Here is a 121896-nt window from a genome sequence, read left to right as displayed (position 1 = left end):
GAACATCATGAATCAAAATGTTTCTTTTTTAACATCATAGTGTCTGGATGTGAAGTACTGAAATGTAATAACAAAAGTGATATCTGAGTGAAATATCACTTTTATCAGTGAAGGATATCCTGGTATTTCGTCTTCATATAAATAACAAATGTTGTTACATAGCAGTTTTTTGGTGTCCATTCCCAAGTCTGTACAGCAAATGACCTAAAAACATGCCTAAAAATATGATTAAAAATGTTATAAAATATTTTTTTTGGGCTGAAATTAACATTGTTCCAGTAGGGTATTATCTTACCTTCCGAACAAACCTTGAAACATCTTTCTATGATCTACAAAACTATCAGAATCGGGCAGAATGTGCAAATTAGTCATGGGCTAAATTTTAAGTCATTTGCTATTAAGTAAAAGAATACACAAAACAGAAAATCAGTATTTGGTTTTCAGTTTTACTGATCTGTTTAACAAACATGTTCAGAAATACTACTATGAATGAAATATGAACATCCAATTAAGCCTTGGCATAACCTGTAGACATATATACAGTTCAGGCATCAATGAATATATCCATCACCATTGTACATATCACTGAAGGCAGAGAAGTTCTCAGTATGCACATGTGCACACAGAGGGCTTGAATCTATACCGTAATTCATGAAATATTTTGCACGATACTTGTAACACGGCACTGAAAGAACACTTCCACCAGAGCATATTTTGGCAGAACTAACCTCTACAGACAAAATTCTGTGGTAAGGCGTGAAGCAGTGCAAGTCTCAAATCTGACCAGTTTGGTTGTATGTCCAAAATTAAATCACTGAGATGTGCAAATTACATCTGAACAGATGTATTCTTATGTGAAAAGTCATTGAAGTTTTGAAGACTATTCATATACACAACAACAGACAAAAAGAAAACCATACCAGTGGCTCTATCTTTCCACAACAGGTCAACTCCAGGCCCATGAACATGGTAAACAAGGTTATGCTGGTCTGTAACACATCTATATCCTAAATGTACCTTAAGTTATCACAAGGCCTAGACCACAGAGCTAACAACCTCTATTGCATCTAGCTATAGACATGCTAATGGTCAGCTCTACTAATTTCCACATATTAATATGTATCAAAATTGCTAACCTCCTACATTTATCTGTACCTGTCTATACCACACCCACACTCCCTTGCCCCTACCCAAAAAAGATAGATTACAGTAAACAAAAAACACATTCAAATCCTCTATAAATGCCATGCCAGCTTAAGACTGGTTTTGTTTGAATACTGTTACATTGTTCCTGGAAGTAAAAATATTCCCATGCAATTCAGTAATTTACCAGCGAACAAACACCTACTTTAAAATGACATTTTACATTTGCCATGAAAGTTTTAATATGAAAATATTTTAATGTATTATTACTGAGAATTGGACGAGATGTGCATTCAGAAACATTACTGTACATGTTAAAATGTGTAAATACCTGCCATAAGCACTTTTATCAACAGAAGTTAGTGCAGAAAGGGTCTAATATTTGTTAGACTAGCTTAAAAATTATTTAATATCTATAACTAAGACAATACACAGAATATTTACTTATCAAGCTGTCACTAACATTTCATAAGCCACTCCTGATTGTTATGTGTAACACAGTTCATCAAATGTTGCAGGAGGAAATCTAGCAAAAAATTGCTTGTCGCGTTCAAATTCCAAAAACAATGATCAATAGAAATTTCTAACAGCCAACATTTTCTTATTGTTTCCTATTAAAAACATGTCAAATTTACATCGCTAGCATCGAGTCGCATTTCCCACTTTGTAAATGTACGTGCATAACAAAGTTATCTCCCTTGTTGGTACCTGGTATCATATTTCCAGGAATATCTTGACCAAATGACCAAAAAGAAATCAACATGATCCCATGAGAAAAAAATAACTCTTAACCACAAAGGAGAAAAATAATAAAGAACATGAAAAAAGCTATTGCACATTTTTCAGCATGCATGCACTTGTAGAGTATTAAAAATACAGACAACACTCCAGCTGTTTGTATTCAATACAATGCTCTGTTTGCGGCCCAGTACAGTTTTAGCTGAATTTCCAACCCATAAGGAGGTGAGACTTGTTAATGTATTTTCATATAGTTTTCCCTCACATTACACAACACACTGTATAGCAAACATGAGCCTAAAACCCAGGATGATCTATCAACTGGCCAATAGGAATTGATTTTTACCACAGTTTTAATATCAAACTGATCTGTAGAGAGTCGATGACTTTCATTATACTTTTTTGTTTCCCTTAGTTAAGACAAGTAAATTGATAAGCAAAAGACAACTGATACCATCACAAAAACATGTTCATTTATCACCTTTTGTCTATGGATCCTTGACATTTTGATCTTGGTTTATTAAACCATAAATCAGATGTACTCCCTATTAAGAGGCGTATTAGGAGATAGAATGTTCTTTTTTGAAAATCTTTACTTCCTTTAACCCCACTTACAATGTGCAATTTATGTTTAAAAGGCATACAAGTTAGTTATATTATATCTGATAAGTCCATATCTTGTATGTACATAGGCATATTTTCTGTGTCATATAACAAATAGCATGGTGTATGAAAATAAATGTTTCAAAAGAACAATAATGTTGCATGAAACATCCCTATACATGTATACAGGCAATCACAAGAGGCATGAGCAATGTACTTCAGTGGTAACAAGACGGATCGAATGTGTAACTCTGCCACATTACAAAATATGGGAGGACGGCCTCTACCCAAACCAAAACTGCTGCCCTAAAACTACAGCATGTGCACACCACAATTCCACGGAAGTATGGAATTCAAAGATGAACCACAAATGCACAATGTGTATGTATGTTGCAGGAACACTCTGAAAATGATCCGGAGAAGTAACACAAGCTTTTAGTTGATCACCGCTACAATATCACATCTTCAAAACTATTAAATAGTGGTACAAAGTATATATAAAACTGTGATAGACATGTGCAGAGACGGAGGAAAATACCAAACAGATCATCTTTGGTCTCTTTGTATAAACAATGATCACAACATCTGGAGGTGCTGGATGGAACTTCATGACAACTATGGCAGCGTGGATCCCACTTCCGACACCAGGCTTTATGGTGTATATGTGTTGTGCTGGTGGCTGAAGCATTGGCCTTCATGTCACAGCCTCTCTGTGAAAATAGGAGACATCAAGCTGGTTTCATCCAGGCTGTGGTTCAGCACAGGCACGGAGCGCGTATCACGGTACACGGTTGTCGCAGCTCGCCGGACAGTCACTTTCTCCCGATCTCCACGCAACTCATCCAAGCTGGACGTTCTATGTCTCAGAACTAAAAGAAAAAAAAAACCCACAAAAAACACTGATTATTGAACATACATTTACTATAAAAAGGTCATTCTAAGAAAATCAAAAACTAAGTTCTTATCAAAAAAAAGAGCAATGTGAACATCACAGGTATCTTTATCAATTTCAAATATTTTAAACTTCATGCTTCTAAAAATCTACTTTGTTAATTTCACTCACCGGATATTTTCAAGACAATTCATAATTCAAATTTATATAATACTGTTTTTTAGATGTCATCTATATGTTCCACCTTCTTCCACAGTATGTCTACATGCATAATTACTAACTCTGGTACCATATGTAAGTTTTTTCAAACATACCTGTATTTTACAGGTAAGGCTTGAAATAACTACTTCAGGAAACAACTCTTTAATGGGAATACAGATCTCCTTACAAGTGGAAAAGGGTAACTGGTGAATATATGGGATAATAACATGTCATTCATATTTAAAGAACATGTGTATGACACAATGCACGTGGCCTGATAGATACATGTGACAAATTCAAGTCCCTGTCCTCCTACAGGATATCAATGCATTTCTTCAGTACAACAAAATACGCTTTGCTTTTTCGACATGTGGAATGGAATCATTCATCAGCATTCTTTCTGTATTTAACTGTATGATCCCTGATACAGATGAAGACAACAAAGCTTGCCTTAGATGTCTAGGACTATAAAACTGAGAAAAAAAAGAGTATAAGTGATGCTTTGATGAAGCTAGAGCTAGACTATATTCTGAACTCATAAGAAATAGGGAATGGTTTGCCTTTACTGCATGATCTAGTGTAAAGATGAGCCATGAAGGTTACAGCAAAGAGATGTGTGCATTTCCTAAAAGGCCTAAAAAGTCTTAATTTCTCTCAAAATGTATAAGATAGTGTAAATCATTCAACTAGGTCGATCTTTACCTTTCAATGAGGGTATTATTAGTTGTGATTTACCTGTATCTAACTCAGGCAAGCCAAAATGTTCCCATAAGATTAAAGAAGCATATCTATTCATAACCATACCCATGCAAAAAATGCTTTGTTTTCAAATCCTTATATTTTGGCAGAATGATGTTTGTGTGTAATGTCAGGCAGGAAGTATCAATTTATAACAAATAAGTATGTTCACTAATACATGTGTTACCATGGATATACATTTTTATGTAATCACACGTTCAATCAATTGCATCTGTAAGCTCTGCCAATTTGATGGTGTAGTTATATTTGATAACCTGAAATAACATATCTGTGCCTGAAGACCTGGTACCAGTTGTTCAAAAGTGACATTGTCTGAACAGGAATTGTAATATTGGTTTTAAGCAGCCTGCCTTGGATGTCCACTTTAATAGCTGATAATTGTACATTTCCAATGTCTGGAGATAGCAATCAAAATCAAGGACAAAGGTAAATGATACTGAAGTGACCAAAGTTTAATTTCTGGAGGATTCAGCTTATACATATACTTTATAAATCTCAGACATTTCAAGGTAAGGACCGCCTGGAATTACACCCTAATAAACTTTTCAACAACTGAGCCCAGTGTGTTAACAAACACGATAAAAAAGTACACAAGTGCAAGCATCCAACAATGGCGAGTTACAGCCAACCCACTAGTCCTTGTACGCAACAACAACCACAGTTAACTGTGGGGACAGAACACTTTTTTTCAGTTGATTTTATATAGTTGTTATTGTCGCTTATGGTGTAGACCAGCTGTTTAGCTTATGTAACGCCCAGCTTCTGTCACAAACTTAGATTTCCACGCAGACAATTTCACCAAAAATAACAGCCCAATCACCCTGTAGTTACATCATGGCCAGCACTGGTAAACCATGTTTTAACATTTAATTCAGCCATTTAAACCTTTTGAATCAAACAAGACAACCCAACGTCTGGCAAGTCTCAACAAGGAATTTGCTGGCTTTTCGAAAATTTCTTCCAGCTTAACTTTTCGTTAAGAACTAATTTGTTTTTGTTCTTTTTTTATTGCCTTCAATTACATGGAATTTGGATCTTCTTGTCAGGAGTTTATCTTTTGGTATACTGATTCTGGCTGTGACATGACTACAGTGTGGCTGACTCAGGGAATCAGTGCATACCAGATGTAAAGAAAGTTTTGAGCTGTTATTTTTAGTGAAATTGTTCAAGTGGAAGTCTATTTGAGGAAGACTGGGCGTTACATAGGAACGTTCCATCTTAGCATTGGGCTACCACCTGCTGCGCCAACTTTTACCGTATCAGATTTGTCTTCAAAGATCTTTATATAGTGCACAATAACAACCTGAACCACCATATTTGACCCAATCCAGTACATCAATAAGTACCACCCACACAACAAACAGTATTAATAGACAGATCAAGTTACTACGTGCCCCTTACCACGACTGCTTTCCCAACGTAACACTATCAATTACCTCTTTTTAACATGCACAACGCCAAGGGTAACTTCACTTTTCTATCATTATCTATTAAAGGCAAAATATTTTATCATAAAGACATTGTCTGCCATTCATACATGTATGATGTACACTGTAAATCTCTCGCATACAGGGTTTAATTACTAAGGTTTTCCAGGCTTAAGAATTATTTTAAGACCATTTCACGCTTGAAATGATAAGGGAAGTGTCATAACAACTACATTACACTATTTTTTCATTATAAAACTTAAAAAAAAAAACTGAACACAAAAAAAATAACAAATAAGTAAAAATATAGAAAAATCCAAATTAGTGTATAATAATTTATTGTAACTATACTTACACTGTAAAAACCTAAGATGTAGGTTTAGAGGAAAATAGTTTTAAATGATTAATGTGTCCCTATGTACTTCAAGGAAATATTTGTGGATGGATCTGTTCCTGGACGAGATCTGAGGGGCCTGAATCAGGCATTCTCTCTCTAATGATACTATTCAACGCCATATTTCCCAAAGTTTACACTTACTACAGCCCACGGAAGCACTGTGCAGCACTAAATCAACACAGAAAACTTCAGACATACATACAGAATTATATGTCCATACAGAAAACACTTAACTAATGTTGCATATTTCATCAACAAAACACCTAAATATCCTTTATCATTTGTAACTGATTTTTGAAAGTGATGCTTGCTACTATACACGTAATACAATCTAAACCTATATACGTTTCATCCAAAAGACAAAGAAAATTTGTTACAGTTTAAAATTACATTCGAGGAATTTTGCCAATTTAAAAATACAAGTACAGGTCCTTCTTGTAAAACTAATGTATACACATTTAAAGGAGAAGAAAACTTTAAAAAATGACACTATAGGCTGAAAAGAGCACATTTTGTTCTATCTGGTGGTGCCTGCTGCATAATTTTGCCATTTTTCCTCGCCATACATGTAAAGCCTGAAAACAGTAAAGATGGCATAAATCACTGAGTCCTTCCCATCCTCCAGCTTTAACACGCTGTAATTTATGCTGGGGGTATGTTGCCTCTCAGCCAATGAGAGATGTTAAATCTGCCAGCTTGTTCATGTAAACTCGGAATCTATGTCCTACATTCCAGTTTCCTGATCGTTGAGCAGAAAACGAACTATACTTTTCGCTACCTTCTGGGGAAAAAAGTTCTACCGCAAATGTAGAAACTGTACTTAGGCGGTTTCCGACAGCAATTCTTCTCCTAACACAGAAGACTTCAGGACTAGTTCTTAGGCAAAATGGAATCACCCACAGCGGATTTTGTCGCTTACTTTATTTATAATTTATCAACTTGAGGTACTTATTAGAATTTTTATCTGTGAGGAACCTGTGAGGAAATGCATACTCTTTTCAATGGTATCTGATTGATATTTAAATTTTCTTCTCCTTTAAAGAACATTTTACACTTTATTCAATAAAAATTTGTTCCTCCACAGTCTTTTTCTCACAACCAAAAATTAGGTGCAAAGAAAAGCACGCACTGCATAGTGAAAAACCAAAAAAAAAAACAAGAAACAAAAAGACCCAGAATATATAAGTAGCTTGGTGCAAAACGCAGACAAAACTTTCAAGTGTGACAGAAATGTGACAAGGAAACCGGAGAAGTTACCTCCCACTACACACAGTTATCTCCCTTATGTTGACTGCAGGCTGAACTCGTGGGAGTCATTTAAGGACAAGATCTCACTTGTGGACGCTACAATAAGAAATTGTTATTATCTCTGTATAAGTTGACGTGACAGATTCTGTAGCTGTGACATAAAGAACATGCTTAGTTAGTTGTGGGAGATGGTAAGCCAAGCTACCCAGTTAATGCGTTAGTACCTAGGTAACATTCCCGGGGTTTGGCGGGGGTGAAGTGGGAATGGGTTAGTTAACTACTAGTTTAAGAACCCAAATCTTACATGTCAAACATAGACAGGGTTTCCACCATACATCGCCATTGTCATTGAGAAGGCCGCTACAAGAAAAGAAACGTTAAGGGAAAAAAATATCATCATAATAGTGCTGTTACATCATCACTGCAGAGCTGTTAGCTGAAATGATTAGCAAGGGGGGAGCACTCTGTGTGAAGTTTGCTACTAGTGATAACACGAGCATAAATACATGTGCAAGTCCATATATGTACATATTCCAAACAAATTCTAATCTGGTAGCAAGAGAACAGCAGTAGAACATTGAATTACACTTTGTTCAGGCTCAACCTGAGTATTTCCTCCTTCAGCTTTTAAGATTATGAACAGCATATGTTTGCAACTGTACATGTGCTTTTATGTCACATGGATGGCAGTGGAGTTCTGACAATCAAAAGCAGACAACTTCATTCTTATAACAGCCAGTGGAAGGAGTTCCAATCATTTGAAACGCTCAGTGTCAGTCATGTTTGACAGTGGCTGAAGTAAGCAATTCAAAATTGATTTTAAAGGAAAAGACCTCTGAAAACCAAAGTAGGCATCACTATAAATGTAGACCACTTAAAGCCATTCATAAATATACTTTCATTTATTTTTTTAGATTTTTATGGAAAGAGTTAAAGGCGCTCAAACATTTGATGTGGGCTTTATGGATCACACTACCAGAGGTTAGGAACTCTGATGTCACAGGATGTTTATCCATAACGACACTGAATGTTGGAATAACTCTTTGGATGCATGAATGAAAGATTACTTTAATAATGTTACCAAAGATTCCACCCATCCTGTGAACATCAGGATAAAAGGTGATGTGACGTCACAGTTCTTGGATACCGTCATTATGGCTCACAAGCCCACCATAGTTTTCAAATATCTGAATACCTTTTAACACGCGCATAAAAAATAAATAAATAAACAAATGAAAGAATTTTCACGCACAGTTTCCTGTTGTCTTCACGACGAACCTGACTTCATATTTTAGCTTTCTTTTACTTTAAATGATTCATGCTTAAGCAGCCGTGTGCTGTTGAACATGAGTGACTTTGGTCCAGTGAATCATTTATTCTTATTCATTCATCTGAATTGTATTTAATGTTGTACTTTTTCATGACACAATATGTTATTGATATAACGACTTTTCCAAACACCTGGATATTACAATAATGGATTTTGAACAGTGACATATAATGATGGTAACACACCTGTTCAGCAGTCTACTGTGAGATACAACTTCTGTCTGTGCAAATCCAGGCGTCAACAAATATATACATTCACATTTTTGTGAACTACTCAAAAAACTTTAGCCCTCCTAATGTGTAAAAGCTCAAATACCAACAACAATCTATTCTACAACAACATCTCGCATCTGATAAGTATGTGTACAAAAGGCTTTGAAGGATAACATGAGTCTTATTACAGCACACTCCACCAAAGTCATGGGGGTTATTATAAATAAGGGTGGGGGATACACTGTCTATTACTGCATTATAATACAAGTGGGTACCACAGTTCTTCAACATTTACTGCATATTTTATGTAGATTTTTAAAGAATAACTGAATAATGAATGAGTAAGGCTTAAACGCCATGCCACCAATATTTTAGTGTTATAGTTGAGGTAACATCTAATGAAATCCTGATGCTGGTCATCGAAGCTGATAGACATGTAGTTTCGAATTACGAAGATGTACACGTACAGTTAAACTGCGTATCTTCAAACACATGCCAAATGTCGAAGAAGTTATGCAATACCCATGTGTGTGTGTGTGTGATCTACTTAGAGCAAAGATTGCAAGAAATATACATTCCATTAGCAAATAAGGTAATCTACAAGCATGTACAAACTTACCATTGGACCTCCGCCTACTCTCAAACTTCTGACTTCGGGCTTTTCTCACAATAGTTTTACGAGCATGGATAGCGTTCTTCACAACAATAGGTTTATCTGAGTCTAAACTAGCCTCTGCTGCCAGGTCCTCGAAAAACTCTGTCAAATACAAGTACAAACATTATATATTTGATTTGTGTTTTATGCTGTGAAAGAATATTTCACTTATATGACGGCGGCCAACATCATGATGGGAGGAACTCAGCAAAGTCCGGGGAAACCCACGACCATCCGCAGGCTGCTGGCAGATCTTCCCACGTAAGTCCAGAGAGAAAGACAACATAAGCTAGATTTGAACTCAGGTACAAACATTAAATAAATATATTTAATTTATGTAAATTACATGTACATGAACAAGAATACAACAGAAAAGGGATTTTCAGAAGAATGAAATGTAATATTGTTGCCAAAACATACAGGATTCACTGACAGCACTGTGGCCTCAAGCTGTCAGCCGATCTATTGGTCTCTGATAAGAGTGCCTCTAATGAAGTCACTAGCATATCTTCCAGACCTCATTCCAGGACGTCCCACTGACCCTATATCAGTAAGCACCATACTACAGTCAAAACCACTTTTTACATACTCTTAAGTCTCTTCACATCCACAATCATTTCCTCTTTGACCTTCTCCTCTATGTTGGGCGTTTCGTGGAGAACTGCCCGGTCCAGATTAGCCACAGATAACTCAGCATTCCTCAGCCTCTTCTCTGCATCCAGACGTGCTCGCACTTCCTCCTGGTAACAGCAACAACGTCATATCAAACTTGAAAGATGATAGATTGATGGATTGGTGGATTGCCTTTTAATGCAGTTTAATACTCAAGAATTTATGTGATTTTGGGAAAGAATAATGTGACATTTAATAAGGGAATTGTCTAACTCTGTTAATTATAATATAATATTATAAACTGTTAATTATAAATTAAAAATAAAGTAAGTACAAAATCAACCTTCCTTGAGTCCCTCATGCATACACACATTTACACACAAAGTTATGACTCTGTTTACTCTATCACTCACTGCACTCTGTCTTCAATTTATTTCTTTATTTGATTGGCCTTTTACACTATCCTCAAGAATATTTCGCTTATACGATGGTGGCCAGCATTATGATGGGAGGAAAACGGGCACAGCCCGGAGGAAACCCACAACCATCCGCAGGTTGCTGAGGATGTTCCCACGTACAGCCAGAGAGGAAGCCAGCATGAGCTGGACTTCAACTAACAGTGACCGCATTGGTGAGAGGCTCCTGGATCATTACAGTGCGCTAGTGCACTAATGAACTGAGCCACAGAGGCCCCCTCTGTCTTCAAGTACTTCAGCTTCACAAGGCTTGTTCTAAAATCCATTTCCCATCCAGAACTGTGTGGTTTTCAAGGACTGAAAATTTTGTGAAACAGGACCCAAATGAAGGGAACAATACATGTACATATCTGTCACACAATCAAAATTCAAGGCCAATTATTTAAATACACAGATATTCTTCTGGGATAGATAATTCAAAGGTATATTACACAGTACTAAGAAACAGGAAGTTCATACATCTAAAGTCAACTTCAGCCATATTAATTTCAAGTTTATGTTTAACAAAAACTCACCAAATTTCAACACATACTAAACATGCTACTAAAATGGCTGAAATCAATTTCTCCAGACAAAAACCTTTGGGGAAAATTGCTGAAATCAAATTAAACTGACAGTTACAGATGTAAAAAAAAACACAACAACAACAAAACAAACAAAAGAAAACGAAACTTAAAAGTCTTTATGCCAAAAAAACCCCACCTTTAATTCTGCTTCAGTCATCTCTTTCTGTACTGTCAAGTCCTGTAAGTAAACGAGCAATGCTGTCAATTATTTCCACGCATATTATCCAAGCATCTTATGGCAGTCAAGTTTTGAAGAGATCATGAAAGAGTCGACAGGTGTATATTTCGTTAGCTATTTGATTAATGCAGTCAGCATTATGGATAGAGGACACCTGAGTGCCAGGGATAATTGAACCACCTTGAGTTACTAGCAAACTTTCACACTCCTGCTGTACAGATGTGCACACCACATTGGTGGCTAACAAGTGGTCTTCAACATTAATGGTGTACAAAACAAAAAAATTACATAAAGCTCAGATGAAAGAGTGCAAAATGTTAGTCGTAAATGTGGTCATCCAAATTTTTTTTTATTTTTCTTTAAAGAGATACAAATAATTTTTGTATGGTGTGTAAGTGGGATCACTGTTTAGTATATGCTGTCTTTGCATAATAATGTTGTAAATGAGAATGTAACATATGTTTAATAAATATATTTGTACTAGAATTTGGTCTTTTCAGCCAGCAAATGTGTTCAACCTGGATTTTGATCATTTTATATTTTAATGTATTCATAAATATTAATATAATTAAGATTACATGCATGTGTTTGGATATATACAACAAATTCACATTCACACAAACTTATTAGACACACACCACATCTTTATTTAAAGTACTATATTGCGAAGGCAATATAATTACTAAGTGGTGGTCCCGAATACCCACCATACATAAATATTTTCAATTACCATTTTCTCCTGTAAGAAAAATATCACAAAAAAAATATCATAAAGACCATATTTGCAAAGAAGTTTTCAAGCTCTTTCATGTGATTATGGCATCATTTTTAAGTTTTCTTCTCCCTTACAACTGTACAAATGCCCACACAAAGTCAAGCATCATTTTACTCTCTGTCACCACAAGGTACTATGGACACTGAGGGCAGGGTAATCCACAAATTGCCTGTCCATGGCTGTGATCAACCCAGACCTCCTGTGTCTTAGCGATCAAAACATGTGTCCTAACCACTAAGATGACTAAGTCGGGCCCCACTCTCCTGATGAGAACTACTTTTAACCCTTTGTTACCTTAATTGTGGCTTGAAGTTCCTGAGCATGCTCACTGAAGTGCTGCTTCTCCTCCGCAAGCTGCAAGGCCCACTCCTCATTTTCTTTCCACCTGAAAATTTGATAATTTGGGTAATGTACACAATTTCAACCAATCTGCAAAATAACAGATTTTATACAAAATGAGATAAGACTAAACAATTACGTTACATGGATTCTACAGTGTTTTTTTTTTTTTTTTTTTTAGGAAATGGGCTGTACATATTCTGTCATAAAACCATCGTAACATATTCAAGATTTCATACTGTCATGGCGTTCAACTTTATATACCCATACACAAACCCTAATGGGGACCTGTCAAATGCCCAGCAGCAGGACTCTGACATCATTTGGTGATATCAAATGTTCCTTTCTCAGCTCATCATGATGACATGACATTAAAGACAGTATGACGTTATAATAGAAACTGATGCATTGTAACAGTGAGGCGTTGTGCTGTAATCGATTCTTGACGTAACAATGGCTCAATGCCTTCACACTTGTGCCACTTCACGGGATTAAAAAACATGCCACCTTCCCATTTACTTAATTACCAATATACCTGTAAATCCTTTCTTGAGATAGTTTTGTGCATGTATTTTTATATATCATAAGAATTGTATTTTATTGAAAGTTGTATGTATTAGTAAAAGCCAGTTACTCAAACTTTTCTTTTCAAAATGATACTATACAATGTCTGGAGGAAACTTTATAGCAGGGCACACCAAGAGAAAACATTTCATTAACATGTATTTTTCAACCTTACCTGTTTTCAGCCTCAGCTTTTTCATGCAGTAAAGTCTCTGTTTTCTCTTCAATTTCTTTTAGATATTTCCTTAGACCTTCTGTTACTTGAGCCAAATTCTTGTTTTTGGATTCTCTTTCTTGAAGTTTATTGAGAATTTTCTCCTTCTCTTTTCCAAGATCCTTTATACAAAAACATTAGCATGACAATACTTAGTAACATCACTAGTCACAACAACATTGATCACAAGCTTCACTCAAAATTCCCATACATGAAATTGTATTTAAAACTGAACCACATTCATAACGAGAGTGTTATAAAGCACATTTGAACAAATGTTCATTTAAAGCCACTAGTACCAGTATCTGTAAAAATTGGTTTGGGGCATTACTGAACTTTCCATTTCTACACTATTCACAACACCCAAAATTCTATCTATTCTCAGAACTGAAGCTTGTTTTATCAGATTTGTTGTCAAACAACTGGTTTCCGGTTTCAACTGCCATGTATTTTACCTCTAGTGAGGCTTCCTGGCGAGACAATACTTCAGTCAACTCTGATCTCTCTGTCTCAACCTTGGACATCGTATCCTGCGTCTCTTCTAATTCACTGCAACAACAACCATGTGCTTTATGAAACTTTGGAGTATATTATGTTATACAAAGATGAAACATTTACACAGAAATGTACATGCAAATTATTATAACAATCAAATCAATCTAATATGCAACAAATGTAGTTGTCTGGCTTCTCATGGGGTGTTTTCATTTTCACATAAAGGGCTTAAAATTATCATTTTCATGCCAACACTTCAACCTTTCTCATAAGAAATTAATCAAACTTCACAAAAACATTTGAGGTGGCCTCTTAAAATTGGTCAATCAATCAGAATCAAACAAAATCTGTCACTTTAAAAATACTAAATACTCAACTTTAGGTGAATTATGTACAGTAAGTAGAGTGCAATATATACATATATGTTCAAAATATACAAATCTGGTCGTCAGCCCCAAATGAGTATCGGCAATATTACCAACTCACCCTTTGATTTTGTCGTATTCTTGCTGTAATTCGTCCATGAAGGACTCCATTTTTGTTTTCTCCTTCTCCAGCTCTTTGTTTAACTTTTCCAGTTCCTGTACCAGAAGTATCCATATATCAACTGGCAGCTTAATTACAGATGGATTATCTTCAGTTTCACTTAATACAAGTCCACCGAACAACAACAATTACATGAAGTAATATCTGTACGCCTACATATGGATCATAAACTGTGCTGAATTGTGCTGAATTAAAAGCTCTAAAACCTTAATGCAATGGTCTACAGAATCAAAATTTTCACAACTTCTATGTTGTCAGAAGACAAACACTCATAAACTACAATGGAGTAGATGTAGTTGTTGGACAATCAGAGCAGTGTAATCATCAAAGAATCCCTAAACTTACCTCAGTGCGAATTTTTTCATCTGATAAAGCCAACACTTCAGACTGTAGTCTATCTGCAATTGTGAATTAGGACATTGTTGAGCCAGGAATCCATTCTGCGGTCAGACATGTATGTATGCACAGCCTATAAGCTCCTTAATCAACATACTTGTAGGCCACTATTTACAAGACACACAGCACTGTATTCGACCTAAAATTTCATCCACAACCAAGTAATTCACATTTCCTGATTTTTCGAGTTACGCAGATCTTAGAAAGACCTTTTCAGGTTTGTTTCAAAGGTGGGGTGATAACCTACTGGAAAAATTCACATGAGAGTTTCTGCACCAAAAGTAATATTTACTGACATTTGATTGCCTCTAAAATTACACTATTTGGAGTGATTATTTACAGAAAATATACATGTAATATCAGCTGCAATGCTACAATTACATGTATATATGTTTGAGCACAATCTTACCAAAGACATCCTGCTTCTCCTGAGCCATCTGCTGTCCCTGGGACTCCAACTGTTGTATCATTGTATCTGATAGCTGTATATTTGACCAGGTTCTGCAGAACACCAATGGCACAATCATTATAATGTCATACTAAAGGCTAAAATTACCAGCAAAATTATCAATCCCATCAACTGCGGCTTGCTGACGTAAAGATGCATGCAGAAAGCATCACATATGTATGTACTTATAAAGCAATGCTTATTACAGATTGTAAGGATGATCTCCCCTCAACATTTCAGCTCTCATGAGCCATGTACGCTCACAAGGGCTATCAAACAATACACATGTTTGTAATGAGGTTTGTGTGTGTCAGGAGTACCTTTGCAGCATAACCCTAAATTATCATGAGTCTGGTATTACATCTTAATGGTAATGTTAATAATTATGCAGTTCATGTTAACAAAAATATGATACTCACATCCCACAATGTTTACAATGACCAGACATACATCTAGCTTTCTGGTTTCAAGAAAACAATCAATTTCAAGGATCCTATAAATACTCGAGGTTACAAACTTAGACTACTTTTTTAACTGATTTAAATGCGATACTCAAGAATTTTTCGCTTTTATAACGACAGTCAGGTTTTATGGGTGGAAGAAAGCAGAGTGGCCAACCTTTTAAAAGTTGCACTGATTACTGGTTATTGTTGAAAACGTCCCACAAGCAAAGTGACCAAGGGAAGGTAGAACAACAGTACAGACACATTTAGGAACCATGAATTAATTTACAGCCCTTTGTTTAACTTTCCTTGTTTAATCCCAAACTTATTTCTTTTGCGTAGTTTAATAAATGTACATAATTTATATTTGCTCTATTTGTGCACATTAACAATGAATAGGAAAAATAAAATGGGACTGCAACCATATGTGTAATACAACATGTTAATCTACATGTGCAAGAGTAAAAGGCCAAATGTTATGTAATATACGCATGACTTTGTCGCCTAGTACACCTGCATGTACAAATATCACCATACAGATGTATGAACATGAAATATAGCCTGAACATGTACACCTATGATCAGTGTGCTGGAGGGAGGGGTCAAGGAAGGAAAACACCCTTTTTATCTCTGTATACTTAACATGGCTACCCACCACAGCGAACAAGGAAGTTGGTGTGATATTTAGTTCAATTGTGTCGTAACTGAATTACAGGTATCAGTGAAATGCAAGGATACATGTACCGGTACACAGACAGCCCAGGTATAGGGCACCAATTCAGCATACCAATATATTTGTTGTAACACATTATGTTTGAATAAAGAGGATTGGGGGTGGGGGGGGCAGGGGGGTGGAGACCCTAGATGACACAGACAGGCTACATATAAATCTCCAACAGTCATAAAACATAATCTAATGAGTTTAAGTAAAAATTCTGTTGTGCACCCACATACACTGCCATAGAATTATAGTACATGTAACCATGTACCAGTTACATGTAGAATTTACTTCTGTGGTTTGTTGTGCACCCACATACACTGCCATAGAATTAAAGTACATGTAACCATGTACCAGTTACATGTAGAATTTACTTCTGTGGTTTGTTGTGCACCCACATACACTGCCATATAATTATAGTACATGTAACCATGTACCAGTTACATGTAGAATTTACTTCTGTGGTTTGTTGTGCACCCACATACACTGCCATATAATTATAGTACATGTAACCATGTACCAGTTACATGTAGAATTTACTTCTGTGGTTTGCACCATTATGATCTGTGTGGAGGTCCTCCACTGAGAAAAATATATCACAAATGGCCCATGGTGTGATTTAAGTGTTGGTAAACAGCAAAACTAAAGCTGTGATAAGCTCAGCAGGGGTCCATGGTGATGTGTTTATGTAGACTGACCCCTCCCTGGCCAAAACATGACTTGGCCATTACATCCACTGGCCTAATCTACAGCAGCAGTCAGCTGTCACATCATGTACACAAAGCCAGGCTACTCCACGCCCCAACAAGACAACAGTAGTCTTTCACAGGCCTTGGTCCTTCCCTCACCTTACACTGCGGCTGTGCCCCTGTTTGGCTGCCCTACAACTGTGTTAACACAAGGTAAACAGTTGAGTAATAGGCGTGAGCTTGGTGATTCTATAGCAGCAAGAGCTTGTCACACCTTCCCCACAGGCTCTCATTTTTTTTTTTCCTTCTTGTCATTTGTTTTCCTTCTGCACAGCCAGCCAGGACATATACCACGTCTTTCTACATCTTACAATGAAGAGGCTAGGTCGAAGAGCGTCTTAAAAGAGGATGCCTTGTACATGTGTACCTGTGCCAGTGATGTTAAGCCTCATGACTTAGAGCAACAGTTCTCAACAGGAACACTTCATGAACACAGCTTGTGACAATTGCAGACAATAAACGTCTGGCTGTAAATTTAGTGTCGATACTTTGTACAACACCTACATGTACGTAATGCTACACAGGGTTTGCACATGACACTATTGTCTCAAGGAGAGCAGTTTATAAGGAGCTTTAAAACGAATTTATCTGCCTATTCTATAGGCTTGTTGCCCTGAGATCTTTTTCTTTGCTAAAATCATGACATCTGCAGTCTATAGTAGACATGATCTCAGCAGATATCCTTCTATGTGAAACAGGGTTGAAATATATTTATTTATTTATTTATCTGATTGGTGTTTTATGCCGTACTCAAGAATATTTCACTTATACGACGGTGGCCAGCATTATGGTGGGTGGAAACCGGACAGAGCCCAGGGGAAACCCACGACCATCTGCAGGTTGCTGGCAAACTGGTTGAGATATATATAATACAATACCGTACGTAAGAACCATAAACACACACTGTACATGGGTGCCACAAACACACACTGTACATGTGTACCACAAAAACATACTGTACATGGGTACCACAAACACATACTGTACATGTGTACCACAAACACATACTGTACATGGGTACCACAAACACATACTGTACATGTGTACCACAAACACACTGTACATGTGTACCACAAACATACTGCATGTACATATGTATCACAAACACATACTGTACATGGGCACCACAAACATACATGTGTACCACAAACATACTGCATGTACATATGTATCACAAACACATACTGTACATGGGCACCACAAGCACATTCTGTACATGGGTACTACAAACACATACTGTACTTGGGTACCACAAACATACTGTACATGTGTACCACAAACAAATACAGTACATGTGTACCACAAACACATACTGTATATGGGTACCATAAACACATACTGTACATGTGTACCACAAACACACTGTACATGTGTACCACAAACATACTGCATGTACATATGTATCACAAACACATACTGTACATGGGCACCACAAACATACATGTGTACCACAAACATACTGCATGTACATATGTATCACAAACACATACTGTACATGGGCACCACAAGCACATTCTGTACATGGGTACTACAAACACATACTGTACTTGGGTACCACAAACACACTGTACATGTGTACCACAAACATGCTGCATGTACATATGTATCACAACCACATACTGTACATGGGCACCACAAACATACATGTGTACCACATACATACTGTACATGTGTACCACAAGCACATTCTGTACATGGGTACCACAAACATACTGTACATGTGTACCACAAACAAATACAGTACATGTGTACCACAAACACATACTGTATATGGGTACCATAAACACATACTGTGCATGCAAATGCTAATGACAGAAAACCAATTCAACATTAAATGAATATCTCTTTTTCCCACGGGCTTGCTTCAATATACAACACCCAATGCTTGTCATGCTAGTAGATAAAGGTTATTTTCTCAATCATAATGGCATATGAGTACATATTAGACTTACACTCTTCCAGCTTTCTGTAGTAATTCCAGCCACTTGTCTCTTTCAAACTCATTCTCTGCACCCAGCACTAGGTTACCCTGTGAAGTTAACAAAAGGGTATATTTACATGCACAAATAATTTGGAGAAATAAATGCAACCACATATAAATGTAAATGATTAAATTTAAGATGGCATGAATCTGGCTGTATAATTAATAGTATGTATATTCCACTGGTCTTCTATTTATACTTCAAAATAATGATACATATCCAATGTACATGTCCAAACATTTTATATAATAAATTTGAAGTTATTCATGTTCATTGCTGGAATGCACAAAATACTTGTAGACTGAACATACCTCCATTTCAGCACTCTCCAAGCACAGGGCAAATGGCTGATTTGCTTCCTTGGTAGCAGTGACTCGACACTCTCCCATAGGGATTGCCCCCTGCAATAAAAGAGTGAATAAATGAATGACTATGGCTTAATTATCACCACATCAGCAATATTTCAGCCACATCATGGCGACCCAGTGGGGAATCAGAAATCAAATAAATGTATTATTACAATGAGCACATAAATACAAAGCACCAAGGTTTCTTTATTTGATTGGCATTTTACTGCCTACTCTCAAATATTTCACCTATACAATGACAGCCAGTATTATGGTGGGATGAAGCTGAGCAGAGCACGCGGGACACCCATGACCATCTCCAGGTTTCTGACAGACCTTCGACATATGGCTGGTGAGGAAGCCAGCATGAGAAGGCACCAGGGTTTAACCTAAGCACTCTGGCTTCTTTCAGAGGCATTTAGGAGCTGGGTTGGTATAGATTGACAAAGGCATTACTTATGGATACCAACTCCTGGATTTATTGTGTTGGTGACGTTTCGATGTAGGTTCTTACATCGTTTGATAACATATGGTTTGATAACGATGTAAGAAGCTACATCGAAACATCACCAACACAATAAATCCAAAAGTTGTTATCCATAAGTAATGCCTCTGTCAATCTAAGCACTCTGGTTTCCTTCAGTAAAACTGCATGTTTCTCATCTATGTACTGGTAAGTGAAATATTCTTGATTAACTTATGAACAATCAATCAATCCACTTGTAAAGGGCAGCCTTAACTGAAACAATTGCTCAAGTAGGTATACCTGGGAGTTTTGACAAAAACTGATAATTTAGCACAAATCCAACCAAATTCTTGATATCGGAATTATTTTAAAATAGCCAAAATAACTGCATTTCACAAAATATTGCCTGTCCATGCACTGCCGTTCAAAATCGATAATATAGTTCCTAAAACTAATAAAGCGGATTGCATTATAACCTGTTCAAACCTTACAATCATTTTAACACTGTAAACAATCTAATACAGGTAGGAGTCTTATATTCTCCGAAAGGCAATAATTTGAGCTATTCTTGGTGAACAGAGACAATTTGATTCAATTAGCAAAATATGGATTTCTTAAAACACATCTCACTTTTAAGACAGCCTCAATCTGAATCAATATTCATTTACATGTATGAAACAATTTGAAGAGATTTAGATATAAAGATGAAAAGAAAAAACTAAAAATGTTCACAAATATATGCTGAGTAAGGATACGAATAAGGAAGCAAGCAGAAAACAGCAGAATCACAGCCTGTAATCTGAGATTGGTCAATTTAAAATACAGTGTATGGGATCTCAACATAAAGCATATATGTATGTTTGGGTTTTATAGCATACTTCACAATTTTTCAGTCATATGACAACGAGGAGTCATTAGGTGCGTGTATATGTATACTGTGTCTTCTGGTTGCAGGGCGTCCATGCCCCAAAGTGCCACTGCCACTGAGTTACATGTATCATCCTGAAGACACTTTAGACATGACACCCCACCCAGTGAGTTTGATCCCATTATCTCTCAACTTTGAGGAGGACTACTAGGACCACTCTAACCACTACACCATCAAAGTGCCACTGCCACTGAGGTATCATGCTGAAGACACTACAGACATGACACCCCACCCAGTGAGTTTAATCCCACTATCTCTCAACTTTGAGGAGGACTACTAGGACCACTCCAACCACTACACCACCAAAGTGCTGCTGCCACTGAGGTATCATGCTGAAGACACTACAGACATGACACCCCACCCAGTGAGTTTGATTTTACTCATCTCTCAACTTTGAGGAGGACCACCAAAACCACTCCAACCACTAGGCCACCAAAGTGGGCTAAACAACTGTTCTCTACTTTAATGTATAGAAAGATACATATATATATATATGCCTACATGTGGACTTGGTTACGAGGTTACAAAATTAGGTCCTAAAACATAAGCCAATAAAGTCTAGGCCAAACAGGAAATCCTTGTTGTACATGAACATGTATACTGCGTACATGTAGGTCTCAAACTTAGCGATCAATTCTTCCTCTGATGTATGGCTCCTGTTTTAGCCTTTGACATCCTGGTCTCAGCATTAATTTACATTGACATATGAAGCAGTACCACTAGCTTCAGAAGATCAAATTGGCAGCTAAATGTACACATGCCCAGCACACATAAGAGACATTTGAAGATGAACAATTAACTGACAACACTTCATCCTCCACAGGCCATAGCAAGATTCACATCTTGAATCCTTTGAATACCATGTCCTTCATCCTTTAGCAAAAGATCATATTTAACTGCAGTATGTGCACATCAATAATTGGATTCAGGAGACTATGCCAATACATGTACATGTATGTAAAGTTGGACAACCAGATTGGCAGGTTTCCAAGTTCCAAGATCACTGTTACCTTTACACATATAACACGACAATCAAAATATGTCTTGAATAGTTTTGTTGACATAAGCTATCTTAAGCCAGTGTAGATATCAGGAAGTGACTGATCCACATGGTATTGCACAATCAAGTACACGTACAAACACAGCTATAAAATACACCAACCTTCAAAGCCCTTTACATCAAGCAAACCATTCTAAAAGTCTGCTATGAGGTTTTGTATGTAAACTATATATGCAGGTAATTTTTTTCTTTTCATATACTTTGACCAACGACCACAGAAACCATAAATTAAACCTTAAAATATAGTATTGTTGCCATTTATGTCTTCAAAAGATCAGATTTTGTGTCTTACATTTGGGTAAAATGTTATCATGTGGCATGAAGCCATTGTAGCTATGAAGATGTTTCATTAATGTAATATAATGTAATATAATGTAATAATGTAATATAGTATTAATGTAAAGTTACCAGTATGATGTCTGCATGAACCACAGGACTACAGAGATTGCAGCTCTAAACTGGGTTGTACCCCAATTTATTTATTTTTTAATTATTTATTTATTTTAACTGTTTCATCACTGTTAATAAACCCTTATCAAGAATTCTTTACTATTACGGTACATGTAATCCGTGACAGACAGGCTTATGGGTGCTGCAGAAGAGACTGAAAATGGTAAGAGCAAAACTGTTGCCACCACATCACTTAGAGTACTTGACAAACCTGCTGACATTATCTAAGCTGAACTAGAACCAGCAGGCGTGCATGATTCTGCTTGGTGGACTAGTGCAGAAGCTGTACCAATATATATAGCAATCACATGGGATAAATTATGACTCGAGCAGCATTTCACAGCTCTCCACCTGTATAAGCCGACAAAACATCTGTAGGTATTTGTGATATTCATGCCTGAATGACACCAGACATTTATCAGTAGTCATTACCTCAGGTGACTCTCCCTAATGCTCAAAGAGCAGCCAAAGATTTGGTCTAACTGGTACATTGTCACACTGTCATCAAACTGCATCACCATATACTGTATTCACTATCCCTGAACAGATGCTTATTCTAATTCACACTTCTACATGTACCATATTTACTGACCTACATATGAACAGTTCTACATATGACACCTTTCACCACAACAAAGCAGCAGGTACATGTATAATACACATAGCTTTATTATGCTCAAGCCTAGATCACCATTACAGTGAAAGGCTTTTTTGTGGTGGGGCCTATACAGTAATACCTTTCACATAAAGTATAGCCAGCCAGCCAGCCAGCATAAAACATGCTGATCTACTATAACATACATATACCATATTGTTGGAACATGTATACATGTTTACATGTACACAGCCATGTACATGTACCTTCATCACATACCTTACTTACAAAGATTTTTAAAAAAATTATCAATGCATCCATATTCAAATAAAAGTTAAATACACATAGTTAAAGACAAATAACAACCTTCTCAACTTGGTACAAAGGAAATTGCTCAATATAGAATTTAGAAAAAACTATTTTTCTGTTCACCAACATCTCCTCAGAAGGCATTTTTGAATACAAAAATACAAAAAATACATTTTTATTGCATTCTCAAAATTCTTAGTATTCATCAAAGAAATCCTTGACCTTATTTTTACCTCTCTGACAGCATGAATGAATGAATGAATGAATGAATGACTGAATTTCAGTATATTTCGACACATCATGGCAATCTCGGACAGAATGGTACGTGTACAGTACATCATGTACATGCATTCATATCTGCTAACACCCATGTCCACTTGAGCCAAATCTTTATGTTGAGTACAAAAGCAGCCTGCATGGTCAAGCTGGTATTAAGGCTGAACAATCTCCCGGTGTTTCATGAATCTTGACACAGTAATAATACTTCTGTCACACTGACAGTTACTTCACTGCTTGCAGGCAAAGAATTTCACGGAATCTGCAGGAATTCTAATTAGAGCAGATTCCTGCAAGGTTGTTGCCTTTTGGAGTGTGAGGGTTTGAGAAGAAGTGCTGAGATCTAATCAAATAAAGCCTGTCATCTCCATGGCGTTTGATGTCTGATCAGGCCAGCAGTATATTATATCCTTGTTTCATATTTTTCATTCTCAAATGGCACGGAAATCTAAATATTCTGATTTTCTTACACGTTTAGCAGAGAAAAATCCAGCATTTCCTAACAGTACAAAATGTTCACACCTATACTTTAACCTGTTATTTTTTCTGAACTGTTACCACAAAACCTTCCAAAAGTGTTCTTTATGGATTAAGGTAATATAAATTAACGATACAGGTTTTACAAGAGGGTAAATTTATATGTAAAATGGTACATGTACATTATCACCATTTCTATTAAAATTCCAAACCAGGATATGAAAATACCACAGTGTCATGTACAAAACCATATATATACCACACCTGAGAATCCTACATACAACCGTGTACGTGTACATATACATACATAGCAATTCTTACGCTTCTACAACAGACAGATGAACAGAAAAGGTTATTTTATGTCACTTCTTACAATGTGGGATAATGATCATGAAATGAAATACTGTAACTGGAAACAAAACTTTGAATGCAAGCAGCCTAAATGAAAGGGCCACTCAACTGGCAGGCCACAGTTAATCTGTACAAATCTCATCAGTTAGAGAACAAGTGGAGGTGAGAGGTAGGTAAACACTGGTGTGGACCGAGGAAACCTGAGATTCCCCAAGGGCTCACACAGTAAGAGTTCACCTATTTCTTCTAATTTTTGGGACAACTGGTCTCCTCGCTTTAGCCAAAATATATGTAATTGTAGCAGGAATATTGAGTTTCTTTTTTCTCACATGGTTAGACCATCTAATAAATAACATACTCATATCTTCACTCTTTGACAAGGCTGATAAAGACATGCAATATTTTCCTTTCAACATTACTACTATCTCTCATTAACATGAGAAGAAGTAGGGTACATCAAAGCTGAGACTCAATCCTTTACATCATCTTATAAGGAGAATAATGCAGAGTTGATAAAAAACAAAAGGGGTACATGTTAGGGCCTTTCAGTTGTATTGGGCAGTCTCAGGCATGTGATATGTGACAAAAAAGTATATGCCCAAATTCACCATTTTTATTCTTGCCTGCATGATCACCAGATATGCCAAAGAATGTCATAACTTGATTACACCAAAGCATCCAGTATCATCAATGAACAGGAAGTTACATAAGGATACCGATACTCAGATCATGGAGACATGGGTGCCAGTGGAGGGGGGGGGGGGGGGACATACGGGTACACATCCAAACGTCATGTCACTGACATGATGTAAGACCTACATGTACTATATATGTATATCTGACAAGAAAGGTTCAAACCATACGTGAACACATATTACAGCAATCATAAATAACTGAACTGTAATTTTCATATATATGTAAATAATGAAACATAACAACTTAAATCACTCTGAATATATAAGATGACATAATAAGCCTTTTTATGGCCTTCTGTTCTATAATTACCACATTCACAACACGAATACAGCAACATGATGCAAATCCTTAATAACCACTTGTGCAAATTAATTTTAATGGATTATTTTGGTTTTTCAGAACTCTTCTGATTGAGATGCAACCGCCTTTTCACAAATAAATACAGCTGTATGTAATAATATCTACACCCAGTGTGTATAGGAAAACTGCTACATCAGAAATGTCACATCACAACGGATGTATAAAGGATGTCCTGTAGTCCTTACAGCATTTCAGCTAACAGCGTTGTTTCCCAAAATATACTCCATTTTATGGTGTAATCGATAAACATGACTGAGATGGAACAAGTTAAATCTGAGTTAAGCTGTTGTTGAAATGCCAATCCTTCACAAATGACAGCCACACAGATGATCATTAGGCTGGAATAACACCTGAGCCCACCCTTGTCCTATACACATCTAATTGGTTCCGTCAGGCATACCTGTATACTACATGCAGGTGTGTGAGCTAGCCTGCTGTCTGCAATGGGTATTTAATCTTGTAGCATGTTTGTATGGTAGCATGTACAGAATGCATGCAAGTATTTTGATAATATTCCTACCGTGCAATACATGTACATTATAATAGCATCAATTTAACTGTCTTGGCTCTAATCTTACAACCATCCGCGATAGCACAGTTAGTAGAGCATCTGCTTCTGGAGTGGTAGATCCAGGATCAATCCTGGGTCAAGTCACACCTAAGACCTTAAAAGAGGAAGTTGGCATTCAGCATGAAGGGGATAGTGCAACGACTGGTTGACCCGCATCTGTATAATGACTTGGGATAGGTGCTTACTTGCCTTCCGTAAGTCATCTCAGTGAAGCTGCACTAAATAAAAGAGCAGAGGAAATATGTCCTGCAACAAGGAGGCACATTAAATGCACTCTAAAAATTCCTTCGTCGTCATATGACTGAAAAATTGTTATGTTCGCGTTAAACCCCAAGCACTCACTCAATCTTACATGTAGTTTAAAAGCTCTTGGGTTGTACGCCTGTCTTTAAAAGGGGAAGTCTGCCTGCCTGTGTACAGGTATAGTGCACATGCTTCTGTACATGTGGCTTTATATTTCAATATTGCATCACTGTTCAAACATACACATGTACACATTCACCTACAATGCATTAAGACATGTCATTTAGAAATTAAAATGGATTTTTCTGATTTTTCTTTTTCACGGATTTGGATGGTTTAATTAATTCTGTCCATGGCCCATGCAGTTTCACACAGCGGGTTACAGCATTTTTTTATTGTACAGTTGTCATATGATATTTTGTACGTCACTATTACCATACCAATGTCATATATGTGCAATTATCGCAGGTTTCTGAACTGGGCCCTGAAGCCTACCAGTATAAAAGTGACGAAGAAGTTCCTACAGAAGCATATCTGAATGTCATTGGTGCTATTCATGGCCAGTTACAGGTGAAGACTCAGATCTTTGGATGTAGGAGACTGATATTTCGATACATCAATACTCAGATCAGTGGATGTAGGAGATTGATATTTCGATACATCAATACTCAGATCTGTGGATGTAGGAGATTGATATTTCGATACATCAATACTCAGATCTGTGGATGTAGGAGATTGATATTTCGATACATCAATACTCAGATCTGTGGATGTAGGAGATTGATATTTCGATACATCAATACTCAGATCAGTGGATGTAGGAGATTGATATTTCAATACATCAATACTCAGATCAGTGGATGTAGGAGACTGATATTTCGATACATCAATACTCAGATCTGTGGATGTAGGAGATTGATATTTCGATACATCAATACTCAGATCAGTGGATGTAGGAGACTGATATTTCGATACATCAATATGTCATGCCCATGTGCACATTACTCAGATTATGAACAGTTCCACATTTACCAGTGTCTCTATTTGGTTGCTATGCACATGAAAGATGTGCAGCTGTGTGTGTATCACCATTCATGGATGTATTGGAAAGAAAATCCAGTTAGCACTGGATACAAGATATACATGAAAATTTTATAGTTAATCAAGGACAAAATATACACTGTGCGAACTTTATACAGTGCATAAAGAAGCATGGTTTTGTTAGGAAAAGAGAATCTTTATACAATAATGTACCTCTTAAATCTGAATTAAATAATTCAACATATTACAATCTGTCCTGATACATTCATTTGCTTTTTTTTTTTTAAAAATCCAATTTCCTGGATATCAAGGATGGTAGATGAAAATCACAGTTCACGAACGCATGGATATTGCTTTGTGGCTCTGCAATATTAGGATTAATCTGTCAGGCAATGTATTTGAGAGAGAGTGTTTCCCACCACCAAATCTTAATTAACATACATGAACTTTTTCTACAAAAAGGGAACAATTTGTCACATAAAAGCCACCTTACTTATTTCTTTTAGTCAAGGTTTGACACATGTGCATGTAAATAACTTGTTTACCTGAAAGTCCAGTTTTAGTACTTCACTGTACATGTAAGTTGTCGTGCTTGAAATCATGACAGTAATGCTTACGGTGTATTAGCTTTCTGGGAGAAATTAATAAATTCTTGACTAAGATGTTTTTTCATGCTTCTGTGTTCCGGTAAAGTATATGCATTTATATTAATGTACATGTCGACGGGACCCTCCTAACACGTCCCTACTTGTATGTATTCCTGCTAAGGTCTTATCTTCGTTACAAACTGTACAGTTTAAATCTAAAACAATTTACCTATTGACTGTATCATGTGTGTGAGGAGTAAAAAGTCGGTCAAATTTTTTATAGGAACATAATTAAGTAAAAGGAATGCTAATCTACATGTAACACCCACACACCACTGACTATGACACACTGCTAAAATGAAGACAAGCAAACTCCCTAAAGGACTGTTCCTAAGTATTCATAGGAACTGTCAAACCATTATAGAACTAGTCACCTCTCAACAATGTCCTCAATAATGCACCTAATTTTAAAGCTAATATTGTATGCTAATGCATGTACACAACTATTTAGTCACAACAGAACTGTCTCTGACATTTAACCGTGTCAAATAGATCATTATCTTATGGTACTGCACTGTAACTGTTCAGTACTGCCCAGTAATTTTACAGTGCTAGGTAACAGTTACATGGTGATGTGTGAGAATGTCCTGTATGTATATACATGTAATAACGGCAAAGTACTGAACCATGCCATTCACACGTTACAGTGTACCTGTAGAGCAAACTACAAGAAATTCATCACTGCTAAGTGTTTTACTTGATAACTTGTATCAGACTAATGTGAAACTGAAACAAAAGAGTAGATTCAATGAGCATCCAAGAAACAGAATTGCAAAATCTGTTTGGAGCTTTCAGCACGCACAGTGAAAGACATCTAAATGTAAATCTTTTTGGAGCTTTCTGCATGCATGATGAAACACATCTAGAAACATTTCTAAGCATGAAGTGAGGTCACAGCATTTCTGTGTTGACAATGAATTACAGGTATAGGTATTTGCTTTCATACAAGGACTGTTTCAAGATCAGGAAGTTTTATCTGCCTTGTGTGTACACACCATAGTTCATGTTCCAGTGGAGATATTCACCCCTTAAGATAAACATGCTTTAACTTAGATTCCTGAGTTAAACAGGTTAAGGTAATGAAAAAAAAAAAACGGTAGGATCAGAGAGTTTGATATAATCCTGCCAGTGCCAATGACACTCCCTCTACAGCTGTAATAAGAGGAGAATTGTACAGCTTTAATCCTTCAAATCCTCCATGGAAGGAATTTTAAGGTAAACAAGGGCTATCATGAATACACTGGAGTATTACCCTTGTTAGAGTGACACAGCTTCCTCCAATAGCACAAAGTGTACACATAGAGTAAAAAACACAAATGTACACTTTGAGCTTTTATACATGTACCAAATGCATGTTAAAAGAAAAACATACATGTACACTTACCTATATTATTGTACACACATGACAAACATTTAAAAGGTAATTATTTACAGATGAGGGTGTTATTTGATTTTACTTAATTGATTGGTGTTTGATGAGGGTGTTATGGATTATCAAATGTTGCGTCCAAGGGTCATTACTTTTGATCCATTCCACTAAAATAGGCTGCATGTGTTGAAATTCTCACAATTTTCTTAATCTGATTTCATTTTTGGCTCTTTATGAAAAATGAATCATAGCCAATCATACACCTGTATGTATTATGAATTCACACTGGACATTTATACAGTCTTTTTATATGAGCTGGCAATATGTGCCCACTTTCACTGTGCCATGTGCCCAACACAGATTTGTTGGACCGCCTTGATGGCCTACTTGTTTAGAGGATTCGCCTCGAAGTTGGGAGACCTGTGACTAAACCTGGGTTGGATCATGAACACTGACACTGAGAGGTTAAAGAAAGAAACACGGCTCATTGGCCTGGTGTGGGTGTCATACCTTGTGTCTTCAGCATGATATTTCAATGGCGGCAGCACTGTGCGGCATGGACTTGTATCGCCACAAGAACACCCAGAAGATGTACATGTATACATATATGTCTAATGACTCCTTGTTACCACATGACTGAAAAACTGCTAAGTACAACACAAAACCTCATATATTCAAATACATTCATATATACATTCAAACCATCAACATAATAGAATACAACAAGGTTGTGCAATTCTAGGCCTCCAAATGGATGTTGATGTAATATGTAGATGTACAGTGGACAGCATAACATTGAATAGATGTACACAAAATATACAGTATACATGTACAATACAACTACCTAATATGACGCAAACAGCCTTGGGGCCAGATGTACAGTAAAACAGATGGCGAACATACTGCAGCAGGAAATAAAAAAACAACATGATATTTACAGGTGGCGACAAAGCGATGTGCTCAGCTTAAGATACCCTCTGACATTAAAACAATGAGAACAAATGATAGACTAATTGCCACAGGTATGCCAGGTAAACACAGGTGTGTAGTCAGGGTCAGCCAGACCTCAGTTGGCCACCCCTTGCAGCCAGCTGTTGTTTTTTGTCTACTGGTTTGATGATATTATCATAGGCCTATGGAACTGTTGTTAACTAAAAAGTCTACTTGCTCTACACTTAGATAAGTCCTTAAACAAACAGTGCATAATTTACATGTACATATAATTACATATACCAAGAAAATTACTGCAGGAACTGGCAATGAAAGAAAAAAATGTATGTAACTAACCCTTTGCACCAGCCAACTCCCATTTCATTTTCATTCCATAAAGGTACAGTGAGTATGTATGATAAATAAAAGTTTCATCTATATGGGTATGTTTTGTTTCCTATTGCCACTGCATCTATTTTCTCAGGTACGTGTCCTGTACCATCATACGCATACACAATCCTCACACATATGTACATGTGTATGTACAGTGCACTATACAAGAGGATAAAAGTTACAGTAGATATGAAATATTTGATTTATTTACTTATTTGATTGGTGTATTACGCAATGCTGAAGAATATTTCACTTACATGACAGCAGCCAGCATTACAGTGAGAGGAAATCGCACAGAGCCCGGGGGTGAAATCTTTGAATCTGACAGCAAGCTTGTATGTTTAATAAAGGAAGAACTACATACGAGGTCAACTGACCATACGCTTAGACATGTACCTCATTTGATTACACATGTATTTAATTACCTTACACAAATGTAAATGTATATATGTAAGTGATCTTGAAAGATATCAATGTGCCTGGCTTAAAATACAAGTGTTTCAAAGCTGCCCTTTTTTTATAGCAGCCATTATATAGATGCCCTGTTCAAATCAGAGGCCTGTCCTCGAATCTCCATTGTGTGTATAAGGTACCTGATCCTTTCGTCAGATATACATCTATAAAAATGTATCATCAGTTCCATGGTCAATTTAGGAACAATGCACATAGCTATCACAATAGCTGACCTGATTCAAGAATCTATATTGAAGAAGTTTCTTCTAAGTAAATGCAACGTGAATAAAATTAGAAGCCCAGATGACTGAAAGAACTGTACATGATGCCTGCCACACTTGAGTTTATTTATAGAATATACAGGTAGATACATGCATGTTCAGTGGTGTACATCAGCAGAAAGGCAGTGAACATGCAAATCCATTTCTGTCCGCATATGCCAATGTTCTGTGTGTATATATACATAAGTATATATGTGACAGTGTCAAGAGAGTGACCTACATTTGGCTACAGGGAACACAGAGATGCAAACAACAGATGAGAGACAAAGATGAACAGAACAAATGTTAAAAATCCTCATCTATTTTTCTCTCTAATAATAGAACGGGGTCAGCCGTTTTATATGTTAATCATGCAGTTACCTCACACAGTTATACTTGTCCACCTCAACAAATACATTACTACTACCAGAATTCTACTAAATATTCCAAGGTTGACAGATACTCAGCCACTCTCTATTACACTGATACAAGAATGGTACTGCAGGCTGGAATTTTGAAGAATAAAATTTTTTTAGACCTTCATACAACTCTCATCAAAATCAGATTTTTGATAAAAATGTACATTCAAAACAAAATGCACATGTTGATGTACAAGTTTGACTGTAAATTTGTAATGCCAATAACTGATGTCACACATATTCAGAACAGCTTGCTACATGTATATTATTGATAGATAATCATGAATCTTCACTCTTCTTTTGTAATATTAAAAATATATCCACACTGATGTACATTCCGTCACTCAACCCTTACATATACATGTATAGTCTTTATGTTTCTTCAAATGTTTTTTTTTTTGTAAAGACTTTCACGCAATTTTCAAATTCAGATTTTTCAACATACAATGTATAGCTCTAATGTATACCAAAGAGCAACTTGGACGACTATGATGGTCCATGCACATGGTCAGTGTGCACTTGCACGTCTGATACCTTTCACTGTTCAACATGTCGCTGAACAAACATGTATGTACAAAGGCAACATCTTCGTATGACATTACTAACACTGATAATGACAGTAACTGCCTAACTAAATTACAAATGGCCAACTTAAAATACACATTTCTAGATACTTCCGGTTTAATCCATTCTCTCTCTCTGTCTGTATATCCCACATGTGAGTACATGTGTTGTGGGCAGTACTATATATATATATTCTTGATGAGCCTTCTGGTGGTGAGGATATTATACCTATGCATATGTAATAGGGGCATATACACATGTACATCAAATCCCTTAAGCTTTTGAAGCTAATATACATGTTGCATTTTCAAGAAAGCCCATACTCCTCATGGATAAATTTGGCATGTTGTATATTTATAACATTAAGATATAACTGAAGACCACTCAAATTATCATGCATACACAGCATAAACACATTCAATACCACAAGGCAGGTACTCTTTTCCAATCCCAAAAGGACACTTTAAAAGGTTAATTCTGTTCACTATTTTTTATACAAAAAAAAATGCAACTTTTTAGTCAATATCGTGAAGGATAGCATCCAGGTTTGAGTCTCTAAATAACATCGGATTAGGCCCTGATCATATGTCTGCTTATACATAAACATTAAGAAATACCACGAAAATAAATTCATTAAGTTATACATGTATGTCTAAAAATTAATTTGAATTTATTCCATACATTTTGGTGGTAGACCTTAATCATATACTACTGGATGAAAATTGCATGCAGAAAGTTTTAATGCATAAACCTACTGTTATTATGTTAACAATACATGAATAACCATTCTTGATATACATATGAACTGGATGTTGATTACTGGGTCATCTCTAGTTTTTCCATCACAATAGAAAAAGAGCAAATGAGAACAATTCAGCTGTTGTCAAATAAAAAGATCAAGTAGAGAAGTACATATACATATATGATAAGAAAAAATATCAGAAGATGCTTGCATAAAATTGATGTACATATAACTGTATGTACATGCATATACGGTAACTACTGTATCTCTGAAGTTCAGCATTTTAACTGACACATTTTGATTCACTCTCATTGATTTATCCAATTTACAGGTCGAATTGTATGAATTTTTGGTCATGTTTGACTAATTTGTTATAAACCAAACTGCCATCAAAAGAATGATTTTATGGTTTTATATGCTTCTCAAAATGTGAAAGTGCATTTTTACATACAAGGTGTGTAAAAAAAAAAGAAATACAGTAATAAGTACCACTCAGGAAGGTGTTACAGGAACATGACTGTCAAAGGGGACAAATGGCTTAAGGTTTACAGCATGACCTAATAAACCACAATGTCATATACTTCCACATTCTAACATGCACCATCCATAAAGAGTCATGGACATACACATACCCTAAACTTTTTGTGCAATTTATGCACATTTTTAAAATGATTTTGGAGAAAAAATTACATTTGTTGGGTTGGCCAGATTTCAGACTCAACCATTTCACATATGAAAGAGCAACTTTCAAGGCAATTTATGCACATTCTTCATTTTATCTTGGAAATAAAAACTGCATTGGTTGGATTGGCCAGTTTCAGGGCTTCACAAAAACTATAAATATATCAGTCAACACAGAATAATTCCTTCAAAATATGCTTGAATAAAGACATTGCCAACATGTGGAAAGGCTGAAGAATCACAGTAATCTGTTTTCATTTATCGGTGTACAGAACACAAACAGGTTGCCTCATTCTGTACATGTATATAATTTCTAGATTTACATGGACATATGCCTAATTGTGGACTGCCACAGAATTATTATTAAACAAAACAACTAGCATTCACAACAAATGCACATATTCATGTACAAGTTTAACTATAAATTAGCAATACCAATAATTGATATCAAACATGTTCATGAACGTGAACAACTTGCTGCATGTATCTTATTGATATGTGTATATCTTCAATCTTCACTCTTCTTTTATAGGGGCCTCCGTGGCTCAGTCGGTTAGCGCGCTAGCGCAGCGTAATGACCCAGGAACCTCTCACCAATGCGGTCGCTGTGAGTTCAAATCCAGCTCATACTGGCTTCCTCTCCGGCCGTACGTGGGAAGGTCTGCAAGCAACCTGCAGATGGTCGTGGGTTTCCCGTGGGCTCTGCCCGGTTTCCACCCACCATAATGCTGGCCGCCGTTGTATAAGTGAAATATTCTTGAGTACGGCGTAAAACATCAATCAAATAAATAAATAAACTTCTTTTATAATAATGAAAATATATCCACACCACTGTACATGCTAGGGTTGCACCATAAATACACATATATGTACATGTAGAGGTGCTTCATCATTCAATCCTTATATGTAGTCCTTACATTTCTTTCAAATGGTGCTTAACTTAACCATGAAGTTATTTCAATTGAAGTGGTAAATAACTAAGAATACTTCATGCATGCAGACTTAGGCTAACACATTGCAATGTCTGAATAGAGATGAGCACCTGTACAGCTGTACATGTATTTACCATGTAAACTAAGAATGTAAGGTGTACACTTGATGCAAATTTCACCTGTACACTACAAAAAATATCCAGATGATATTACTGCCAATTTATTACACAAATAACATGTTAAATACTTACAAAATATTAATGTCACTGTTTTTCAATCTGTTTGCATTAAATACACAGAAGCACATTCCTGCATACATGTATGCACAGGTTAATTTAAAATGTGCTCATTACTATAATGCATTCATATAAACCTGACAATTACGGATTTTAGAAAAGAAGAACTGCATCAGGAGTCTTAATGCCTGATGTGTCCATGTAAGGGTAATTCTTTGTAAAGTGTTCTGTACATGTGTATATAGGAATTCTACATTCATACTTTGCTATTAATAAGGTGTATATTAAAGCCTATGTTCCTGAATGTAGGATTTCCCTGAAGAAATTGGTTGCTGTTGCCTGTCTCAGAGGAAATCAAGCTGAATTCACAAGCAATCAAAGTGAAGTTGTAAAATGATGAAAACTGCCAAGAATGCTGAATATTGCAATCCTTCAACAACCACTAATATTCTCATCTCTGTTATTCTACATTACATGTAGCCATATGCACAGTATGAACAAATGGTTTTCTAAAAAGGCCCTAAGCCTTGCACATACTTCACAATGACTAATGTATTTATGTAAATGTAAAACTGACTGACTGACTGGATAATAAGAATATGTCAGACTGATTAATTTAATTCTCTGAACTATGGCTAAGTGTACATGTAAGACTCCTCATGCTACACCACTTTTTCATCAGGCACCTGATGAAGGTCGATGGTTTAACCCGCGAACAACTCCTGAGCACAGTGTTAAATTATTTATTTATTTATTTATTTGATTGGTGTTTAACGCCAGAGAATATTTCACTTCTATGATGGCAGCCAGCATTATGGTGGGAGGAAATCAGGCAGAACCCGGGGGATTCCATCACCACATGCAGGTTACTGACAGGCCTTCCCACGAATAGAGAGGAAGCCAACATGAGCTGGACTTGAACTCACAGTGACCGCTTTGGTGAGAGCACATCAATCTGATAAATAAATACACCACATACAATACACACATCTAAAGATTTGACATGAACAAAAACTGAGGTCATCCAATATGACTTGAAGGTTTGGTAAGTGTTAGATTCCATTTATACACATAGTGGAACAGCAGGGTGGATAAAATATATCAAACAATCATTTATGTCTTACAAAATATGAATATTTTCACGACACTAAGTCATTCTGGGCTCTTCATTTCTATTTTGAGCTCTTAGAAACAAAAGAACGACCAAACATTTTGACCCTTTATGTATGTTAGGAGGAAGCCCAATTTCCTGTCAAAAAGTTTACTATGCAATCAGAAAGCACTTAAATGACAGAGTACTCCTCAGGTACTTATGCCATATCAAAGAGACATCGTTACTGGCACAGACATCATATGTGACAGCTTGAGATCTCGGCCGACACTAAAATTGCGGCAATCATTAATATCTCATCAGGTCAAGAGAAAGGCGCTGTCACATAGGACAAAGTGATGAGAGGTTAAGAACAGTGGCGGGTTCAGTGATCAGGGGGTTGTTGTTACTGTCATACTTGTCAGATACAGATCATTAGGATACACATGTAGGAACCACGACAATTAGGCCAATCCTACACAAATGTAGCCGTTACATGGAAAAAACATAAAACTCTGAAACATTCGGTTGGGTCACTAACATGTAATTGAAAGTACACTAGTAAGGCTTATTTTGTACAACTGCCAAGAAAAATATAAAATTTATTTTTAAAATCAGAAAAAAATTGTCACAAAACACTTATTTTTTTCAAGTTAGCTATAGTCAATCAAAAATCTAACAAGATTGGCCTCACACAATCTGCCATCTCTAAGATGATACCAATACCAAATTTATGTCGGTTCTCAACACTGGCATAAGTTGGCCATAGAGCCCATATGACCTAAGCCACATACAGTGAACACTTGGCTCTCATTGTCATATGATTCAATGCTAATGATAAAATATGGGGTCTATAACCCTTATCCTTGTGTTTATGTGCCCATTTATCTATATTAAGTTAAAGGTCAAAACTTTATGGGGCTGTTCACCTTGGAGTCTGGAAACTACACTGTACTTGTAGGCATCACTCACTACGAAACTGTGAGCTCAAATACAAAACACTGTATGTATACTGTAACCTCAATGATATCATCAATATATCATTAATTATTCTTCTTCAATAGTTCAGAGGCACAGCTGTTAAACTTGTCATACAGACAGAGGCACTGTACTGATGCTAGTACCTCTCACCTGAGCTGATACATGCACAAAACAGACTGGCAAAAAAGTACTTCCAATAAAAAGAAAGAATTTCTGACAATCAGAATACTAGCAATTATAGATGAATTCATCATGAAAAAGACAATGCCGGTGCACAAACCTTTTTCTCCTCTGCACAACAATCACTAGGACTACCAGTTATAGAATGCATCATTATAAAAACCGGGATAATCACATTTCTAACTACTTAACAGCGACCTGTATTAATACTCTTCTACATACCACAATATACAGAATAAGAATGAAACTTGAAGAAAAGCATATCTTTTTTTACATGTACATTGTAGCAGCTTTAATAAGTTTAGTAATTAGCTAAGTCTAATGAACAATAAATGAAAACTTTATTTCATCAAAAACTGGTCCAAGCTTATCGCCTTATCAAATCTCACCAATTTTGCCCATTCATGTATATTCTGCATGACTGTTTGAATTCACACACACATGGACAAGTTCTGTTAAAATCATCTATTTACATGTATTTACATGCTTTGCACATTTTTACACATACAAAAAAGCAAAAATGTCTTTTTTTTTACCTGAAGAATAATAACAAATTACAAATTAAAGTAGGCATAGGACAACAATTAACATACCTTTGGGTGAATATTAAGACATCTCCGTTTCTCCAACTCGCGCCTTTCATTTTCAGCATAATACAACAACCATCCGTCCTTGAGTATGAAATAGCTGGAAAGGGAAGAACACTGATATCATTCTATTATCTACATTATTAGATGTGTTAGTAGCGATATATGTACACATCAGAAGCTAAACAAATGATATGAGGAGTTGTGTTCAAACTGAGCATACTGTCTACCCTGTCAATTTTATTTTTTCAATTGTAAACTGGCTACTGCAGACAAAGTTTCGGCGTAATCTTTTTTGTTTGTTATTTCTGAACTGCTATATACAAGTATAATAAATTAATATATTTGTTTAGAGAGTTTGAGTATATCTTTCTCAGAACATCTCAAAATATAAAGTACATGTATTTCAAACAAAACAAAACAAAAAAAAATATTACAAGTGACCACAGCTAAAACTTAATTATTTCACTTGTACATGTAGCTGACAGAGGAGTCGCAGAGTTCAGTGTGTCAGACAATGCTCCAGATGATCCACTGGGAAGTGGTAGAACAGGATGTCTTGCAAGGATTGGCAAAACTTCAGCTCTTACATGTATTATTAGACAGAGTTTTGAGTCAGGCTCCAGCATTCGATCTGGAGTGTCCTCATATCAGCAGCTTATACGTTTGTATGTCAGACTCACAGACAGGCAGGATATGTACAAAAACATAACCAAAGATTGAAATTTATGCAAATACATTAAGGCCTTTGTGTCAGCCCATGAAGTTTAAACAACATGTCAAATGAATGTGTAAAGAAGCAGGTGGAGATTAGGGCCTCTAAAACTTTGCTTCAATGAAAATTCAACACCCAAAAAACTTCAGCAAACATGCTCAAATACATATATACATTCAACTATTAGGTCCACAGTGCTTTATTATCTATATCCTAATTCCATTGAAATTCTCAATGTACATGGATACTGGAAGTAATCCTCCATCCTACATTGTACATGAGTATGATGCTGTAGTCTGATTCAGTGAGCATCATTGAAACCTCAATAACAAAAACACTTAAGACTATGAAAGTATCACATCTACATGTATATTCAAAAAGTCAACAGATATGACAAAGATACATGTGGTACCAGCAAATTTTATGTATGCACGTGCAAGCACACAAGTATCATACATGATAAACATTCTTACAAATCAATGTTTTCAAATATAAAATTCAAGAACTCAAATACACATTAATATAAACTGTACCTATTTAAGTGGGTAATATGGATAAGGATAGACCTACTGTATCAAGTTCATTAATTTATACATGTATGTATGTTACACAGAAATATACTAGTATGTCTTTAAACAAACACATGTTGAATCTTCATACTACATTTAATAAAACAGCTTAAACTGTACATGTATACATGTGCAGGCTTTCCGTATTATTTGTGTGTGCATGTAATTTCCCATGCCTACAAATGGCTCAGTACATGTACATGTATACAACTGGTGAAGTTTCTGTCAGCTGTAAATTTCTTCTGAGTCTGCTTTTACTGGAGGGGTCAAGCTGTAAATACCATCAGGTCAAGTGTACAGTAGCTCTAACCTGACCCCTACACCTCCCTAAGTTTGGGCTATGTCCAGTATCTTCACACCCCATGGATAATTACAGCCCCATACACACTGACTGCATGTCTCTCTGACTTTTCTGCTCAGCTAAACATTGGTTTGGACCATGTGACCCTGCATAGATAACCCGATTTAAATGTCATCCAAACAACTGTAATATCAGGTTTAAGGCAGATTTATGGGAAAAGTGTAAAACACAGTAAACCATACATGTATATAGTACATGTACATGTGAATGATACATTTAAATATTGGAAAATTATCAGGACATACAACTTATAAAACAATTTAGAGGTCTTAATGGAGCTACATGTAAAAGATTGTTCAACATTAACTTTACATGCATTTACAATGTATTTAATTATGTACGTATTATTTTATACATCTACCAATATATGTATTTCCTGTACAGAAAAGCTCTTATTTCCATGTACATGTACCCTATTACATGTATACAATGTGGACATTTTCACTCAATACATGTATGTACATGGACCTGTTTTCATTAATATGAAATGTAACAAGTGAATCTTGTTTATAAAGCATAGACTCCACTGTTCGTATCTGTGTGATCATAATTACTGTTTACAATACAATGTATCTGTGTATTTTGTCAACTTAAAATGTGCCTGCATGTATACAACTGATGTTTAACTTACAACAGACATGCACCCTATATGATTAATTTACTGGACTGGTGTAGAGTACTGAAGGCGTTAATACTGATGCATTTTCATGACACCTTTCAGGAAACCCAGAGAAACCTCTGCCCTCAGTCAGGCACAGCTAGTACATGCATACCTGACCTCCTCATTTAAAGCTACAGCGACAGATTTAGACAGAATTTGAATTTTTGAATCAGGGCGTCTTACTTCCAAAATTTATATGTGCCTCTCCCAAGCTAATTTTGGCCTCTCTGGTTAAACCTATGGCCCCAGCCAAACCTTTAAACCAGCAAGAACTGCATACACTGGTCACATCGGCAGACGACTTCAGCAAGTAGCACTTATGCTGAACATGCTGAACGACATAGCAATAAGATCAGACATATAAATGGCCAAAATATATGCTGATATATACATGTACATGTCTTTAAACTAATATTAGCCACATCATGCATATGTCTTAAATCATTGTGAGTTTAAGTCCAGCTCATGCTGGCTTCCTCTCCGGTCGTACGTGGGAAGGTCTTTCAGCAACCTTTAGATGGTCATGGGTTTCCCCCTGGTGCTGCCCAGTTTCCTATTTTCTTGAGTATGGCATAAAACACCAATCAAACAAGTAAATCAAATATTTACAACATCTCATGGCAGTTTGTAAATAAAGTAATAAGTAACTGACAGTATTTTCAGTGAAACAGCACTAAAATGCTCATATATGTACAGCATGTAGAATATGTTTAACCACATTTCCACAAATTATAGGATACCCATATTCCTCCACACGAGTTTGGAAACATGAATTTTCATGAGTCACAAGGATTTCTGTACCATGTAATGTGCATATTCTGAATTCACGCCAAAATTCCCAGAAAAATACACGCATGACGTGCAAATAAAACACCATAGTGAGAGATGTACATGTATGCATTAGTCGCTTTGTATGATTTTTGTTTTTTTAATGTGGGCAATTGTTCTAATTCAGAAAGTTTGACCAGTATTCATAACGTACAAACCTGGGGCCATTCTATTTACACCTGTCACTTTAATAAATACATAAGGAAAACAATGAGGTCAAACTGGGATCTGCAGCTACACATATATATGTACTTCACCAGAGCATAATTCCGTTCACTGACATGCGGATGTCTATTGTAAATTTATGAATGCTGCGAGATGTACATCTGCTAGCAAAATAACCAGACTTTTATGCTTCCCTTTCAGTTCTGCATTACAATGACTTGTCTAGAGTTACGATAACTGCATTAAGTCAGTCATGGGAATGTGTCTATAACTGTTGGCCCATATACTCTGTATAAACAATCTACACATGTACTTTCTGTCTGCATCTACTGAGCATGAGCAGTTCTGTGACAAGATTTGCATGTTAATGTGAGAGTATATTAACTGTTTATAATGTGTAACCTATTAACCAGGTTATAGATCTTATCACCACTTTAAGAGGCTCTAATAATGCCATACCCACACACATGTATGTACAGTTTAATATCAGCAGCTGTCAAGGAACATTTATTTGTTCTATATATAACTTGTACATCTAATATAAATATGTAGCATGTATGCATCTCAATGGCTGCATACACAAGTGTACATGTACACAGGTGGTGTGCGTATGTAGCAATATTACCTTGTATTATTTATTTTAATATGTCTATGATAATTTAAGTATGATTATCATAGAGGCTTTATTTATCATGATTTGTAACTTGAAATTTTCCTTCTATGCTCTGTAATAGACATAACTGGTCTATTTATTTGATTAGTGTTTAACCACTTTCATGTCATGCTCAAAAATTTTGTACTTGTATAACAGCAGTCAGCTTTATGTGGAGCAAACCAAAGACCTTTATTAAATACTGGACTTAAAGCTGCAACCAAAACACCCAGGGCTGGATTTGAACACACAACTTAATTGGCAATGGACCTGATAGCCACAGCGAGCTACTGCTTTAATTATAAGTCCCATAAAGGCTCCCTAGACATAAATGAAAATAATACAGTTTCTAACTTAAATTCAGCACTTTAACTTGAAAAGAAAAAAAATTTAAACACAAACTTTAAGATGCATATAATGTTTGTGCAGTACTAAAATAAAAGAAAAAGAAACCAAATTATTTGATTTAAAAATGATAGAAAAATGATAGCAAAGTATTATCTCAAACAAGACCTAACATGACCTTTTGGCAATTGACCTATATCTAGGTTGTGAGCTCCATTGCCGCTTAATTTAATATTCACTATATAAATAAACTTTTGAAAGGCAGGAATCCTGGTAATTAAAATGCTGAAGCTCAGTTCGTATTTTGTTACAGTTTGACTGAAAAACATCACAGCCTTGTTTTGTCATATGAAATGTTATCCCTGTCACAACTTCTAATGAGTTAGGTACATGTACATACCAAATTATATTATGTGAAGATCTAATTGGGGCCCTTTTTGTTAGTAAAGTTTTTTCACATTGTGCGAATGGGGAAGGCAAAATCATAAAAACTTAAAAGAACATATCACAAATGTAAACCTTAATATACACTGCTCAACCCATTGGATAGCTCACGCTCAGCCTGTAAATTACTTCATAAACCCTTTACATTGTTTCATTTCCATTTGATAGATGTAAACACATACACAATCGGCTAAGACCACCCGACAGTTTAAACTTCCGATCACTGGAGTTTAAGCCGCGCTCAACAATGGCCTGGACTACAACATAACTACATTCGGCAGTCTGACAACATCCTGTCTATTGGAAGTAATGGTCTACCAGATATACGTTTTATCTGATTATTAAAGGACCCGAAAAAGTTTTAAAAAGCTCACCGTTTTGACCACTTGCTCGACTGATGTCCCACCGGTTTTTTGTACAAAACTCCAGCAATCTGTGATTTTATGATGCTGACGTCTCCCGACCGTTGTCTGTTTATCTCGGGCATGTTGTTCATATCGACTCCACCATTTTTTGAGGACGTACTAATCTTGGTCCCAGCCCTCTTAGACCTCAAACAGCCCATAGACATGCAAATAGCTCTAAAGTATGTTACCAACTTTGTCCATCACTTGCCTTTTGCTACCATGTTGGGTCACGTAAACTGACGTGGTCTCGCGTTGTCTGACGCGAGTTCAGAGACAAGGGGGCGTGGTCAGTAACAGCTCGCTGAGTTTTGATTCATGCTTATAGGTTGCAGGCCACCGAGCCTACCGATGATAAATTTAGTGTACATATGGAGACTTGGCTTCCTAAACGTACATGCCGGGTTCACATCTTTCATCGCCAATGGAAACTTCAGAATGTGGGAAAAGAGCACATTATTAATATAGAAAGGAGACAAAAAAGACATTTTCATTACAGACGTAGGCCTACTGAGCTCATTTACATACAGTGTACATGTATGAGGATTAAATTTATGCCCCATGGCATGTTATAATAACGTAGCATATTATAATAACAGATGTACACGTAGATCTATAGCTTACTATAGCCAGTGTCGACAATTCTTCATGATGCAACCACAAGCTTTATGAAGATGCATGTATATATAGGCCTAGTCTATCGCAGACGTGTAAATTGCGCGTGTAGATATAATCACGTGAATTTAGTTTATGGGCATGTTATTGCAGGGCCTACAAGTTGTAGGTTGTACCTCTAAAATAAAAGTAAAGAAATCTAGTCAGTTTAAATACTGTTAATGAGACATGGTAGATAGATTCTGGTGTAACAATTAACCCATCGCGTACTAAATTTTTCAACGACTTTTTTTCAAAATAGATTTTTTTAAGGGCTGTTCAAATTCAGTAGTCGTGATTTTTAATTTGATGACATCTTCAAGAAAGTGCAACAAGCGTCAGTGGTAATCAATCTGAACAATTCATGAATGGAATATACATGTAGCTTTGGTATAATTTATGTATTTTACTTGCATGAAGGTTTAATGTCAAAATAAATAAAGAAATTAAAAAAAAGAAAATAATCATATAAAAATTATAGAATCTCGAAGAAATGCTCTATGACTTCCTGTCTACATCATTTATTTTTGTATTGTTTCCTTATATATAGAAACAAAGATAAGAAAGCATATTACACATGCAAGCCTATATGGTCAAAATGTTGGAAATATACTCCTTATTATTGTCCCATATCTTGTCACACTTAGATGTAGGCTTAAAATGTTACAATACGTCAAAGGATTGTTTTGACAAAAGAAATGTCATCCCTGAGACATGTTAATTAAGTTTACGAAATTATCATAAGCTTAAGGGCTTATTACAGGTGGATTTTTATTAATAAAGTTATTCACCCAAGATAAGAGACAACAAAAGGACAATCGATTGTACCGGCAAATAATGGGTTTAAAATGACGCTGCACGGATTGGAAAAAGAAACAAAGCTGTCGAGGGGCGCAGCACAAAATGACACGTAGGTCAACTATAAAAATAAAAAGCTCTATTTTATGACGTTGCGGCATTTTAAATTTTAAATTTTTAAACCAATCATTTGCCAGTACAGTCGTTTGTCCCTTTATTGTGCGTTTGTTACTATGGTTGGTGGGGAGGCAGCTTTCTTGTAACAACAACGTACTCGTTTGTCATCGGGGACGGGCGTGCTGCGCGGCGTGCAGTACAAATTGCCTGTGTGGCGTGCCGTTGCAGCGTGCTGAGAGGATTTTGCGGCGGTAAATGATTTCATAAACACGTTACGTTGCCGTCGCTCATGATGTCGTGAATATGAGCGGCTTTATTGCGTCACCATTCTTACGGCGTTAAAGTGACGTAATAAACGCATGACGTTGACCCGTTGCCATGAGTTTGAAACAGAAACAGTGTGATTAAATAACATGTCCGTCCACATGGATCTTCATCATGACCACGCCTTTTTTGATGGTAGTATGATTGACAGCTTAGTGTTCAAATAATTAACTCGCCGGACACAAGTATGTTAGGAGTAACAGATCAAGCCCCAGTGGACACCATTCCAGAGAATTCAGAAACTGAGCAAGCATCGGCACTTGTTAATAAAGAGGAGGACGAGACGGCAGCGTGTGAACAGCCACCGGATGGCATACGTGGTGCAGGAAAACTACAGGAGAGGCAACCACCCGAACCGTGCGTGAATATTATCAAATTAAATAACGCGTTAATCGTCAAAGTAAAATTTCTACGGTCACTAGGCTTCAGTGCAAGTTTGAAATAAGCATATCCAGAGTACATGTAGGCTTAGATGTGAAAATGCAGAATATAACTGAATTTTGCTAAATATGATGGTGTCCAAAATGTTCGAAATCAGAATGCCACAAAGCAGATCCACCAGATTACAAACTCTGTTTTGCTGTTCATATTTGTGCCTAAGAGAAATGATGACGTCACGCTGCCTTTTATCACACTGACAATATTTTGTGTTTGAAATGAAGGCGAAGAACGAAACCGTTAGAAAATAAATTTCACATTGATCAGAAATGATGGACCCTTCATATATAACATTCTTGTAATCGGTTGGACAAAGGATTGATGTCACAACAAACGTTTAAAATTGTCTAAAAGGAGAAGTTGTATGCTCTTCCCTGATAGCTCAGTGGGATATTGGAATGTTTTAAAGCCTTGTTTTCGTGGGTTCGAATTCCTCTCTACCGTGCACCGATCAAGGGTAGTACAAGTGGTCAACCTTCACCACTATAACATTAAGTCACAAGCGTGGATCCTTGAAAAAAAATCAACTGCACAGACAATAGCGTGATGTCAAAGCAAACGTTTAATCTTGAATAACTGCTTTCTTAACAGTCGAGTTTTTATACGCACAGTATATGTTTTTACTTTCAGCGTACGGCAGCCAACCTCAGACGATGAATACGACACAGATTTGGAAGTGGAAGGTAATACACACTTACCAAAGAAACTATTTTCTTTATACGACAGCTTTATACGACAGCTGAACTTACTGTCAAGGGAAGGTAAACAAAACACAATACTGTATCTAACTTGGCATCAACGGGAGTGTCGTTTGCCTTAAAATTTATATGACCTAGCTACATATAGCTGTGTCTGCACATTCCTTAAAATTTATTAACACAGAATACGATACAAACAAAATCCACTTTCACAAAATTAGTTTTCATACGTTCTCAAGTAAAATGCTTTAAGGATCTATGATCAACAGACAACGTCATTCAGGAAAACTTCACACCAGAAATCTTTGGAACGATCCCTGTATGCTTTTGTACAGGGCACAATTCTTGGTCCAAAATTACGCTGAAGAATATATAGTCAGGTGTACACTTCTATCAACATTTCCCTTCCTTGACACATATGTCTCTCAAAATAATTTTCACTATAGGGCCAAATACAACGGATTAAGCCTACAGTATAAAATATACGACGGCGGCCAGCATTGTGGTGGAAGGAAACCCAGCAGGGCCGTGGAAACCCTCGATCATCTGTAGATTGCTGACAAACCTTCCCACGTACGGCCTTAATTTAATTGCATGGATCTGCTCGTACAGTTGGTTGAAACGCTCGATCGCTGGGCTGTAGTGCCATGCAGACCTTTGGCCAATGGGGTGGTGTGTTTGAATCCCAGCTCTTGCTGCATCAACTAATTTATAAACCTCACCGTTTTCTGGTATAAATGAAAAAAATATTGACTGCGGCGTTACAAGCACCAAAACGGTACATGTCTATGTATATAAAATCGGTCCGTTTAAGATGTGTACTTCAAAAACCCAGCTACATGTCAGCTTTACCATACCCGATGGCTTACTGTTGATGGAATCAAAATGGAAGAAACGTTTGTCTTTTATCAGAGGAGAAGAAGACTTACAATTTATCAGCCCATACGATGTACCTAGAAGTGTGCAGAACGTTCGGATTAATTCCTGTAAAGTATTTCCTGAATAATGTGCACAGCACCCATTTAAAGATGAGGCATCATGGACTAGGAGCTCAAGGGGCATTCGCCATTTCCGTACCACTACTGGTAAGATCATTTTATATCACGACGAGGAGCCATTAGGCTTGTGTACATATATTGTGTCTTCTTGTGGCAATGCGAGTCCATGCCGTCAGAGTGCTGCCGCCACTGACGTATCGTGCCGCAGACACCAAATATGACACCCCTCCCAGTCACATTATCCTGACACCGAGCCAACCAGTCATGCTTCTTTTGCTCTAGCCTCTCAGTGCAGAGCACCAAACGAGGAAGCAACATGTACCATTTTTGAAGTATTTGGTATGATTCGACCAGGGTTTGATCTCGTGCTTCTCCCGACTTCAAGGCCAACGCTTTAACCACCTTAACTTAAAACCTATATACTTGTTCCCTCATCCTTTGGTTTGTCACAATTCAAAGGCTTTATAAAAGCTCCCTTGAGAAGCTACCCCATCATATAAAGCAGGTTTTCTGCTTTAAACACCCCTTTCTAAAAAGCAATGTTCAGGCAGAATAATCTTTCCAATATACGATGATCATGCAGAATAAACTTTATTCTGTTTCAGGAAATTATGCAGACTACGGTTGGTTTCAAGACTATACGTAAATAATGCTTCAAGGTAAATCTGTTATACCAAGCATTAAATGCGCTGCTGGGTGCCTTTACATAAAGATTAAATTAAATGAAAGTCGCATGATGAAATGTCATTGAGAGTGATGTCCCTTTGTAGACAAACACGTCTGTGAACTTTCTGGATCTGGCTGACAACTGGCTGGAGGAGGCTGGTGGTCGGGCTATAGCGGACATGTTAAAGGAGAACTTGTACATTACAGAGCTGGTATGTATGGAACGCCAGTTGAGTCAGTTCTTTTCTACTTTTCTGTGTCCCTCATCCCACTAAGTCTGGGTAATAGAATTGAAACACAAAGAACGTGGAATAATAGAAACTGTCGCCTGATGCATTATAACGCAGGCTTAATAGCTGAGGTGATTTGGTTTAAAAACCGGCCTTATTGTTTATTTCGTCTGGGAGGAATAATCCATGAATGGTAATTTATACAAGGTTGTTGTGTGTTTACATTCTCCGGGTTTCCAAAGCAGGACGGTCTCTCGATAACACGTCGCAAAGTTCGTTGATAACTGGTCAATGGTCGTTGGCATGAAAAAATAATCAAAGAAGTAATTTAATTTGCTTAAGGCTTTTTCATTCAGTTAAGAAGAAATAAAAATAATTCTGATTGTTTTGCTTCCAAGAAATAAACTGTCATTCCAACAAAGCACTGATTGTTTCTGTTTTATGCAATAAACAATATAATTCATCGACTGCCTGGTTTATTATGTTTTCAGATAGTGTCACAGAACAAGCTGGGTAGTGAGGGAGCCCGGTACTTCTTTGAGATGCTGCATTTAAACACAACACTAATGACATTAGACTTATCAGGTTGGCAAACAATGATGGTCGTTCTATTCACTTTTCCACAAAGCTATATATATTGTTATGCTTTCATGACGTGTGTATGAATGGAAAAGAAAACAATATAGGAAACAAATATGTGCCTGCTTCGAAAATTACAATCTAAACAAATTTCCAGCTCAGTTACCCGAGAAAATCAGAGATCAGTTGATACTTGTCAGTTTGTGGTTTACATTTTAAGAAGCGTTTGTAACGTTAGTACTGATGTTGTGAAGACAACGAAATGCTTTAGTTGTCCTTTGCATCAAGTTGACATTTCCAAGTGTATAGAAAATATGGATGTATAGAATACCTAAACACAAACATCTAATATAAACTTATTTTCTAGATGAATAAATCCAGCTTATGCTGATCAGTGGAAAACATATTTCATGTGTTGATATGTGTGAATATATCCTTTATACAGAGAACTCTATAGGGGATTCGTGTGCGGAAGAATTGGAATCAGGTCTGTTGGTAAGTATTTATTGGTTGTGCCTTAGGTGAGTCGAAACCTTGATTAGCGCTGAAATGTTGAAATAGATCCATCTCAATTTTATCCAAGCGGACGTGCATATTTAGTGGCTTGATACTCCGTCGCAACATCCATGAGTTGTAGGATTAGATCTAAATTGGTAGACGTGGTACTTGATTTCGTGTTAACGCTACGCAAATGCTAATTAACCAAATGACAGAATAACATCATCAGGCTGTCTTTCTATACATACAGAATGACTGAATGAATGAACGAATAGGTGATTATGGCTTAACAAAATATTTCGTAGTAAATTTTAAGTGCATTTTCTGTACTATTCTCAGGACAACGGGAATTTGACCGTCCTCAATTTAGGCAACAACGACCTCGGAGACAAAGCCGGAAAGAGTTTGGGTCGTGTAATTGGTAAGTGTACACTGTCATTTCATGAAATATCAAAACATACTGTGCTTTTCCAGAAGTTTTCACAGTGATGAATAAAAACGTTTTTGTTTTTTGTGGGTTTAGCTCACAGATAAAACTGTATCGTTCGAAAGACCATTATTTGTTTCTTCAGCTTCCTCCTGTTTCCTTGAAGGTCATAAAAATGACATACAGTTCAGAGTACGAAAAGTTATTCTTAAATGTGGTCTTAATTGTTTTTTGCGATTTTTCCTTAAGGAGAAAAAGACACTTGAAAATAATTTTTGTATGGTGGGTACTAGTATTTGAAACCACCTTTTGGTATTTATAGTCTTTGTTTAATAATGTCATAAATGGGGATGTAACACAGGTTTAATAAATATTTTTGCGCTAGAATTGTTCTTTTCAGCTAACAAATGTATTAAACCTCAATTTGGATCGTATTTATTTTTTAATATGTTGATAAATATTATCATAATTTAGGTTAAATGCATATGTTTCGATATAAACAACAAATGTACATTCAAATAAATTTATTAGACAAGCATCACATCCTTATTTAGAACATTATTACGCAAAAACGATAAATACCAAAAGTTTGTCCCAAATACCCACCATACAAAAATATTTTCAAATACTTTTTTCTTTTTCTTTCCTTTTCTCTTGAAAAAAAAATCCTAGAAAATATTAAAAAGATCACATTTGCAAACAAGATTTGACACTCTTTCATCTGATTTTGCATCGTTTTTATGTTTTCTTCTCCTTTAAGGCATTATAATTGTTGATAGCTATTATGCATTTTTGATGCTCGCAATGTATGGGCAACACGCAGGGGATCGCAAATGTGTGCGATTGATTTCAGCTGGCAAATGTGCTGGATGGCCCTTTTTTCTCGCCCCATTATATTTACAATACCCTCTCACTGAACACCATGACGGTTATAACACACCAGCAGTCACACTGATATCAGCCGCATTACCAGTTATAAGACACCATCAGTCACATTACCAGTTATAAGACACCATCAGTCACATTACCAAATATAACAAACACCAACAGTCACACTGACATCAGCCGCATTACCAGTTATAAGACACCATCAGTCACATTACCAGTTATAAGACACCATCAGTCACATTACCAAATATAACAAACACCAACAGTCACACTGACATCAGCCGCATTGCTAGTTATAGCACACCATCAGTCACATTACCAATTATAACACACCATCAGTCACATTAGCAAATATAATACACCACCAGTCACATTGACATCAATTATAAGACACCAATCATCAGTCACATTACCAATTATTACACACCATAAGACACAATGCACAGACCCGATCAGTGCCGGCCTGTCCCCTTGCTACATGAAAGCCAGATGAGGTAGTAGGAAGATTGCCCCCCCCCCCCCACACACCTTCCCACTAAAGTCTCTCGCATGAACTCATTCAGATTTGAACAGGAGTTGAACTCAGCTATCATTGCGGTCTGAACTTGAGTTAATGAGAATAACGGTATTACACTAAGCATCCTATTCCTGAAGATAGTCAATACCTGAAGCTGGGTACAAGTATCTGTGTGCCTATAGCCTCAGACAAGAAGGTATTGCGCTGTAAATGGTGCAATTACACTCATCGTTCTACGGCGTGGTGTCAACGGTATCTGTCAAGCGCGGTTACCCTGAAGTACAAAGAAGGGATATTGCAATGGTGTAAATTCCATATTGCTTTTTATCCTGCCTCTCACCCTATTCAGTAAAGCGGTATGTTGTTAGGCCGACATAACTCTAACTGCTATGCTGGCTACATATATGTATTTAACAAGTGTTTTCCTGGTATAGCTACAATTAGCATACGACAGCTTTACATAGTCATCTTGGGCACGTGGAATGGGGAAAATAATTTAAAACATTATAAATAAAAACCTTTTACTCCAGTGTACAAGGAAGCACATGTTAAGTTCGCGGGACGAAAAATTTTCAACGATAAAAATCTTCACAAGCGATCAGATTTGTGAAGATCTGGAATCGTTCCGATGTTAGCACATTGTGTTCTGACCAATATATAATGTTGAAACTGATGTCTTATGTCATATATACCCCATCCAAATCAATCTGGTATTGAATATACATGTATTCCATTTATTCACTGAATCAGTGAAGGAAGTAAAGCAAACGAGTAAGCAAGAATGAAGTCAAATATTGATATTATTTCCATGTATTGCCCTCAGCTGAGAATGACGGCATTGAGGACCTTGATCTAAGTTGGAACAAAATTCGAAGACGAAGTGCTGTAGCGTTGTGTGAAGGTCTTAAGGTATGTATCACATTTACATCTTGGGTCGTCTGGGCCTCCGTGACCGAGATGGTTAGCACACCAACGCGGCGCAATGACTCAGGTGTCTCTCACCAATGAGCTGAGTCATTGGTGAGAGTGCTGACTTCTTCTCCGGCCATACGTGGGAAAGGGCTTTCAGCAACCGACGGATGATCGTGGGTTTCTCCCGCGCTCTGCCCGCAGTTTCCTAGCACCATAATGCTGGTCGCGGCCGTGTAAGTGAAATAGTTTTGAGTACGGCATAAAACCAATCTAATAAATACGTAAATAAATACATCTTGTGGACCTACTTTCGTTAAACGGTTTAGTGAGCTTTTTCCCGTTGTTTATACGCACGGTTTGGAGCGTTAGAATTAGATAATGTCACTTGCGGCTGTTAACTAGAGTGGATATTGGAAATTTATCAACCTGGCCAGTAGATACATGTATATGTAACTTGCAGTCGCGAGTGAAAAACAGCTTCTGTCATAGTAAATGCAAGTTACAGCGTAAGCGTACTTCCTCTGTGATTGCTCATGGTGACGTCATCTTGTACAAGAGTATATATTATAGGCAATGTTCAGTGTCACTCACTTTGAGAATCAGTCGTTTCAAGAAAAGAAAAGTGTAGAAATCATTTATATTTGAAATGAGAGTCCATTGTTACTGTGGTGACAGTTTTGTGTTTGAGATTTTTTCTTTCAAATACTAGAAGATTAGTCCACACAGAGTAGAAAAAAATCGAACTTTGGACATCTCAGATATCGTCATATTGCGAACGTATATTTCGATTTTGTTGTCCGTCAGCCAATTACAAGGCAGAGCGCCATTTGTACAAGTACCTACTTCTGTTTGCTAGATTAATTTTACCTTCAGGTTCACGTAGTTATGTTTCTATACTGTGCTTAGTGAACAATATAGAAACATACATCTCACTTACAAGAAATCGTATATAATCTCAACAAACATCACCACAAACCTTAAAATCCAGGCACTTTTGAGATTCAACATCGACCGAGAATTTTCTTTCCCAATATCAGGTGGTCCTATAATTAGCATGTCTCTGCTGTAAATTAAGAGGCTAATAATATCGAAATAGTTATTTCTTCTTCTGTAAAACTCGTAAATCTATAAGCAGTTGCTTTTTTTCTCTTTCCACAGAACAACAATCGATTGCGACGCCTGTCGTTAGCTTATAACGGTTTGGGTAATGAAGGGGCCATAACTCTGGCAGACGCTCTAAAGTCAAACACTGGCTTAGCAGATTTGGATATTTCTTGCAATCGAATTCATCAACAAGGGGCTGAAGCACTTGCCAAAGGAATAGAATCAAACGAATCACTTAAGATCTTAAAGGTATATTTTGTATCGTGGTTCAGTAATGGGAACACTTAGGAGATCTGAACCCTGTTTCATTTTGTCATAAATTGAAAATAGCCTATGCAATAAGACTCATCTATTTTCCACTGGAATGACCAGTCCTCACCTGTCGTAGTGAAGATATTTATTCCAAAAAACCAACTTGAATACATTTGCCCGAATATAAATTCAGAAACCACTCTCGTCTACATCGGCGTAAGAGCGATGTTATTGTGTAAAGTGCTAAATTTGCCTCGAACACTCTTCAGCGTTTGATCGAGAGTTTCAGTACATCTTTCCCCTGCAGTTACAATCCAGCTGAGGATATATGACCTGTGTGGGAGAATTGTGTGGGATAATTAGCAGATATGCAGACCTTAAAATGTAGTGATCTATCTTAGGACATTGTTAAAAGCTTTGAAGCTCTTTCTGAATTGTGTGATACATGGATTAGGAATCAAGGCCCTCTTTACAGAGGTGTTAGGCCTATAACCCAAAATTCGCTCATTGGCATGTAAGAAGTCGGTTTGCGCATTTAACGTGCGTTAAAGACATCAAATATTACAGAAAAGTAGGGCTCATCTCGTGATCAAAGGCGAAATAGTGAGACTATGTTCATCACTGAGGACATTCGCTAAAAGAGATTATAGGTCGAGCTACCTGATGACACAATACGACTAATGGTCAAAGTAAAGACTCAGAGAAGGAAACTGGATACAGGACGCCCCATGATTAACTTCTGTCACCTTTGTCTTGCGTTGTTGTTGTTACAGATAGGTCTGAATCCCCTAAGCTGTGTCGGAACATTAGCCATTTTAAACGCAGTCGGCTCAGAGAGAAGTGGAATCACTTTATTAGATCTATCCGTAAGTTATAGCATATAGTCAATCTGAACCCCTTTAAGTGGATTAGTTTGGAGCATCAGTCCACTGTTCTCTGGCTTCTTCTCTCAAAAAATAGTTTGTTAAATTCTACAGAGAGCCTGTTGTTTGAGTGATACCAGAATGTATTCTGTTAATCCAGCAGTTTATTCTGTTAAATAGCGCACACCTATCCTATTAATGGAACATAAAGATGGTGCAAGACTAACATGATATTATGACGAATGTAACACATTAAAATGTCCTGTTATAATAACAGAGTGCATTCTAGCGTCACTCAGACAACAGACTTTGTGTTAAAATTGACAGATTTTTTTTCTGTTGTTGAAGTTATTCTTTGGAATGTGATGGTTATCTAACCCTGAAGTGATATCAGTTTTGATACATTGTTACATTTGGTGAATTAACTGCTGTAAAGAGAAGAACACTACAACACGTATACTCCTTTAGAGTAGAGGATAATTGTTATGTACTTATTTTCACCAGTGAATGGGTATAGTGTCCGTGATTTTAACGTCAAAATATCACATATTATAAGATAGGGCACCATATTAGTTTCTGAAGAGTGCGGATGATAATGCCATAGCATTCATTCTTTCTTTCTTTTTTCCTTTTTTTATTTTTTATTTTATTTTATTTTTTTTTGGTTCGAGTTTGTCTTAAATTAAAGACAAACTATATAGATAGTAAACCAGAGCAGCGAATACAGTTTGACAGCTCGTAAATAGTTACACGTAACATGTCAAATACGGCCTTCCGTCAGTTTATGCTTCAAAAAGCAACATATCTCACGCCCCCTAGCACCATGAATTCCGTTAAGGAGAATTAGGTAAAAATCATATACAATGATGTTAATTGCATTATAGTAGACGTCACCAGTATAGAATTACCCAAAATGCTGTATTGTCATCACATTTAACATACAATCACATTAAAAGAAAAACATTCCTATACTAATCGTCACCATACTGTCCGTTTCCAAAGCAACGTTTCACACAATCAACGGTAGAACTAATAAAGTAATAAATTTGACCAGAGTCCACACCAGAACAGTTTTCAGTGATGCAGGAAAGACGCAAGGAATGCACCAGGTGCTTAAATTTAATCAATATGTTATGAAGTCTGTCTATACGGACTTGTCTATATATGTACATTGAAACTGAAACTAACACAGTTAAAGTAAAATATTCAGTAATACTCCTTATAATGCACCCTCTCTGGTTTGTCGGTACGTCATGACCCGATTATCCGAAAAAGGAACCTTTAGTAATAAAACATAATAAATTGTGTTGGCCATTCGCTACCATTGGACCATTTCTTTTACAGAGAATAGAAGTCAACAAAGAATTTGTCATTCGGGAACAAGAAGTCGTAGAAGCCAAAAAAGTTCGGGTGATACGTGGTCTTCAGTTGGAGAACTACGTCATTAAAGGCCCGCCAAAGAGAAGCACTGGTAACATTAAGTTTTAGTCTTAAAAATATAAACTTACTATACTTATTTTCAAAATATTATGCGTAACTAAAATAATATTGACAAAGGTGATAGTATTGATCTTTTTCAGTAGGTAGCTTTAAATGCCTTTCCTTTCAGAATAAATTCAAACGTCGTTTCATTTCATTTTTTAGTATTTCGACTTAAATTTGAAAGATGAAATAAAAATATGTTTTCTTCAGAGCGCAATACTAATAGTTGAAACGCGCTCAAGCGTTGTGTATGGCCATCATTGATTTATATTTTCTGGGGAAATATATTGGCAGGTTAAGTAGTCGCTATAGTAACAGGCCATTTTCTGCCATTTCATTTGTTAAAATCACGTTACCATATGAAACCATCCGTTCAGTTTGTGCTGAGCGTCTGATATAACATGTGTTTTTTTGCTAAGGCACACATTTATCTCTCCGGCAATCGAATAAAATAACTCATTCAAGGGTAGAACATCGTAGATCTAATCTGTAAGCTCTTCCACATTAGACGTACAACAAGCACACATGCAAGTCGAGATGTTCAACTTTTAAGCACGCAGTAATTATTTAAAATCAATGCACGTTATCATTTTTCTTTTGTTATTTTCCCCACAGGAAACCAATCTAATGAGTCTTTCTCGGCCGTTTGTGATCCTGAGTAGAGACGTCTGATGAATCTTCATTTGACTTTGTTTTGATTATTGTTTATATGCATTAAAAATAGAAGCTCTGCTAAACAATTACTAGTTGTTTATGTAACAGGTTTATCAGGTTGAGTAGTACTATGTCTTTTACACTGTTAGGAGCGCAGTATACTTCTGGCTCTGGGATCACGAAACGATCTTAGACTTAAGCCAAAAATTCAGTCATTAAAATAAGTATGTTCCTTTCTGTTATTTTAGCTGAAATTTGTTTTGCAATAATTTACCCAGAATTTACATTATCAAACAATATTTTGACCTTATTATACGTAAGAAATAACAACATTCAAATGATCTGAAAGTTTGGCTTAAGTTTAAGATCGCTTCGTGAACCAGTGGCCAAATACTTCATACTTTTACTAGCTTTTGTTGGGTTAAGTTCGTATGGCTGTCAAATGGCAACAGTTGTTTCGTCAAGGTAATAGTACTAGCAAATCATGCAAATGATCCCTGGCCTTATTTCTTTGCACATTCTGTTGGATGTCGTCGTATGAGCGTTAAAGAAGACCTTCCTTTTGAGGTTATGCCATGACTGGATAATTTGCTTACTCTACAGAAGGAATGTCCCTTTCTCCGAAATACCTTCCATGAATTTGGTATGCTTAAGTTTGCATAAGAACATAAACTTTAGCGGCATAAAGTTGAAAACAAAGATTGCAAAAATCATTCGAATGCTTGTATTTAACACATGCCTAAAATAAGAGAAACATTTTACGCCTGTCATTTATGCTTTACGCAACGTTATTTGTGGCGCCCTTTAGGCATCTAACATTAACTCACGTCATAGGACTGTAAGGATGCCAAAGATTAAAAACACTATGTGCCAAAACGTTATTGCTTTTGGCAACAACTGCAACTTAAGCTTTCTTTCTGGGGAACTTCCGGTTCTTTAAATCACATTTTCACAAATGTGATGCTAGTCTTTTAATATTGAGATCATTTTTTTTTTTTTTTTTTTTTTGATTGGTGTTTTACGCCGTACTCAAGAATATTTCACTTATACGACGGCGGCCAGCATTATGGTGGGTGGAAACCGGGCAGAGCCCGGAGGAAACCCACGACCATCCGCAGGTTGCTGGCAGACCTTCTCACGTACGGCCGGAGAGGAAGCCAGCATGAGCTGGACTTGAACTCACAGCGACCGCATTGGTGAGAGACTCCTGGGTCATTACGCTGCGCTAGCGCTTTAACCGACTGAGCCACGGAGGCCCCTATTGAGATCATAGTTATTCGAATTTTACCACGTATAACAATATACAAGGCTCCACGGACATTTACGATCATCCGGTCGGAAATTTGAACCATCACAATGTGGATTATAGCGAATATTTTCAAAGTTATTAATTGAATGTATGACGGATAATAAACGGACATAAAGCTTCAGAGTTGTATTATTTAAAAGATATGAATCAGGGACCTTGAATCACACAAGTAACATTTATGTCATGGTATAATAATACAAGACGTTGAAACACTTATTAAAGCACTTATAGGCGTCCTCTGCATCCGGATAACATTGGGGTGGGACGTTTAGCATGATAATCAGACTTGTCACTTGTTTTACTTGGTGTAGGATATTCAACCGGTTATATTCCACGAGAAAATATGTTTTAAATTCAACCAATGAAATATATCAATATTTAAAGTTTATATGGTATTGCCACTATAGCTCGCACCTAATACCTTGGTTTAAAACTAAATAAAACGGTTCTTATTCCTATGTAGTTCTATAATGTGATATGCACAATGATATTCATACTGAGGTACTGCGGCTATGAGAAGAATCGTTTGCTTTTTGCAACTTCGGTCACATAAAGGTACAGAGAATTTTTAAATCCATTCATACTGCGGTCCGATGGTACAGACGATAGACATGAACACTGTGGCTGTCATGACAACGGTGAATAGGATCTTGTCCATCTTCTCGGCAACATTTCTCCACTCTTTTGCCAGTTGCTGCGACTCACGGCTCCCCATCAAGTGCTGGCGAATCTGCAGAATGTTGTCGGAAATGGTAGACATCATTGGGTCGGACTTCTGGTTTCTCGTGTCTGAGTAAGACTTGCTGTCCAGTGACCATATAGACAAGGGTTCCTGTGAAATTATAGGACGTTTTTCTCCAAAGCCTTCTGATGGCTTGTAAGGAACGTGGAGTGAGCTGTCTTGTTGCTGAAAATGCGTAAAGTAAGATATAAAGTATTCCTTCATAATTTGATGGTTATGGACATTTTTTTTTATTGCAATGCATTGGCTATACTCTGCTCATTCAGGCCATCATTTACATTTGTCAATGTATCCAACTTACAAAATTTTAAGTCTATATAAGAGGCTTTTTAGTAATGCAAGCTATACAGTGTAAGCGCAATTACTCTTGGCTTTAAAACCTTAAACCCTTACGACAAATACACACAGTTTAACCATGCAGAAAACTTTGAGCATACTAAGAATAATTTCCCAAAGCCATTTTCACTCTAAACCGAGTGTACATTAAAACTAAACACAAGCATCAGCAAACATGTACATTAATAATTAGATAGTTATCTTTATGAACAAGCGACGTCGATAATAAATCTCCAGTTTACCATTACCTACAGGTAAATATTACATATTAACCGCAAACTAAAACTAAAGCAGCTTGTGGATGGTCGTGGGTGTCCCCCGGGTTTTCTCCGGTTTCCTCCCACCATAATGCTGACCGCTATCGTTTAAGAGAAATATTCTTGAGGACATCAATCAAATAAATAAGTATATAAACTATAGTGGGCAGATACATGGCGTACCTCTTTACCATATACAGCGGCCTTGTCTTGCAAGCCGTCCCGATATTTCCCATACTTAGTTGGAAAGAGAATCCGCTGTAGCCAATGTGGGGGTCGTCGGCTCGTGCTACCCTTATGGACCAAGATGACGAACACGTGAAGCGCCACCATCAAGGCAACCAGAAGGATGCAGGCACAGAAGAACATGGCTGAAATGAAATGATAGTAAAGATTTTGATGTATCGCATTGTCACAAACTGAAAACAGCTAAGATGTTTCGCTGATCGCCTTCGCCGAAAAGGACCGTTCATATTACTGAGCCACTAGGGTTTAACTTATACTAATCAAGGCACAGGACGAACAAACCAGGGAAGCTAAAACGAAAATATGGCGAAAATGTTAATCCCATGCAATATTTACTTATAATTTAATTATATTTATATTATCTATATGTATATCAATATAAAAAAAAAATAAGACCTTTTCTGAGAGATTTGTAAACTTAGGACTTATTTTCATGCAAGAATGAATATTTTTTATCAAGAATTTATCGTACTAATGCTCACCAATGACTGGCATATTGGTTGACTGTGGCGGAAGTCGCTCTGCCACCAACAGTTGTAGCACAACTAGGGACAGGAGGTTGGTAACTGTGAGCGCTAGCTTGTCCCCGACCCCCACCGGGATAAGGAAACCCAGTACTGTCACCATGATGATCACCAGAAAAGGGATAATCAGAAACAGAATATGAAATTGGGAGTATCTCTCCAGCTCTAGGTAAAAGTCGATATATGGGTAGGTAGAGAGTGCACCTAACTCGAACCGTCTGGCAGGAGCATCCACAAGCTGCCATTCTCCGTTCTCCTCGAAAAACTCTGTTTGCGCATGCGGGTTGAGATTCTGGATGTCTAAGGCGAGTATGTCATAAGCCCAGAAGCCGAATCTCATCGGACAGATTTGTGTGTCGAACGGGAATCTTCGGATGTTCAGGGCACACGATGATTCCATCACGGTCGGGAAGTACCAACCAATATTTCCATCCTTCGTGACGGTCACCTTGTTACCTTCCGGAATAGCCAGGCCTGCTTTGTCAACGCTGGAGAAACCAAGGAAAAGTCAACAGACAAAAACATGCACAGAGTTTAGGAAGTATGCAAACTGGAGCAAATTGAGAATTTTTGCTCGACCATTTTTAAGCAACTGGTATAAACATAGAATGGAGGGTTTCATATGGTTTGTACATCAGAAGCATTTGGGACGGTATAATCAGTCTGAGTAAGGGGTTGTTGAATGGGGTACAGCTTCCCCCAGCTTGCTGTGGATTGCTAATATGTAGACCTGGGTATCACACTATCATCGGGCCAAAAGAAGAATACATCGTACAGACGGTGGCTGCGTGTGTTAAGTTCACTGTTGATTCGCATGGATTGGTAAACATACCTGTTGTAGAGTGTTATATCTGGTGTCCAGATTCGACCCCGATCAATTGCGAAATGGGTTATATCTCCATACTCAGAGGCGTTCCATCGCAAAAATTCATCCCTCCAAAACTTGGCGTGGAAACAGGACAAAGTAATTGAAACAAAGTAATTTTCAGTGACGCAAATTTCTCATAAGATATGACGCTAGTTTCATTTTGATTTTTTCGTGTGGTCAATGTAACAGGATGTGTAAAACTGCCAATGTATGATTCGAATGCCCTCAAAAGACCTCTCAAATCACAGCCTATGATTTGGGTTTAGGTCATGACAAATGATTTTTGTTTTTCAAGGTGTGTTAATCTAGAAATAACCTGCATGAAGATCCTTTCTTACCATACGGATCCAAACGAAGGAGACCAGGATTTGATCACGTTCATTCTGAAAAAAAAAAAAAAAACAGGCAAAACTGCATTTAGATTTAGTGATTTTTGGGTTGATACGAGAACAGGGGATGGGCCAGATGTAGTACAATGTAATATAAGAAAATCCTTTAAGGTATTAATACTACATGAACTTGCTATTTAATAGAAAATAGGATATTTGTATCACAGTTTAATACTAATGAAAATAATAACAAAAAATTGTAATCTAAGCACTAACACTGAAAGGTTGAACTGTGAATGAAGCGCTGAACTGTGAGTACAACACTGAACTGTGAATACAACGCTGAACTGTGAATACAACGCTGAACTGTGAATGTAATTAAGTGCGGACATAAAACAGCTGTATTGTTTTTACACTGGTGCTTTACCAGTTTAAGAATTTTGTTGATGGTGATGTCCATGGTGACTAGCACGGCATCATCTGGATCATTCACTGGCCTCATATCGGTATCATACCCGCTGAGTAAGTCACGTAACAAACGGTAGCCGTTGGTCTCCCTGCCCTCCAAACTGGTGGAGCCCACGGGTGACAGAAGACAGGTAATAACTGAAGCTGAGTCATTAATGTATAAAATACTGTTAACCAGGGGTAACGAACTCAAATCAGGTAGCAATGATGTAGATATACACAACATTTACTCCTTACAATAAGGAAGAAGGCATATAATGACTAATAAGATTATACAAGGTAATGATATGGCATATTCACTGAGTTCTCTTTGTGGGGGGGAAATGGGCTTGCCCATTTAGGCAAAACATTTTCAGTTACATGACGAGGGCTGAGGGTTTACTCCAATCAGTAATTTCGTCTACACGTAAATTTGTCACATTTTTCTAAGCGAGATATTTTTGTCTGAACGGCTTTAAACACTAATCAATCATTCAATCACACCAATCACATCAAGTTGTATGTTGCTGGTTGTTTCATCATAAGCATGAAGCATATGAAGCACAGTGCAATATATTCATATATTCTCACAAGCGAGTTATACGTATTGAAAAATAAAGCGTTTTAGCTTCTCGTGAATCATATTATCGTTGTTCCGTTGGATAGCCTATTTTAACAAGAAGCAGAGGCATCGAACAATTTGTCACAGCTAGAGATATTTATTTACTTCATTTGTTAGGCATTGCGCACAATATTAAGGAATACATGACATCAACCACGGTTGGCATTACGCGTGGAGGAAACGGAAATGGCAAGAGTAATGCATGTAATTATAAATAAGGCCTTAATGAGTTAAAAACAATATTAGACTGTAAAAATGGAGTAGCTCGCACAACTAATCGTTTGTCTATATTCAACATCAGTTGCATCTCATATATAAGTTTGGATGTACACAACACTAATAACCTCTCTGAAATTAAAGTTTTGATCTGGTCCCATACAATGCAGAGGACAACTCAGGCGACTTTTATATTATATTTCACTTCTTAAAATACGCACATTAATGCTGATCTTTCCAAAACGCCTTTTAGTTTTTCAGTTTCCCATCATCACGATCGAACTGAAGTTTATTTATTTTATTTTTTGTTGTTGTCATGGGGCTGTCAGCGGAACAGTACAGCATTTCATAATACCATTGGAACCATTTGATACAATTAAATTATAAAGACTTACCTAAGACAACAGCGGCCAACAAGGCTGGAGAGGCTTTGGCATCCATAGTAGACATCAACAGACGTGAGGCGTGTTTAGCAGAAGAGAGGAATTCCAGGACAAACTTGAAGGCATAGGTTTTAAGGCATTTGTCGCGTCACAAGCGTTCTAATAATAAATGAGCAATGAGTGAGCTGCAGGCTATACTGTGCGCTTAAAAGCCATTCTTTGTTTAGTGATAAATACTTCATATTGTATTCTAATGTAGATAAGTGGTTCGTTTTGTTTGAATGCCGTTTTATCAGATTGCCTACAGGACATCTCACATCGATATGAACAAGGGAAACAAGTGTGTTTGGGTGCCAAGATAATTTATATTCTTGAATGCATTTCACTTGGCTTAATTAAAAAGACAATCTATATTGAATTCGCGCAGAGCATGTTATGCAATACAATAAGCAATCATTCTAATTGATGAGGAGTTTGATATCCCCTTCTAATCTTCATGAGCCTTAATTTATAAAGTTTAAATAACAGATTGTAAGGAAGAGAAGTCGTGCCACAGAATGGATAAACACATGTAGGCCGACATCCTATATGCGAATTGGAGCGTAGAGATATAAGCGGACGGGGTTACAGTTTGACCAATCACAGCAATCAGAGGTACGCGTGCACTGAATAATATCCTGTCTATCACCTCTGAGTGCTTAGCACTTTTCATAAGTAATTACTTACTTAATAGTCATTTATTTAAATAATTACATCAACAAGTAAAGAGGAACATAAAAATAAGTAACTAATATTCCTGGGCTGTGTCATCCCATAACTGATCTACCAAATGCATTTCGCCCGCATTTTTTTATGCTTTAGGCGACCATTACAGTTCTTACGTGCTTGAACGAAATTCTGTGATCATGACAGCATATCGCACTTCAGGACTTACACAGATAAATAATACACACATAAATAAAGCATTATTATAATGCCGAAAATGAAGCTCTATATGCACATATACATATTGATGTACACGTACATAGCCTTGTGTTCCGGCGGTTTATATCCGGAAATTTCAGGATATAAAATGCTATATTTCAGATACCGTCTTTACATTTGGACTACAGATGAGCGTTTCTTTTACGAAGAGTTGCGAATTCATTCATTGCTTTGTTTGTCTGTTGGTTGTCTCTGTGTTACACTCCTTGTGACCTATCTCGACATACCGTGTAAAAACATCTTGTGCATTTATGATGTATTTATAATGTGTATATAAGTGTATAACACTTTATTAGGTACCCCCATACACACGATATTTACGCATTCTTACGTATTAGTTTACCTCGTATACACATAATTTACACACATTCATAACACAGGTATTTTTATACATATATATCCATTTTCATATTCGCACATTCACATTATACATGTGTTCTCACACACACATATTTATATTATCAGTCTTTCTGCAAAACGTACGTGGGAAGGCCAGTTAGCAACCTGTGGATGGTCGTGGGTTTCCCCAGGGTTCTGCCTCGTTTCGTCCCACCACAATGCCGGCCTCCGTAGTATAAGTGAAATATTCTTGAGTACGGCATAAAGCACTGGTCAAATGAATAAATAAATAAAATAAATAAATGTCTTCAGCACGTCATGACTTTGCACCAGTGTTTGTGCGTTGAATCAATTACTTGTTTTACAAACAGACCGACAATTGTCACATTTAGGGTCACCTATTTCGAAAGTTCTACGAAGGTTTGAAAGCCGTGAAGATTAAATTCTGCACTGGAGATACGGCATTCTTGGGCAGTTCCTGTCCAGTAACTGACGAACAATGTTGTGGACCCTCATGGACTTGGCGAATCATTAGCACTGAAAACCTCAGGCGATATTTTCGCTTCGACATTTTTCAGCTCCTGATTGTTAATGTGGCTGTGTGAGATGGATAAACAGAAATAGATCGTGTTTTGGGGTGACATAAGTGATAAATTGAAGCATTTTGGACAGTCATACATTTATGTGGAGTTATAAGAGCGGCTATTTGTGTCACAGTTAATGCCTACGTGTTGAGCAGGAGACTGACAACAAGACTGAGAATAAGATTTCGCTGCATATTTTTTCATTACCCAGTAGCGAAGCCATATTTAGTAAGGAAATACAGCCTTATACAGCCAATCCAGGCGGTGGCGAAAGACTCCGCTGAAAAACAACGCTGTGACCACAAAGTTCACCGTGACTGTCAAATTCAAAGAAACCTCGGCTGTTTGTAAACGGAACAAAACTGAACCTAATGACTTCGGTATCTCGTGTTTTCTTTTTGTTGTTCCTATCAAAGTTTCATGGCCAATCATGCACACGTTGTTTAGTATCTATAATATAGGCCAGGTTCTAAGTGATGTGACGACACCCTACATACATGTAGCTCACAAGATATTGCAGAATGGTGGCACCCAAAAAGTGTATGGATAGTAACTATCATTTGCTATTTATTCTGTTGATAAGTGTTGTACAATATTTTAAACATTTTAAGAGCACCTTTGGAAAACTTGCTTGGGAATTTAAATTTGGTGGATGGCTTTGTGTCTCCTCTAATGTGGACACGGATTTTACGACATGGGCACAACATTTCTGTGCCTGAAAAGGGGGGAAGCTTTACGAGCACCACGTAGGGTTACGTTCTTCTGTCACGAGACCTAAACGCTACTGGCGGTTCGAAAAGCTGAGCGAATGGTCAGTGTTTAATTTGTTATTTACGGCTATTTTACCGGTGCCTTAAGCATGGTTAAGGAACAAATGCCGTTTTCTTTCTTTTTCGAACTTTATTTGGATGACTTTTTTGAAGTTTTGAAACCATTTGGATTCCGAGGTGATGTCATGAATAGATCATACACTGAGTCGGTTTCTTTAGATATATACATTTATCAAATGCATGAATTAATACTTCGATTCAATGCAGCATATTCTGCATCAAAAGTATAACTACATGAGGTATAAAAATGAATACAATGGCTGCGAGAAAGTAATCGAATATTTAACACTATTCTGTTCAAGAAAAGAGAAATCTAATTTCAAGTCTAAGAGTCTAAAAACATATACAAGATTGCAAATTCATGACTTGTGAACAGAACTATTTATTCGTCCAAACACAGTAACCGATGCCTGAACATCCCAAACTCTCCGGGTCTTTGAAGCAGTTGAAACGCTATTCGCAGACATTTTTCCACATAGGATGATTTGTCTCTTCTGTGTGAAGGTTTTGCCAAATTGATCCGAAGTATAACAAGCATAAATTTGATAAGCCATGATAATAAAAAGCTTTACTGATGTTCACGGTCATCTGATGTTCACGTGAATCACGGTTCACGGATGACCCCCGCCCTCCCCTCCACGTCCCCCGATCCCAGTATGTTGGATAAGGAATACGTTTCAAAGTGGCTTACTGTAACAGATAATAAAACTTAAGCAATACGTTTTTAAAGAGATGAATCAGTGAACTTGAATAATAATTGCACAAGCAAGTCATCTAATACCAGATGAAACTCTTATCCTGTGCGTTGTTTTTTGGGTAACAATGTGTTTTGAAGACTATTTTAGCTTTTGTATAAATTCACAACGCTATCCAACAGAACAATAAAGGGCATTGCGGTTTAGGTGACGTTGGTTTAATAGAGTGTTCCTTTCTCCATTCTTGTGTTTTTAATCGTGTAAATGAAATGTGTTGTGCAAAATCCTGTTCATTCTCAGTCACTCAGGCAGTACAGAAGATGCTGTGAAGAAATTAACTGGCCATATAAACGTAACGTGTCAAGTGAGTGGTTAAATCAGTTCATACTGCGGCCCAAGGGTACAAACGATAGACATGAACGTCGTTGCTGTCATGACAAGGGTGAACAGGATTTTGTCGATCTTCTCGGCGACATTTCTCCACTCTTTTGCCAGCTGCTGCGACGCACGGTCCCCGACTAAGTGCTGGCGAATCTGCAGAATGTTGTCAGCAATGTCATTCATCATGGGGTCAGAACTGAGATTTGCTGCATCTGAATCAGGCTCTTTGGTATCCAACGTCCAGATAGACAAAGGCTCGTGTGTACCTTTGGGTTGTTTCTCTCCAAAGCCTTCTGATGGCTTGTAAGGAACGTGAGGGGAGTTGTCCTGTTGCTGTAAATGCGTGAAGTACAATGCACTATGTGACATATTTTTATGGTGGTATTTTAAGTGTAGAAACTGGCTTTATGCTCAGCGCTATCAGTTTACGTAACATAAGGGTATTAGTTGTCTAGATATATTAAATAAAGATTTGCAGACAAAACGGAATTTTTCTTCATCGAAGAACAAATGGCTACCCATATCTCTCCAACTGAATTATGCTCTCCAACTGAATTGTGCTCTTGGGCATTGATACATTAAAATCGTAGAGGAACGTTGGTAAAACGATATACCTGTGAGAACAATTTTTTCATATCGATTCACTTAACACCAAATATACAAAGTCAGCCAAACGTTCAGAATACCTCCACTGCTAGATATGACTTTCATCAAGACCAAACGTTGCCAACAAAGTGGTAATTAACCAGAGTTCTAACATTATTAAAATATTTTTGAAGCTATAATGAAATATTTTGTCCATATAGCTATAACATTGGGAAACTGCGTACCTCTTTACTGTAAATGGCGATCTTGTCTGGCAAGCCGTCCCGATATTTCCCATACTTAGTTGGAAAGAGAATCCGCTGTAGCCAATGTGGGGGTCTTCGGCTTGTGCTACCCTTATGGACCAAGATGACGAACACGTGAAGCGCCACCATCAAGGCAACCAGCAGGATGCAAGCACAGAAGAACATGGCTGAAATTAAATGTTGTCTTGAATTCACCGTCCTAATTCTTTAGGTATCTGACAAAGTCGCAGACTAAGGAGATTTGGACTGGAGCACTATCTATGCATCGAAACCATACACTCGTATAACAGCAGTCAACCAACAAGGACGTTCCAGGTCAATAATCGGAAGGCCAATTCAGAAAACGACGTATAACACAAACCACCAAAGAACTAAAAGTATGAAATCAGACCGCAATCATGCAAAGAGAAGCGGTCAATAGCTTGCTGGCCAAGAGCTGATATACTGCGGCGAGAGATCCAGTATATGTCCAATTTGAACGTTACCAGTAAAGATTCAAAATTTATTTAATGTTTCACTTGTATGACAGCGGTCATGTTTACAGGTAAGGGAAATCGGGGTATTCGAAGTAAGCCAGCGACATTCGCCAAGTACATGGAAAACTTTCTGATATAAGTCAAAATTCTGAAGAATAACTGTATTTGCCTCTAATGACTTTAATGCAATGTATGGACTCGAATTTCTTTGCTAACCATTTCACGGCTGAAACCAAATATCAAATGGTTTAGATGAAGAGAGTTGAAGTAAATTTCTTTACCTACTGAAGAAGCATACAACATAGATCTCCAGAATTTTTCATTGACACCGGGGCCGTTACTATTATATGTAAGAACTAATCCGCAGCAATGAGACCGACACGTTGAAACAATCAGCCATTGAGGGCTCCAGTTGGAATAAGCCTGGCATTGTATAGTGGAAATAGCTCTAATGCAACTGATAAGGCTGGTGACTTATTTTTATGCATAATATTTTTTTCATCAAGCATTCACTTAGTCAAATTTATCGTACCAATACTCACCGATGACTGGCATATTAGTTGACTGTGGCGGAAGTCGCTCTGCCACCAGCAGTTGTAGCACAACTAGCGACAGGAGGTTGGTGACTGTGAGCGCTAGTTTGTCCCCGACCCCCACCGGGATAAGGAACCCCAGCACTGTCACCATGATGATCACCAGAAAAGGGATAATCAGAAACAGAAAATGAAATTGGGAGTATCTCTCCAGCTCTAGGTAAAAGTCGATATACGGGTATGTGGAAAGTTCTTTTCGCAGACCCCGCCTGGCAGGTGCGTTCAGAAGTTGCCACTCTCCGTTCTCCTCAAAAAACTCTGTTTGCGCATGCGGGTTGAGATTCTGGATGTCTAAGGCGAGTATGTCATAAGCCCAGAAGCCGAATCTCATCGGACAAATCTGTGAGTCGAACGGGAACCTTCGGATGTTCAAGGCACAGGAGGATTCCATCACGGTCGGGAAGTACCAACCAATATTTCCATCCTTCGTGACGGTCACCTTGTTGCCTTCCGGAATCGCCAACCCAACTTTGTCAACGCTGGAAGCACCGAGGAATAGTGGCAAAACCAAATATAGATATAAGACAAATGTCTTTTTTTTTTCAGAAGTCCATATGGATTGTTTAAGAAATATGCAAAATGGAACCTTCGACCCAAAATGGAATATTCAGCTTTTATCGGATTTTTTTTGTCTTGTACAAAAAGATTTATTTTCTGTATATTTTAAAAATTTATCACAGTACTGTGGATTTTCATAGTCCAGCTTCTATCTACGCTACATTATAATCGGAACTTGGAGCGGAAAGGGAAAACAGAGGGTGGTTCTGTTCATTGCTAACATACATGTGGTGAAATGTACCTGTTGTACAGTGTTATATCTGGTGTCCAGATTCGACCCCGGTCAAGAGCGAAGTGGGTTATACCACCGTATTCAGAGGCGTTCCATCGCAAAAATTCATCCTTCCAAAACTTGAAGTAGAGAAAAAAAAATCAACTAAAAGAGGAAAACTAGTCAGTTTCATTGACGGCGCTAAAGTCTCACAAAATATTGCTTTTGTGTACCATTTTATATATATGTATAATTCAAATCCTCTGCAGGGCCTATTATATGATGTCCTACTGTTAACGTTTGGGACATGATTCTGATGTTTATGAAAATCGCTAATCGGAACAGTGGGACTCAAAATTAAAATTTAAAGTTTATTAAGTACAAGCTGACTTTAAATAACCATTAATACTGCATAAGTAACATATCTTACCATGCGAATCCATATGAAGGAGACAAGGATTTGGTCACGTTCATTCTGAAATAAAGCAGACAAGAGCACTATGGGTTTCTAGTTTTTGGTATTTATGTATAAAACAAATCATGTGTGTGTGTATTTCTGAATGAGTTTGAGAGAAGAGTGCAATCACGTGTTAGAAAAGCGGCCTGGTTCCCTTTCATGTTTTTTTATGTGAACGTTTATATAATGTGATGACAACACAACATTTGTATAATCCTAAACCATGAGGTGATGCAATTAACATTAGTGCATTTTAAACCTAATTCTGCTTAAAACATAGTCCTGGGTGGCATTTAACTTGCTACTTTTTAATCATAAAACCTTAACTGAGGTAAACTGGTAAGTGACCAGATACGTGTGATTATGTGCAAAATATCACATTGTCACAGGTGCTCAGGTTTTACTCAATAACTGCTGTCTTTTGCGTTATAAAAAAGTGGAGCTGCGCAATAGTGTAATGGACAATTGAGACATCGAAGTCTGAAAAATTGCAATTAAAGTGACTGAAACATTAGTGAGTGAAAGAAATGTTAACTGTGGAGGTAAGACAGAGCTATGGATAAAATGCAGAAATGAGGTTGAAAATACTGAAGTGTGAAACTAATACATTTGTATTTTATTAAGGTTGGGGTTTTACCAGTTTAAGGATCTTGTTGATAGTAATGTCCATGGTGATCAACACGGCTTCAGTTGGATTCTTTACTGGCCGCATGTCGGTGTCATACCCGCTGAGTAAGTCATGTAGTAAACGGTCCCCGTTTGTCACCCTGCCCTCTAGGCTGGTGGAGACCACGGGTGACACAAAACCGGTAATAACTGAAATGAAGTCATTACCATGTGAAAGATTGTTTGCCAGAGAGAATGAGGTGTCTTCCTTTTGCTGTTATGTACACGCATAGACCATACACTTTATTGTGACGAAAGGAAATTGCTCAATAATTACCTTTATGTTTAAGTTGGCAAAATATTCAGATATTTTCCAAAGGCAGGTGATATACCCTGAGAATTTTGGTTACCTTCACCCATAGACCTGACTGTCGTTATGTAAGTTAAGCACAAAATCAATCAGTTTGATCTAAAGGTTGCTTTTACATGTGATGCCATAATTCAGCCATGAAATATTTTTGAGTGGGGCATTAGTGCTTTGCGACGTACTCAAGAATATTTCACTTAACATACGGCATTATGAGCAGAGAAAACTGGGAATTTTACACGACCCTATATTGGCAGCTAGCAAACCTCCCATGTATGATAGAAGAAGAAGCCAAATGTGCCGGACGAACTCACAACGATCGCATTAATCAAAAATCCCGTAGGCCCGGTGGCATAAACCCGTGTAGTCCAAATAAGTTGACTTTAACATACATGTAACTGTCTGTCTTACCTACATGTCAGTCTGAATAAGCCATGGTGCGGAGAGGCGCGTAAGTTATTATTGGGCCATTTACGCGAACATTTCGAATTAAAACGCGAATTGAGGTAAATCCATAAGAGGGGCACCAGTTACGCGTGACCATTTGAAAATTATCACACTGTCGTCGCTGCTCTGCTTTTACTTTTTATGCTGTAGTCTTTTGTACTGTATGTATGCGTCGAAGCAGACAACATACCACCGGTCAACCAAGATGGGTGTTACAGGTCAATAATTACAATGCCAATTTCCAAAACGATGTTAAATACAAACGACCGAAAACAAAAAAGTATATAAAGTACGAAATTAAGACGGAATCATGCAAGGAAAAGAAGTCAACAGGTTTCAATGATGCTGGAAAGGTGAAAGGTATGTTCAAGGCGAATGAGCGAAATCTGTAAGTATCTCAATTGCGCTTTGAGCTTTCAACTTGGCGATCTAATTCAAGACGATGGATATAATTCCCCTGGCCCCGAATTAAGCGGAATTAGGCACAATCATGAAGCGCCAAAGAGCCATAGATTCTGGACGCTCTGGTCATATTTACGTACCGGTACAAAAGAATGGTAATAATAACTTGTGACATTGGTGGAAATCGTCACACAACACACGGGGTCTAACAATTGCTTCAAGGCTACATATGCAAAAACCCTTAGGTATATTGCTGACTATGTAAGAATTATTTGAAATGTCAGATTGAAACTACCCCTCTTGACGTGAACTCTGCGAGAAGGAAACCGTTTTGTCTTTGTAAAAATATAGGATTAGGTAAGATGGGTATATATATATATATATATATATATATTAATATATATATATATATATATATATATTATATATATATATATATTTCACAGCCTTCTGTGGAATGTTTAAAGATGGCAAATGACCAATATACCTTTTTAGTGAACACTGCAAAAAAGGCGTTTAGAAATTAACGTCCCTTTTACATGTTGTGTGCTAAACATGCTAAGAAATGCTTCCTTAGCTAAAGCACGACTTACCTAAACATGTTGGATGTGCCAACGTGTTTAGAGTCTTTAACGTTTGTTCTCCTAACCAATCTGAGGCCCAAACATGTGCGTATTATAAATATATATTTTGCTTCGGCTTTTATCTAAGCGCATTCCTAAACGGGTTGACCGCTAAATATGTTCAGGGTTAAATACGTTTAGGGATGAATGGCTGACATGTAGGACTACATCATATACATGTACTTGCCTGTACATGTCGCCTACAATAATTTGGAAGACTAGCGCAATTGGTGTACTAATTTTAGAATTAATTTAGAAATTGTGTTTTCAGAGATAATATGACAGGTCCATATTCGAGGCCCATATTCCAGGCTATGAATGCACTATAGCTTGGTATAAATTCACGCTCATGAAGAACTATGTTTTATGTGTGTGGTTTTAGCCTTGGATCCGTCGAAAATACTGTAAAATGAAGTATTCTCTATATTTTTCCGTCCATTAACCGCTGCCCTAGGACTCAATTCTTCATTTCCAAGAAAACCATGAGGAATACTATTTAAGCTATCACTACACGACTATGTGGCATCGGGCTTGGATGTGCGTGGAGTGCCGCATGACCCCTCTCCTTTGTTCGCCAATAGTTTAGTGGCGCGAAATCGAGCTCTCACACAGAAAGTCTTGGTTATGGCTACTGCTCTCTTCGGTCAGCCTTTACCTTATTTCGCAGTTTTTTACATCATCACATCGAAGACAACAGGTGAGTGATATCATCGTTGATGGAGAACTACTATTAAATGGTACATAAGGGAAATATGAAACTTCACTTCTCCAGCCAAAAAGCACGTGTTGTTGTAATTTGCGAATCTCGAAGAAGAAAACATTGTTCAGATTCAGATCTGTCATTTTAGTCGGTGCTTCAAATAATAATTTCGAGCCTCTGTGAACAGTTACATCAAGCAGTTGATCACAGTTTTTGTTAATCGCCTGTCAAAATTGGCTGCTTGATTTTGGTCAAGAATTTTGGCACCTGTATATGATCAACTTTTCTTTTTCATTGCTTACTATTTGGCTTTCTGTACTTACACTGATAAATTACAAACATATTTAGTCCAAACAAACAAACATTATTTCTAGGTGTTTATATTTGATGATCATGTACGTATGTCATCCATTATTACACCCGACCTGTGGAGATATATATGTCTGGCTTACTTAAGTAGTAAGTAATTTGTAGAAGGGAAATTTGAAAAATTATATTATTAGACTTACTATTTTTCAGCACAAATGAAAAAACCCACTTTATAATGCTGCTTAAAATTATATCTCATTCATGAAATATAATCCACACAATGTGTTAAGAGGATACATTGTCTTGAAATTACAATTCAACTGGCTCAGCGTCTATAGCAAAGCTGATATGAAAACAGTTTGATAATATAATAGTATTCCCTGACGCTGATGGAAGCATATCTATTACATTCTGTAACTCTGGGTTGCATTTTTGAGGTTAAATATGAATTCTACCTGCTGAATTCTAACCTAAACAACGATGTCGTGGGACCAAGATGGGCATTAGCTTGGTCTGTTTTTTGATCTGATCACACTGACAGAGGCAGTGAAGTAGGTCACTTTGAATTCAGTTTGTGTATATGTTCTTAATTAGTTTAGTAGTTTGAAATGTTTCCGTAGTATTATCTAATATACATGTAGGAGACTAGGTACAGGTGTCAATATATGACCTGTTCTAAATGAGACATTGTGAAAGAATAGCTGTTTTCATTCCAAAGCCCAAATGTTTCAACCTGTTAAATTATTCTCATATTGTGGTATCCGGCTGAGCGAATTACACATTGGTGTTTTGTAGGTAGTTTTAATACACATTTTTGTTAACTAGAATGTCACTGTTTTGTTTGCATAACTATCCTGAAAGATGGACATTGTTTTCTGTATCCTAATGTTTTTGAATTCTAAAATAAAAAAAAACTCGGATGCATTAATGTAAGTAGTTGAATATTTATACATTTACCATAGGAATTATTGACCTTGACCCATGCTTTTTGTTTCTGATTTAATAGGAGTATGAAGTTGAAAGCGGTCTTGAAGTAAGACAATGATGAACAAGTAATGTGAGCAAAGCTGAGCAGGCTGTGTTTGCGGGTGAAGTTCGCCACAAAGGGGAAGCAGGAGCAAATTGGTAGAAGCAGATGTAGGTATTGATTTTAAAGTATGTAACAGTTTCATTGTGAAATGTGTTGTTCTTCACCAACACTCAAATTAGTGCATCTTTTTTGTAATGTTGTTTTCGTTGTGTTTATGATTTGATATTCTTCTGTTTCTGTAAAACGAATATTAATTCTGGATAACATAATAACTGGTACAAATATTTGTGTTTCTGTGCACTTACCTATTGATTTATTTAGTACCTTCGAGTGAGAAACACTGACCTGCAGAGCCTGCAAAAAAAGCCCACTACACCATGCTATTTTGAAGGATAGACACATGCTAAATGATTTGTGATGGCATGCAAGTAACATTCCACATAGGAAGTGACTTAAAGTTTCCCTTACAACTTTTATCAGTGGCATGTTACTTGCTTGGTCTATATCATACCCAAAATACTACCAGCTTTTTGTTTTTTTTACAGATAGTTGTTTTTGATGACAGTCCTTTTTTCATTAAGGCTCATTTTTGTTATTTTTAACTGCATAAAACTGTACAGCGAACAGGGAAATTGATAGATATAAAACTATATAGTTATTTCATGACTGGTATTTTAAAAGTAACTTGTATTAATCGATGTAAATTTTAATTTAATAAGACATCAATACCCAAAATTTATAACAGTTGTGCATTTTCTTTCTGTGGTAGCATATGTACTGGGCCATTATCTACTAGACTGTCTTCTATGAGAACTGAATGTTTTTGATTAGATTTTGAACTTTACTGTCGTAAATCTGAAAATACATTCACTCTTTTAACTGAATACGGCTTTTTAGAATTACAGTATTTTTGTTACTGTAAAGTCTCTTATATTGTACTTTGAACTTGTCTTTTATTAGGTTTCGCATATTGCTAAGCATAAAAAAGTCTGCTTTTGCTTTTTTCGTTTTGTATGTACCCCAAGGTATGTGTCACGTTCAATATATATGTTCTCTCCTGTACAAGATCAAGTAAATCAAGGCATGCATTTTGTGTATTATATGCAAAGTTATAAATCGGTATTTCTTGTATTTAAATGCTCATTTTAAGACATTGTATTAATACAGGCCGCTGTGGACAACAGAATGTGAATGTGAGATGAAAATACATATATTTCATTTGTTCTATCGTTCTTAGATAGACTGGTTTCCTTTGACACGTTTAGACGCTAAACATGTTTTCGCCTAGAGAGAGCCAAAACGTGTGTTTAGGAATATGCTAAATGACTAAGCACGTTGAGGGGTAATACGTATTAAGTATGTAAACGTGTAAAAAGTAACGGACAAAATATTGGCTTAGATATACGTTTAGGGCTCTAAACGCCGTTTTTGCACTGAGAAAGATAAACACCAATTTATCAATAAATCAGTCACCAGTCGATCGTTATAGTAAGTAGTATATACTTTAAATTGTACGTTCAGCATGTAGAAGAACGTACAACACTGATTGATCATGATAGTATATGCGCGCATGACGTGAACTGTCTGAAATATGATATTTCAATCACACTGGGTAATCTTTCAGAAAGCTTGTCCAACAATGGGTTACAGTGTGTGATTTGCTATTTTATGCTATAACTTCACTGATAGCGCCAATCCAGCAGCAATGTAAAAAGACCAATAACACAGTGATTGCTGTTGATATTCCCCGGGGAAACCCACGATTATCCGCAGGTTCTTGGCAGACCTCTCACGTACGGCCGGAGGGGAAGCCAATATGAGCTGAACTCACAGCCACCGTCACGAACTAGAGCCATTATCAAAAATACCACCCGGTCAAGTACTACTCGGTTATACACAGCTCGGTAAAATGCTACTCACTCAAATATATTACCCAGTTGAATACTGTCGTGCCGAGTAACAACCAAATACAGGCGTATCGTTCAAGCTTTACTTGCAATTATTTATACGCATCATATGAGTACAAAATATCCGCTATGTCGACAAAACTTGTTGTCACAGGTTAAGTGAAATTATGAACAAATATGAAACAGAATGCCATAGACTGCATGGTGAACATTTTTGGTGTGTTTATTGGGTTGTGATTCATACCATATTTATCCTTATACGATGGCGGCCTGGTTTATACGTTAAAGCAACGTGAGAGCCCAGAGTAAAATCTGCAAACGATGCCACTACTTATTTCTAAAGATCTTATTGTGAAAATATAGATATTATTTGTTATCGGTCACTCTGTAAGCTGTACAAAATGACCGAATCTCTTCTTCTTCTTCTCCTCCTCCTCCTCTTCTTCTTCTTCTTCTTCTTCTTCTTCTTCTTCTTCTTCTTCTTCTTCTTCTTCTTCTTCTTCTTCTTATTATTATTATTATTATTATTATTATTATTATTTGAGTTAAAATTTATAAGTACACGTCTTTGTTCTTCTTCTTTGGCAAACTAAGGATAAAATCTCCCTGATCTAAAATCAAACACTTACACGCCGTATTGGTGGCAGACTGGCCGTGTAAGACAAACAAAAAATCAGTACAAACTGCCCCTTAAGCGTCACTAACAGTTTTGTAATGTAAGACTCACGCACAATAAATGCGGGGAAATCTGGAAATTCCTGTCGAATGTACCTCGATTTCTACAATTTGAATCATTTAATACTGTACAGTTAAAGGATAAAGACTTACCTAGGAGAACAGTCGTTGTCGGCAAGCTTGCGAAGCGTACGCACTCCATGGTGAATATTGCTAGAAGTCTGACAAGTTCAAAGAGGTTATACTTGTCAATGCATTCTTTACGTCACAAAATGGCCATGGAGTATGCTATAGGTTAAAATCAGAGCCTTGAAACTAATCGGTGGTGATAAATAATTTATATTCTACTGCTTTGATAACTGGTTCATTTTGTCATTATGTCCTTTCTGAGATCACTTGAAGGCATATCACATCACAGAAATGGCACGCCAGCAAAGTGTTCTAAGGCCCCAAGAGATTGTTTACTCTCTATATAAAAGGAATATTTGAATAGACATTGCCAAACAGAAAATACACGGTCTCACGGAACATATGATAACCATTCTAATTACAGGAATTTTTTGCATCCCCACCTGATTTGCTGTCCTACAGGTGATGACCAGTAATTAAGGCTCATTCTAACTGGACGCTACAACCGCAACGGCGTCGGGGAAAGACAACACCTATCCCCAGTTACCATTCAAACTATCGACAACGCGAAAAATAGAAATGATTCTAGAATGAAGTGCCCGTGTTTTTTAGCCAACCATATTTATTTTGAATGTCCTCTGTTGAACATGTTTAAAGAAATAGAGTCTTTCTCGATCTAAGGATAATGCTGTTTTGTAATGGAGTTACAGTGTTACAGGAGAACAATATACAATTCAGCTTAGACTTGAGTTGCCACTTCGCTGGAAGAGGCACCCCATTGCAGCTGCAGGCCTTGCTGTCGTTGTTGTTGTCGCGTCGAATGTGACTGGACCCTACGACTACAGTAAGCACCAGAAAATGGACACCTATAGGAACCACGTCTGGACGAAACATGTTGCTTCGTATACAGTTAGTGAGTTGTTAAGTCGAATGAATGAATATACCCGCATGCCTGCAATAAGTACAGTACACTAAACTGACAAGTACAGTGTCAGACAAGGAAACTCATGTGTCAGGCACAAACTAAGTATCGAGCCCTAAATCCCAAGTAAATAGCATCTAAAACATTAGTTATATTTATTTATTTACTTGATTGGTGTTTTACGGCCGTACTCGAGAATATGTCACATATATGACGGCGGCCAGCATTATGGTTGGAGGAAACCGGATAGAGCCGGGCGAAACCCACAACCATCCGCAAGTTGCTGGATGACAACTTTGCATTTAATAGTGCATTTCGCGCAAACTGGTGGAAAGGTCTTACAACAACATGCGGATGATCATGGATTTCCCCCGGGCTCTGTCCAGTTTCCTCCCACAATGCGTCGTATAAGTGAAATATTCTTGAGTACGGGGTAAAAACACCAATCAAATCGATAAATAAATAAATTGTTAAATAAATAAATCAATCAATAAATAGTGCATTTCGCAGCATTTGCGTTGAATGGAATCATGTGACTTATGGATAATCGAATTCTATGAAACTCAGGTCATTACACCACTTTGAACCAAAACCTTTCACAATCATATTGGGATCTTTAATCAGTTGTCCTACAAATGCTCGCCTGAAGTGTAAATGATTGCATTGCTTTAATGCGATTACAACTACCCTAACGGTAAAAGACACAAACCAAGCATGTATTTTTCATTTAATGTACAATACGTAATGCAGTTGTATTGAATCAAGACTCCAATTTTACAAAAACGGCTTTAATTAGTTTTTGGGGGGAAAGAAGTTACCCGCATAGAACCTCGTAAAAGAATAACCTGGCTTTACTAGAAAAACTAGCAAAATGTGTTCAAGAAATTTTGTAGGAGTGTTCCCTGAATGATAAATTTATTACATACTTACTTCATAAGTACTTATTTGACATATTATTATTTACCAAATTCTACTCATAATCATTTGTGCATTAAACAGAACAAATAGGTTACGGTAACGTTTTCCTGCCTTTCATTTACTATTTTGTTAAACCATGGAAGTACAGGAACAGATGTGAGAACCTGTAAAATGACCAATTATACGTGGAACAGAGTAGACTGGAAAAGCTAGTCCTATACACATGATCACCAACGCCCTGTTCAAACACAGCGGCGTCCGTCCTAGTCAAGTTGTGGCTTTATGTATTAATGCCATGTGGCCTTATTCTATATACAACGTTTGTTTCCATGGTTCAACTTGATTAAATAATATATAATTAGCTGGAATTATGGTACACATTAGAATTGCGTCTTTGAGGGGTACTCGGCACTGTAACAAGTCTACACACGATTGCCATCTCAGTAACATTCAAAATTCTCTAGGGCCGGCTCTAGCTTATTCAGTCATGAGTGGTAAACAATTGACGGTGACAAAGAACTGCTGGTCCCGTACTGGCGTATTTCCCCACCCCTACTTCTACATATAATCCTCGGATTAACCCCGCCTAAACACCACATGTTTATATACCTGTGCTGGTTTTGGGTCTGCCCTGGTTTAGCTGTTGGATACCTCTATAAGTCATTTCACTTTGGACGTGTAGTAGTACAGAGAATACAAAGGTGCTTGTTTGGTGACCAAATGCAACCCGAGAGTTACTCATCAGTATCATACCGGTAGCCGAATGTTGAAGCCATGTGAACCAAAAAACATTTCTTGAACGGAATTACTCTTTGACGCAGAATTTCAGTGCAGAAGTGAATGAGTGAAAACGAACTTTAACATTCGAGGTGACAAACGTTTAAGGTGCCAAAGACCACGGAGTGTTTTAATTAGGCGTTGAGATCTTGGGGCACCAATATTGTGACGATGTCGGTAAGTATGGTTGTTATACCCTTGTGTGGTTTGTTTACCCACCGTCTGATCATGTGAAGATATGTAAGATAGTAACGTAAAAATGTGTTTTAATCTTCAGACCAAAGCTTTTGAATTCTAACACAATTATTTATTGGCCTACTAAATAAATAAAGGCTGATGTTCTGGTAAGAAACAAATAGCAGAGAATTTAAGTGATACCAACACTTCCTTGTTATATAGGCGTATAATCTGAGAGATACAAATCGCTGGGTGTATAGAAATAGGGATGTCATTTAACACAGCGCCCCTTTAACGGAATTAAAAAGCGGCAAATTCCCAGTCATCCTAAAACACAGCTGCATACTTGCTATAGCAATAATGTCATATATAGCCTACTCATTGCGAAAAATTTTGACTTGTTATTATAGGTTATTTTATTTAGATATGAGCGACTAGTGAAATCATCTGATTGCGTATATGCGATGAGCTCGTTATTTAAATTGTCATAAAATATAGCTGTATAAACATTTTTTACAATTTTCCGTTTGATCTTTTATCCACAAGTTTCCTCTCCGGCCATAAGTGAGAAGGCCTTTCAGCAACCTGTGGATTGCCTTGGGTGTTCCCCCGGGCTCTGTCCGATTTCCGCCCACCATAATGCTGGCCGCCGTCGTATAGGTGAAATATTCTTGAGTAGGCCTACGGCGTTAAACACCAATCAAATAAATAAATAAATTTATCTACAAGTAGGAAATCAACCCTGGCGAATTGCATGAAAAACCACTGTGGTGTATAAAATCATAATGGTTGATATTATGAGCCAATGTCGACACTCTTGGTCCAAATGCCTCTTATCAATATTTGAATAGTGCAGTCGGATGGCATCATTATTGATCCAGTATCTCAATGGGGAATCATCAGTTTAATAAAGGAAATGAACTATGGTCATGGAACCAACACGTGAGGCCAATGTTCTCAGACCATTAAACCTCACGGGAATTAAACCGTTTTATATTTAGTGTCACGTATACTTTCCCATCAGTACGTGACGCACAGAATTTCACAACCTGAGCGCGCTCGGTGTTTGAATGGCTGGTATTTGATCTCCAACTTTATTTAAACCTTGTGACAGCCTGTTGAGCTTAATTAATTAAGCCTATTAAGCTTAATGGTACTGCAGGTTTTGGACAAACAGGGACCTATGCTTTGGGCATGGTCTTAACATCTACAGGTACATATTACATATGGTATTAAACTTAATTAATCGAAACTATAAATTCTTAGATCGAAAGTACCCGTTCATAGAATTCAGTTTATAGTTTTTTTACGTTTCAACTTAATTTCTTTTTAGGTCGCTTCAGAAACTCCAAATCTGGAACCAATTCCAGCTGTGCCACCAACTCCCAACGATGACGTCATGGCAGACGATGAGGGGGACGTCAGCCTACCTCCACACTCCGCAAACAGTCGACCGACATCAGCTAACAGCAGATTATCTGGTCGAAGCAGACGCGCACCTAACAATCGCCAGAGTGCTAGATTTAAGCGAACTCCAATTCAGGACAAACTGTTGTTGACTGAACTAGTGGACTCTGACAATGAAGACGATGTTTTGTTTTCACAAGATCATTTAAGTTCATGCGGGTCAGAGAGAATACGTCACAGTGACGTCACCAATGGAAAGGATGACGTGGATGGATACGAGGAGGAAGATCGAGGTGCCAACTCTGATGAAACTGAGCTTGATGTTGATATTGATGGTAATCGATATATTTGAAGACGTTACTTTCAGTATCTTTTCATCTGTAATGCGTTTTTAATAATTATCAGTAGCTTATCAGTTATCATGAATGAATAATAATTCATTGATTCGTTGATCGTGCTGACCGTTAGACCCACTGTAAAAATCACATAGGCCCAATGTTTTAAAAAATAACATGTTTCTCTCCATGAAATATCAAAAAGTAAGTTTCATTTACATGTAACTTCCACACATGACGGTAGATAGTTGATTCTATTAACCAGACTTCACTGAAACTTTTACTGGTAGTCATGCAAGTTGCATTGTTATAATTTCCAACATATTACAATTTCAACCAGATAATAAAGTCACCCATATTATAAAGTAAATCCTGTTATAAAATCAACCATATTATAAGGTCGACCATGTCATAAAGTCAACCGTATTATAACGTCAAGCACATTATAATGTTAACCATAATGTATTGTCAACCGTGTTATAATGCGAATCCAATCCATATTATGTAGCTGGTCAGCAAACACCTACAATTTCTATTTATTCACAACACATTCGTCACACCACTGGCAAGGAACGATTGCATTGTAACAAGCTGACAAACGCTGTAACACTATACAGAGGGATTTGACTGCTCCATTAGTCATCTCATCACAAATAACGCTGGGCTCTCCTCAGATCTGATTAGATGACTGTTTGATTGACAGGTCTGTTATACCCCGACCGAGTGATACACGATACATCTGGTCGGACAGAGTACTTACGAGCCTGCAGCAGAGAGGACACTACACCCATATCCATGTTCTTAAGAAACCTCAGGGAAAAGGAGTTTGTGTTAAAGTATCGTGGGCTTGGATCAAATGGCACGAAAGCACTCTCTATACCGCTCGAGGTAAGGTCATATCGCTTCGATTATTTCCGTCACAACTCGGAATGCGCCGAGTAAGCCGCGATTGTCTTGATGCTCAGATCCGGTGCTAAACACCACTTATGGAGCATTTCAGATGGGAAAAATTACGTGACGCAGATCACTGGGGCCTGTCTAATAATTATAAATTTATCAAATAATACGATTTTTTTCTTTTCTGCTCTTTCATGCCTAATTTATAATTGTACATGTTGTTTTAATACTTTCTTAAAAACTATCTTTCCAATGTCTTTCCAAACCCAATTTCTTACAGTGTTTCCAATATTTATAATGTTTTGAAGCATGTAACTTGAGCTGATAAAGACATTATGCACCAAACACAGTGACATTCATTATTATAACTGGTTATAAATGTTTGATAACAGACTTCAACTTACTGATATTTTTCTTTTCCACTGAAGAAAAAAACATATAACTTAAGGCTCTTCATTAAATTGAATTACATGTATGCAATGTGATACTCCTTGTCAATACTGAATGTATGCTTAATAAAATTATATTAACAATGTATTTTTCAGAGTAATACAACAATAGAACGCCTTGACCTGGAAGGGAACTTCATAGATTCTCAAGGGGCTATGCATTTGGCGAATATGCTGAAGGAAAACTATTACATTTCAGAACTGGTAATGTAGACTTAATTGACATTTAATTTCCACGAAGGCTTAATCAGTTATGACACGAGCGGATGAAATGGTAACAACGGTAGCTACATTAGTTAGAAGGTTGTGAAAGAATATAGTGCTGAAATAAAATGTTATAAAACATACAAAAGAAGACTACAAACGAACAGCAATATCGCCCTCGTTTTCATTATTATGGTTTCATGTGTCCTAATACTGACCTCCATAGATTAAGTGAAAAATACCTGAGTGTGGTGTTAATCAACAATCAAATCAATAAATCAAGGAATATATCATTATAACGAAATAATCCCCCAATTCACTCACTTGGCGATTTCTACGAAATATTATTCCATAATTCATGGAAAAGGGTTCTCATATTTTGTGATCTTCCACTCAGAACAAAAGTTTGATATAATCTAACAAAACAAAATTCCACATAGATTTTACCGCCATTAGATTATAGTGTTTTGTTCACTTTTATAAGAGACCACAAACCGATTACCATACTGTTCAGGAAACACAGGGCGGTAGGCATGGTTCCTGTGTGATAGAAAGAAAAGTTTATCGGATTAGGATTTTGTCCGAAATCCGATCATGTGACTGAACAGGACCACAAACGACCTGCAAGCAAATGCTAGACGAAAGGTGACGTAAAATCTCGCATATACACGTATATTCCGATCTCCTTTCCGCAAGATTCTTAACAACTCTCAGAGCAGTTAAATTAATGATACATAGTACCAATAGTTACACAGTCCACCATATGCTGAGACAGTCTGTTCACATTAAGCTCCCTCCGTCCACACTCACGTATATCTAGCAAAAAACTATTTTTGGGAAAACCAATAGCTCTTGCCTGATGAGGTTAAAGGTTCGAGTCCATCTACCGCGAGTCCGCCCCATGCTCAGAGTCAGATTAGTGGTTCACATACTTTGGGAGGAGGGTGCGAGTCACCCAGGCTCCACCCGATTCACTTCGAGCAAAAACCTGACCGACATCATAGTTTTGAAACACAGTCTAAGAAAGTCTAAAACAAAATATTTGGACGTTCAACTATGTAGTCCAATAACACAATCAACATGATAGGAATTATTTAGTTTTCTATATGAGGGCCGTACATGATTTTGTCGATCGCAGTTTCATACAACGGCAACTGAATCATGATGGTGGGAGGAGGGTAAAAATAGGCAAAAAAGAAGCCTAACATTGACATTTTTTTCCAGCTTCTAGCCGAAAACAGCATCGGCAAGTCCGGAGTTAAAGCGTTATGTCAAGTTCTACAGGATAACAACACAGTGCTGAAACTTGATCTCTCTGGTGAGTAGAAAAAAAATCATATTGAACATAAAGATAATTATGTGTAAGATCAAGACCTATTTGTTCTCGGTCAAAATGAAAAAATACCCGAACACGAAGCTGCAGTTGAACATAATCGCTTGAAAACCGTGTTGGCGCAGGGCTTTACGATATGGATCGGCTCCGGCTTGACGTCAGTATGGTTCGCCACATACCTTGCAATGGGGCGGTGGTTTCAACCAGATAAGGTAAACACTTCTGTGTAACACGCAATAGTAAAACAGAGACACTACCAGAAGCGGTACATGATAAAAGGGAAATATTCTGTAGGTATATTTATTTACTTGATTTGTGTTTTACGCTGTACTCAAGAATATTTTCACTTATGGCAAACATTATGGTCGGAGGAAACCGAACTTTTCAGTCCAGGCTTTCTAAAATCATTCAGTGAGTCCTTACATCAGTAGGTTACCAATACACGGTTAACAAGCTGTTAAATTAACACTCACATGAAATCCTCACGAACAGGCCTGATAAAATGGTAACTGATACCAATAGTACGCACCATGTTAGTACTTTGCTTTTGAAGAATAAAAAACATTAGTCTAGCTTAAGCAATTTTAGTTTTTTCAAAAAAAAATTTTTTTGAAGTTATGTCATCTTTATGTGTAATATTATGCTATTTATAATATTAGATTTTCAAAAGATTCCAAATACTTTTGTTAAGATAAGGTTTGACGGTTTCAGGGAACTGCATAGTGGACGAGGCTGTGGTTATGCTTTATGATATGCTAAAGGTAAGAAAATACAACCAAAATGTATCAATTAAAGAGGGTAAGAAAGGCAGACTACTGTATCTGATCATACCAGTACAATCAAACGACCTGTGTAAATTTTGCCACGATATGAGTTATGAGTTTCTGCGGACATTTGGTGTTATGCTAAACGAAATGAATTATGAAAATAATGTGCCAAATGAAAATTGGGTCATGAAAATTGGATCATGAAAATTGGATCATGAAAATTATCAAATCAAAAGGACGTGATCTACGTGTTTGCCTCCACAGCTGACATGGTTACGTTCATTTTTGTAGAGATGATCGACTTAAGCATTATATAGGAGCCTTGTGACCACAATGTCGACTGATTTCGGATAGGTTTCTCTATCTCGTAGAAGTGAAATAAGAAGAAAAATAAATAATGTATTCATGGTAAAATAATTTTTTATGGAATACCTCATGGAATATATTTCACGGATTTCTACTTTGCAGAAAAACAGTACTCTTAAGCATTTGGTTTTGAGTCATAACGAGATACAAGATTCTGGTGCTCGACTCTTCAAAGATGTACTCGCAGATAACGAATCACTGGAGTTGCTGGACCTGAGCTGGAACCGGATACGGACTCAGGGAGCGATCTGGTTGGCTGAGGGAATTCAGGTATAATTCTGTCCATCCCGATATAGATGAGTGAATGAGCAACATCGGCAATATTTCAGCCATATCGTGGCGACAGCGGTATGCAAGTCGTCATTACATGTTGATAAACACAAATTGGGCTCAACATGCCTGTATACAATAACTTGGCTAATAAATGTGTTGTAAAATTTGACAAATGTGTACAGGAGAGCTGGTCTTTGGGTTTTGGATTACATTCGGATATAGATACAGTATACAAATCTATCAATTGTCGGGTACATTTTCTGTTTCGAAATGTTTTTTATACCACTGTAGAGCATATTTGTAAGTAATCATGCAAGCGTATTCTTACAAGCTAGTTTTCCTACAATTTACTTTGTACTTTACACAAAATATTCTTGCAATTTGCTTAGAATATCAGCGTGGTGCTAAAATTTGCAAGTATGTATCAGATTATTCCATACACTACAGACAAAGTCAGAGTATAGGCTCGGATAAGTTAGTAACTATAATCATAGTAGTTTTAAACAACTGGTCATCATTTCTGAATTGTCCTACAAGTGACGTATTATTTTATGGTTATCCTACACTCACCATTTCAAAGTTATCGTGAAAGTTATTTGTCACGCTATACTAGTTCTGCTAACAATTGTCATTTCAAAGTTAGCTCCGCAAATCATTCATCACTTCAGAGGCATCTTACATCTACGCGTGCCTTAGATCCTTCTAGTTGCCCTATCAGTCACTCACCTTATCAGAGTTGTCTTACGACACTCACCATTGCAGAGGTCTCCTAAAAGTTACTCACCATCCAGATTCTTTCTACAAGTTATTCACCATTTCAGAGGTTCCCTCCAATTTGCTCGGCATCCAGAGCTGTTCTACAAGTTATTCACCTTCCAGAATTCGTTTAAAGCTATTAAATCATTCCAGAATTCTTCTACAAGTTACCCACTTGTTCACAGTTGTCTTAGAAATCACTCACCATTTCAGAGATCTTCTACAAGATACTCACCATTTCACGGTTGTCTATATCAGAGTTATCCGACAAGTTACATATCAATGTACATGTTTTTGTTTTGCAAGTTGAACACAAAATTTGAAATGTTTGTCTTCCTTTTTTTGGCAGGAAAATATTGGATTGAAATATTTCAACCTATCGATGAACGGCATGGGGCTGGACGGCTCGTGTGAGATGGGCAAAGCACTGAAGCAAAACCGCTCCTTGCTGGAACTTGATATTAGCTACAACCGTCTTCCACAAGAGGGCATCTCGTGCATAGCTTCCGGTGTGCAGGCGAACGACACCTTACGGACCTTAAAGGTAGGTAACTTAGGGTTCGCTGCAAATTTAGTTTCTGATTTGCTAATATTCTTGAAAAATTAATAATGATAGCTGCAAGAAAATTAATGAATACGTAATCCGGCGGCTATTTGATCAAACCACGCCCCCCTCTGTTTCAACTATATATAATGATGCCAAGAACAAAGTACATGTGTTTTATACAAGATTCATTCTATACCATAATCGCAAGTCATTAAAGCATGTTTGTTGGGAAGTGTACAGGAATTTACTGTCTGAAGTTTTTTGTCGTTACTTTTGCTTAGGCTGGTTCCAACCCCATAGGGGAAGAAGGAGCGATGGCGTTATTGGTGGCAGTAGACCGCAATGATTGTACGGCTTTGACCTTCCTAGATCTGACAGTAAGTTCAACGTCACGAGTTATCATGCTGGATTCGTCTCCGTACGTGGACAGGTCTGCCAGCGACGTGGGTTTCCCCCAGGCCCTGTTCGATTTCCTCCCACGACCATTGTGCTGGCTGCTGTGGAATAAGGGAAATAATCTACGGCGTAAAATACCAATCAAACTAAATAAATAAATGAACATTACGTTTTACTTTTCATTACGTCATTCTTGGGAGGTAAAACTGTACTACATGTTTCGCTGTTAATATCCAAACTGCAAAAAGAAACGGGAAAAAGGTTTATTGATATTTGGTAGGAAATCTGATTATAGATCTTCGAGACGAATACGGCAATATAGATTTTACATTATAGGATAAGACCTATTCAGAAAACCAAGTCTGCCTCTTGTGTATACGGCGCTGTCAGTGGGTGGTTTGGAGAGCAAGTCTAACCACTGTCATTGACTGTGCCATGAAATCCGTTAGAAAGCGCGTAGCTCAGCATTGAAATGCTGGTCTGTTTCTACTTTTTATGACTTCTTATGGTTTTTCAAACAGCCATTCATATAAAGGAATCTGTTTGTTTTACACACAATTTATAAACTCACAAAATTTTATAAACTCGCAAAAAAATCTGTGAAAGCTTTCAAACGCTGCCTTTAATTGAGTATGAGCTGAGTGTTATACAAAGACATTTTGCAAGTGTTATTTCAATCCGTAGATACCTGGTGCTTTGCACTGCATTTTCTTATGCATTTTTCCCCCAGAACATTATTGTGACTGGGGCGTTCGAGGAAATGCGAATTCGGATGCAAAAGGAAAAACAGCTGCAAGTGGTTCATGGGGGCGTGGTCGGTTCGATTGACACGTGTCAGCCAGTTGATCTCAACGATACCGTGGACTCTATAGACCCCATGGGGGCCTTCAGGCGTGATCCCATGACCAAACTGAAACAATACGTGCAGGAGGCTGGACTTCGGATGCTGGATCTGTTCAAACAGTTCGATAAGGACCAGAGCATGACAGTTAGTCGTGAAGAGTTTGTTAAAGGAATAACGGTAAATGGGCATTTGGCATATTTGCTACCGAATTCAATTTTATATACCTGTTCCTCTTTTTGAATCCAATACTGTTGTCAGACAATAACTTATCAATAATATAAAACTTTATACTTGACTGCTCATTCAGTTAAAGCGTTATTTTCGCTACAGTCGATTGGAGCCGCAGGTTCGAGTCCAGGTCCCTTCGGTTTGATTCCCCAGAATTCTCATGCATATACCTGGCAAATGAAGGCACTCACTTTTCAGTCTGTTCAGCAAAACATCAATCAATATAAGCATATAAATAGATAACTTAAACTCACAACCCGTTAAAGATGAGTGATCGGGAAGACATTCGCCCAGAAGAGAATATGTACTATTTCTACCCCCCTCCCCTCTTCAACAAAACGAAGGAAAATGATCTGAATTTAGCTACATGATTGTGCTTCATTGAATGGTTTAGCTACTTATTGGAATGTGAAGCCATGCATAGTTTATAGCCAAGCTGATATATTCTGGTCTGTGTATGAATATATACATGAATGCTCACTCACTGATTCTAAGTAGCGATTTTACGGTTCACTTGGCCTTACTTTTGAAGGCACTATACTGTTGGGTGATCCAAATCAGTATACTTGTCACGCCTCATTGATGTTTTCTTGTTTTCAGAAAGCTAAAATTGGCTTAAACGATGAACAAATCCAAATTTTGCTGAACAAAATGGACAAAGACCACGATGGAGAAATTGATTTCGGGTGAGGTTAATCCACAGTAAAAAGGATCAAATCATGGTTTTGCGAAATATTTAAATCAACATATATAGTTGGTATTCGACATTGCTGCAAGGTAAACAAATGTGATATTTAAACTGTAAGTTTGGTGGTCCGTAATCAATGATGGATGAATATAGAATACGGATTCTGAGCTATATGCACCATTTTTTCTTCTTGAAGCCTCATTTCTGGAATGCAATAGTCAGTTCCTGTGTTTCAATGTGTACGTTAAAGTGAACATAGTCAGCCACTAATATTGAATTAATTGATAAAGTAGTATTCCAGAGATTTTCTAAAAATATTTTAAGAATTCTACACCGCTTATCTCGTCAGAACCTAGCTATCATTTGGTGATGCCAAAGGAGCTCTCCTGTACCATCGGTATTGAACAATGTGACAATGAGAAAATACAAAGAAACATGCCTGATACCCAACCAAAGAGTATCAGCTTTGTTCCTTGTTCAAAGGCCCAATGTTTCTTTTAGTTTGGTGTTCGCTCGCTCAGGGCGATGTTTGTGGACATAAGCGTTTCTTTTTAGCCGTCCTGCACGTCCTCTTCCTGCGTGGGTTAAGCATTAGGCCCAGCTGGCTGTACCGACTTCAGGGAATTTACCGAACATAGCAGGATCTTTTGAATGATGGCAGACTCTTTCATTCAGATTTTGCAAAGATATTTTCGTAATAAATGTTACCTTGCTAAGGAAAAATAATGCAGTCACAATATTTTTCTTCAAGCAATGACTCAGCCGAGGCGGTTTTCTTGCCAGCTTATTCTGATAAGTTACTGCGGTTAAACTAATCGCAAAAATTCATTTTATTGCACCGATATTTGTCTATTCACTAAAAGACACCATAGTGATTGGCCAAGTTCATAAGGGCTACTACAGCATGGCTACTTGGAGTGAATTGTTCGTCAGTGCCATTTCCCCAAATTCATCTTTCAAAACTTCATAGTATTCTTTTCATAATTCTCTGTGATAACTGTGTATATATAGTGGCAGACTTTTATATTCACTTTAAGCCCATGATTGGATCAATGTACAACAGACGAAATAACCATGGTGCTACATAAATGGCAGTATAAGTTACCAAGCACATACACGAACAGTTAGAATGAAACCCTAACTGAGCTAAATTTACAAGAGGCCTTATTTCACCAGTTACTTGTGACCATTTGCCAACTGTATCACACTGTCGTCGCTGCTTTGGTTTTACTCTCTATGCTATGTAGTCATTTGCGTTCAGTAAGGGTGAAAGATTTCTGGAATATTGTTCCTTATCAATTTGTGAAGCAAATATTATGTGGATGAGTTCGTTGAAAAATCTCTTGGCGGACTGGGTTGCAAAGAAAGTGGAAACAGAGAATGTTTTAAAATCTGAGAACCGCAAATTTGAGTCGTCTGCTAAACTTGTAATGATCTTTTTTCACAGAGAGTTGGTGTACAGTGACAAGGAATTCCGAGAAATGCAGAGAAACGCTCTGAAGATGCAAGAAAAGCTAGACGCTAAAAAATCGCCACACTGATCACATTTAACACAAGATCTGGACTGTCCTCGGTCGTGATGCATTTAGGAAGCTGTGGGAATGAACTGAGTGAAAAAAACCCGAGCAATGCCCACTGTAAAGGAATAGATACTCTCTTCCAAAGACGCTTCTACATTGTATATATAAGTGGTCCTGGTGGATATTGACGCTCGCCACCCCAAAACGACCTCACTTGTCTTTAAGATCCAAACCACAGTGGTGTCTGTAAATTAGCGCTGAATCATCATTTTCACCGATTATAAGTGTATAATGCAAAGGTAAATGCATCAATATACCATCCCTCACCTGTTACAAAAATCTCAGGGTGAAACCTAGCTGTCACGCCTGATGAGGGATGATTATCCTGTAGGATGCTCTATATCTTGCTTATAGTATATTGCTATGTGTTTATCTCAAAGATAGTCGTCCTATATATAAAAATGTTTTCGCCATTATGTGGTTTTGTTCTCACCCAAACAAATTGTTACTCACTGAGCCTGGAGTGTTTTCTCAATGCAGAAATAATTTGTAGTGTGTGCACAGCTAACCGATGTTAACTTCCACGAGAAGGTCATTATTTCTGCATCGCGATGTATTCATGTTTTCACTAGGAAATCCCATAAGATCCGATGTACTTTACTTGAAAACCAAACAACGTCTAATAAAAGACATCGCTATAACACCGTGTGATCAGCAATTATACAACTGCGGGCGCGTCACCCCACCTTGATGGCAAATCTGGCGTTATAGCTGTCATACAAATACAAGTTATCAAACATAATGGATATTTCATAATGTATAAAATCGTAATCTCAATAGTTGTTCCCGAAAGAACGATCAACACAAGTGTAAAAGCCACGTTTATGGGACATATTAAAAACAACTGCTGTTCTTGCATGTTGGGTGCATGTAATTAATCATGCAAAAATGGAAAATATCCCTTTTGTAGTAAAGGTGGTATGAAAGAAACAATAAATAAAATTGCCTATATTTATAGTAACAAAGAAGACAAACTATTTTTTATTTTTTGTCTTTTGTGTTCCAGTGTCGCCATTACTTTTCACGTTATATAACATGATCGCTGTGAAAGATCTATCTGATTGTCACAAACCTCGCGTGGTATCACGACAACAAAGACGGTCCGTTGCTCATCGCCCCAGCCAAGCGCACATCTGAATTATTGTTCTAAATAGCCAAACTATTTTTATTTTGCTTTCCAGCTCATGTTACTGAAAAGAGCATAATAATGTTTTTGGACAATGAAGGAAAAAAAATTGCCTTTTTCCATAAAAGGTATCTTATTCATTGTTTGTCACTCGGTTTTAGTTACTAAAATAGTTTGATACTTTTTTTCTTGCCAGTAAATAAATGTTACTAAAGATAGATGATATAAAACTAGTGGATCTTTATGTTACTTTGAACATACAAGTATTTTGCCTTTGACACAATTATATAAAAAAGATGGAAATATTAGCTTAGGAGTTTCGGGCATTCCACAGCAAGAATATAATATTGTCCTAATATTAGAAAACAATATTTTGGGGCTTTAATTTACCCCTGTTTTTTGTATGTTGCCCACATAAACGGTTTGCAATTTTGACACGTCACGTAAAACATTCCTGTGGGAAACAAATGTTGCACGTAAAAAATTGTGCACGGTATGCAGATATATGTTATAACGAGGCATTGTTTTTTGACTGGTATGTTACGCATTACTCAAGAATATTTCACTTATACGATGGAGGCCAACAATATGGTGGGAGGAAACCGGACAGAGCTCGAGGAAAACCTATAACCTTCGCCGGTCCCTGACAGACCTTCAGAAGAAGAAACAGATAGGAAGCCAGCATGAGCTGGACTTGACGTCAGAGCGACCGAATTGTTGAGAGGCTTCGGGGATGAGGCATATGATCACAGAGCAATCTTAAAGTGAACATAAAGTCAGCCACTAAAGTTGAATTAACTTATGAAGTAGTATTTTAGAGATGTTCTAAAAATATGTTAAAAATCTACACCGCTTATCACCAAAATAAATGGCAAACAATAGTCGGTACCTAGCCACTCATTTGGTGACGCCATTTTGCCATGTTATAACTAAGTAGAGTGATGTCACAAAAACATGGAGCTCTAACGTACTATTGGTATTGAACAATGTGACAATAAGAAAATACAAACAAAAACTCCTGATACCCAACCAAAAAGAATCAGCTCTGTTCCATGTTCAAAGGGCCGATGTTTTTTTTTTTTTGTAGTTTGGCGTCGTGTTTTAGCGGCCGGCTCCTCCTCCAGCTGCACGGGTGTAAGTAAACTACCACGCAAAAGAAAGGTTTCACCGTATTTTTTGTCATAAAAAAATAAAAGCGCGGTTCCGGATTTGATTCTAAGCAGGACATGGTGTATGACTGCATCGTTTCCTCTACCAGAACGCATCGTCACGAACGCAGCAATTGGAATTGTGAAATTGCGATAACATGCAAAACGTCCTTTTGAGGCATGGCTCGTGATGCACGTGCGGTAATGTTGCATAAATACTCTTGCTCGAAAGAGCAGACATTCAGTGACCGAAAAAACACCAACAGTATGCCAAGACTTACGCAAGCGCAACGAGACCAGGCCATCGGTATGTCCACCATGGGAGTCTCGCAACGTCACATTGCAAGAACGTTCAACTGCAGCCAAACCACCATCATTAGGTTGTTGATACGCTATCAGCAGACAGGCCAGACCCAAGGCAGACCAAGATCGGGAAGACCGAGGGTAACAACTGCGGCTGAAGATCGCTACATCCGGCAGATCCACCTCGGAAACCGATACGTCACGGCGACGTCAACAGCGGGGACGGCACTAGGCCATGTCATCAGCCCCAGGACAACACTGCGTCGTCTTCGTTCAGCTGGTTTACGACCTTACCGCCCCTTCCGTAGGATGGCCTTGACCCTTTTACACCGTCAACGCAGAATGCGAAGGGCACGTATTGTACGTCGGTGGCAGCGACGTGACTGGGCGAGAGTGCTGTTTACAGACCAGAGCAGGTTCTGTCTATTCAGGAACGATGGCAGAGTTCGAGTTTTCCGACGAAGATGCGAACATCTCGCGCCAAACTGCGTAAGAGAGGTTTATCCGTTTGGAGGCGGAGGCGTCATGGTTTGGGGAGGGATTTGTGACCAAATGAAGACGCAGCTGGTTATTGTGCGAGGTAATCTGACTGGCCAGCGATAGATGAGGTACTGAGACCTGTCGTCGTTCCTTCCCTTTAATGACAGCCAAAAGGATCGATCTTGCAACACGACAACGCAAGACCTCACACTGCCCGCATTTTTACAGACTACCTCGAGACCGCAAACGTCATCGTGTTGCCCTGGCCAGCCAACTCACCAGACATGAACCCCATTGACCATCTCTGGGATCACCTTGACCACCGTTTGAGACAGTTGGTGCCTCCTCCAACTAACCAACAGGAACTTGAGCAAGCTCTGTTAAACCTATGGAACGTTACCCCAGCTGACGTCATCCGGCGACGGACGACATCAATACGGAGGCGTGTGCTTGCATGCATTGATGCCCAGGGTGGCCACACTCGCTACTGATGACTGTAGTCCTTCATTTCTGTGGATACTGTGACTTTACATGCACTTGCCAGTTAACTTTACATTTGTGTAATTTTTTCTTCTGATCCCTTGTCTCTTTCATTGTGTTTTGTGGCCAATTGAATGCCAATATTTTAAAGCCTTTTTGAGAGAATATTTCACAATGATTCCTGTTTATAAACCAATCTTCTTAATTCTTATATCTGACTTTGTTTTTGTTTTATGGGCTCAAGAAGCGGGTGAAACCTTTCTTTTGCCTGGTAGTTTATTTGGCCTCGCTGGCTGTACCGACTTCACGGAATTTACCGAACATAGCAGAACCTTCTGATTGATAACAGGCCCTTTCATTCAGATTATAGGAAGATACTGTCGTAATAAATGTGACCTTGCTAAGTAAAAATAATGCAAAGTCACAATATTTTTCTTCAAGCAATGACTCTCCTGAGGCGGTTTTCTTGCCAGCTCACCCTGACAACTTACTTCAGTATTCTGTCCAACAGGTACGCATTGTGAGACGGGCGGCCGTTCTCAGTTTCCTGTTCATAAATGTGGGGCTCAAAATGCATCAGTTTAAACTTAAACTAATCGCAAAAATCCAATTTATTGCATCTATACCTGTCTATCCACTATAGGGAACCACACTGACAATCGAGAGCTAATGGGTTTTTTGACGTGACAGCCAATTACCGCGTGACACTTTCAGCGCTAGTGCTTGACCAAGTTCATAAGGGTTTCAACAACACAGAAGTTCCTAAGGGCTACTCATAGTGAATTGTCCATCAGTGCTATATCCGCAATGCTGAACTTTTCGGTATTCAAAACTTTATAGAATTTTTTTACATATCTTTCTGTGATAACTTTCTATATCCTTTTTTGTCTATGTATATATTTAGTGGCAGACTTTATTTGATTTATTTGATTGGTGTTTTACTCCGTACTCAAGAATATTTCACTTGTACGACGGCGGCCAACATAATGGTGGGAGGAAAACGGGCAGAGCCCGAGGGAAACCCACGACCATCTGCAGGTTGCTGACAGACCTTCCCACGTACGGCCGGAGAGGAAGCCAGCATAAGCTGGACTTGAGCTCACACCGACCGCATTGGTGAGAGACTCCTGGGTCTTTACGCTGCGCTACCGCGCTAACTGACTGAGGAGGCTCCGTGGCAGACTTTATGTTTGCACTTTAATATTCCGCGATATCCACCGAGCATTTCTAATCTAAGCCAATTGCAAACCATACCTTTAGACAGAGGACCGCTTTGGAGAATATTTCTGGCAGTGTTTTGCATTGGCTCTAAAGCCCGCTTCTGTACCAAACAGTTAAAGCTTAGGGCATTTCCGACTTTCCTAACCAGCAGGCTGCATGGATCACTGTTTAGCTGTGAAATGACATCTAAAGATAAATGTCAGTTCATTTAACCCACGATGCTTTTACTTCGCTCTGCATAGGATATTTGAACTATTTTGACCTTTTAGGTACAATCATTTAACCCTAAGCGAGGTAATTCAGTGTACGCGTTAATATAACCATATGTGATTATCATTATGTTTGTAAACTGAATGTATTGGGTTACTCCAGGCGCTGTCGTAAGAGCTTAGACAGGGTATCCATGTGGTACAAGCCGTCACTTAAAGTAGGTCAAAGCTATTAACGGCAGGAAGGGGTCGCTTACAAAAAAAATGCTCACACCCAACACACAGAACACATAAAATCTTTGCTTCCCCCTAGAGCTTTATTCGTAGAAGATGGTGGCTACATCGAGATCATGGCTTTTAATACTGTGCTTCACAATCGCTCGACAGGTAAGCGATCTTCATTATACGTACGTGCATGGATGGTTTTACTAGTTTGTCAAATGTTTGACATCGTGTCTTTCATCCTCGTCCTTTTAATGTTTCATATGCATTCCACTTAACAAAAACATTAGGGCAAGAAATCCTGTATGGGTGAAGCCACATGCAGCTATTACGAGTTTAAGCCTTTTTATTAATTTATTAATTTGATGGCCCTATACAAACAGGTTCAAAGATTCTCGCTCACACTGTTGTAGATAATGTTAAGCGTGTTGATAAATGTGCAGAATTAAAACATTCGCAGAGTACAGCCGACAATCTCTACGGCATGAACTGTTACTGGTACGTTATAACTGGTACGTTTAACAACACATGGTATGTTAAAAATGTTTTACCGATCACCACTCTCACCCTGTTCTCAAGGCACTTTGTTACAGGAAGATCTTGTGTTCACCTTTGAGCCCCTCAATTTTCGTCATCGTTGATCTACTTTACATAACTTTTTATGAAACTTTTTTTTGACACCCATGTTACAGTAAATGTGATAAAATGTAGTTGCCTAACACTTTTGACAGGTCACATGATACAGTGGGATGTGTTTTGCTTTTTTTGTTTGAGCGATAAACATTCCGAACTCTAAACTTCCCTACTCGAATTTGTCAGCAGGTCAGTACATGATACAATGGGATGTGTTTTGCTTTTTTTTTGGAGCGATAAACATTCCGAACTACTCCCCTACTCGAATTTGTCAGCAGGTCAGTATTGTGAGTGAGTGAGTGAATGGGGTTTAACGTCGTGCTCAACAATTTTTCAGTCATATGACGACGATCAGTATTGTGGATACCCCTTTGATAGCACATGTCTTTTCGGGACCTTGCTGGTTCATTGAACTAAAGTATTGTACTCGAAGCAACAAATCAGATCGATTACTTCCATCCGTGAATGCTTCTACAGCGGCTTTATGTCAGGATTTCCCTTTTAAGGCACCTGGTGGATGTGACGTGTTTGATCAAAATCAAACCAAATCAAATGATCAAATAAATAAACAAGTTACAACTCCGCACAGCTCATATGTTATACGGTTATAGGTCTGTTTGTGAGAAGACAATGACAAATAATTGAACCGTTCAGCATAAATTCTCCAACAATGCATTGTTTTGCTATAGCAAAATGGAAATGGCAAATATACAAATTTTTGCAGATTTAGCTTCTGGAGGTTCAACTCACCCAACTACATACACAGTTGCTAAAGATGTGCTGTCTTTCTTCCTACAAACATTAACTTACACCACGCGATGCAGACCCTACCGGTTACGCTTTCAACCTGCCTCCTTAAAGCACACCAGCTGGCCATACATGGAAAACAGGACCGCTGCACTAGTTGTAGAGAAGACGTTATATTTATGACCTTTTAGTGTACTGGAGATTGCAAAGGTCATAGAAAATTGACACCAATTTTAGGCGTTGCCCTAGTTTGTTTCCCATAACAGAACATTGACCGCGGGAAGCTCTTGAGCACAATCCTCAACAGGGCGTGTTTCCTGTCTATTGACTGTATACTGAGAGGGAGTACGTCAAATATGGGGCGATTTGCTCAGAAAGCAGCTGGCAACCCTTAAAAATGTAATAGCCAATAGCTGACATGCAGTTTTTGTTCTCCCTTTTTCATTGCATCCGTAACAATATTGGTGTATTCAAACTGATCGTCTGTCGATCAACGAACCAATTCATAATTCCATAAGTGGCTCATTCATTTTTCTTCATATCATTCTGTAAATCACTTCATCAAGTGGTCATTATATATTTACACAAAATGCGAATCAATCACTTAAAATTACAGTGAGTAATATATCTGTTGAGCTATCAAAAAGATCATTAAATAAGTGTAATGGTCCAACTCATAGTGAGCTACTTCACCATAACATACCTCCACCAAGGGATAGTGATGAAATATCTTATTCGTCCATTGTAGACAGTTACTGATAGCATGATTGCAATTTGATCTCGTGGACTCTGTTCGATGAAACAATGTTATGAGTTAGCTAAATTAAAGTTGTGCAACTGTGTTCATAACGAGGCATATTCCGGCTCCTTGTATCTGACACTTATAAGCAACTGGCATATTTAAGATATACTGAGATGCCAGTAAAAACATCGATTAGATATAATTATCTACATTGACAAATCGAGGCCAAAAAGCACTGGTTCGTCGAGTGAATCTCGAACTCAAGACTTTAATTAGCGTGTGTAATCCAACCGCTCTACCAAATCTACCGCTCGCCCCCTACCACAAAAAGACACAGTATATATATATATATATATATATATATATATATATATATATATATATATATATATATATATATATATATATATATATATATATATATATATATATATATATATATATATATATATATATATATATATATACATACACACACACACCTAATGACTACTCGTTGTCATATGACTGAAGAATTAAGCAGGAAGCAAAACGTCAAGCAGGCGTACATCCTTTCATTCATTTTAAATCCTTAACGCTTCAGTAACTAACACGGGAAGCAGTTTGAAAGTTCAGGGGTTTGATAATCGATATTGAAGCGATAACCACCTATTTACAAGACGAAGGGTGTTTTGAAGTTTATTGTTTTCGAATGTCTTTTTAACACCCTGTGCATGTGGAAGATGGCAATATGAATAACTGGTACTCTGCCTTCAAGGAGGTATTTACGCAAAACTTTAATCTTTCCCTTAACTTTTGATTCAGATGGATTGTGTTCACAGTGCTACAACTACCTACAAAGTTACTACAATTTTTGTAAGTATTAACATTACAACTTAAAAGGCCGCTTCGGTTGCCTAATGGTTAGGGCGTCGGGCTCAAGGTCGTGAGACCTGGAATCAAATCCAGCTCGGGTCATACCGAAGACTTTAAAAGTTGTGGTTGTCTCGCTTTTGGGTTCAGCACTGAGAGGCTAGAGCAAGTCTCTCAAGAATTACAGGAGTGTAAACCAGTTATCGCATGCAGTATAATGCGTTATGTACGTAACTGTTAAAAGTTCATGTAGTGCTCTGACTACTATTTGTAGTCATTAGCATATCATTAGTATTCTGATAAGTACAAATGCTATTTGACTTGCTCAGTTCTTTATATAAATCAATGTCCGTTCTGGCGAGAATTCTATCCGTGCTATATATTACTTAGTAACTTAACCGATTGTTGCTATCACTGAGTAAACCTTTTGCTGCTATTACTTTGTAACTTAGTTGTTGTTATTACTGAACAAAACAATGGCTACTATTAACAAGGTAACCAGTTACTGCTATAAATAAGGAAAGAAATTGCTGTTATTACTGAATAAGCCAATTACTGCTGTTAATGCTTTATTTGTTTGATTGGTGTTTTACGTCGTACTCAAGAAGATTTCACTTATACGACGGCCACTATTACATTGTGAGTATATTATCTAGTCGGTTTGCCAGCAACCTGCGCATGGTCGTGGGTTTCCCCCGGGCTCTGCCCGGTTTCCTCCCACCATAATGCTGGCCGTCGTCGTATAAGTGAAATATTCTTGAGTAGTGCGTAATACACCAATCAAATAAATAAATAAATAAATTTTATCTCGTCAGAATCGTCCCTTCATAATGGAACCAATCAGGCCAGGGAACACTAAATATGATGGCTTTCTTATTGATGTCTTGGAAGAACTGAAAAAGTCTCTGAATGTTGACTTTGACATTGACCTAGTGGCAGACGGAAGATACGGATCTGTTACAGAGGAAGGCAACTGGACCGGTATGGTGGGACACCTTGAACGAGGGGTGAGTTGGTGATGACGTTTGAGAATCAAATATGGTGTCAGAGAACGGAATAATATATCGAAACACAACTGATGTGTGGTAACTACACCATAGAAACGTATTACACAATTTTGTTCTTGGAAACTATAAGTTTAAGAAGTAACAGTCGTTTTATCTCTGACAGTAAAAATGCTTTTTGAAGAGTTTTGAACCACATTGGCGCACGGTATCATTCTTGCGCCGTGTGATAGAAATCAACTGTTTCTTTCCAGGAAAGCAATTACTTCTGGTTTAACTTCTCATAATGCCCGCTGCACGTACTGCTAAATACTAGACCGTGATAGGATGGTAAATATATACAAAAAGTACTTGATCCAAAATAAAACGAATCAAGCAATTCAGAAATGTTGTTTTCCAGGAGGCGGACATCGCTGCAGCGCCCTTACATTTGACGTCCATGCGAGCTAAAACAATAGAATACACAGTACCATACATGTTGGCCGGACCCCAGATTCTGGTCAAAACCCCTCCAGGACTGACTATGTCTAAGTTCTTCATGCTTCTTCAGCCGTTCTCCACTACCGTCTGGATCACAGCGTTGGTCGGATATGTGGTCGTTAGCCTCGCCTTGTACGTAATTTGGCGCTGGAGTCCGTTCGAGTGGGGAAGCATTTCAACTGAGCGCGACGTCAGAGATAGTTTCAGTCTTCAAAACAGTTTTCTCTATGCCTTTAGCACGATGCTCTGGCAAGGTAGGTTGTTACGATGAGCATGCAAACGTGTATCGTTTATTCCACCTATAATATAATTGCCGCCATCATAAAAGTCGAAAAGTCTTGAAATACTACGATGTTAAAAATGGGTGATCACAAGGTTAGAGATTCTTTCACACTTCGTTAATTCGCTCATTGCACTTGATTCCGGCAGTGTAATAGTCTTGTTTATGGACGTTCTGCTTAGTCAGTGTAACTGTATGTTTTAAGTGCTTCCTCACTGAAACAGTGCGTCGTCTTTCATACCAGGACTGATACCACTAGAGTTCGGACTCACAGAGACAGACCAGTCTGTGTGCTACTCCGTCACCGTTAGCACCAAATCAAGAAAAAGCAATGTACATGTGTACCCCTTTGTAAGGTCCTTGAAATCCCTCGGTCCTGCACGTGAGACAACCAATCCACGGTCTTCAAAGGCGTCTGGCCGCTAAACTAGATTAGTAATGTATAGTCATGATTGTTTGACGCTTTTTACTAGAATGGTAATATTACTTTCAGTAAGCATGCTGAATAGTGGGGATACACTGCTTTAATCACGGTGCTCAACTCTGGTTAGACACATGGCATCGCTTTTCATTAAAGTCACGTGTCTTCCTTTCAGGATACAGTGTAACTCCGCGCTCATTTTCTGGAAGATTTCTCAGCGCCATCTGGTGGATATTCGCCATGTTCTTCTTGGTTGCCTATATAGCCTCTCTCACTGGCAGATTTATCATCAAGGACTCGCTGACCCCGGTCAAAATCCACACATTCGATGACTTGGCGCTTTCCAACATTAGGTATGGGGTCATCAAGGGAGGCAGAACATATCAACTTTTTAAGTCGTCTAAGAATCCCATCAGGCAGCAGATGTTTAGACAAATGGAAGCCAATCCCGCTGACACGCCATTGACCATAGGTGCAGGCATCCAGAAGGTTCGCCGGTCCAGCGGTGACTACGCTTTTATCATGGAAACACCAATGGCAGAGTACGAGGCATCGAAGGAGCCGTGCGACTTGTATGTTACCGGGGAACCCCTCACTGACGATGCTTACGCTTTTGCCTGCAAGAAGGGTGCAGGGATTTGCAGTGAACTCAGCCACGCATTGTTAGCCCTGAAAGAGACGGCGCGCCTTCATGATCTGCGCAGGAAATGGTTTGGAGGAGTTTGCAGTGAAAAGAATGCTTTAAACACCAAATCTCCGTTTGTGTCTCCTAAAACAACATTTACTCTGGAGGATGCAGCTTTTGCCTTTCTTCTGTTAGGCTTGGGGATAATTATCAGTCTGGTTGCCTTTGGTTTGGAAATCTTCCTGGACAGAAAAGGCATTGTGGTAGGTCACAATTACGACTTTCGGTGGACCGTTTATATAGGACGAATGAGCCCAGGGAACTTCACTTGTCATTCACGTTTAAGCGGCTGAGCCTTTTATAATTCCCCTTTCTTTATCTCTTTGCTGATTGGAGACACAGTTGTAACAGGGAATTGAGTGATTGGCTAAATAATTGTACCGGTATCGAGGGTAAGGAAAGATTGAGGCTTACCAGTAAATAAAATGTGGCTTCGTGGATCTGTTGGTAAAATTGTATTGTACTGTATTTCTGAAGAAATTCACCTCTTCTGTATATTTCTTTCAATGAAGAAGACAATGGTAACTTGTTGGTCAGTCACTGTATCGTTGCTTATGTACTCGAATTATATTCCCTTTCATTGTATAATTTCAGAAGCCTTCCGTGTACAAAGGCGACGAGATGAGAATCCACGAGCCCATCCCGGAGGTGTAATACTCATGTCACAGTCAGAATTGTTATTGGTGTAGGCGACAGAGCTAGCAACGGGATCCAGATCCATTTGATTATAGCTTTAGATTAGAATCTGCCCAGTGACATACCAAAGACTAAATACGTGTGTTTGCTGTATAAACATTGTACCGTATGTATATATCGTCATGTGAAAGACGTCTTCTGCGGCTTTGGGCATCCACAGTTACAGACACACTGACATTTGAATACCAGATGAATACTGAATTTGCATACCTCAAGAACGGACGAAATCTGTCCAAAGAGGCCTTTTATATTCGCAACTTCCAACGAAATTACTGAATTGATCACATGTTAAGAAACTTCCAGTGGCGTCTTCCGACGAAAACCAATCCAAATTTTAAAGTTTTCTAGATGTTACCTACAATCCAGTAGTCAAAACATTTGCATGATATGTTGGCATATTGGCTGGAACATGCATATATGCACATATATACATAAAACAGCCGTTACCTCAAAGAACATTTTCCTGTAAGTTATGCAGCCTGTGTTATTTCCTTGTTGTTTTTTTTAACTACCAGGTATGTACATTGTACTGACTGCATCTCATCTTTAATGGCCTCTGATTTATTCTGTAGTCAGATTACATAGTAAATAACAGTGTTACGTTTTCTTCAGCAAACTCGATGAGCAATTTCCCATATTCCTTCTCGGTCAATATCACATTACTGTAACTCTCAAATTATTGTCGAAATCTACTGATGAGGTAAACTGTTTAGTCTTTGGATTTATGTAAAAGGCTTATGACCGATTTATACATAAACAATGGGTGTTTATGTTTGGTTTTCTACAGCCACAAAATATATGAGTTGCTGTAAATAGTTTTGAATTCTCAAACATGACATCAACCAAACAAATAATCTGTTCAACCTATGTTATATCGCCATAAATCTTAATTTACGGCATGTGTTTATGTTTGTATGTACCACTTCTTTATTCTTACAACGCCACTGTGAGGTTTGGAAGAAGTATAAAGTTTGTTTTGCCAAATTAAACATCTGTGGATTTTATTTAATATTTCACCTCAGTTACAAGTAGAAGACGTATAAATCAGAACTTAGAATTTGACATCATTTCCCACTGAATTCAGGTCCTCGGAAAGCTTTCACTTCAGTAAGCACTCGACGAGATGTGATTTCTCATCCAGCACCATTGTCGTCGTCAAGGGAAGTTACCCTTTCGTTGACGTAACGCTTACGGTACGCTTGGTTAGCATTTTCCTTTGACTCTTTCAGGCTATACATAAATGAGACAAAGCACTTTAAAGTAGCTAAGTGGTGTTACTGTTGTAATATATAGGCCTAAAGTATATACGTTGTGCAGCAGCCAATTAACGATTGTTGGCTCTCGTGTATATCAAATTGTAATTATGCCATATCTAATATTTATCTTAAGGTTAACCCACTGTACACCTACTGGAGCAATCCACTCTTTGTCCGTCCACGTAATATTCTGCAAAACATCCACCACAGTAATTAGGGCTATAGGGTCAAGGAGAAAAGTACAAATAACTGCAACGTTATCTCATTCCAACAATAAAGAGGGTTGTAAACAATTAAACTATTAAACAAAGCACAACGTTGTTGTTATCTGAAAATTGTATTGAAATGTTTTAGATGTTCACCCTTGCAAGGAACCAGCAGCCCGCATTATGTTTACAAGGGTTGAATAAACTTATATTTTTGCTACGTTTAGAACTTGCACTTTAAGTAACTTATGAAAAACCAATTTAACTTTTTTTGGAAAATATGGTTATATACACAGATATTGGATACACATCGGTATAAAAGGTTTATCGCCTTACCGACATTCAGCGAATGGGTAGGCCGCACAGCTACGGACGTCTCATGGGTTTTCTTTACACGCCACGACCGCTGTTTCGACAGGACATTCTGAATACAAATAATATTAATTGCGCACCCCAGATGGGGAAACAAACAATTAACTGCCTTTATTATAAATATTATGTATCCTGACTGTATCCTATACTTGTGTAAACATCTTCTTTGAAATTAGAATATCTGAACATAAGTTGGAAATTTAATGTTCTGCTCTTAATTCAGTCGGAAAAAGAGGACTTCGTTCTTGGCTTAATCTTGTGAAAATATTTTGAGTAGATTCTTTGCAGTGAGTTTGTAATCGAATGAACAATTACTTTAATAAGTCTACTAGGCAAAGATTCACGTTGGCGATGTTAACTGAATAAGAAACTGTTTAGAAACAGGCAAAATGGAATCAACAAGTAAATAAAAATGAATCAGAAACTAAATATGCCACTTACGATTTTTAGAGACTGAAAGAGAGGAATCACATAACTGCATTGCAGAACATTATCAATCCAATTCACATCAGATCTGTTTGCCGCACAATACATTGATTTTTAGCTAAGTGATCAACATACGAAGCATGTGACTAATAGACACTGTGAGACGGTCGCAAAACCAGCTAGATAATATATGTGGATTATCACTGAATCTATGTGTTGAAACAAGACATTCGTATACCAGGCGCCAACCAAGATAAAGGTTACAAGTCAATAATCACATGGCCAGTTCGTAAAACGACGTTCAACACAAATCACACAAGAACTGAGAAAGTACGGACGGAATCATGGAAAGCAAAGCAGTTGAAAACAACTACTGACTCACTATGCACTATATCGACATCAAAACTGTCTTCGGTGATCATATAGTCTAAGCTCATCATCATTTCGTTCATATTTCATAAACCTGTATTTCACCAAATGTGAATTCAAATAAACTTTGTGTGGAGAAACATTATGTCCAGCCACAAATGACCTCACGTGGGTTGCCTTTAGAATGATATGGTATCATAGTTCAGATACGATTATTTAAATCGGTTGCGGTACAAGTACTTCTGAACTTTGGTGAGGTATTTCTAGACTTTGGTGAGGTACTCCTGGGTCTTTGGTGACTTCTGGATTTTGATGAAGAATGTCTATTAATTATGGTCTGGTATTAGTGAACTATTGTCAGATGCTACTGGAGTATGGCCTGGTACTATGAATAATGGTCAGACAGTGCTGGATTATGGTCAGGTACTATGAATTATGGTCAAGTACTATGAATTATGGTCAAATACTACTGAATTATGGTCTGCTACTGTGAACTGTGGTCAGATATTACTGGACTATGATCTGGTACTATAAATTATGGTCAGATTCTTCCGCAGTATGGTCTGGTACTATGAAGTATGGTCTGGTACTATGAATTGTGGTCAGATACTGCTGGACTATGGTCTGGACTATGGGTTATGGTCAAATACTACGGCACTATGGTCGTGTACTATGAATTATGATCAGGTGCTAGTGTAATATGTCCAGTGTACACTAATATGTACACTATGATTTGGTACTATTTGACCAGGGCCAGGTACTATTTGCCTAGGGCCAGGTACTATTTGACTATGCCCGCGTACTAGTGGACTATATTCAGGTATTGATGATTTATGGTCTGGTACAAACGAACTATGACCAAGTACTATTACACTATCATAAGATACCATTGAAATGTATCCAGGTGTTCATAGACTGTGGTTCAGGAACCAGTGGAGTATGACCAGGCACATGTACTACAGGTAAGGTCAGACACCTTAGTACCCTAAACCGGTACTATTTCACAGAGGTTCGGTACGCTTACATTTAGACCACGTGCTATGTACTTGTCACAAATGTTATCAGGTGGTCACTGACTGGGCAGGCAATATTGGACGATATTGCTGAACTAGACTTAACATCGAACAATGGTGATGCATCAATGGATTATTCTGACATACTATTGGACTGGACTAACGGACTGTTTGACTGTCATGGAGTATTAAAGGGCCATATAGCCAGATTTTGTTGCACTACAGCTGCCATAAGCTGTATGGTCATGTCATTTAGGCTGTCATCAGCTAGTATTACTTTACATAAACTACAAACAAGTTTGTCTTAAGGTGTACTTTGTAGCAAGTATATTATACACATCCATCTACCAAGTGGCTTAGTGTTTCGGTATATATTATATTGTAATTAAAGACGTACAGCACAGAGAGTAAAACCGGACGACAGTGTGATAGCTGGCAAATGGTCTATAATCAAGGTAGATCAAAATCAGTGGCTGTGAAAAACAGCAAGCAGAATACAGTTTGGGGCTGGCATATCATTATGCCGTGTTGAATAAACGTGAGGCGTTGAATGGTCAACCGAGCTGAAAGATCAGAGCCACTGCTGACATGTGTATTGCTCGGCAGAAAACGATAAGGAAGGATTTTTTTGACTCGGAGTGAAACGGTGCAGCACTTACCAGTTATTGACTTATTTATTTATTTGATATACGACGGTGATAAGCAATATGGTGAGAGGAAACTGGACAGAGCCCGGGAGAAACCACCCTCACGACTAGCCTCAGATTGCTGGCAGACATTTCCATGTACGGGCGGAGAGGAGTCCAGCATGGAGCTTGAATTAATAGCGACCGTATCAATGAGAGGCTCCTGGGTCATTTACCAGTTCCTTCCGCTTTTGCTATAATACTGTATGTAATGGCCCATAAAGACAGATGGGAAAAAATCCGCTTGGGGGGGCTAGCTTAGTTCGTTACATATTGTTCCGGTACATTGATCAAATAACATACCTCAAATTAACACAACATGCTTGAGTACGGCGTAAAACACCAATCAAATCAAATTAACAACTGTTTAATTTGTGTCACGCTCACCAGTGAAAGTCATAGCTTTCTGAGAGCGTGTATGAATGCTATGCACTACCTCTGCCCTCCTGGTTCTGTGCTGGTGTGGTGAGAACGTGCCACGACCTCATTGATCGAATTAAGTCTGCTTGTGAATTCGCCACCATCTGTGACACTGGGCACAGCAAATAAATATAACTTCCACAGGAATAACGATTTGATTTTAATCTTCTTTACCTCACCTGTTCTGGCTGGAAATTATACTTGATTCAGGTCTACTGTATATACGTCATCGTTTTTAGCGTTGTAGTTTACATACTGCCTGGTTTTAAAAACATACCTCTCTAAAGCCGAATGTTATGTTACTGTTAAGATGATGGTGCGATGTGTCGTCGATGATCTTGTGAATGTGTTGACAATGGTAATGATGAGGATAATGGTAATGATGCTGATGATGCGAGTGAGTGCTTGGGGTTTAACATCGTACTTAACATTTTTCCAGTCATATGACGACAAAGGAGTACTTAGAGTGGATGTAATGTGCCTCCTTGTTGCAGGACGGTCTTTTATCTCGTGCAGCTTAAATGAGCCGACTTACCAAAGGCGAGCAAGCCTCCCCGCCCAAGCCATTATACCGATACGGGTCAACCAGTCCTTGCACTATCCCCTTCATGCTGAACGCCAAACGATGAAGTCCTCTTCCTCTTTTAAGGTCTTGGGTGTGACCCAATCCAGGATTGACCCTGGATCTACCCCCTCCCGAAGTGTGTACCAACTGTGCTATCGGGGCCGATCTACGGATGACGTGATGTTTTGATGATAATGGTGTGATGGTAGTTATGATCACAGTGATGGTGACGATAAGTTAGTAATAATGATGTGATGATGGTTATGGTGATGATGACAACGATTATGATAATGATGAGGTGTCGATGATAGCTCAGTGGCTGTCGCCATATTAACTAGTTTGTCGAAATTGACATGCCAGCTGTTCAAATACGGCTCATTTTGTCTTTGCTTTTATGTTAAAAGTTCATTACGTCTTGACATGCAAAAACAATAGTTTATATCGGTTTCTATGTTTGGTTTTCTGAACCAGCGAAATGATACATAAGTGGCTTTATAAGTAAAAAATTTTAATCACCCTTCACAATAACTACACATCACATCAACCAAGTAAATAAACACTTTTCTTCAAGATATGTTGTATCACCATAATTCTTCATTTATCATTTTCGGCACCTATTGTTAAGTCTCGAACAGAATAACTGACACTATAATGCTGGCCCCAGTCGTATAAGTGAAGTATTCTTAGGTACGGCGTAAAACACCAGTTGAATAAACAGAATAAGTGAAACATTTTTTGAGACCCCAATAATATCTATTGATTTATTGATTTTCTCACCAGTTACAATCAAAGGATATATAGGTGAAGACGTAATTTAGAAATTCAGGTCCGCGGAATGCTTTTACTTTAGTAAGCACGTGACGAGACGAGATTAACATCTGTCACCTTCGTCAGGGAAGTTACCCTTTAGTTAGCGTAACGCACTGAGCGCTACAGTCGCAGAAATTCGGCCTGTAAAAGGAAATGGAAACAAATATGTATTAAACATTGGGTAATTGATGGGATATTATTCAAGACAAAATAAGCCTGGTATCGTTATACAGGTTTCAAAGGAAAGACCTCCAGAAATCGAAGTAGGCATCACTAAACAGACCACTTAAAACTATGCATAAATATACTTTCATTGATTTTTTTTTAGATTTTTGTGGAAAGGGTTAAAGGCGTTCAAACATTTGAATTGTAAGGTGGGCTTTATGGACCATACTATCAAAGTTTAGGAACTCTGACGTCACAGGGAATTTTTTCAACTCTAATCACGACACTGAATGTTGGAATAACTATTACTACCCATGGGTAAAAAATTACCGAAATAACGTTTCCAGAAAATCGTTTCTTCAGGTGAACATCAGGAAATAAAGGCGATATGACATCAGAGTTCCAAGATACGGTCAGTATGGCCCATAAAGCCTACCATGGTATTTAAATATTTGAATGCCTTTCAACACTCTTTAAAAAATCTCAAAGAATAAAGGAAAGTATTTTTACGCATAGTTTTCAATTGTCTGTATGATTAACCTTACTTCATAGTTTAGCTTTCTTTTACTTTAAACGAATTTTCCTCAACGTTTGTTAAATTTACTGAACGAATTTAAAGTTCTACATTATTTAACTTTTCTGTATGTGAAATGCGACTTTCATACCACTAGTGAATAGTTCCCTTTGCATGAGCAATAATTAAAACCTAGTTAACCTATACTGATGACTACAGTTACAAATTTGTAAACACGACTACAAAAGGACAACATCTCCGATAACATCTTCAAATCCGTGTTGGTGTTTTACGCCGTACTCAAGAATATTTCACTTATAATGGCGGCCAGCATTACGGTGGGAGGAAACTGGACAGAGCCCAGGGAAAACCCACGACCATCCGCAGATAGTCCCTCGAACAGCCGGAGAGGAAGCCAGCATGAGCTGATAAACCGATTACTGAATCGCTCACACATAAAGATACTTACTGACACCGCAGTCCGGATTCACACACAGTCCTGGCGCATGGGTGAATGAGGCATTCCTTCGCACACACTGAAGAATTGCAAATCGGTGAATTAAAGAGTTGATCAAATTTTATGTTCTCTCTTATTTTCGTAAATAGTCAGCAGTTGCCACTATAATGTTTTATTATTTACTTATTTAACTGATTGTCGCTCACTTTTTATTTGTACGATGGCGGTCAGTTGTATGGGTTGATTAAACCTGCATGAGTGCAGGGGTTAAACCACAGACCTGTGGAAAGTTGCTGATGAACTTTCCCAGGTATGACTTCTGCATGCACGCCAAGTATGCCACAATGCTAAGTGAATGATCACTGACAAATTCGAGAAAAGAAAAATTACCACGGGTATATCTTATGAATCAGTGGTAAGTCCGAAGCTAATGTACCAGGTGTTGGCAAAGAGTCATGTGGGTATGTTGAGTGTATCGTAGGTATGTTGTGCAACATCATGAGAACTGGTACAGGAAATAATAACTACGGGATGATCCGAATAAAACAGAAGGAGAATAAAAAGGAGAATGTACACCCGTGTCACAGAATAATGTGGTAAACGTAAATTGAAACGAAGAAACAAGCATGAAGAGCAATGTTATTAAAGCAATAAATGCAACAATATTCCGCTGGATGCTGACCTGTTGTCCATACAGAGGCTTTCACATGCGAGGTTTATGTAACACGACAAATCTCTGTATGAAACAAGAGCCATCTTGTTTTCCATTGCTCATGTCACATGATCACAGTTCACTAATCTATTAAGTTACAGCAGTTTAAAGGCCATATCTTTACCGAAACTACTGCCAGTTATGTAACACTTGTCAAAAACCCAACAGCTGTGCAACAAAGAGGCTTCGCGCCTTGTCGATTCCTTTTCAGGAATTACCAATGTTTCAACGTTTCCCTAATGCCAGGTAAAAGTCGGGAATGAAGGATTGTTGAATACCTAAGAAACATACTTACACTCGACGAACTTTATAGAGCAGCCACAGCAGTATTCTGCCCTGAAAAACATGTACATAGTGCTTCATAAAACTTGTTTTAGTGGCATTTAGAATAATTAGTGGAATACGAGAAAATATAGCAAAAAACAAATTAACAGAAAAAACATACGTTTCGATGGGCGGGGTGTGTGTCAAATCATTCTCAAGGAATATCGATGTAAGAACCTTGACATGTTTTATTATCTCTTAAAACAAGAAGTATGTAATTCACACATTTCTTTTTCTTCTGTTGAATATTTCTTAGGTATAAAGAAATAAAGCACCTCGCAGTCTATCGAGCAAGAATTTAGTCTACCTGTAGTTCCGTTTATCTGATAAATATTGGAATGTTCCTATTCTGTATACTGTTTCTCAAATTAAAACAATCTATAACCCAATACAATATAATCAGTATAAAATAACAAATGTTTAGATTTTACAGATATATTGAACATATCTCTTCAAAGAAGCAAGTTTGTTTAAATCGGTCATCATTTTTGCCTCAACTGACGTCTTCAGTCTAAATATGAATATTAACCAAAACCAGTGGAACCACTAGTTGAAATTATCTTTCATGTAAAGATATATAACATGTCAGCAGATGTTCTGGGTTCCATTTTATTTTCATCATTATATTTCACAACCAGAGGCTACATGTATATAACCCTAACGGCTACGGACATGTACATTTACGTATTTTCTCGGAGCTTTGGGAGATCGGTCTGCCGTGGAGCTGAAAGAGTTCGAAATACAACAAGACACGTCTGTTCGTTTTTACCTGTTTTTATCGTTTACTTGCCTTAAATATTAAACACATAATTTAATCATGGAAAAAATAATCTCATATATAAAGGAGAATTCATGAGGGTTTTCTTTTTGGCCAGTTTATTGTGAATACCGACGTTACGTTGGCAAAAATATTTTAACTTCAGGCTGCGACTTATTTGTAAAACGGGCTTTTCACTCACGTTTATAACAATACACTATACTAGCTTGCACTAATGTGTATAGTAAGCCTACGTTTTTGTTTCTACGATCTGACATAACAGAGATATTGCAGTTACAAGAAACAAATTGACGCACATTGAGAAAATCTAAAACGCCACCGAATTAACAATTTCAACAATATTTTATCAAAGATGGATATGTTGGATAGAACATTAGACTGCTGTATGGCGTTATCGATTTCTCGTTTATCGATTTCGCGGTATGCGGAGGAGTTTTGAGGAAATAATAAATTTTAAAACATTTGATACTATCTCGTGGTCTTTCAAGACAAAGGCACTAAAACTATTTCTTTTGATCCTATGCATGGTAAATGCCTTGATTTACGTTGTAAAAATATATATTCTCAAGTTTTGCAGTGCAATTTCCTAACTCCAAGAGCGCAGACTGGACGGCGTGTAGATGGTTGTGGGTTTCTCGAGGGCTCTGCCTCGTTTCCTCACACGTTATGCAAATATGTTACTGGACGGCTTTTCTCACAGAATGTCTGTCTGTACTATACAGATTTCTTCAGTAGGTTGTCGGAATTAAAAGTACAAGAAACATAAGGAAGGCTCGGTCCTAAGCTAGGAAACCCTAGAAGATTAAACCGAAGATACAGTTTCTTTAATGGTCATTAGTCTATGTGATGTCATTAGATAAATGGTGTCCATAAACACTCAAGACAAAATTAAAGAAATAATGTGTTTACATGGACTTTGGGCAAAACGATCTCTTTTACACCTTATAGAACAACCAAAAGAATAATCACTATATAGTATAAATTTATTTGAAAAAAAAGATGATAGGATTAAACTCTCCCAACAAGTACAAACCAAATGTAGTGGGGGTCAGGAAATGGCGCACATTGATTTTTTTTTTACTAAAATAATTTGTTTCAGGAGATTCAAAAAGCTTTTGTAGCTCTCATGCATGCACTACTGATTAAAAACGATAAAATAATAAAACTAACCCCATTTGGCTGGGGAAAATATGCCAAATTCATGGTCTGAATTTATATCTTATCAGCAGACAGTATGTTGTCATGACAAGGGTGAATCTATTTTATGTGCGGATTTAAGTAAAAAATTTAAGATTAAAACAAACTATAATTATGTTGTTTCAATGCATTTCTTAATACATGTGGACACCCTTTTATAGTCACCCTATATAAGCAGCATCGTACAGCCATAAAATCGTTTTGCTAACATGCCTGTGTAGTACAGTTTACTTGACAATGTGTGGTACGGTTATTTCTATGGCCAAAGGGAACAGCTGTTTCCTCTCATGCCACACGAACACCGTATAGCAATTTAAAGACCCATATATGACGGTAAGAATGGCGCGATATGGTGTTTCCCCTTTCTCTTATAATATGGCGCATTCCAGATTAAAAATTAATTTTTCGAGTCACCGGTATATACGAATCAGGTCAGGTAAAATGGCTGCGGTTGCTTAGATCTATTTCCACCAATCTAGGCTTCCTAAACAACTAAGGTTAAGGTATTTGTTGTCTTTGCTTCTAGAAATGAACTTGGTGGTGGCTATTAACATGAACGAAGGTTGTAGCTATCAACACGAACGAAGGTGGTGGCTATCAACATCAACGAAGGTTGTGGCTATCAACACGAACGAAGGTGGTGGCTATCAACATGAACGAAGGTGGTGGCTATCAACATGAACGAAGGTGGTGGCTATCAACATAAACGAAGGTGGTGGCTATCAACATGAACGAAGGTTGTGGCTATCAACATGAACGAAGGTGGTGGCTATCAACATTAACGAAGGTGATGGCTATCAACATAAACGAAGGTGGTGGCTATCAACATGAACGAAGGTTGTGGCTATCTTTGGAGTGAGTCCATAGAAGAGAATGTATGTGTATTTGACGGAAGGCTACTCACACACATTTGTACCCTGGGGCGGGACGAGCGTATTTACACTGGTTATCACACTTTTCAGGGGGATCACCATTCCGACAAACTGAAACAGATCCACACGTGGTTACTTGTTGTGTAAAAGGGTTGACGTGCAGATATGAATTATATGTAAAAACGGAAAATAAAGCAGATGCGCTGTTTATTTATTGATTTATCTATCTGTTTCTTCTTTAACACCATGGCCAAGAATATATCGCTTATACGATGGTGCTCAGCTTTATGCGTGATGAAAACCGGCTGCCCGGCGGTAAACCACTGATCTTTGGTTACTGACTAATTTTAACACATGTGATGTACAGATATGCACGCCATATCTTGTCTTTTTATAAGTGGTTTTCAAGGAACGAAAAGATAGTACCAACGCCCACACGTATGTCGTGAAAGTGGAGGAATCCGTGACTATGGTCAGATTTGATAACATCCAGTCACTGCTTCGATTCTACGTTGATAGTTTTCTTCCTTTATTCCTTTAATCATACATAGAATATGTGTTCTGGTATATCACATGTACTGGGTCACCGTGGCCACGGAGGTTCTTAGGGCCAGCTTTCACAAATTGTCGTAAATCAAATTTCCATGTTTCAACTTTTCTCGTAAAGCACGTCGCCCTCGTCTTAACCCTTTGTACACCTACCTGAGCAATCTACTCTCTGTCCCTCCACGTAGTATTCAGCAGAACATCCACCACAGTAGTTAGCTCTAGGGTAAAGAAAAGAAAAGTGTGAATAACTACACGTAAAAGTGAACATAAAGTGAGACACTAAAGCTAAATTAATTAATAAAGTAGTATTCTAGAAATGCTCTAGTACCTAGCCACCCATTGAGGCCATTTTGCCATGTTATAGCTATCTAGAGAGACATCACAAAACCTAGGAGCACTCCCGTTCCGTCGGTATTGAACAATATGCGAATGAGAAAACACTAAAACAAACGCCTAATATCCAGCCAAAGAGTATCAGTTGTGTCCCGTTTTCAAAGGGCCGGTGTTTCTTTTAGCCTGGTGCTCAGTCTGGGCGATCTGCATGGGCGCAAGCGTCGTGTTTTAGCAGTTCTGCTCGTCCCCGTCATCGACCAGCATTTGGCCTAGCTGGCTGTACTACCGACATCAGGGAATTTACCGAACATAGCAGGACCGTTTGATTTATAACAAACTCTTTCATACAGATTTCGGGAAGATATTTTCGCAATATATTTTGCTAAGGAAAAATGATGCAAAGTCGTAATATTTTTTGTCAAGCAAATTATTCTCCAGAGGTGGTTTTCTTGCCAGCTCATCCTGACACCTTACTGCAGTCACCTGTGTACGCATTGTGATACGGGTAGGCGTTCTCTGTGATCTCTTGGCATCTAATGTCTTTGCTAAGATCGTATCCCAATTAGTTTCTTGTATTTGTTGTTTGAATAATTCCTGTTCGATTTCAGTAAACTTTCTGGTATTTACAGTGTTTATTGATGGTTTGAGTGGGCATGAGATTTTAAGACTTGACATAACAGTTTATCTACAGTTTCAGCCGTCCTTTATTAGCACCATTTTATATTTCTTATATGCTGTGCTTCTGGATTTCTACAATGTCTTGGTGTAGTACCTCGACAGAGTTCTCAAAATTGTTCACACGACGTAGGATGAATGGTCAGTGACTTCATCTCGGAGCTAAACGACGAGCGAAGTTTGGCAAAACACTTACTGAAGTCAGACATTTCCCATACTTGGTAAAATTCCTCCAGGAAACTATAGTTCGATGTTGTGTTGTTCGTGACACGACTGGTGAATGCCGCCATGTTGTTATTGGAGGTGGAAATTTCTTCGGATGGTTAATCCATACAGGCTTTTTGTTTGTAGTTGGTGGACATGGTGTTAAATAACAAATCCAATATCATCGTAGATAATCTTATTGTACTATGGTCAGTCACTTGGAACTGGGGGGCCAAAGGAGACGTGGATTTACACCAGATTGCCCGGAGAATCCTGACATACACACACACCTATCTAAGCGTTATTAACGGAAGTTATAAATCAATATTTTGCCACATGACATGACTTGGGAAAAATCAGTTTATCATTACATTTCCCGAAAATGTGGTTACATACATAGATATCTGTTTTACACCAATACGAAAGCTCTGTCGACTTACCGACATTCAGCTAATGGGTAGGCCGGGCAACTATTGACTTCACACGGGTTGGCAAAACAGCTCAAGGGTAGTTTTCCATCAGGGCATACTACAAGTGAAGATACATTTATGTATTTATTTATATATTTCATTGTTATTTTAACGTCATACTCAAAAACTTTCACCCTATATACGATGATGGTCAGCTTTATGTGGGGAAGGGGGTGGAGGAGGGTTGACCCGGAGTAAACCACCGATTTGTGACAAAATACTGACGAACTTACAGATGAAATGCAGATATTGGCTACTGCATGGTCAACAGCGAACACAAAACTGTAATAACAGCCATATGAGCGCTGTAGACGCTCATTTTCACCAATAGCCAACAGAAAAATTTTAATTTAAGTTTGCCGCACATACATTTAGCTTATCCTAAACATCTCATCACTGTAGCTAGATAGAAAGCCATTTACATAAATAATATAATAATTAATGATTCTGCGCATAAAACTTACATCACCATGCTTTTATACATGAAAATATCACGTTAATCACCAAGTATATATACATTTTATTCATCGGCTTGACATAATAAATTTTACACTGAAATATGTAAATGTGAATACATTTGCCAAACATCATTCTTGTTTCTTGAAATGGCCAGTACAAAAACGACTTACTCAGATCTTTAAACATAACACAAATATATCTCTAAAAAATTAGGCCACTTACGTTTTTGAGCGATAAGTTTTCCCTCTGAAAGAAAAAAAAATAAAGAAATGTTATTACGAATCACCAAGAATCTGACCGGAATCAGATGTGGTTATCCTTCCATACAGGAACTGACAGCTACATTTAACTGTAATCAGCAAGTGAAGAAGCTACAAAGTGTCACAAAACTGCACCGAAATCTGCACAAAAGTAGGTGAGATAAAATGTATGTGGATTACCAATGGATAGAACTGTACAGACCACGCATCATACGCAACATATTGAAATAAAATTGTCTTGACTCATCAGATATAATTTATGTTCTTTATCATTTTGTTCATATTCTGTAAGGTAATATTTCATCAAATCTCATGTGGGTTGCCTTTGAAATCACGAAGTATAATAATTCCGATAAAAGGATTGGACTTTAGACTTTTGTGAGGTACTTCTGGACATTGGTGATATACTCTGGACTTTGGTGAGGTAGTAATGGACTTTGGTGACGTACGAATGGAGATGGGGGAGGTACTCTTGGACCTTGGTGAGGAACTATTGGACGTGTTTGAGGTACTACTGGACTTTTTGTGAATTACTACTGGGTTTTTGTGAATTACTTCTGGACTTTTGTGAATTACTACTGGACTTTTGTGAATTACTACTGGGCTTTTTGTGAATTACTACTGGACTTTTGTGAATTACTCATGGACTGTTGTGAATTACTAATGGAATCGACTAATTGACTTTTGTCAGTTAGCACTGGACTTTCGGAAAGTAATACTGGACTTTGGCAGGGCACCAATGAACTTTAGCGAAATACTAATGAACTTGGATGTGCTACTGATGAATTTGGTGAAGTACTGTTAGACTGGAAAGCCACCTTTACGATGTGACAATGATCATATACATTTGAACTATATGTACACCGTACTAATGGACTGTACTAAGTGCTGTTGGGCTATATAATCTGATACTAACAGACTATTGCCAAGTAGGTCTACTACTGGAATGTGACTATAGTAAGGCAGGTAGTATTCGAGCATTGTCAGGTAGGTGTACATGTAGTAGTGGACCTTGATAAGACACGACTGGATTGTATCCAGGTGTATTGGACTATGATCTGAAATTAGTGGACAATGATCAGGCACTATAAGTCAGTGAGTGGGTGCTTGGGGTTTAACGTCGTACTCCTTGCTGCAGGACGGATTTCCATCGCTCTTTTATCTAGTGCTGCTTCACTGAGACGCCTTACCGAAGGCAAGTAAGACGCCCTGCCCGAGGCATTATACTGATACTAGTCAACCATTAGTTGCTATCCCCTTCATGCTGAACGCCAAGCGGGGAAGTTACAACTTCCTCTTTTAAAGTCTGAGGTGTGACTCGAGCCAGGTTTGATCTGGATCTACCGCTCCCGAAACGGACCCTCGTATGACCAGGCACTATAGGTGTGATCAGGCACTTTTGTACCATATACAGCACCTACATGACTAACGTTATGATCGGTTAAATTTTGGTCACGTTCTATAAGACTTCTGGCAGACATAATAAAGTAGTAACTGACTATCGTAGAGCAACGTTAAACTGTTCTTAATTAAGGCTACGTCTTGGTAAAATCTACATGGCATTGAACTATTGTGATGGTTACTGGATTATTCTGATTTAAGGCACTAACTGAATGTACTGAATTTTTAGAGCACTAAACAATTTAGTTAATATTATATATCTCCAGCCAGTTAGACGATCATCAATAAGTGTTTTTAGGAACTTAAAATAACAGCAAAAATATCTGAAAGTATACTTATATAAGTATAAATATAAATGTACATACTCATCTATCATTTGGTCAAAGGTTTGGCGTTCCAGCATACAGAATCAAGATAAATCAAACTTACGGGCTGCGAAAAGCAGCAAGCAGAATACAACACAACATCGATACTCCATTTTGCTCTAGAGCTGAATGAGCTTCTGTGAGCACGGCCTTGTGGGCATCTGATTTATATTCGCAGATAAGATCTTCTTGTCCGTCTTTTAAGATTTCAGGAATTGTGACAGCTGAACAGGGGATCTCAGCAAATTTGTATTCGAGCCTATTGTTATAAGGGCTGTCATTGTTTGCATTTTGACAGAGGGACTAAAAGGCCGACCTTGGGATCAACCAGGCAAACTCTGATCAAAACATTTTCATAAGCCAGGCTTATTTAATCGTGTCTGTAGGTAACAGCTGGCGATTACCTACTGAGTGCATTTCAAACCACCATGAATAGAGAGATTTGAAAGAGTAATAAAAAGAAATGATCAGTACAAGTTTATTTGGAAGGATCATCGAAGGGTTTACAAATTTAGTAGTTCTCCGGTTTTTGTTATTGTCAAATTTTTATGTAATTAATGCTTTACGGGACATTGTAAGTGACCATATTTGATTTTGTCAAAATTATATTGTCTTCCTGCCATTTGAATATTTGTCAGTGGAATTTGTCAAATCCAAACTTGGTGTTGTGTAACACTGTTAAATCTGAATTTAGCCATCTCTTTATAAGTACATTAGACACACACTTGTTAATACACAACGGTCAACTCAACAGATACAAGGTTCATCGTAACGCCACTGAAGAATTAAATTGTAACTCAGGTGACGTAAATATAATCAAGACGTATAGCATTGAAAGAAAAACCACAGCAGCGACGACAGTGTGACAGCTGGCAAATGGTCTGACGTAACCGGTAAAATAAGACCTCTTGTCAATTTACTCGAGCTACGGTTTTATTCTAACTGTTCATGTAAATGCATAAATAATAGTGAATTACACGCCCCCAGCACCAAGGCTTAAATAGAATTAGTTCTAATAAATGCGGTGATGTTGATTGCATTTCATTAGACGTCACTAGTCTGGAATGTTAACGCTGTCCTAATATTAAATAGACAACAATGCAAAGTTTTTGGGAGAGGTGTGTGTAAATGGAATAGAAAACGATTCTAAAAACGCAGATTTCAGCTAGGTTAATGTCACATCACATTGCACTTGCTGGTTCGATTTTATCACATCTCCGTTTTTTCTGCTTAAGATTTCATCATACTGAGTGATAAGAATGGAAAGTTAATGGGATATTTGGAACAAACAGATATAGAAAAATGTTACTCCCCAAAACATCTAAATGATAGTCTGCAGTTTAAGAAAAGCAAACGAAAGCGAAATGGTCATTCACTGTGAGAGAATTTTTGGATTTTGTGTGCTTATTGGATAAAGTCTGATATCGTTGATTTATGCATTTATTTGATTGGCTTACGGCATGCGCAAGTATGTTTTAGTTGCATGCCACCGGTGTGGTTTATGAAGAATGGCGTATGTGTGAAGGTCCCTTTGTAAATTGTGCAAAAGCCCAACTCATACTGGCTTCCTCTCCGGTCGTAAGTGGGAAGGTCTGCCATCAACCTGCGGATGGTCGTGGGTTTCCCCCAGGCTCTGCCCGGTTTCCTCCCACCATAATGCTGGCTGCCGTCGTATAAGTGAAATATTCTTGAGTACGGCGAAAAACACCAATCAAATAAATAAATAAGCTTGACAATTAACAGTTATAATAACATCATCACTGATCCACTGTCAAGCCGCAGTGTTACTTTGTCTATTACGTACGTGACCGCTTGACAGCTGTCAGTAAATATATATATATATATATATATATACATTGCAGGTTAATTGTCTTTGGTCATGCATGGTATATAAACTTCTCATATATTCCGATCAACAGAGTAGGTGTATTTCGGTCTGTATTGATTAAGAGCCTGTTTATAGGGCTGGATCCGGACACCTGTCAGCATTGGTTAAGAGTCATTTTGTGGGGACTAAATCCGAACACTTGTCTACATTGGTTAAAGGTCTGTTTGTGGGGCTGGATTTGAAAATCTTCAAAGCCTTAGTTAAAAGTGTTTTTGAGGAGTTTAGATCCCAACACCTGTCAACATTGATTAATAACCTGTTTGTGCAGGTTCGATCTGAACATCTCCGAGCATTGGTTAAAAGTCTGTTTGTGAGGGCTGAATACGAACATCTGTCAGCATTGGTTAAGAGTTTGTGGGAACTAGATCCGAGCACTTGTCAACATGGATTAAAGGAATGCTTGTGGAGGCTTGATCCAGACACCAGTCAACACTGGTTAAGAGCATGTTCGTGTAGCCTCGATCCGAGCACCTGTCAACATTGGTTAAGGGCCTGTTTGTGGGAACGGGTTTCGGACACCTGTCGGCATTGATTAAAGGCCTGTTTGCGGGAGCAGGTTCCGGACACCTTTCCGCATTGGTTAAGGGCCTCTTATGTGCGAACTGGTTGCGCACACCTGCCGGCATTGGTTAAGGGTCTGTTTGTGGGGACTGGTTCCGGACATGCATCTCACATATCACATATCACAAACACAAAAATTGAGTTTATAGACAGAGACAGATAAATAACTTTTTCTATAAGCTACATGCAACACATATGCGATTTATGAATAGAATCTAGAAAGTCATGTTGATTTGATTTGCCTATATATATTTCTTGCTCCGTAAATGAATATTTTTACTTATATTACGGTGTTCAGGGTATGGGTGAAAGGAAGACAGTAGTCAGCATTATGGGGAGAGAAAAGCGGTTAGAACCCGGGAAAATCCTCCCACGACCATCCGCAGGTTGCTGAAACAACTTCCCATCGGAAAGGTAGCCAATATGAGGTGAAATGTTTCATTATGCATTATGCTGAGTCATTATGCTTCGTTGGGACGCTAAGAACTAGGCCACAAAGGCCCTATAATCGAGCGTTGATCGTTAGATGGTGTACACCCATCAAATACAAATACTTCAAAATAAAAACTATTATTTTTGTTTTTGCCCCATGCTTTACCAGTAAAATTCCGAGTTTAGTGGGAATGCGTTTGTGAATGCCTACCGCCGCCATATTTATTTGATACCGGACTATTGATTGTTTGTGCTCTATTACGTTTGTGTTGTCAGAAGGTCCATATGTAAATGTACGTTGATCGAAGCCAGGTTATGAATTCGACACCGTCAAAGTATTAATAACAATTTGATTTGAATCTTCTTGACCTCTTAGTTGCGGCTCGACTGAAAATTGAATCAATTAGACTATTCCAAGCTGTAGACCTGTAATTTGACGTCGTGCATTTACATACTGTCACAGTGGTAGGTCGATATTATCACCCTAGTATATATTATCACCCTAGTGTGTTGTTCTGACGAGAATTGATACAAACTGCCAGAACAACACAGTGTGGTGATGATGTATTTATCATATCCATCACAAAATACCGAAAATACGCTTTTGAATTTCTAAGAACTACGTGGACATGCGCCTGATGCGCTGAGGAGCGTGGGTTCGTCAGTTGGTTTTATATCAATCCGCACACAATTGAAATTAGGTCAACAGGCTTTCCCCGCCTCACGCTCGAACAGTGGCAGGACATAGGCCTACCCCAAAGAATAAAAATAAAGTTAGTTAGTCCTTAAAAGGATAGGCCTATAAATATTTGCCAAAAAAAAAAAAAAAAAAAAAACAGAAACAGGCGAAATGGAATCAACAAGTACTGGTACTGGTTTATATGAAGCAATAACATTTAACCTGAAATCTATAAATCTGTAAATAATAATGAATCGGAAACAATGTGCCACTTATTATTTGTAGAGACTGAAGGAAAGGAATCACATAACTGTATTACAGAACATTATCAATCCACGCCATACATTGATTTTTAGCTAACTGATTAACGCACTAAGAATGTGACTAATAGACACTGTGAGATGAGCGCAAAACCAGCCAGATAATATATGTAGATGATCAGTGAACCTATACGCTGAAACAAGACATT

The 121896-nt window shown here is 37.7% G+C and overlaps 7 protein-coding genes across 7 annotated transcripts in view; 3 read left to right on the top strand and 4 right to left on the bottom strand.

The window, feature by feature from the left end:
- Positions 1-408: 408 nt before the first annotated feature.
- On the bottom strand, positions 409-43107 carry LOC135466795 (pleckstrin homology domain-containing family D member 1-like). Its single transcript, XM_064744487.1, has 14 exons — positions 42855-43107; positions 37747-37840; positions 19418-19507; positions 19077-19153; positions 15176-15267; positions 14716-14768; positions 14311-14405; positions 13785-13878; positions 13291-13451; positions 12507-12597; positions 11396-11437; positions 10195-10345; positions 9570-9707; positions 409-3353 (listed from the first exon to the last, which is right to left on the bottom strand). The coding sequence occupies exons 1-14, from the start codon at positions 43049-43051 to the stop codon at positions 3184-3186; spliced, it is 1545 nt and encodes a 514-aa protein (XP_064600557.1). The 5' UTR covers positions 43052-43107; the 3' UTR covers positions 409-3183.
- Positions 43108-44964: 1857 nt separating this feature from the next.
- LOC135466925 (leucine-rich repeat-containing protein 74A-like) lies at positions 44965-55991 on the top strand. Its single transcript, XM_064744679.1, has 12 exons — positions 44965-45134; positions 45846-45898; positions 46826-46998; positions 47682-47789; positions 48299-48392; positions 48832-48881; positions 49224-49305; positions 51540-51625; positions 52787-52981; positions 53758-53850; positions 55192-55318; positions 55945-55991. Exons 1-12 carry the CDS (start codon positions 44965-44967, stop codon positions 55989-55991), a joined length of 1278 nt encoding a protein of 425 aa, XP_064600749.1.
- Positions 55992-57860: 1869 nt separating this feature from the next.
- LOC135466924 (neuronal acetylcholine receptor subunit alpha-10-like) lies at positions 57861-62320 on the bottom strand. Its single transcript, XM_064744678.1, has 7 exons — positions 62275-62320; positions 61022-61206; positions 60604-60648; positions 60230-60339; positions 59356-59885; positions 58811-58998; positions 57861-58199 (listed from the first exon to the last, which is right to left on the bottom strand). Exons 1-7 carry the CDS (start codon positions 62318-62320, stop codon positions 57861-57863), a joined length of 1443 nt encoding a protein of 480 aa, XP_064600748.1.
- Positions 62321-66066: 3746 nt separating this feature from the next.
- LOC135466923 (neuronal acetylcholine receptor subunit beta-3-like) lies at positions 66067-69933 on the bottom strand. Its single transcript, XM_064744677.1, has 6 exons — positions 69859-69933; positions 69195-69239; positions 68795-68904; positions 67945-68474; positions 66906-67093; positions 66067-66408 (listed from the first exon to the last, which is right to left on the bottom strand). The coding sequence occupies exons 1-6, from the start codon at positions 69931-69933 to the stop codon at positions 66067-66069; spliced, it is 1290 nt and encodes a 429-aa protein (XP_064600747.1).
- Positions 69934-79204: 9271 nt separating this feature from the next.
- LOC135466922 (leucine-rich repeat-containing protein 74B-like) lies at positions 79205-90241 on the top strand. The gene is made up of 12 exons (XM_064744674.1): positions 79205-79210; positions 80544-80952; positions 81656-81840; positions 82395-82502; positions 83727-83820; positions 84547-84596; positions 85071-85238; positions 86347-86541; positions 86826-86921; positions 87671-87961; positions 88613-88698; positions 90148-90241. Exons 1-12 carry the CDS (start codon positions 79205-79207, stop codon positions 90239-90241), a joined length of 1782 nt encoding a protein of 593 aa, XP_064600744.1.
- Positions 90242-95537: 5296 nt separating this feature from the next.
- LOC135468764 (glutamate receptor U1-like) lies at positions 95538-102966 on the top strand. The gene is made up of 6 exons (XM_064747178.1): positions 95538-95634; positions 98396-98446; positions 99259-99450; positions 99848-100181; positions 100804-101516; positions 101908-102966. The coding sequence occupies exons 1-6, from the start codon at positions 95578-95580 to the stop codon at positions 101965-101967; spliced, it is 1407 nt and encodes a 468-aa protein (XP_064603248.1). The 5' UTR covers positions 95538-95577; the 3' UTR covers positions 101968-102966.
- A 5101-nt stretch (positions 102967-108067) lies between these two features.
- Positions 108068-121896, bottom strand: part of LOC135469187 (uncharacterized) — a 16522-nt gene continuing 2693 nt past the window's right edge. The window contains exons 2-8 of the mRNA XM_064747730.1: positions 116064-116087; positions 115353-115440; positions 113854-113918; positions 113184-113262; positions 110276-110316; positions 109281-109347; positions 108068-108273 (exon numbers count right to left, since the gene is read on the bottom strand). Coding sequence (XP_064603800.1) covers positions 108222-108273; positions 109281-109347; positions 110276-110316; positions 113184-113262; positions 113854-113918; positions 115353-115440; positions 116064-116087 — 416 coding nt within the window. The 3' untranslated portion in view covers positions 108068-108221. The remainder of the gene's footprint in view (positions 108274-109280; positions 109348-110275; positions 110317-113183; positions 113263-113853; positions 113919-115352; positions 115441-116063; positions 116088-121896) is intronic.

This window comes from Liolophura sinensis, chromosome 6 (genome assembly GCF_032854445.1).
Source record: "Liolophura sinensis isolate JHLJ2023 chromosome 6, CUHK_Ljap_v2, whole genome shotgun sequence".
Lineage (NCBI taxonomy): Eukaryota > Metazoa > Mollusca > Polyplacophora > Chitonida > Chitonidae > Liolophura > Liolophura sinensis.
Note: the sequence above shows the minus strand (reverse complement) of the source record. Positions and strands in the feature narration are given on the sequence as shown.

Excerpts from the sequence above, each read along its gene's own strand:
- LOC135466922 (XM_064744674.1), top strand. Across the intron at positions 84,597-85,070 it reads TGCTTTATGATATGCTAAAG|AAAAACAGTACTCTTAAGCA; the intron begins GTAAGAAAATAC and ends TCTACTTTGCAG. Across the intron at positions 87,962-88,612 it reads AGTTTGTTAAAGGAATAACG|AAAGCTAAAATTGGCTTAAA; the intron begins GTAAATGGGCAT and ends TCTTGTTTTCAG.
- LOC135466795 (XM_064744487.1), bottom strand. The coding sequence starts at position 43,051 with ATGTCTATGGGCTGTTTGAGGTCTAAGAGGGCTGGGACCAAGATTAGT. Across the intron at positions 37,841-42,854 it reads TCGAGCAAGTGGTCAAAACG|CTATTTCATACTCAAGGACG; the intron begins GTGAGCTTTTTA and ends TTCCCTTTCCAG. Across the intron at positions 14,406-14,715 it reads ATGAAAAAATTCGCACTGAG|GAACTGGAAAAGTTAAACAA; the intron begins GTAAGTTTAGGG and ends CTTCTGGTACAG.
- LOC135466924 (XM_064744678.1), bottom strand. The coding sequence starts at position 62,320 with ATGGATGCCAAAGCCTCTCCAGCCTTGTTGGCCGCTGTTGTCTTAG. Across the intron at positions 60,340-60,603 it reads CCTTCGTTTGGATCCGTATG|TTTTGGAGGGATGAATTTTT; the intron begins GTAAGAAAGGAT and ends TTCCACGCCAAG. Across the intron at positions 58,999-59,355 it reads AACCAATATGCCAGTCATTG|CCATGTTCTTCTGTGCCTGC; the intron begins GTGAGCATTAGT and ends ATTTCATTTCAG.
- LOC135466925 (XM_064744679.1), top strand. The coding sequence starts at position 44,965 with ATGTTAGGAGTAACAGATCAAGCCCCAGTGGACACCATTCCAGAGAAT. Across the intron at positions 45,899-46,825 it reads CACAGATTTGGAAGTGGAAG|AGGAGAAGAAGACTTACAAT; the intron begins GTAATACACACT and ends GTCTTTTATCAG. Across the intron at positions 51,626-52,786 it reads CGTTGTGTGAAGGTCTTAAG|AACAACAATCGATTGCGACG; the intron begins GTATGTATCACA and ends CTCTTTCCACAG.
- LOC135466923 (XM_064744677.1), bottom strand. The coding sequence starts at position 69,933 with ATGCGGCCAGTAAAGAATCCAACTGAAGCCGTGTTGATCACCATGGAC. Across the intron at positions 67,094-67,944 it reads AACTAATATGCCAGTCATCG|CCATGTTCTTCTGTGCTTGC; the intron begins GTGAGTATTGGT and ends ATTTAATTTCAG. Across the intron at positions 66,409-66,905 it reads TCGCCATTTACAGTAAAGAG|CAACAGGACAACTCCCCTCA; the intron begins GTACGCAGTTTC and ends ACGCATTTACAG.
- LOC135468764 (XM_064747178.1), top strand. The coding sequence starts at position 95,578 with ATGGTGGCTACATCGAGATCATGGCTTTTAATACTGTGCTTCACAATC. Across the intron at positions 95,635-98,395 it reads GCTTCACAATCGCTCGACAG|ATGGATTGTGTTCACAGTGC; the intron begins GTAAGCGATCTT and ends CTTTTGATTCAG. Across the intron at positions 99,451-99,847 it reads TGGGACACCTTGAACGAGGG|GAGGCGGACATCGCTGCAGC; the intron begins GTGAGTTGGTGA and ends GTTGTTTTCCAG.